Below are 144,179 nucleotides of genomic sequence, written 5' to 3' on the forward strand. Positions count from 1 at the left end.
TTTCTCAGGGTCACTACCTTTGAGAGCAGTAGCTCAACGATTGCGCTGGCTACTTGCATCACAGCAACCCCCACGGTAGATTTGCCCATGCCAAAGTGGTTCGCGACTGACCGGTAGCTGTCTGGCGTTGCCAGCTTCCAGAGGGCTATGGCCACTCACTTCTGGACAGTCAGGGCTGCTTGCATCCGGGTGTCCTTATGCTTCAGGGCAGGGGACAGCAACTCACAAAGTTCAAGGAAAGTTCCCTTACGCATGCGAAAGTTTCGCAGCCACTGAGATTCATCCCAGACCTCCAGCACGATGCGGTCCCACCAGTCTGTGCTTGTTTCCCGGGCCCAGAATCGCCATTCCACAGCATCAACATGACCCATTGCCACCATGATGTCCACTGTGCGGGGTCCCGTGCTTTGCGAGAGGTCTGTGCCACTCTCAGACTTAATGTCCTCACCGTGCTGCTGTAGCCTCCTCGCCTGATTTCTCAGCATCTGCCTCTGAAAAAGGTGGATGATAAGGTGCGAGGTGTTGACAACGGCCATAACTGCAGCGATGGTCGCAGCGGGCTCCATGCTTGCAGTGCTGTGGCATCCGCGCTGTCACTCACCAGAAAAGTGCATGAACTGATTGCCCACCGGCGCTTTCAGGGAGGGAGGGCGGGAGTGACGGTTGAATGATGACAGTTACCCAAAACCACCCGCGACACATTTTTTTCCCCAGCAGGCATTGGGGGCTCGACCCAGAATTCCAATGGGCTGCGGGAACTGTGGGATAGCTGCCCACAGTGCACCACTTCCAATGTTGACGCTTGCCCCGTTAGTGTGGACTCACAAAGTCGAATTACTGTCCTTAGTGTGGACACACACGTTCAACTTTGTAATATTGGTTCCACTAATTCGATTTAAGTAAAATCAAACTACTCTCGTAGTGTAGACATACCCTAAGGCTCCCCCGATCTTGCAAGTACGGTTGAGAGAGATCTCCTTGTAAAATTTTAACTTGCTGCTTTCAGGGCATTGTGGCTTAGCACACACTAACAATACCACAATAAAGTTATGAAAGAAACCACACTAACAACCACTTTGCAGAAATGTCAATTATCTACTTCCTTAAATTTAATTTTAATTATAATAAAAATAGTTGAACACATTTTAAGAGGTCACAGTATTGTATTCATACAAAAAAGTGGATATGTAGTGTGGACTTGACCTGTAAACTGTCTCATAATAAATAATATATCTGTAAGCACATTTTAAAACATAAATTAGAAAACAAATTTGAATTTATAAAAGGCTTGCAGCATTGTCTTTCAGAAACATACCTTTACTAATTCTCTAGGATTAACTGCAGTCAATTTGTCCATCTGAAATTCTCACTTTTACAAAACCCTCTTGTTCAGTCCAGCACACTTACTCCAAGTATTCCTAGTTAAAAATCCCCATTTATCAGTTCTTAACATTAGTTCCTCTTTTTTTCCCTAACAGTTGAGCTAGAGTTCAGTTCACCGGAACTGGCTTATGCACACGCCACGTTTAGGTTGTAGATTTAATCAGTTCACAATAAAATCAGAAAGTGTCACTCATCACTTAGGTTAACTACCATGAAGAATCTAAGCATCACAGGCAGAGCAGTGGCAATTCCTAGTTTTAACATTTACATATTTATGTTCTAGATAGAAGTGTGTTCCCTTTGGTCACAGAAAAGCCTTCCACATGTTCTCCTGTGAAATGAGCATTGCAGCTTATTAATTAACATGAAGAGAACTGGGTAACTGATCATGTGTGATTAATGTTATTTAATGGGAATTAGCAGAAGCATGTTGCACAAGTTCTCTAAGGCTATTAATATTGAACTGTACTATACACAGTAGCATGATACAGAAGTGTTGGCACATTATTGCTCTTACAGAGCCGGCTCCTGAGAGAAATTCATGCTCATGAAACCTTAGGCAGGGTACAGTGGAGCACAGAAGCCATGCAAGGCGATTCTGCTTCCCCTTTGTCCGTGGAGAACTTCCAAACTGGTCTCCACAGCTCTCCAGGGAGAGGATAGGGATTGTGTTTTAGACTCAGTGTAGCCAACACAGCCATGTTCTAAGATGCTGTATAGAGCAGGAGATGAAGAAATGAACTGTGTCAACTGTTCTTCACAATGGCCAACATTCGCCATCTTGGGCAGTTAGGGCTGATGCCATCTCTCAGTCCCATGCCCTTTTCTGTGGGTTTTGCTCTGATCTCAGGATGAGGCCTTTAGGCAGTAAGGGCCAAGTCCTGAAATCAATGGGATTACTCATGTGAATAAAGGCCTTCTCACAAATAAACAATACAGGATTACACCGGATATTAGCACCTTCAATAAGACACCAAAATAGCATGATGCAAGATCTGACATTCACATGAACAGTTTATTAGATACAATATGAAAATGTCAAAGACTTTAATGCTGGGATATATTCCTAAACTATCATAATATAGAGGTTCTCAGTAAGTTAAAACATTTGTGAATACTGCCATGAAGATTACAAAGATGGACAAATGTGCCAAATTCAGGTTGGAAACAGAATGCACCCTAAGAAATTCACGCTTGTTTTTAATGCCAATTGTATATAGCATGGAGTAAGTTAGTTGACTATTACATTATGTTATAAATATGATGCTATGCTAATATTAAGTAAAACACACAGACTGAAATACTGGCCTGACTGAAGTCAATGGGGCTTTCAATCTTTGACTTCAGTGGGGCCAGGATTTCACTCACAGTTCTTACTTGCTAACAGAATTTCTAATATATTAATTAGAGCTGAGTCAAAAATTCAGTGAAAGATTTAAAAAAAGAGAGAGAAAAAAAATTCAATGTAATTTTCACAGGGAGCTTGTCCTCGCCTGCATTAGTCCACACCAAAATCTCACTGGTCTGGCCTTCAGTAACACAGACCCGAAGAGTTATTTTCAGCATGAGGCTGCAGTTTATTGATGTGCAGTTTAACAAGATTCAACTGCAACTGTAAACCACCTTTACGTTTTTTCTTGTTCATGTATTACTATTCAGGACTAGTACATTGCTGCTTTGTGCAAGCCAAAAATCTGAATGGTAATGAATGGTGTTGTATTAAGTCATTTTCCATGTATAAAAGGATATCAATTTGCATCTTGTATGACAATATGTTCAACCCACACACATACAACCCCACTCCTCCCCCGGATGAATAATACTGTACTGGAGGTCAGCCCTTCAACTTGTAATCAAAGGACAAACTCATTTGAGTAAGAGTTGCAGGATCAGGCCCTTGGAATATTCAATTAATTTCAAATAGATCAATAGTCATAGTCTTAAGTAAACTCAAACCCCAGTAAAAGGATACTAAATTTTACCACTGAACACAACCTGATCTTATTAATTAATTCAAATTCCATGAGATCCTTCTGCCTGCTCATTGAGAAATATGTGCTCAGAAGCTGCCTGGGTGTTTTCTAGGGAACAGAGTGCAAGTTGAGTGAAGTTTATCAGAACAATTAGTATTTGAAGCACTTTTTATGCAAAACACATTTAACAAATAAAACTTTTAGTCTAAACATGTAGCATGTATAAGTATTTTGTGACTCAAGACTGTAAATGTGATATATATTTTAATACATTAAATCATTTCAGCTGCATAAAAATGTATTTTAATAAGTTAACATAGCACCTTGGATCAATACACTGTTTTAAAACAAATCAAGAATATTCCGTTTTCAAATGGTCAGAAAAACCATTATTCCATCTCAAGCCCTCTATACACCAATAATTGAAAAGGAAGTTAGTTTATATGTAATGTTGAGATGTGTAAATATGGGAAGGCTAAGACATAAAATTGCAACTTAAGGATATAACAAAGACTTGTTAGTCACAGCAGGAAACACATTTCCAACTCTTTTTAATAGTTACAGTATATAATCGTAGAAGTTAGAAATGGAAACCACCTTTTAGGTTATCTAGCCCCATCCACCGTCAAAGCAAGATTGTTTCCTACAATATGTTTTCTAGTATTCCAACAAGTTGGGCTTTACATTTCCCAAGAAAAGGAGCTGCCAGCATGGGCCTTGGAATATTATTCAGTAACTTAATAGATCTCATGGTCAGGATCTTTTCCCTAGTATTCATTTTATATTTTCCATTTCTTAATTTCCCCTGACTCCTAGTTACAACTCCTAGTACCATGTTAATAATTCCTTTTCCTTCTCAAATATTTTTCCCGGAACCAAGCTATACATATTTAATGCTTTGAAGTCAATCTTTCCTACCTCTTACTTATGTCCATTCATTATTTTTGTTGCCGTTTTCTGAACTTTCTACAGTTTGCCTAAAGCTTTCTGCTTTTGAGGTACCCAGAACTTAACGTGGTATTCCAGATGTGGACTCAGCAAAGTCCCTGAAGAGGGACAATCACATCTTTTGCTCCACGACATGACACTTCAGCATATGCAACCCAAAATTGCACTGATCTTTTTCGCTGCCACATCATATTGCAAATGAACATTTAATCTGTGGTCCACTCTCACTTCAGGTCTCTTCCAACTTTATGGCTTTAAATTCCTGTCCATATTTCTAACCTCTGCAAGACCCATTATATAACTCATCTCTCCATGCTGGTGTTTATAACATCTTCAGTTTAGCATTATCTGTGATTTTCATTAACATGTTCCTTTTCTAGATTATTAAAGATGTTAAATAGGACCAGATCCAAAACTGTTCCTTGATTACATTATAAAGAGGATGAAACAATTAACTGAAGGAGCAATTAAATGTGCATAATGGGCTGATTCAAAATACAATTTACATGTCAAGACAGTATTTTAAAGTATTTTTAAATCTTCCATTTTTATCCCATTTGATTAATTGTAAGAAATAAAATACTTTGCCATAGCTGCAGTTTCCACATGTACTTCCATACTTACTCCTCACCGCCACCCCTCATGTTCCCTAACTCTAGAATACAGAATAAACTGGTAATCATTTCACCAGGACAAAATAAACCCGGGCCACATCATCAGCTATAGCTGGGCATCAAGTAGTAGCAAACTGAAGTACACTACTCTAAATCTGCATAGAGAATCTAGAGTTCAGCTCTTTTAAAAACGTATTCTATGATGCTAAGATATGATCCTGCAAATAAAAGGCTGCAGCTCTCCCAGGCCTTGATCCTGCACCTGAATCTGCTAGCATGGACCACTTCTCCCATGCCAAGTCTCAGGCCTAATGAAGGGTCCAATTCTACTACGCTTACTGATGCTGAATTCGATTCTAGAAGTTTCAAAAGGAAGATACTACTTAATGTGAGTAAGGGCGGCAGAGTCAGACCCTAAGTAATTATAACCCTAGCTTTAGTTTGGACTGACTACGTTTAATGGCATGTTCTCATAAGGTTCAAGAGACACTCAACTCTCAGTTCTGAATATTGACAAAGATTAGTGTTTTCAAAATAATAAGAAAGGACACAATTTAAGCCACCTGTCCTATGAAAAAAATAATTACCTAATTTTGAATTATCTATTTTTCAGAATACTTCCAATATTGCTCATCAACTGTTTTTTTCCCCCATAATGACCACTAGAAGTTCTGTAATAGAAAGCAATTTGGCAAGCTATTCAATCTCCTGCCTCTTTTTGTCAACTTATATAAAAAAAAAGGGAAGAAAATAGTTTGTCTGAGGAAACAACCAACCAATGAAATAAAAGAATCAAAAGTGAAGCCAAGGATGAAAAGCAAAGTCTGAAAACATACTGAATTTACAAAACAATACAATCCATGTTATTTCATGCACAGCCATTTATTCTTGTTCCATGATTTAAAACTTGGACTCATAAGGATCACATGAAATGTTTTGTTTCCATTTCTTATTATTCTGTAAACAGCACCATGGTTACAAGAGTTGAGTTAATCGTCCTTTTCTACAATCACTTCTCCATGAAGCACCTTTCTTCTCTGCCACAGCATATGAAAGTAGAGTTGTGGAAACACTTGATTAAAGAATGAATAAAACAAATTAGAGGAAACAAGGGAAAATACATTTCTAACTGTAGACTATTCAGCGGCGGAAAAATTACAGCGATGGAGCAAGTAACACTGGGTTGCTTATTATGGCAAACTATGCCTTAAACACTGATGGGCCAGTTCACGCCACCGAAATCCATGTAGGGAACTGTGCATGGATCTCCCTCCAACCCTTTGTCTATGGAAGTAGGGTCAATGATTTCTCAGCAACCTCCATGGCCCTGTGGACTCTTCTATGTGGTCCAGGATCTGTGCTGAGGGAGGTTTGAATGGGTCAGGACTGGGAAGAGGATGCAAACTTATCTCCCTCTTGTCCTACAGAAATTGTTGTAATATTCTACCCACTTCACCGCCCCCCATCTCCCATAGGGCTTTCTGTGGTGCTCATCAATGTGGTATCTGATAAATTCATTAATACCTGTGAAGTTATCTTTACAACACCCCTGTCAGGCAATGTGGTATTATTATCCCATTTCACAGATGGGAACAAAGAGACTCACCACAGAGAGGTTAAGGCCAAAACTGTCCACTAATTTTGGGTGCCCAATTTGAGATGCCTAGAGCCTGAACATTCTTTTTAAAGCACTTTACAAGTTCAGCTAGTGACTATCACATGGGTGGAATTTGTAAAGTTGTGTATGTAAAAATGCTGAAAATGTCTGAGAACATAAAAATGGATGGTACAATGAATCCCAGTGATGACTGAACCTGGAGATATTCTGAACAAAAAGAACTAACAGCCAGGTTTGTAGCTGTTTCCATCATTCCACTGACTCAACAGACATTCTAGGCTTCAAAGTGACACACAGACAGAGGGACAGTGTTGAAATCTTATTATATAGATGCACAGCTTTCACTGACTTCAGTTACAGCTGTATGTGCTCAACACCTATGCATATCAGGCCATAGGTGACTCAGGTAGGGCATCCAGAAAATGAGGAATACATAACTAGTTCCATTTAACTGACTTGCCCGGCATCACATAAGAACTCTGTGGCATAGGCAGGGATAGAATCCAACTATCTAGGGCAGCATTCAACTGCTTTAAGCACAAGACTATCCTTTCTCTTCCTGCAATCCCCTGCCTCCTTCACTGCACACCTTCCAACTTCTGCAACAAATGAGGCAGAGTCATAGAGACAACAGTCTCCTTCACTACATACCCAGAGCACAATCCATCCTGTGCACTATAAAATGGGGTTTCTGTGGGAAAAAAGTCATATGTAATTAAAAACTATGGGTACAATTTTCAAAATAATCTAAATGATTTAGGACCCTAAGTCCCACTTTCAAAAGGGACATAGGTACTTAGGAGTCTAAGTCCCCCTGACTTTCAATGAGATTTAGAAGCCTAAGTCACTCAGGGTTTTTTGAAATTTTTACCCTGTATCATAATACATATGCACCAGGGTGCCTGACTTTGCAATCTTAATGTTATTTTAATCATAGAACTGTAGAGCTAAAGGGAGATCAAGGTCATCTAGTCCAGCCTCCATACTGAGGCAGGATTAAGTATACCTAGATCTAGTTTCTTTGTGTGTAATTTCCTAATTTTAAACAAAGTAAACTGAAAAAACAGAAATTCCTTCATGTGAAACCATACTGATCCCTCAATGGGTCATCAGCAGGCTTGAAATCTTAAGGTTCACAGCACAGGCCTCAGCCACTTAAGCTAATGCTGCAACAAACAGCAGAAGCAAGCTCTTATCCACTGTGGGCCAAACACTAAAAACGGATGAGACACATAGGAATGTAGCAATTACCACTGTGAATCAGACCCACTGTCTATCTTGTCCAGTGACCAGTACCAGATGCTTCGGAGACAGGTGTAAAAATCATACACTATGTAGATGTGGGATAAACTGTCATTCACATTAGATCTCATCCTGACCTTTAATAGTTAAACACTGACTTAACCCTTGAAACATAAGATTTATTTTTGTTATAATTAATTATAAAATTTATAAAAGTCCAAAATTTTTGTTATAATTAATTATAACTCTGGATATTCTCTTAATCCATACGAATATGTAATCCCTTTTTGAATCTTGCTAAATTGTTGGCATCAACAACTAACAGTTGTTGGGGCAAAGAGTTCAACAGTTTAATTACACATTGTGTGAAAGAGTATTATCAGTTTTGAATTTCCCACCTTTTGATTTCCCTGAATGTTCCCTTGATCTTCTGTTATGGGACAGGGAGAAGACAAACTCCCAATCTCCCTTCTCTATACCATTTGTTATTTTAGATATTTTTATCATGTCCCCTCTTATCTGTCTCCTTACTAAGGTAAACAATCCAAGTCTTTTAGATCTCTCTTCACATGAGTTTGCCTCTCACCCTGTGACTACGTAGCTTCCTTAATAGCCTCTTGTGTGGAACCTTGTCAAAGGCCTTTTGGAACTCGAAATAAGTTATGTCAACCACTGCTCCTTTATCCACTGGTTTACTGACACATTCAAAGAATTCTAAGAGATTAGTGAGACGTGATTTTTATTTTACAGAATGTATACTTGAGCCTATCAATCACGATATTCCAGGTGTTTTGTTATTATCATTTCAACCAATTTGTCAAGTACAGTTGTAGGGCTTACTGGTCTAAAATTCAGTTTGCCAGTGGGTTTCCAATATATTTGCAGAACAGTAGAGAAACACTGAGACCCAGGAAGCTCAGGGTCTAGTTCAAAATCTGTAAGGCAGTGTGTTCTAGTGGTCACAGATCCTTCTGCCCCGTCATCCTCAACATCCTCCTTCTGCCCTATCCCCTTGCATAACCCTCCCCAACCTGTCCCCATCTGCCTCTGTCCTCCCTGCATCTATCCTATTCTGCTCCTATCCAAGCCTCCACTGCCAGCCTGCCTTTGTTTCTTCACTATTCAACTCCCCCCCCCCCCCCGCCCCCAGCCTGTCCCTATCTCACCTGTTCCTATCCTATCCCCCCGGCCTGCCTCTATCCCTCCCCAGTCTGCCCTGTGCCCATGCTGCTCCTCATCTCTCTGCATTTGAGTGAGACAGCTTCTCGGTTCTGTCTTGGTGCCAGCATAGGGAGCACTGAGAATACAGGAGAGACAGTCTCTCTGCTATCAGTTCATGTGTCCAATTCAACAGTGGTTCCCAGATGTGAGCAATTGCAGGAAAAGTCCTGCTTCCCCTGGTCTGAAGCATGCTCAATGAACTCTCTGGGGGTGCAGCATGCTCAGTGTTGTTGGAACAAAGTTCTGTAGGAGTGGAGCACAACATGCTCAGTGCAGATGGAATTTTTAGAGAATTTTGCTGCTAACCTCTAACAAACCTTTACTGAGTATGTGCAAACCGTGATTTTCAGAGGCCAATTTTAGATGGATTTTCATGGGTATTGCAAAATACACATCCCTGACACCAACCGTGGTCCAAATTTCAAGTCCTTTCTCCAAGCAGTGGAGGGGCTAGAGCTTCTCAACAAAATGGTAGTAGGATTCTTTTAACATAAGCAACAAATCTTATTTTTCCCTAATCTTGCTCTCGGAAATGGCTAAACTATTTTCACTGAAGCTTTCCAAATATATTCAACCTGAGTCAGACACTCAGCATGAAAAATTTCTGCCTAAGCAGTTAAAGTGTGACAAAATTTTAACTAACTAGGTCCTATAAAAGTAAAGTATTAGGCAACTCTAACTACAGGCGTCACTGCGAGCTCTACCTATAATTCTCAAACTTCATTGCACTGCATAAGAACATAAGAATGGCCATACTGGGTCAGATCAAAGGTCCATCCAGCCCAGTATCCTGTCTGCCGACAGTGGCCAATGCCAGGTGCCCCAGAGGGAGTGAACCTAACAAGTAACGATCAAGTGATCTCTCTCCTGCCATCCATCTCCACCCTCTGACAAACAGAGGCTAGGGACACCATTCCTTACCCATCCTGGCTAACAGCCATTAATGGACTGAGACCCCCTACTGACAACAAAAATTACTACACGACCCTAGGAAGGGGGATTGAAGCTTGAGCCCACTGGAGCCCTGCCACCCCGAGCAGGGGAGTGGAGGGGGGTGTCAAAGCCCAAGCCCAAGGGCTTCAGCCCCAGGCGGAGGGCCTATAATCTGAGCCCTGCCTCCCAGGGCTGAAGCCGAAGCCCGAGCCCCTCCCCAGAGCTGAAGTCTTTGGGCTTTGACCCCAGGCAGCAGGGCTTGAGCTTTGGCCCCAGCAAGTCTAACCACCAGCCCAGGACTCCATTAAAATGGGGTCCTGACCCACAGTTTGAGAATGGCTGCATAAATGTATTATTGGTACTATTAAAGTATAATAATACTTACATGGTATATATGAGGCCATGACAATAATAAGGAAATAGTAGTAGTCAAAAGAGACATTATACTTGTTGGGAAGTCTCAGTGAAAAGATGCCTGTCTTCTTCACATAAGGTAATGCAGCATAAATAGTTAGAAGTTCACCAGCAACTCCAACAGGATACAAGATGATAAAAAAGTTGTATCTGAAGAAAAACAAATCTAAGAATTATTTTTTTTGAAAGATAAATTCGTGTTGTAACATTTCTTCTTTTGATGATTAGTGCCACAGCAATGAACTATAGTAGTTTCCTGCAAGAGAAAACCAAGGGCCAGACCCTCAGCTGGTATAAATGAGCACAGCTTCACTGACTTTAATAGAGTTATGTTGATTTATACTAGATAAGGATCTGGCCTTAAGCCCTTACATTTAGTTTGCAGTAATATCAAAATGTTTTAATGTTTTTCCAATGTTAAAGATAAAGAGTCAAAGGTTGGAAAACTGTTGTATTGTCCAATAATCTTGTTTTGGTTGATTTATAGAGCCTGATCCTGGTGTCACTTATTGGCCTGGGAGCAGGCCTGGACCAATAGTAAGTAGGAAATCACAGCCCATGCGCACTGGTCCAAGTGCATCCCTTCCCCATTGTAATTCTATTGAAGTTAATGGAATCTTAAGATACCTAGGAAGCCTGTTCCTCCCATTGTCATATGGGGAATCTAACCATGTACTGCATCTGCCACTTACATGAATGGGAATTACTGATGCAAAAGCGTCTGTGCGTGAGACCAGATATCTCAATGAACCCATTTTAGAACAAACAGACCAACTTTCAAATAAATGATAAAGCAAAGGCACTGAAAGAAGCCAACTACTTTGAATACCATATGCTACATACATGGTGGAAAAGTAAGAAACTGAAATCAGCAATGTTTTGAAAAATTTTCATGCAAGGTAAGACATACAGATGCAATCATTCATAAAGAACTGTTCTCTTGAGTTCAGGCTGGAGAAAGCAATGGCAGCTGCCTCACAGGGTCTGAAATAAATTTACAATATGCATTCTATGACCAAACCAGATGAGTTTTAAAATGGCAGCAACTGAATATGAAACTCTCTAGAAATCGATGAGCTTAGAGGGCTCATACATCAAACAGAACAGACTAGGTGAGATGTAACAAGAAACTGATGGCATAACTCCAAATACAACTTGGCCATATGCAGAACAGAAACAAACCAAAAATGGGGTATTCTGAATTAAAATTTAGGTGTATTGATTCTATTTAATAGGGAAAGACAAAGCTTTTATAATTCAAAATAAAAAGCTAGTGATCCCAAAGCATTAAATAGAAGTTTACTATGGTTTGCACGTGTGTATTGAAATATATCTATATATACAAAAAAGGACAAAACTCATCAAAGGAGGGGAAGAGGTGGGGGAGGCGGGGAGAGAAGAGAAGACACAACTCAGATAAGCCAATGGATTTGTGCCCATTTGTGCTAGCTATCAATTTCCCCCGATTCCTGATGTTAACCCTTCGTGAAATATGCGACAGAAGAACTAATTTTCAAATGTTTGTTTTCCAGTATATTTCACATACATATAAGGCTCTTTTGTCAGAATGACTATTTTTCCTACTGCCTTATTATATTTTAAATGGAAAAAACCCTCTAACTTGGAAGCACTGGGAGTGTCTGATAGTTTGATATTTTTCAAATATGTTTCTAAATTTAAAGCCTAAATATATATTCAATTAAAGACAGGGGAATCTTTAACTGTTTCTTTTTTTAAGTTTGCCATTTAGTCTTAAAGATGCCAAAACCTACCACATACTGTATGAGCAGAAAGACAATGTATTATAAGAATGGACATAAATATCAGCCATATCAAAGAAGTGCATTAGAAGCATCAGAACTGTGTTGTCTACAAAACAAAAATAAAGCAAAATAAATGAACAAATAAAAATATATTTTTGGACAAATATGGACAAATAATCATCTATAATGAATTTAAAAAAAGACTTATCTGCTTCATAAAAAGCAAAGTCTATTCTGTATATATATTTATTTTTCATTCAATAATTACAGAGGATTCAATTCATCCAGTTAATCTTCATGGTAAATACCCAACCTAAACACACCTAAATACAACCAGTAATGTATTTCACATACAGTAACATACTCAAGTATTGTTTACTTCAAGGGTACTTCTATAAAAAAAGATGCCCTTGTTATTTGGGCTAAGCTAGTTAAAATGTTAACGAAGGTTTTGTAAAACCTCTGATTAAATCATAAATTGAATGCAGAATAAGGGACAAAGCTTGCAAGGTGATCAGAGCCCAAAGCTCCCAGCAACTTCACAGGACTGAGTGGGCACTCTGGCCCCAGTCCTGCAAAGACTTATATATGTGCTCAACTTTATGCACTTGGAGTAGTCCCATCACAGTCAGCACTCACAGTGTCTACGGGTAAGTCCTTGTAGAATCTGGGCCTACGTTTGTAAACAACTAGATTTCTGGCAACAAAAGGTTTTGTTTTTCTTTATTGCATAGTGTAAGAGGATACATGGTATGATCATTTAAAAAAAAAAAAAAGATAATTTAGTACATTTTAAATTGTATTCAAAATGCAACTTAAATTTCTAAAAGTTAAAAGGTAATCCTGCAAGCATAAAACAAAGGGATGACTAGTAAATGAAAATAATTATCAAACACAGAAATTAAAAAACAAATCACATCCAACTATCTGAGCTAAAATATCCTTTACATTTTAAACCAAATGGCAATATTCCTAAATACACAAGGCAACCAACCGCATTCTTCTGACACAAAGCCAAAGCTCACACATCTGTTCTCCTGTGTGTTAGCTCAGCATGCATGAAATTAGCATGCACAGAACTATGAGAAACTAAACTGCAAGACATCTCCACCTGGCCCATTTAATGAAGTATGGCAAATGGTTGAGCAGGTTGAATGTGTAGAAGGAATATCGTGTAATCTCTGTCACAGTCCAAACGACCAGAAAAAGAATAACGCTCTCCTCATTCTGGATCTGTGAAAGTATAAAGAACCAACATTTTCTTCACCCTTAAACTTCTTTTCTATGCAAGCGGCAATAGACTTCCACTTAAGACATTTGGTATAGAACTAAGAATTTGAGAAGAAGGAAAACTTGGGTATCAATAATCAGCAGCTGTAGTCACCATCATGTTAACTTTTCTATTACAGATATTCACCAACATACTGAAATTTTGCTAACTGTGCAGTACAAAGTGACTGTAACCATTGTAAATACATCAAAACACTGAACTATTTAGTTGATTTAATTTCTTCTTTTGTTTACCCTGCATCTGCCCTTTCAATTTGCTCTCTTTCTTCTGAATTTTGGTCTATTTGCTTGTGTTTATTCTCTCTCACTTTCTTTTTCTCAAAATACTATGTATAATGTTTCTCTTCCATTTTAGACTGGATAAACATCACATCACACTACTCTTTGTCTTGTCTGTCTTCTTATATTCACCTAGCCCATGTCTGTAGTTGCTTCCCCCATGCCTGCTTACTAATGTCTCCCTGATACTCTAGACAATTCCATTTTGTTCAGTGTGCTCCATGGGCTACAAAGTGAAACCTGGTAGCAGGAGATCAGGTTGGAGTGCTCAGGAGTTTGCAGGACAGTTAGGCAGTTGGGAGTGGGTCAATCACTGAAGGAGGAGTAGTGAGAGGATCAAGAGCTGTGAGTGAATATACTCATCTGCAGTGTTTTAAAGATTCAAGTTCTGAGTCATTAAACTGCCTCATCAGGAGGTAGCACATCTACCTGCTGCTTCAAAACATCAGATCCTTTGGGGAAGGTGGGGGGGAATCTCCAACTGTGCAAAGATGATGGTTGGGGTCTTTTACAAATAATACCTTCTGAGAAGAAGAATTACACACAAGTGATTTAATTATTTTCTTTAAAGGGGGAGGAATTTGGTAATAGACTTCTGTGCCTGAAGGCTGAAAACCTCCTGGGATTTCTGTAAAATTAAATCAGAGACATTTTTTGTTCCAAACACAGAAAAAGGAAACACTGTTTTTCAACAAAATGCAACCTAGTGACAAAGCTTTAATGCTTTTCAACGATGCTGAACACTCGAAACTAGGAGATGCAGATGCTCAGCACCTCTGAAAATTAGGCCCAATATGTGTAAACTGGAAACAAGATTTAACTTTTATTAAAAAATTAAGAGGGTTAGGATACATCTCAATAATGAAAGCAAAAAACAAACAAACCAAAGTACAAAGATATTCAAATATATAGCTATTTGGGAGAAAGGAGAAGAAGAGAATTAGGCTACTCTCCACCTGAAGTAGATAAGAGGCTACCACCAATAGGATAAACCTGGATTCAGGTCACAATGCTAAATCCAAGCAATAGTGCTTTGAATAAGTATGTAGAGAATTCCATGTGGTTGCCTCGCAAATCTCCTGGACAAGTAGTGAGATCTGAGGCTGGCTATCATCACTAACAGGCCTCTAACTACATATCCCCTCACATGACCCTGAATGTTCAGGCATGCAAAGAAATAACAATGAGAAATGCATTCAGACAGACGTTTAGACATGGGGATTTTTTGATGTAGTTTGACCTACTGTACTGAAATCAAGTGAAACAAAGAGCTGGGTGGACAAGGTTTAGTCCGTTCCACATAAAAGTAGAATGATGAGAATCAGTGATATATGCCCTAGCCTCGATCTACTCGTCCAATGTAACCAACAAATAGTTCACTTCTTGATAGGGTGACCAGACAGCAAATGTGAAAAATCGGGACGGGGGTGAGGGGTAACAGGAGTCTATATAAGAAAAAGACCCAAAAATCGGGACTGTCCCTATAAAATCGGGACATCTGGTCACCCTACTTCTTGAACATTTTTTCTTTTCTTCTCAAAGCAAAACAGCACGCACTTAGCTTTAAAAAAAAAATAAGATAAACCTACTTGGTATTACAAAAAAGGGAGGTAAAGGAAACAAAGTGTATAAGAGAGCTCTCTTCTATGAACAGATAAAAAGGGAATTGACAATGGAAGCAGTTCCTGCATGGCTTTTATATCTCATCAGCAGTTAGGCATGTGCCACCTGCTGGTGAGAAAGTTTAAAGGCTCAGCACCTTGAGTTAAGAAAGTTATGACCCAAGTCACACACATAGGAGCACAGACCCAAAAGTTGGGATCCATTACTCAATATTTATCTTTAGAGAATAGGAATTTCAAGCCCTGCAAAGTAAATAAAATTCAGACAAACTAAACTCTAAGTCCTGGTCCATTCATTACGAGAATCATAGATTCCTTGGACCATTTTTCCTTGGGCTAACAAAACAATAGAATCTACATTAAAACCTATAACCAACCACATAAATAACACTTCAAGGGGGAAGTTGGGTAATTTTCATATGCTGGGAGGTTTTCTGTGGTTTTTTTTAATGACAGTCTATTACAATGGCATGCTGTGAACATATAATATTAATTAAAAAAATTTGGAGAAAGGATTTAATACAAACTACAAAGAAAACACCAGTGTAAAATGTCACAACAGTGTTTATCCAGATGCATTCAGTTTAAGAATGATTTCCATTTGTACATTCAACACATGCTAATTGAAGTTCTTTTTCAAAGTGGAATGGTTGACAGTATGGTACATTTGTTCATGAACAGAAGCTCTAGCCTTTGATCTTGCTTAACAGACAGATCAAACCTGGCAGCAACCCAATATGTCTCTGTTGTCCCTCTTCGATGGCATTTACCAGCATCCTGTGTGTAAGCAACTGTAAACTATAGCAGGGGTGGGCAAACTACGGTCCGGGGGCCGAATCCGGCCCTTCACACGTTTTAATCTCGCCCTTGAGCTCCAGCCAGGGAGCGGGGTTGGGGGCTTGCCCCGCTCCGGTGCTCCCGCCAGGGAGCAGGGTTGGGGGCTTGCCCCGCTCCGCGCGTGCCATGGCTCCATGCGGCTCCCAGAAGCAATGGCATGTCCCCCCTCCGGTTCCTACATGTAGGGGCAGCCAGGGGACTCCGCATGCTGCCCTGCAGCTCCCATTGGCCGGGAACCACATAGGAGACGGAGCTGTGACATGCCGCTGCTTCTGGGAGCCGCTTGAGGTAAGCACCACCCGGAGCCTGCACCCCCGACCCCCTGCCCCAGCCTTGATCCCCCTCCTGCCCTCCGAACCCCTCGGTCCCAGCCCGGAGCACCCTCCTGCACCCCCATCCCCTCATCCCCACCCCAGAGCCTGCACCCCCAGCCGGAACCCTCACACACACACCCCTGCACCCCAACCCCCTACCCCAGTCCGGAGCTCCTTCCCGCATCCTGAACTCCTCATTTCTGGCCCCACCCCAGAGCCCTCACCCCCAGCCGGACCCCTCACCCCTTCCCGTACCCCAACACCCAGTTTCATGAGCATTCATGGCCCCCCATACAATTTCCATACCCAGATGTGGCCCTCGGGCCAAAAAGTTTGCCTACCCCTGAACTATAGGCTTGATCCTGTAAGTTCTCTACCTGCAGAACTCTGACTGAAGTTTGCGAGAGCCCCCTGTATGGAGCATTTGCCAGATCCTATTACTTGTTAAATAACACTTCCTGCTAAAATGAGCTTTATATTAATAATCAGCCCTTCCTGTAAAGAGTAAAACAGAATTTGCTCATGAACCCACCTGTTTTATACTGTGTGTTATAAACCACACCATGAAGATTCTTGAACTCACTTGGACCCCAGTCACAAGCACAGAGGTGCGAACTATTCCTTAAAAAGAGAAATACATTGTCTATGCCCCATAATTCACGTTTGTAATCAGTTAAGTGAGAAATTAAAAGCAAAAGACTCACCAACTGCACAGTGGACTACCTGTCAATAAAAATAAGTATAAATTAAAAGTCACTCGTTTAAAATCATTTTACTGTTTGCAGTATAAACAAAGACATTGCGGCTGTTAACATAAATCTAAGCTTACCCCTAGTCCTTTACTCCTTATTCAGACTACACTTTCATTGACTTTAACGGCAGCAAAAACAAAGATCTTAGGGCCAAATTCTGTGAGGTGCCAAGTACCCTGAATTCCTGTGCTTCACTCCTCACAGGATCAGGCCCTTGATTTGTAATACCACTGAAACAAGACTGACTTGCTTACCAAAGGAACTTTTACATAAGACTGATTTTCATATACATACACACACCTTGCTCTTCAGCTTCAAAACCAAACCCCAGTTTCACATGCAACATCTTATCCAGATCAGAATTCTTCTGGAAAATTTAAAGCAAGACACATAAGGTGTTTCAGATACATAAGGATTTTAAAATTTTCTTTGTTGTTCATTTCAGAAGACTTTTTATTAATTCTTTTGCTAATTAAATCTATGACTAGTGTTGATGGGTTTAGATAGAATTATTTCGAAGTGTAAAGGTATTATTATAATATAAAAACCAAAACACAGATGACCATACATGTTAAAAGAGGCACATGTAGTATATACATACATCTGCTTGATGAATGTACTATACATCCATATCAGTCTGATGCATGCTTTGCCAAGTGCACTCAGCCTCCAGAGTGCTTTGCAAAATTTGCATAGCCCCTTTGTGGAAAGTCATGGTTCAATGAAAGATTGGTAGAAAACCATATGGGGCATGTGGGTCTAGTCTGGAAGGAGCAAAAGAGAGAAAGCCATATGGGGGATAATGAGTCCCGTATAGGGAATGAGAGAGAAGCAATCACCCGTGGAGGAGGGAAGGGTGTCTGCAAAAGAATAGGCTCCATAAGGAATGGAGTCCCTGTGTGGCTTGCAAGATCTGTCACTGAGCAATTCTTAAGCATTTCTGAAATGTAAAAAAATCCTAAGCAAATAATTTAGTAGCCTAGAGTTAATGTTACAATATGTATCCATTCCCTTCAAGCAACCTCCTCCCTCCCCCCCAAAACCACCTTAAAAATAAATGAAGTTAGAAAGATTGGAAATTCTGAGATATTCTTTTATCCTTAACGCCATTTTAATTAAGTTTTTTTTTTGCTGAGGGTAAATATTTTCTCAAGCAATGTGTAGCATTTAAAAATTTACCTCAAGCACAGCAAATGTCTGGAAAAATTTAAGTGTCTTTTGAATAGTTTTGTATAAGCCTTTGTATGTTCCTTTCTGCATGTAAAATCGTGCCATGGCAATAGCCAATACCAGCCACCTAGAAAAGAAAGAGAATGGATAATTTTCAAATGAGAATTCTAAGAACACCCGGGTATCTAAATTATTCATTACATTACTTTCATCTCAAATATTTGAAGTAGAACTTTGATTTTCTACTGGTGTTGTTTAAAAAGAGATTGAAAATATAATTTAAAATATAGCAAAATCCATTAACTATTTAGCTCCTGTACCCTACTTTGTGGAAAAGTATAGAGAGAATGCCTTGCTTCTCTTTGCAAAGAGCCCTCTGTGTTACATAGCTAAAGTGTTCTCTTTTCCATAGTATGGACCATATCTCTATTATTCAAAGAGTATTCATTCACGTATTTTAGCTGTTTTTAACATGACTTAGCAGGTAAAAAAAAAAAGGCGCCAACTTCAGGTGCCAGCCACTTTCCATACACCAGCAGTTGTCCGCAACTGGAAAACCTCTGAACAACTCAGTGTAATGGTTCTAGTCTAGACTATGGGGCTTTTTCAAATATAATTTCAAATCCCCAATTGCTTATCATAGTTCCATAGTGTTAGGAAACTGAAAAATTTACATGAAATTAAAAAAATTATTTGAATATATGTATTTTGTTTTCTTAAAACATATTGAAAAGTAAGCACTATGGCCAACATTTCCAAACTTGGTCTCAATCCTGCAAGGAGCTCTGTGTAAGGGGACCCCTGAGAGTGGGGTTCTACCCACACAAAGCTCTTTGAAGGACTGTGCATGGGGACTTAAAGCCAAGACTGGCAAAAGCAACTAGTGATTCTGAGTGCCTCAGTTTGTGGGTGTCCATCTTGAGACACCAATAAAGGGGTCCAATTTTCAGAAAGAGTTGTATACCCATCCTCTGAAAATCAGGCCAATTTAAAGTGTCTAAAGTTGGGCACTAAAAAATCCAGGCATCCAGAATCACTAGTCACTTTTAAAAATTTTGGCCAAAGTGGTTAGTTCTGGAACTGACATCTTGGTAATCATGTACTGATATTAAGTGTGGATGGGTTTTTTAAAATATGCATTCTGCTGTTATTCAAATAAAGAAAGCAATAATAATTGTTAGTCAAATTAAAGCTTTCTTTATTGAGATAAAACAAATCTGAGCTAAAATAAATTTTAAATAACCTAAGGCAGGGGTCGGCAACCTTTGGCATGCAACCCATCAGGGCAATCCGCTGGTGGCTGCGAGACGTTTTGTTTATGTTGACTGAGCTTGATCTCAACATACCGGATTCGATTTAGAGAAGTTTAGAGAAGCTGAAAACCTCAGAGGTGGAAATCTGAGCACTGGGCTTATGAACAGTTGTACTGGATACAGTATCTCAGTTGAGAAGTACCAATTATGCTGCACGGAAAGCGTCTGGGGACAGGTGTCTACAAAACAGTACTAGCAAGAAATAGTTTGCTTTTATTTAGTGTTGCTCTTTCTTTAAGTGTTATCGAAGTTGTCTACATGTATTGTGCATGGATAATCCAGGCAAAAATAGCAGCCAGTGTGTGCCTGGCTGTAGTTTGTATGTTAAAGATCATAAAAGATCATAAAGATCATAAAAATGTCCATACTGGGTCAGACCAAAGGTCCATCTAGCCCAGTGTCCTGTCTCCCGACAGTAGCCAATGCCAGCGAGGAGACATAATGGCCAAACCTGGGATTATTCCCTATTCTTCAAACATAAGTGATTTTCTTTCCTAGCTGGAGAACTAGACACTGACTTGTGTTAACGTAATGTCTGAAAGATTCCTATCTAATAGCATGTGCCCCTTGGCACTGAAGCAGCATGACCTATAATTAAAAAACTGTCCATAGGCACGCCCCCCCCGCAGCTCCCATTGGCCGCGGTTCGCCATTCCTGGCCAATGGGAGCTGCGGGAAGCCTGCCGGGAATAGGGGCTGCATTCCCTAAATATTGCTTACATGAAGTTTTGCGGCCACTTAGCAGGGGACTCAGTAGCCCTTTTAGGAGACTCAGGGACCTGCCTACCTGTGACAGGCTCCTGTAAAGAAAAGCCAAGTCAGACACACCTGGAAGGAATTAAATATCTAGGTGGCTAGCTGGTAGCTAATTAGCTAATGAGCCTGATAAAGCATTCCCCAGGGATCAGCTGAGGTGGATCCTTGAGACAGGAAGCTTTTGAGGGCAGAAGAATTCACCAGAGCAAGGGACCTGGAAGGTGTGCTCAGAGGGGTAGGGAATTCCAAATAGTGGCAGAAGGGCCAGCCTGTCAGGAATTGTGTGCTTCCCCAGAGAAGGGCTACTGCTGACAAATCTCTGCACACCCTCCTCTGGCTCTAGGAAAGAATTCTTCCCAGCGATTGTCAAGAGGCTTGACTCTGGAGAAGGGACCTGAACTGAGAGAACCCTGTTGGAGGAGAGTGGTGGATTTAGGTGGGAATTGATAAACTGAGACTGACTCTGTCTCCCAGATAAGATGCTGGGGTGAGGGCTTGCTGGTATCTTTATTGGGTCTTTGGTTAATAAACTAGACCCTTCAGAAGGCCATGTAAAGCCTCGGTGACCTTATTGATGACATTAAGGGAAAGTGAGTCTGGGAGCACCTACAGCTCCACACTTGGCCAGAAGGGGACACTACTGGATAGGTACACCCTGTGACAATACCTTCTCTCACCTCCAAGCCTCTCTTTCAATATGTGCAGGATTGTCTACACTACCAGCTGGATAGGTGGGCAGCGATCGATCCAGCGGGGGTTGATTTATCATGTCTAGTGTAGACGCGACAAATCGACCGCTGAGCGCTCTCCCGTTGACTCCAGTACTCCACCAGAATGAGAAGCACAAGCGGAGTCGACGGGAGAGCGCCAGCTGTCGATTTACTGCAGTGAAGACACCACGGTAAGTAGATCTAAGTACATCGACTTCAGCTACGCTATTCATGTAGCTGAAGTTGCGTATCTTAGATCAACCCTGCGCGGTAGTGTAGACAAGCCCTGGAACTCACATGGAACTAGGCTCCACCATACATTGCAAATGTGGATTCTCTCATCATGCCTATTCTACATCTATTCCCCTGTGTGTTATGTAACTACCAAGGTTCCATAATGCTGCGGCACAGGGTGAATTCCACTTCCTTTCCTAAGAATGAAACACAAGTGCCAGTTAAACAACACCCACAGATATTATTTAGGTTTTTTATGGCTAGTGTAAAATCTGAGTAAATGTTTGTAGAGTATAAAATTAGAGGCGTTCTCCAGCCACTGCTGAAATCAGTGGATTATTTTAAATTCATCAATACATGTTGCCTTCACAATAAGGCTGTCCTGGGTTCTAAATGTTTTGTGTTTTATAGTAAAGTATGTGTCAAAGGAGAATTATAATGGATTTTTATATGGTTGGCAATATGGCAGGTGACAGCAGTATCTTTACATAAGAGGTACCCTGAGAAGCCATATTATATCTGACCAAAAAGGCAATAAATATAAACCAAAAAGGTTCCCTGAATCTCATTTTGCAACAAAAAGGGAACATGAAATGTCTTCTCTGACTTAACAAAACAAAACAAAAAGTTGGTAGGTCTCTTGCTTAGACAGGTTATTCTTTAAACAAGTATACTTCCACAGACCATTTTATTTGGTCTTCAGCTTGCAACCTTTTTTTTTTTTTTGGTCCCATATGGGCCTTTGTATTGCATACAGAAAAATGGCAACTTTCACGCAACATCAGACAAGCATTCAGTATGAAAAAGAAAATACCCTACATGATAAATTCCCCTGAGGGAGGCTTTCGGAGGCCTAAAGGACAGTTACGGGCCTAACTTTCATTGACTTTCAATGGGACTTGGGCACCTACCTGCCATTTTTGCTTTTGAACATCTCCACCTATACATTTACCAGTATGAATGACAAAATGTAATCCCATATTAGAAAGAGGAGTTAGCACAATTATTGATAAACCAGGGTATGCCTAGAATTTTATTAACAAGTACTTTCTTGCCAAGTGGATAAACTTGCCAGTACTAGTATTACTCTTCAGTGTTCCCTTAAGTGTATCTACTGTACTTTATCGGTTTGAAAAGATGATGAAATGTTTGTCTTTCTTCTTTTTCCTATCCCACACAAGAAACAAAGGGCCCACTTTTACAAGTGCTGGTGGCTCTCAACTACCAATGGCTTTGATGGGAGATGTAGGGCTTCAGCACTTGCAGGGATCATAACTAAAATGAATGTTTCCACCTTAAAAGTCTGTGGCAGGAGCCCAGTGCTCCTGAGCAAATGAACAACAAAGCAAGGGGTGGACTGTTAGGGAATACAATGAGGAAACATAGCAATTCCAAACTAGCAAAGATTATGAACAATGAATAAAAACACTAATTAAAGCTGACACAAATATAACTTCATAAAGCCCCATGCCTGACTTCAACAATTCCTTATGTAAAATGTTCCAATGTCGAATTACCCTAAGTATTAAAATTTGTGGGAGTCTGACAATTTTCAGCCTTTCAACAGAAAATTAAATCAGTTTACTTTAAGTATGTTATGAAAACTACTGCTATTAACATGACAAATCTTTAAAAGGAATGAAAATACATACATCAACCACTTAAATATAAGCCAGAATTCCCTTACCATTAAAACTCAGTACAATCATTCAATATCAATACCACATTTTCTCAAAAGAATCCATTGTAACACTGGGCATCAGTTTAAATGCACTCCTGGGCTTATTAACAGTTCCATGCCAATGCATTCAAATTGGAATGGCCCTACCAGTAGTTGAATTGAGGCCAAAAACTGAAATAACATACGGAGCCAAATTCAACTTTGGCAAGTGGGTACAAATCCACTGAGTTTTGTCTGCTTATGTCAGGGTTGTATTTGGCCTGTAACCTCTGTTTTCAATACTGAGAGGCTGTGATTTGTAGAGCAAGTTGGGAGACCAAGATGGAGCTGGAAGAAGGAAACTAATGTCTTAAAATACTGTTTCAATATCAGTTAAATATTTATCAATGATGATGCTTAGACTGAAGCCAAGATGGTTTTTCAATATAATAGTAGTAGTCATTTCTTGCACTTTACTCTTAACATGACAGATGGAAGAAATTAATATACGTTGCCAGTCTCCTAAGTGCTCTCCAAAGCAAGAATTTGAACCAAAGCTATTTAGAAACTTCGGGCAGGCAGTACCACATTTACCCCTCCCTCGGCGTGGGAGGAAAACGAGAAATCCTGCTATAACAACGCGCTTACAGCCACTTCGCAACCCCTCCTCCGGAAGTCTTCACGGGCAGCTTGAGACCCCAAGTCTGCCAAGGCTCTTTGGACCGTGCAGTGCCCCAGCTGGCAGTCAGCCTGCTGCGGTCTGCCTAGCCCGGCAAGCCCTGCTCAGAGCGGGGAGCGAGCCACAGGGGAGCCGTCTGCAGCCAGCAGCTCCAGCGCAGGGAGCCCCAGGGGGCGGGGACTAGATCCCCTCCACGAGGTCCCTCCAGTCTCTGCGCGGAGCCGGCTCAGCGTGCAGGGGCGGCCGCAGTGACTTACGCCAAGGGGAGCCCCCTGCCCCGGCAGCCCCGCCCGGCATTCCTGGCTCAGGCTATACTTAACCTCCCCTCCGGGCTGCGAGATGACGCGCTCGCGGCTGCACCGCTGCACCGTATTAGGAAATGCCAGGCGGGCGAGGGCTAGCCCCGCAGGCAGCCCCCTCTGCCGCCCCCTGCTAGACCAGAACCCTTCCCCGAGTCTTTCCGCCCCTAGCCCCCGGTCGCAAGGCCTCCACCTGTCAGCCCGGCTCCCGCCGCAGCCCGCTCCCCCTCGCCCCGCCGTGTCTGCCCGGTATATTACACTACACCGGCAGCGCTCCCCGGCACGCACCCGGCGGTCATGGCGATGTTGTAGCCGATGAGCCAAGCCGTGGCCAACGCGCCCAGGCGCCTCTTCCTGCCCTTCTCCTTCTCCTCCAGCGAGCCGCTGCCGGCCCCGTCCTCCTCGCTGGACGCCATGGTTTGCCCGAGGCCAGGGGGAGAGACGCGCGGCGGAGGAGGGGCGCGGGCAGGGGCAGGGCTGAAGCCGCGCTGACAGCTGGAGCTGACTCTCTCTCACCCCATCTGTCTTCACGGCGGGCTGCTGCTGCCCCCGGCCAGCATCTCACATGGTGTCGCCGGCTCCTCCCTTCTCTTCCCGGGGCTCCTCAGGTCACACGTGTCCCCCCCTTTCCCAGCCAATCTCGCCGGTCTGCGTGGAGAGAGGCTGCCGACCCCCCTCACCCTAACGTGATTGCTGCGCCGCGCGGTTCCTAGTCTGGTTTCCCTGACTTGAGAGCAAAAGTTTTTACACACACACTCTAAGTTGCCACCACAAAATACACTCCCATGGGTAACCGTGTTTGAGCTAAGATCAAGTGTAGGTAGTCTCTTGGTCTATCCAAGGCCGTGATCAAGTGTCTTGATGTTTTGGTCTTTTGTCCTCGAGATGAAAACCTTGCCTTTGTTTCTGGGACCTTGAAGTGAAAAAATTCTCTATGTCCTTGTGTGCAACATGAGCGATTGGCAGGCTAGCCAAGTGAAATGTCCAAATGGGTCCTGTATGCTCACACAGGCTGTACCCCTGCTACTGGTGCTTTGCTTACAGGGATCACCTATGTTGGATATAAAAAGAACGAGGAGTACTTGTGGCACCTTAGAGACTAACAAATTTATTTGATATGCGTCACCTTAGCTATGTCTACACTGCATTGCAAACCCTGGTCTGTGAGACTGGTGTTTCCAACCCTGTGCTTGAGCATCCACGCTACATTGTAAACCTGGCTTTACAATTGCTGGATCCGGGTCTCACAGCTGTCCTAACATGACCACACTGTGTTATGCTGACCTTATGACTCAGCTCAGCAGCTTGAACTGCATCCACATTGCTAAATAACAGGGCTTGGATCCAAGTCTCAGCAGGACTTGGGACCTGACCCACCGTCGGCAGGGTCCTAGGAACTGGGGGTCCTGAGTGCTTGCTGACCTGAGTCAGACTGATTTATGTATTGATGGAATGGGGGCTTTGGGCTCAAACCTGAGTGAGAGCCCAGCCTTAGTGTACAGTGTAGACATACCCCCTACTTGCATAGACTCCAGGGCTGGAGCACCCATGGGGAAAAATTGGTGGGTGCTTAGCACCCACCGGCAGCTCCCTGCCCCCCCCCCCCGTCCCAGCTCACCTCTGCCTCCGCTCTGCCTCCGCCTCCTCTCCTGGGCGCACTGCGTGCCCGCTTTTCCCCCCTGGCTCCCAACGCTTGTGCCACAAAACAGCTGATTCACGCGGCAAGCGCTGGGAGGGAGGAGGAGGGGGAACGCGGCACACTCGGGGAAGAGGCAGGGCTGGGGTGGGGATTTGGGGAAGGGGTCCAATAGGGGCAGGGAGGGGGCAGAGTTGGGGCGGGGACTTTGGGGAAGGGGTTGGAATGGGGGCGGGGCGGGGAAAGGATGAAGTCAGGGCGGGCGGGCGCGAGCACCCACCGGCGCCGGGGAACGTTAGCGCCTATGCCTACTTGAATGCAAAGTTACCCCTGCATCAGTGGTGCTAGTATTGGGGGTGCTGCTGCCACCCCCTGGCTTAAAGTAGTAATAGCAAATGCCAAATACATGATTTCCATCATCAGCACTCCCACTATAAAAATTGTTCCAGCATCCCTGCCCTGCATATACATTATGACATTCCCCAGGGTGCAATCTGAACCACTGGACTGCTGTGTCCCCTTAAGTCTCTAGCCTGGGATGCCTTTTACACTGCTTTGCTGATGAACAGGAGCCCCTCCAGGCTCTGCTCACTCTCAGCCATCTGCGTGCAAAGTCACTCTCAGCTGAATACATGAATCCTACACTGAGTCATCCATGAATTACATACAGGACGACACCTGCATATCCCTCAGCCTGGCTCCCCAGAAATGTATCTTGTATTGCTCAGTAGTCCACTGGACAGTACAAGTTCATAGATAGTTTGTCATTCCAACAATGGATAATGATCAAGGCTGCGTGTCTGTCACGGAGGTCACAGAAGTCACAGATTCCATGACTTCTGCAGTGGCCAGCAGCAGCAGTTTGGGTGTGTGGGAGGGGGCTAGGGGCAGGGATTTGGGGTGTGGGGCAGCACTTACCTGGGGTTGGGGGGATCCCCTGCTCCCATCAGCATGTCCCTGCAGCTCCTAGCCGGAGGGGCCAGAGGGCTCCATGCACTGCCCGCGCCCGCAGACCTGCCCCCACAGCTCCCATTGGCTGCTGTTACCAGATTTGCCCATTACTTTTGGTATGCTCATTTATTAGGGTTACTCTTCTGGGGGGAGGTTCTGTAATTTTATCAATGTACTGCTTGTGTCACTTGTGTTCTTATACAGAGCTCTACTTCTGCAAGTTCCCTCCCAGTGGAGCGATCCTGCAGGACCTAGGTTCCCCAGGGCTGGGTTCCTGCAGCCCCAGAATCAGATGAACACACACACACACACACACACACACACACACACACACAGAGCGCATCTGAGGGGACTGGGTTAATAGCACTCCCAAGCTGACCCCTTATATGTCCCTGGACTCAGTAAGCTGGGTTGAGCAGCATTTCCAAGCTGCCACCCTCATATGCCCCAGGTTCAGCACGTCCCTATCCCCACTTTCACGTTACAATTGTTCTGGTAGTAACCCACTTGATGAGCAAACCCCACAGGATTATTGGGCGCTGCAGGGATCTTTAGCTTAGGTAGGAGGAGAGTTGCTGCAGAGTGAATGGGGAAGCCAAAAAACACCCATGAGTGGGGGAAAGAGAGAGAGAAGCAACCAGCTTAACCATGAAAGTTATTTATTGCCAGGTAATAACCATAGGGGAGCCAAACAAACAAAACAGTTATAATATTAAATCTAACTTAAATTTGATTATAAAAGTCAGGTTTAGAAAACTATAACTGATCACACAAGTCAGGGTCAGAAGGCTATACCTAGAGAGAGAGAGAGAGAGAGAGCTGGGTTCTCACCACTCCGTGAAGCTTGAATCAATCGGGGGTCCTAGGTGGTGGTGGTAACTGAGGGTCCGGAGTGCTGGAGACAGGCAGAGCCCCCAGCACGCAGTCAGGAGAAGATGAAGTCCCAATGGAACTGATGCAGATTTTAGATCCGGGCATCAGAACACTTACTTGAGCATGGGTAGGGGTTTTTGTAGGGAAACAACAATGGTTCAAGGGAGAACACTAGATTTGTTTATGGGTAAACTGATGGTTCAAGGGAGCATACCAAAGTTGTTTTATTCAGGCTAGAGAATAGGAACTGATCATATCTGGCTATGGGCGGTGTTCCTTGAAGGGAGCTTACAATGCAATTAGGGAGCTTCACTATTTTGGATACCAATAAAATATTTATTACTAGAATTGGTCTGATAACTACTGAGATGGGTGTGTGCAGGCGTGGGTTCACTAACATCTGGAGCAGAGATCCCCCATCATGCAGTGCTTCCCTGCTTTTCTGGTTCCAGAGTTCAGTGCAGTTTTTGCCTTGGAATCTCTGTTCTCCATTCTGTATGCTAATGGAGATGCCTCCCTGTCCCATCTTTGATGCAGATGAGGCTAGGGGAGTTTCCTTAATCCTGTCACCCTGGTCCCAAGGGGTTTAGGTGTGTCTCTCGCTGCCTTTTTATTGCTTTTTGTAAGTCTTTCTTCTGATCGGCTTTGGTTCAAGCAGAGGCTGGGGGGTGGGGGGGTCCTTCGTGAGTCAGACAGGTTGGATACTGTGCCCTGGTTCCCCAAGAACACAGAGCTGACAGGTAACACTGCAGTTCCCAGCCAATGGGAGCTGCGGAGCCAGCACTTGTGGTGGGAGCAGTGTGTAGAGCCCCCTGCCTTCCCTTCACCTAAGAGCTGCAGGGATACATGGAGCTGGGTAGGGAGCCTGCCAGCCCTGCCAAACCTCCCCCCCAGCACCAGTGGGGGTCCCAGGCTTAGCGCCGTTGCCCACCCCCACCCCCATTACCAGCAACTGTCCCAGGCCAAGTGTCGGCGGCCAGCCCATCTACCCCAGCACCAGCGGGGGTCCCAGGCTGGGTGTTGGCACCCAGTCCTCCCCAGCACTAACAGGGGTCCTAGACCACACCCCCCCCCCCCCCCCAGAGCACCCGCAGCCCCCTGTCCAAGTTTTAGTCAGAGGTATTTTTAGTAAAAGTCATGGACAGGTCATGGGCCATGAATTTTTGTTTACTGCCCATGACCTGTCTATGACTTTTACTAAAAATACCCGTGACTAAAACATAGCCTTAGTAATAATTATGCACCAGGCTTGTTGACCTAAGTAGAGATTCCCAAGCACTTCAACCAAAACACACTGGTTTAGATAAAATAATAAAACAAGTTTTATTAACTAGAGAAAGATTTTAAGGGATTACAAGTGATAAGGCATAGAAGTTAAAATCGGTTACAAAAGAAATAAAAGGATAAACATGCAAGCTAATTCCTAAACTTTACCAAGGCTAATAGCCTCAAAAGCAAAAGGGTTGTCTCACCCTGAGCTGCAATACATTTCACAGGCTGCATCACTTTCCAGCCTGGGACCTCTCCCCCTACTGCTTTGTTCTTGTTATGAGCAGAGAGATGGAAGGAGGAGAGAGGTGAGGTGAAGGAAACTTATTTTTATACCCACCTCCTTTCTTTGAGGATTACCCTCTGCTAGGGTGTAGACCAGGGATCTCAAACTCAAATCACCACGAGGGCCACATGAGGACTAGTACATTGGCCTGAGGGCCGCATCACTGACACCTTTTCATACAAAGATACAAAAGCCCCCCCTCTGTCCCTGGCCCTGCCCCCACTCCACCCCTTCCATGAGGCCCCCCCCTGCCCTGCCTCTTCCCATCCCTTTCCCGCACCCATTCCAGCCCCTTCCCCAAACTCCCTGCCCCAACTCCGCCCCCTCCCTGCCCCTATTCCAACCCGTTCTCCAAATCCCTGCTCTGGCCCTGCCTTTTCTCTGTCTCCTCCCATGAGCGCGCCGCATCCCGGCTCCTCTCCCCTCCCTCCTGGAAAGTCCTAAGCGCCACCAAACAGCTGTTTGGTGGCGCTTAGGACTTTCCAGGAGGGAGGGGGGAGGAGCGGGGATGCGGTGCGCTCATGGGGGGAACAGAGGGGGCAGGGCGTGAGGGGAGCTATGGCAGGCCGCAGGAAATAACTCCATGGGCTGCATGCGGCCCGCGGGCCACATGTTTGAGACCCCTGGTGTATACTAACAGTTCCTTGTGTACCTGAGATTTGAAATGTTCTTGAAATACAATGTAAATTTTTTGTTTATACCTTCCATCCTGCTAGTGAATGAACAGTTAAGTAGGTGATGGCCTTTTAGCACCTTGCTGGCATGCTAGTGTGCCTTTGTCTCTGAGAAAATAGTTTGTGGGGGTTACCCAGAACTACAACATATTTTAGTAACAATCATACAGCAAAATCTCATAATTTTACATGAAGTGATGTTATACACATTTCAACAGAATAATAATCACCAGAGTGAGTTTTCAAAAGATACCTCCCAAGTTGTACTTTGTACAAACTATATTGTAACCTTACAAAAGTGGTGAACATGAGGTACAGAGTGTCATATGAAGCAGTGGTTCTCAACCAGGGATCCACGGCCCCTGGGGTCTGTGAGCCCTTTCAGGAGAGCTGTGGGGCCCCGTGGCAGAAACCCAGTGTCCCGAGCCCTGGCACCCTCCTGCGGGCCTGAAGCCGTCTCAAGCTGGGAGCGGCACAGGGATGAAGCCAGTGGGCCCCACACCCCAGTCTGAAGCCAGGAGTGGGCATGGGGCTGAGGTCAGCACCCCTCCCATCTGAAGCCAGGAGTGGGCGTGGGGCTGAAGCCGGGACCACCACCACCCTGGGTCTGAAGCTCAGAGCGGATGTGGGGCTGAAGGCGCCCCCCCCGTCTGAAGCCAGTGCCCCTCTCTGCCCTGTCTGAAGCCAGGAGCAACAAGGGGCTGAAGCTGACATTCCCCCACCTCCCCAGTGCGAAGCCAGGAGTGTTGTGGGGCTGAAGCCAGCAGTCCCCCCCCCCCCCCCCCCCCGAAAGCTGGGAGTGGTGCAGGGCTGAAACTGAGAGCCCCAGCACACTCCCCCCTCTGCTGGACTTGTGTAGGAGCTGGATTTTATAATGTACTATGAGAATTAATGTATGATTTGATTTCATCCTGTCAGCCACCCTTTTTGAATAGCAGAAAGGAATGACAGACCAGAACAATCCTTATGACTGATTATGGTCACCTTTTTGTTTTAGGATAAGTTATAATGTCTACTATGGTTTCTTATATGTATTACAAATTAGGCACTCTAGTTAAATATACATTTCTTTGTTTTAAGATTTAGAAAGTAAGAAACAGGATCTTGTATTGTATCTATGTTAAGGAGATTAGAGGAATGTTGAGGGCCTGAAGCCCCAACGTGAATTGTTTTAGTTATAAGATTTAGCAAGGCTTGATTTACAATGTATTCTGCTGAATATAAAATGCTGTCTGTATACCTTTGAAGGTTTCTGTAAGAGATTGTTTGTGTGAATGAGGAATGCATGGATCAGGAAAAGATAAGGTGTGAAAGCCATCACAAATGTCCAGGTGGTGATGGCAAAGTGAGAGACTTGGAAAGACCAGGAGACAATCAGAAAACATCCATTGTATCCGATGCTAAACATGTTAGCAGCATTGACGACCTCAGGCCTGGTCTACACTACCCGCCTGAATCGGCGGGTAGAAATCGACCTCTCGGGGATCGATTTATCGCGTCCCGTCAGGACGCGACAATCGATCCCCGAATCGACGCTCTTACTCCACCAGCGAAGGTGGGAGTAAGAGCCGTCGACGGGAAGCCGCGGAGGTCGATTTTGCCGCCGTCCTCACAGCGGGGTAAGTCGGCTGCGATACGTCGAATTCAGCTACGCTATTCGCGTAGCTGAATTTGCGTATCTTAAATCGACCCCCCCCCTGTAGTGTAGATGTAGCCTCAGAGGTGAGGCAGGCACCCCCGAAGGTGAGACAACAAACAGGAGATAACGATGGAAAGCCCGACAATAACCATCAAATGATAACACCACTTAAGGACTAATGATTACAGGATGACATTGCAAAATGCATGGACTCAAATGGGAATTTACAACTATAAAGCTGGGGTGTTTTGCCATGGAACTCTGGGTTCAGTCCTGCACAGCCTCGGAGCATCGGATCACGACCGACAGAACCCAGCTCCACACTCGTGCTCAGTCTAACTGGCCATTAGATTGACTCGAGCTACAACAGACTGGGAACTATAAACATCACTGCAGGACTCTGTGTGTGTGTGTGTGTGTGACTAAAAAGCATATGCTAACTGTTGTATTTTCAATAAATGCTGTGTATTTGCCTTCCTCTATAAAGATCCTGTGTGCTTTGTATGAGCATAACACTTGGGAGCCATGCAGGACTGAAGCCCCAATCCCCGGCAGAAGCCCTGAGCCCATGGGCATAGTTGGGGGCAGCATTAGAGTATTGCCCCCCAAACTGCAGTGCCTTACCCAGAGTGGGGCAGTCCCAGGGCAGCTCCACCTCCCCCCCATGTCCGCCTCTCCTCCAGCCCCCCTCATGCCCAGCCCTCTGGCCAGGCTGTAGGTGGGAAGCCAGAGTCAGGCAGTGCAGGACAGCTGCTCCTCTGGGTGGTGGCGCTATGGAGTGGTCAGCCATGGCTTTGCCCTGTCTGCTGCTGGTGCCTGGGGTTGCAGCTGCTCCTAAGCTTCCAGCCCCCTCTGACTGCTCATGCAGCCGGTAGGAGCCGTCCGGGTGAGGGGACCCGGCTCTGGGGCTGGCAGAGCCACTGGGGAGCAGCAACCACAATGGGAGTCCTCCTGGCACACAGCCCCTAGCTACCTCCTGCCTGCCCACAGCCGCTAGCTATCCACTCGGTGCATCCTGAGCTACCCCCCTGCCCGCACACAGTCCCTAGCTAGCCCCTGCCTGCGCCCTGAGCTACACCCCTCACTGCACACAGCCCCTAGCTACCCCCTCCCTGCCCTCGATCTACCCCCTGTCCGCACACAGCCCCTAGCTACCCCCTGCCTGCACACAGCCCCTAGCTACCCCCTCCTTCCCCCTGAGTTACCTCCTGCCTGCACACAGTCCCTAGCTATTCTCTCCCTGCATCCTGAGCTACACCCCTGATTGCACACAGCCCCTAGCTATCCCCTGCTGTAATGAGAGATTTTGCTTTGAATGTTCTGAAACACATTGCAGCACCTTAACAAAGGCTTGCAGAAAAACACCATAAATTCACTCTTTTCAGTTGACATAATTAAGGTGGTGAGAGTATCAGGACACTTTGATTTGCATAAAACAATAATTAATTTTAAGATTAAGGCTCTAAATAAGTAGAAATCAATGATAGTTTAAAATTAGAAAATCCAACGTGGCGGACCAAAATGGTAGAGACAGAAATGACATGGTTTAAATTTAGAGAGTGAAAAATTCCAGAAGGTTCCAGCAACTATGAGGGAGGAGCTCTACCCAAGATGGTGTCAGAGGGAGGAGCTTAGCTATCTAAAAATAGTACACCTCTACCTATAACGCGACCCGATATAACACGAATTCGGATATAACGCGGTAAAGCAGTTCTCCGGGGGGGGCGGGGCTGCGCACTCCAGTGGATCAAAGCAAGTTCAATATAACGTGGTTTCACCTATAACGCGGTAAGATTTTTTGGCTCCCAAGGACAGCGTTATATCGAGGTAGAGGTGTATGACATAAGAGGGGAGGAGCTAGACAGGAAAAGGAAATATGCTAATATCTGGAAGCTGATTGGCTGAGCCAGGCTAATATATTATGTTAATGAGTTGACCTTGAGCGAGCAACTAGTATATAAGGCCAACAGCCAGCAGGCTTTAAAGATGGAGTTTTCGTGTGATTAAGGCCTTGGCTACACTTGGGGATTCACAGCGCTGCCATGAGTGTAGTCGCGCCCCCAGCGCTGCGAGAGCTCTCTCGCAGCACTGCAAGTACTCCACCTCTCCGAGGGGAATAGCTTGCAGCGCTGCGAGCGAGCGTGCAGCGCTGCAGGCGCTGATTACGCTGGTGCTTTACAGCGCTGCACTCGCTGCGCTCGGGGGGGGGGGGGGCGTTTTCACACCCCTGAGCGCAGCAAGTTGCAGCGCTGTACAGCACCAGTGTAGCCAAGGCCAAGAACCAGCTAGCAGGCTTGTATGTATGTGAGAAGCCAGGAAGAGAAGATCAAGCAACAGCATTCTAAACCTCTAAAGCAGACAGTCTGAGGTAAATGGCGGCAGCAGCAGCTTCCAGAGATTGGGTGGCCACTGCAGGTGGAACAGATTGTTTTAGGATAAGTAGTTAACCCATATTTCAAGGACTATTTAAGGTGAAGTGGCCCATTTACTTCCCTCCAGTCATAGGAGGGAAAGGAAGGGGTGGGGGAGGAAGGCAATTGGGGGCTTGTTAGTGGGTTATATATTGTAATAAGCCATAAATCCAGTGTCTCTATTCAGTCCATGACTTTTAGTGTCTAGCAGAGTAATGGATTGAAGCTCCCAGGCTTGTCTTTTGAAAGTGGTGTGCAGGTTTCCTTTGAGGGTGAGGACCAATGAGTCAGGTATAGCATGAGTTTTTGTGAGAAGTGTTCACCTGCAGGTGATGTGGTGTTTCTGTCTTTTTATCATTTTCCTGTGTGAGTTCATTTGAGAGCATAGTGATTGTCTGGTTTTGCCCACATAGTTGTTGTTGGGGCATTTAGTGCACTGGATGAGGTAGACCACATACTGTGATAAGCATGTGTATAAACTGTTCCACCTTGTATTTAGCTTTGACACTCTCAGTATGTTTTTCAGACCTGAAGAAGAGCTCAGTGTAAGCTCAAAAGCTTGTCTCTCTCACCAACAGAAGTTGGTCCTATAAAAAATATTACTTCACCCACCTTGTCTCTCACAATAAATTATGTCCATTTTCCTTTAATTTACATATTCAAAAATGCGAATAGGCATGAATTTCCTTTGCAGGTGCTTTTGAGGTGTTCTATTATTCTATTTTAACTATAACTTCTATTAATAAACTAGGTACAGATGTAAGACTTACTGATCTGCAATTCCTAGGATCACTCCTAGAACTTTTTAAAAAAAAATAGGTATAACATTTGGTGTCCTCACATCAGCCAATATAGTAGCTGTTTTTAATGAGATTGCATATTTTTTCTAGCAGCAAAGTCACTTCATCCTTAAGTTCTTTCAGAATTTAATATCTCTTCTTCTGAAACCTGAGTATCTGATAGTGCCTTTTGACTTGAAGAATCTCAGAATGATGTATAAGCTATATATAGGGATGGCTACACAAAGAATTTGCACTGACATAACTAAACTGGTTTCTACATAAAAGTAGTTAAATCAGTCCAACCCTCTTGTACAGACACTTTTATATCAGAGTAGGCTAATATTTGTGACGTTGTGCAGTCTATATGGTTTTATAAAAATATAAGTGAGTATAATGTAACTGGGATATGCTTCATGCAAAAGGTCTCTTGTAAGGTATCATTACAAAGCTCATAATCTACTGAGTGTGATCATCCTATTTGTAGAAATGTACCACTCTTGTATCTAAAACTAGAAATATAAAATGTAACTCTGAGGGCCTATTGTAATTATGTAAAGTGTGGGCCATTAATGATGGTTTGGAATCTTGATGACTCCCATTGTCTGCAGATGGCTGTTTACCTGTGAGTCTCCCTGTATATGTGTGTGCTGGCAAGTGAGTAATGAAGTCTTGCAGTGACATGTGATCATGTCACCTGAACTGGAATCCATCTTTAACCTGGTGCTTTTCCAGTGAGGGGAGGGGTTGGAAACCCAGAGAGACAAAGGGTTCCCGCCTTATGCAAAAGATATATAAAGGGGTGGAAGAGAACAGAGGGAGAGGAGCCATCATGGAGAATCCCCTAGATAACACCTAAGCTGGAACAAAAGCTGTACCAGGGGAAAGAATTGTGCCCAGGCCTGGAAGGTGTCCAGTCTGAGAAAAACTTACTGAAGCATCTCTGAGGGTGAGATTATCTGTATTTAGTTTGATTAGGCATAGATTTGCGCATTTTATTTTATTTTGCTTGTGACTTACGTTGTTCTGTCTGTTACTACTTTGAACCACTTAAATCCTACTGTCTGTATTTAATAAAATCACTTTTTATTTAGTAATTTACTCAGAGTATGTATTAATACCTGGGGGAGCAAACAACTGTGCATATCTCTCTATCAGTGTTATAGAGGGCGAACAATTTATGAGTTTGCCCTGCATAAACTTTATGCAGGGTAAAACGGATTTATCTGGGTTTAGACCCCATTGGAAGTTGGGCATCTGAGTGCTAAAGACAAGCACACTCCTGTGAGCTGGTTTTCAGGTAAACTTGCAGCTTTGGGACAAGCGATCCAGACCCTGAGTCTTTGTTAGAGCAGACTGGAGTGTCTGGCTCAGCGAGACAGGGTGCTAGAATCCTGAGCTGGCAGGGAAAACAGAAGCAGGGGTAGTCTTGGCACATTGGGTGGCAGCTCCCAAGGGGGTTTCTGTGATCCAACCCGTCACAGTGGCGTAGTCGAGCAGGATCTGTGCACAGCTGATTGCTTTGAGATACTGGTAGTGATTTTAAGTGAGTTTTAAGTGTGGTGGCTGGAGAACAGACAAAGTAGTTACTGGTTTGTTATTTTCTGTTTGCTTATTTCGGGAAAGAGAAGTAGGGACAGAAAAGGAAGCAAAATAAGTAAGAATGAAGATCAAAAGAAGCTAAAACTACACAAGTTGCAAATTGCCCAGAAAGACTGAACAATGGGCGCTGGGAATGTCTCTGTTAACTAAGAAGCCCCTGAGCTGAGAGCATCTCAGTTTCAGTGAACTGCAGATGGGTGTGGCCCAACCTCTGTCTGTGCTGAAGCTGACTGGAGTGTCTAACCTAGCAAGACAGGAGGGGAGGGGTGCCTGTTCTGGCAGGAGGGTGTTCTCTGTGGAATCCCAGCTCATCAAGTAATGGTCTCAAGGGAAGACAAATGGAAATTGATGTACAATTTGCCTGGGAAAAGGCTGCCCTGGAAAAAGAAAAGGCTGCCCACCAGCCTGGACTTAAGAGACAAAGCAATTAAGACCCAGAAGCATGACCTGGCTGTAATGGAGCGGAAGAGGTGCACAGAGACATGTATCCTGGAGCTGGAAGTTGGGGTCCTGGTGACTGCCGCGGTGGGAACAAACCCCAAGGACTCTAGCTGGAAGCAAACCCAACCTGAGTGAAAGGGGGGGGATTTTGCTGGCCAGCGAAAGGTCTCTCATAGCTGGTAGCTGTGAGCCTACAGCTGGATCAGGGTCTCTTTCCCTTTTGGGGGACACAGGAGTGTCTGCCCCATAGGGGAGCCCAAAAACGAATTTTAGGTATACTGCCTCCGCCATGGTCAGTGTCCAAGTCTCTGGCAGTAAGTTCAGGAGGAGGGTGTGACGTTGTGCAGTCTATATGGTTTTATAAAAATATAAGTGAGTATAATGTAACTGGGATATGCTTCATGCAAAAGGTCTCTTGTAAGGTATCATTACAAAGCTCATAATCTACTGAGTGTGATCATCCTATTTGTAGAAATGTACCACTCTTGTATCTAAAACTAGAAATATAAAATGTAACTCTGAGGGCCTATTGTAATTATGTAAAGTGTGGGCCATTAATGATGGTTTGGAATCTTGATGACTCCCATTGTCTGCAGATGGCTGTTTACCTGTGAGTCTCCCTGTATATGTGTGTGCTGGCAAGTGAGTAATGAAGTCTTGCAGTGACATGTGATCATGTCACCTGAACTGGAATCCATCTTTAACCTGGTGCTTTTCCAGTGAGGGGAGGGGTTGGAAACCCAGAGAGACAAAGGGTTCCCGCCTTATGCAAAAGATATATAAAGGGGTGGAAGAGAACAGAGGGAGAGGAGCCATCATGGAGAATCCCCTAGATAACACCTAAGCTGGAACAAAAGCTGTACCAGGGGAAAGAATTGTGCCCAGGCCTGGAAGGTGTCCAGTCTGAGAAAAACTTACTGAAGCATCTCTGAGGGTGAGATTATCTGTATTTAGTTTGATTAGGCATAGATTTGCGCATTTTATTTTATTTTGCTTGTGACTTACGTTGTTCTGTCTGTTACTACTTTGAACCACTTAAATCCTACTGTCTGTATTTAATAAAATCACTTTTTATTTAGTAATTTACTCAGAGTATGTATTAATACCTGGGGGAGCAAACAACTGTGCATATCTCTCTATCAGTGTTATAGAGGGCGAACAATTTATGAGTTTGCCCTGCATAAACTTTATGCAGGGTAAAACGGATTTATCTGGGTTTAGACCCCATTGGAAGTTGGGCATCTGAGTGCTAAAGACAAGCACACTCCTGTGAGCTGGTTTTCAGGTAAACTTGCAGCTTTGGGACAAGCGATCCAGACCCTGAGTCTTTGTTAGAGCAGACTGGAGTGTCTGGCTCAGCGAGACAGGGTGCTAGAATCCTGAGCTGGCAGGGAAAACAGAAGCAGGGGTAGTCTTGGCACATTGGGTGGCAGCTCCCAAGGGGGTTTCTGTGATCCAACCCGTCACAATATTGATTTATCTTAATTTGGCTGTTATCTAATTTCAGTTTAAATCTGACCTTCCCAACATGGGGTGGCTAGGGCAAGGTGGTTTGTATCCTGTATGAACCCAACTGTAATTTTCACAGCCACTTCTAGTTTATGCAAGGTGTTCTTTCCCATGTTCACCCAGTTTCCAAACCATAGCTCGTATTACACTGCCATTGGAAAGAAGTAGGTTTTCTTTTCTATCATTTTAATATTTGTGTATACTTGCATTGTTGCTGCCCTACAACCTCAGTAGGTTTTCTGTATATTGCAAGTCTGAATAAGTTTTATTTTCAACTAAAAGAAAATAACAAAATAAAGAACAAAACTGAAGCCTCTTGAGAACAGTGTTTCCCATGTAACATTCTGCAGCAATTCTGTTTTACAAAATGGCCGCTGACCCTGGAGAAGGCAGAGTCCTAAGAAAAGGATGAATCCAAATGATAGCTTGGAAAGACATGCACAATAAAATGACGTGGATATTCTGTTTCTAAGGGGTTGGCATATACAGACACACTGCTTATTGTCACAACAGTTCCAGTGTACTCTATTTGCATAACTCCTTTCTTTGTGGGCATTCTGGATGGTAGCACCATTAACTTTTGTGGCCTTTTGCTGCACTGCCAGGCTCTCACACGTTGATGCACAGATTCCATGGTATGCAGGTTGTGGGCAGGCATCCCTGCATACCACTTGTGCTGGCTGTACTTGAAGGCTGAATTTCACCTTAAAGTCCTGTGATAAATGAAGGGGCGGTAGCTCCCTTTTATGGACAGCCAGCCAGTTAGCTATAAAATCCCTCTTGGTAGCTGTTCTCTGCTTGCTTTACCTGTAAAGGGTTAAAAAGCCTCCCTGAATAGATACAAAAAAGAAAAGAAAAAAAGAAGGGAGTGGGCACCTGATCAAAAGAGCCAATGGGAGGGCTAGAACTTTTTAAAAGTGGGGAAAAAACTTCCCTTTGTGGTCTGTTGTTCTCTCTGGGCTGGAGGGACACGGAGCAGCAATGCAATAAACAGGAATGCTGCGTAAGTTTGTCATACCTGGTTCAAACCTATCTTCCATACCTAGAAGGAATCATTGGGACAGGGAATGTTTAGATAGACGCGATCAGGTTTATTTCTTTATTTTGGCTTGTGGATCTCCTCTGTGCTAACCCCAGATGCTTTTGTTTGCTTATAACCTTTAAGCTGAACCCCCCAAGAAAACTATTTTGGGTGCTTATTTTTTGGAATTGCTCTTTTAAAATCTAACAAAAGCCTAAGTTCCAGATATATTTTCTTTTTGTTTTTAATAAAATTTACCCTTTTTTAAGAACAGGATTTGGATTTTTGTGTCCTAAGAGGTTTGTGCATATGCTGTTTGATTAGCTGGTGGCAACGACTGACTTCCTTTGTTTTCTTTCTCAGCTCTTCCCTGGGGAGGGGGGAAGGGGTGTGAAAGGGCTTGAGGGTACCCCACAGGAAAGAGTTCACAAGTGTATCTTCCTGGGTTCCAAAAAGGGGGTTGCATTTGGGTGGTGGCAGCATTTACCAAGCCACGGTCAGAGAAAAGCTGTAACTTTGGGAGTTTAATACCAGCCTGAAGTGGCCAGTATTAATTTTTTGAATCCTTGCGGGCCCCCACCTTCTGCACGTGAAGTGCCAGAGTGGGGATTCAGCCTTGACAGATCCCAATCCTGCAAATAATGAATGTGCTTAGTTTTAAGTATGTGAATAGTCCTATTGAGTTAATTGTGAATGCCACCCCCATGTTCTTAAAGATATTTAGGCACCTAATTTCATTTGAAATCAATGGGTGTTGATTACTTTATCAATACACAATACTTTTGTGAATCACACCCAAATGTATTTACTGGAGTCCAGTTGTTACCTCACCAAGTATCTTATTTTCAGTCCCCTCCCTTAAACATGTACAATAACTAGGCTTTAGTCATTTTTATATGAAATAGAGACTATGCTACTGCATCAAGTATATTGTCATAATGATTTTCTTTAATACAGCATCTTACAGGACTGGCTTGCAACACTCTCAATTGAATAAAGGTGAAAAATTACTCTGCTACACTTCACTATAATTTCAAACAATAAATCTCTAACACGATAGTGCTACAGACTCTAATGCTGGGAATGTTTCCATTATCAGTCTCACACCGCATCGAGATACTTATTTGAAATAAGTATAAGTAAGAAATACTAGTTTTTAAGAGACCTACTTTGCTAGGGTCTAGGGTGCTAATCCTCAACTGCTTTTAAGGTCAATGGAAATATTCCCATTTTCTTTTGTAGGAATTGGTGGAGGCTGGAAATGGCATGGAGGATGTGGGGAGAGAAGGTTAATTTTAACTTCAACATTTTGTTGAAATCTGGGCCAGGTCCCCAGCAAATGAAAGTGACCATCTTGGGCATGCTGCATCTGTACTGGGTTTGTGGTCAAACAGAACAGGTGTCTGCACCCAAAAAAGCACATGACAACCGGATCCTTGTTGGTAATATCAGTAAAGAGCCAAAGACTGAAGATGATAAAAAGTAGGTGTATGTCCACTGAAGGAACTGTCTATATAGTATTTAGGAAACATTATTCAATATAAGGTAATAGTTTTGCCAAATTTAAAGAGAAGAAGAATTCTGTTTCCTGATCTTGCTTGTGCCTCCCTTGGGAGAGTTTAGAATTCCACACATAAGCCAGCAATCCATGTGAAACATACAGTTCTGAGATGGATTCAGTCAATAAATATGGAAAACAAGAAACTGTTCAATGTCCCTTAGTAGTGTCTAAAACTGTTCTTCTGATAGTAAGTAAAGGGATTAGGAATACAGAAGTGCTGGGAAATGCCAAATGATGCCCAGCAGGTAAAACTAAATGAAACTTCAGTAAGAGGCCCAGATCATCCTAGCAGTTTGCCCCCAGCAACTGCAAATGCTTCAAACACCCAGCATGAAGAAGTCTGCACCCAGGAATCTAAGAAACCTGCAGATAACAAAGCTAATAGTGCCTGATTCTTAAAAGTATATTACAATAAACTGCCATTAGACTATTAGAAGCAAATAATGTGTATATAATTTGGCCCTGTTTCCGTTCATGTATTGCCTCTGACTAGATTATGAGTTCAGTGCTTTTTGTTCAAAATGATTAGATGAAACTTTTATGTAAAGTTTTCAGCCTGGGGCTTGCTCATTAACTGCTTGCTGCAAACACTGTTTTGAGTATGGAAAAACAAACAACTTGAACTGTCTCTTGATTAGATAAGCATAAATTCTAGAGTCTTGTTTCTGGTGCAATGCTTGCAAATATGAATTTATGTTTGCATTTTGTGAATATTCTGCAGTAGTTGCTTTTTTCAAAGTGAACACAGGCTTTGATGAAGCAGATACCTCATTCCAGCATGAAAAGGATTAAAGAGAGCCTATGGGCCCAGCTAGCCCAGCCCTGCAATACCTGCAGTCAATGCCAAGCCTGGAGGCGAAAGAACAGGAGAGAGAATGTAGACTCCTGAGAGAGGCAGGAGGTAACTTTGCCCCTCTACATGAAGGGAGCATCACAAGGCAGACAGCCACTGGCAGAGAAGCAGTGTGTCCATGACTGAGGGCAGGTCTACACTACAGGGAAAAGTCGATCTAAGGTACGCAATTTGAGTTACGTTAGCAGCGTGAACTGTAGTATTTGATTATAAAGAAACAGTGGGGCTAAGCCCCTCCTACCTTACATCCACCTTGCCGAGCGGGTCCTGATGCAAGTGGAGGCCAGAAGGTTCCCAGCCTAAGGTCAGGAACCAGTCAATGCTGCCAGGAAAGCATGAGGACCAGAAGCAGGATGGATAAAAATCAATGATTTTAAAAAATCAGATTTTTTTTATTTAAATTGGATTTTTTTGATAAAATGCTTTTTGAGGAAAAAGCCTATCTAAAGACACATTATAGCTCAAAGATATCTCATCATGGAATAGGGATTATAAATTCTAATTCTATAGTATGAGACAATATATTCATGTAAAGTTTAAGAAAAGTTTTGTAAATGAGTTCCAATAGTTCATGGATTAGGGACCCAATCTTATGGGGTTCCAGGGGCTTCTGAATAGATTATTTAGGTTAATCTTTCTATCTACCCAGTGGGACTCAGTGCTCAGTCTAGACGATACCATCAGATATGCTTAGTTTTGCAGTTCTCAAACTGTGGATTTGTGTCTCCAGAGATAACATGTTTGTTAACAGCAAAAATGATTTTAAATAAATAAAAAAATAATATAGAGAGGTGAGAAATAACAGACCTCAACCCTATTGTCCCTTTGCAAATTTGTGTACACAGAGTCAATCCCTTACCTCTCTCTAAAAGTGAAAAGTTTCAAAAAGTTCAATGAATAGAAAATTGTTGGGGGCATCCTAGATCTGGACAAGGAGAAGAAGTCGGGAGATAAATGTGAGACGGAAGGGACAGGCAGTAGAAACAAAAGTGAAACTGTTTGAGTGGCATATTCCAGAAGTCTTGAGGTCTTTCTGAGTGTAGCCTTCATTGATTTGAGATCTACCATACCATTCTCTCACTAGAAGGGAAAACCTATAATGGCAGCAGGCCATAAAAGAGACCCAGTTTGGGAATAAGAACCATTCAAGACATATATTAGGGTTACCATATTTAAAAAATAAAAAAAGAGGACACCCCTGACCCCACCCCTGGCCCCGCCCCAACTCCGCCCCTTCCCCAAAGTCCCTGCCTTAACTCCGCCCCCTCCCCTGAGCACCCCGCATTCCCCCTCCTCCCTCCCAGCCACGCGAAAAGGGCTGCCCGAGCGCTACTGGCTTCATGGTTTGCAGGGCAGCCCCCAGACCCTGCGCCCCCGGCCGGCGCTTCCCCAGCGCAGCTGGAGCCCAGGAGGGGAAGCGCCCAGCCGGGGGTGCAGGGTCTGGGGGCTGCCCGGCAAACCGTGAAGCCGGTAGCGCTCAGGCTTCGGGCAGCCCCCATGCCTCCGGACCCTGCGCCCCCGGCCGGGCACTTCCCCTCCCGGGCTCCGGCGGCTGCTGTGCTCCCTGAACTCCTGGGCTCTGTAAGTGCCGAGCTGCCCGAGCGCTACCGGCTTCGGGCAGCCCCCATGCCTCTGGACCCTGCGCCCCCGGAGCCTGGGAGGGGAAGTGCCCGGCTGGGGGCGCAGGGTCCAGAGGCATGGGGGGCTGCCCGAAGCTGGTAGCGCTCGGGCAGCTCGGCTCTTACAGAGCCCAGGAGTCAGGGAGCACAGCAGCCCCCGGCGCCCGCTCTAAGGTAAGCCAGGGAGTATTTTTCCCGGACATGTTCGGCTTTTTGGAAATTCCCCCCGGATGGGGGTTTGATTACCAAAAAGCTGGACATGTCCGGGAAAAACCGGACGTATGGTAACCCTAACATATGTTTGCTGATGATGCTTTAAAGAAAGTCACACCAGCGAACTGGTGGAAGTCACTTAGGCTACATCTACACTACAGGGGGGGGTCGATTTAAGATACGCAAATTCAGCTACGCGAATAGCGTAGCTGAATTCGACGTATCGCAGCCGACTTACCCCGCTGTGAGGACGGCGGCAAAATCGACCTCCGCGGCTTCCCGTCGACGGCTCTTACTCCCACCTTCGCTGGTGGAGTAAGAGCGTCGATTCGGGGATCGATTGTCGCGTCCTGACGGGACGCGATAAATTGATCCCCGAGAGGTCGATTTCTACCCGCCGATTCAGGCGGGTAGTGTAGACCAGGCCTTAAGCATTTGGATTCAGAGACTGTTGAAGTGATAATCTCACTTTTAACAGCAGTAGCTTCTTCTGCTGGTGTAGAAAGAATATTTTCTTCCTTTGGACTAATTCATTCCAAATTGAGAAATTGTTTGGGACCTGAAAAAGCAGGAAAGTTTGTTCATAATCTGGAAAAGAAAAACAAACAGGAAAATGAAGGTGAAGACAAATGAGTTAGCTGCAGAAGCCAATATTTTAAGTTTCTCATGTTGACCTGGCTGACATAGTCAATTTAATTTTTTTAATATTTAATTTAACTATTTTAGTTAAAAACAATTTTAACAAAAACAAACCTGATTTTAAAAAATCTTGAATGTTTAACTCAATTCAAAAATTCATATGCTTGTTTTGTTAAAGTATTATGTTTGCTGTTGAAGAAAAAATCCAGAATACATAACGTTGTTGTTTTAGTTAAATAAAGCAATTTAAATGTCTGTCTGGTGATGTTCTCCTCCTAATACAGCATGGCAAGAAAATCCTCCAAATATTAATGATTAACCTGTTGAACTGGAAATAGTTCACCTCCCAATGACTTCATAAATATCTGCTTCAATTCCCCTTGGTAAATGAAATAACCAAACAATCATTCATTTTCTGATATAGCTATAAAACTAATCTGAAAAGTTTTCAAAATAAATCACTTAAAAATGTATAGTTTGTACCTTCTAAAAATGAAACCTACATCTATCTCTGAGTTATGAAGAATATGTATTAAGGTTATAACAACCAACAAGAATGCATTTTTATGTAGAAATCCATGATTAAATCGAGACTTCCTGCCTAGTGATTTAAATCAACTTGATTTAAATCAAGTCCACCCTGGCCAGAAGTGAGGTGCACTAACAGCTAGGCTGCCTGGCCGTCTGAGTACCCTATCACACAGGCAAAGTGAAGTTGTTTTCAAAAGTTCAATAAATGTTTGTGAATATTTTTTCAAGTGATCTCCTACCCACATTGCCCGTGAAGCTTAACTATCTGTCCCAACTTGTATTTAGCTCAGACACTCGGATTTCTTTCCCCAGACCTTAGGAAGAGCTCTGTGTAGTTTGAAAGCTTGTACCTTCCACCAGCAGAAGTTGGTCCAATAAAAGATATTATCTCACCTACCTTGTTTCTTTAATATATATGAATATTTGTCTAATTCTAGTGGTATCATGACCCCAGGGGAGCTCCAGCTACCTGATTCAGATATCTTCATTTGCATAATTAATATAAGATGAAAGGAACACACTTGGAGGAAAAGGCAGCACATTTTAAATTGATAAAAGAAAATTGTCTTAACACAATGAGTAATTAATCATATAGCTTAGTACTGAGGGAAATAGTTTAACAGAAATAAAAAAGGAGTAGATGTACTGGGATAAGAGAAAATATCCAGAGTTACTCATTAGATAAAATTTTACATGGTAAATCAATTTTATACTGCAGGATTTACAACGCATTGTCACAGTCTGGGACTAAGAAGAAATTTCCTTTTAGCCATATTACTGTATAAATATCCATTATGAAGATCTTACATCCTCCTCTAAAGATCTGTTACCAACCACTGTTGAAGACAGGGTATGGGATTAGATACGCTATTGACACTTCCTTTGTTCTGAGAATTTGTTTTCTGCTTCCACTTTCTCTCTGTCCCCAGTTCCAAGTAAAAAGCAATTTATAACAAAGGATATCCCTGGAAAACTAAAATTAAAATACTGAGGGGGTGAGTCCTGTATCTGGCTGATATCTTGGCTGGAAGTTTGGTCTCAGTATCTGTTCCGTTCCTGAGTCTATCTGTATGACTTCTTTTCTGGCTCATACCACTCAAGGACAGCTGCTAAAAACCTCATGCTGCTACGCTGGGCATGTGTGCTACATTAAATATGGATGCCAGGTATGAGCATTCCTCCACTGAACACGCTCCCCGGAACTCCAATTGACCTTCCTTTGATGGTCATAATATTTTTGTCTTTACTCTAAAAAATAAGCTCACTGCAATTTGGGCTGACCACCAGACTGCCAATTAGTATAGTCTGTCTGGAAATAGACTATATCCTTACAACTGGCCTAACCAGTTCTAATTTAGAAATAACTGTTCAAAAGTGTACCCCCAGAACAAAAGGGGGATGGGGTACACTGTGTTATCGTGACTGAACTTGATACCTAGAGTCAAACGTACATAACAGACACATGTGAACAAAACATGTCTTAAATAGCTAACAAAAAATCCATACGGATTTGAAGTAAAAAGAAAAATTAAAAAGTGTGTGTGTGTATATATATATATATCTATGTGTGTGTGTATATATATATATATGTAAATGGAATGCCAAACAAAAATAGTTTCAGAAGTGGGGTACCAAATTCTTTTGGGGCACTCTTGGTTTTATGATTATATATATATATATATAAAGGGCATCACAGAAACTTGGTGGAATGAGGATAATCAGTGGGACACAGTAATACCCGGGTACAAAATTACAAAATATATCAGAAGGACAGAACAGCTTGTGCTGGTGGGGGAGAGGCACTATATCATATTTATCAAATGAAATAAAAATCTTAAATGAACCAAATTGTACCATAGAAGCTCTATGGATAGTAATTCCATGCTCTAATAATATAGCAGGAGGGATATATTACCGACTCCCTCACCCGGCTGATGATAGTGACTGTGAAATGCTCAGGGAGATTAGAGAGGCTATAAAAATAAAAAAACTCAATGATAATTGGAGATTTCAACTATCCCCATATTGATTGGGTACATGTCACCTCAGGACAGGATGCAGATATAAATTTTCTTGAGCCCTTAAATGACTGCTTCTTGGAGCATCTAGTTCTAGAACCCACGAGAGGCAATTCTTGATTTAGTCCTAAGTGGAGCACAGGATCTGGCCCAAGAAGTGATTATAGCTGGACCGCTTGGTAATAGTGACCATAATATAATTAAATTAAACATCCCTGTGGTGGGGAAAACACCACAGCAGCCCAACACTGTAGCAGCTAATTTCAGAAAGGGGGACAACACAAAAATGAGGAAGTTAGTTAAACAGAAATTAAAAGGTACAGTGCCAAAAGTGAAATCCCTGCAAGCTGAATGGAAACTTTGAAAAGATACCATAATAGAGGCTCAACTTAAATGTATACCCCAAATTAAAAAACAAAGTAAGAGAACCAAAAAAGTGCCATCGTGGCTAAACCACAAAGTAAAAGAAGCAGTGAGAGACAAAAAGGCATCCTTTAAAAAGTGGAAGTTAAATCCTATTGAGGAAAATAGAAAGTAGCATAAACTCTGGCAAATGAATTGTAAAAATATAATTAGGAAGGCCAAAAAAGAATTTGAAGAAAAACTAGCCAAAGACTCAAAAAGTAATAGCAATTTTTTTTAAGTACATCAGAAGCAGGAAGCCTGCTAAACAACCAGTGGGGCCACTGGACGATTGAGATTCTAAAGGAGCATGATAAGGCTATTGCGGAGAAACTAAATGAATTCTTTGCATCCGTCTTCACTGCTGAGGGTAAAAGGGAGATTCCCAAACCTGAACCATTCTTTTTAGGTGACAAATCTGAAGGACTGTCCCAGATGGAGGTATCATTAAAGGAGATTTAGGAACAAATTGATAAATTAAACAGTAATAAGTCACCAGGACCAGATGGTATTCACCCAACAGTTCTGAAGGAAATAAAATGTGAAATTGCAGAACTGTAGGTTGTAACCTATCATTTAAATCAGCATCTGTACCAAACAACTGGAGGATAGCTAATGTGACACCAATTATTTAAAAGGGCTCCACAGGTGATCCCGGCAATTACAGGCCGGTAAGCCTGACTTCAGTACCAGCCAAACTGGTTGAAACTATAGTAAAGAATAAAATTGTCAAACACATAGATGAACATAATTTGTTGGGGAAAAGTCAACATGGTTTTTGTAAAAGGAAATCATACCTCACCAATCTACTAGAATTCTTTGAGGGGGTCAACAAGCACGTGGACAAGGGGGATCAGAAAGCCCTCACCAAAGGCTCACCAAAGGCTCTTAAGCTAAGTAAGTTGTCATGGGATAAGAGGGAAGATCCTCTCATGGATTGGTAACTGGTAAAAAGATAGGAAACAAAGGGTAGGAATAAATGGTCAGTATTCAGAATGGAAAGAGGTAAATAGTGGTGTCTCCCAGGGGAGACATATTTATAAATGATCTGGAAAAAGGGGTAAACAGTGAGGCGGCAAAATTTGCAGATGATACAAAACTACTCAAGATAGTTAAGTCCCAGGCAGATTGCAAAAAACTACAAAAGGATCTCTTAAAACTGGGTGACTGGGCAACAAAATGGCAGATGAAATTCAATGTTGATAAATGCAAAGTAATGCACATTGGAAAACATAATCCCAACTATACATATAAAATTAGCTGTTACCACTCAAGAACGAGATCTTGGAGTCATTGCGGATAGTTTTCTGAAAACATCCACTCAATGTGCAGCGGCAATCAAAAAAGCAAACAGAATGTTGGGAATCATTAAGAAAGGGATAGATAAGACAGAACATATCATATTGCCTCTATATAAATCCATGGTATGCTCACATCTTGAATACTGCGTGCAGATGTGGTCGCCCCATCTCAAAAAAGATATATTGGAATTGGAAAAGATTCAGAAAAGGGCAACAAAAATTATTAGGGGTATGGAATGGCTTCCATAGGAGGAGAGATTAATAAGACTGGGACTTTTCAGCTTTGAAAAGAGATGACTAAGGGGGGATGTGATAGAGGTCTATTAAACCATGACTGGTGTGGAGAAAGTAGATAAGGAAGTGTTATTTACTCCTTCTCATAACACATGAACTAGGTGTCACCAAATGAAATGAATAGATAGCAGGTTTAAAACAAACAAAAGGAAGAATATTTTCACACACCACACAGTCAACCTCTGGAACTCCTTGCCAGAGGATGTTGTGAAGGCCAAGACTATAACAGGGTTCAAAAAAGAACTAGATATGTTCATGGAGAATAGGTTCATCATTGGCTATTAGCCAGGATGGGCTGGGATGGTGTCCCTAGCCTCTGTTTGCCAGAAGCTAGGAATGGGAGACAAGGAATCACTTGATTACCTGTTCTGTTCATTCCCTCTGGGGCACCTGGCATTGGCCACTGTTGGAAGACAGGATTCTGGGCTAGATGGACCTTTGATCTGACCCAGTATGGCCGCTCTTATGTTATTTTCCTGCAAGCCAATGGGTAGTGAACGTTTTGTTTCAATGTAAGGCTTTAACATACAGAAGTGGAATGTTGATGTACTTAAAATTCCATTCCAATTTTAAGTGACTTAAAAGTAAGCAGCTAGAGGATACAGTGCAGATATTATGAAAATATAACGGTGCAGAGAAAATTATTATCCCTTAAGCTGTATCTATTTTTCTGTTTATTCCAGAGGCAAATCATGTTTCAACATGTGCATATTTCATTGCTGTCAAATCAAATTTGGTCTGGATTGTAAAATTCAGTAAGGGTGGGAAAAAATGTCTTTAATAACTATAAATTTCAGTCATGACTAACTTGAGAATATAATTAAAATGTGATACAACACAGTCTTTTTTTCTGTTCATTCTGTAAAATCACTAGGGTGGAGGGTTTCATTTGGCTGTATTTTTCTATTCTCAGGTAAGTTTTGTCTGACTAAGGTAATATAAAACAGAATAGTCTCTGTATCTGTACCACAGTGGATTCAGAACTGTTTACCTGGATGTCATAGCCTCAAAGTGCTACCCGTTAATGGAAAATTTTCTTTAGCTGTAGGACCTGAATGCACAAAAGGAGTTAAGCATTGTGACATTGAGCATCATAACATCTAAGCTTTAAGTGCCTAGAAAATCACTGATTCACAAAGCCTGAGTTCAGTGCCTAAACTCCTATATAATGAATGGGAAGAGACTGGCACCATAGGGTATGTCTACATGTTCAGACTTGTGCTGCAGCCTGGGTTTCAAGACCCTCCCACCTTGCTGAGTTTCAGAGCCTGAGCTCCAGCCTGGACCTGAATGTGTGAGCCCTGCAAGCCTGAGTCATTTCACCAGTGGGGCTCTGAGCAGTACCGGCTTTATAATGGCACCATGGTGGCCCACACTCAGAATTTGCTGTGTACCTGTACAGTTAGTCTGCAATTCACAAAAGCCAGCATTCTAGGCAGGGAGCTGCCTAAGCTATCCAATGGGAGATTGTGACAAGAGGGGTATGTGCTAAGCCCTGCCCCTGTCTCAGCTGCAGGGAGGCATCCATCTGTGCTTGGGATTCTGAGCTATAAACCCTCTCTTGGCATTAGGTGCTTATGCTGTTTTAACAAGAAGTGGAGATGAGGAGGAAGAGAAGTTATTGGAGAGAGATGATAGGTATGAGATTGACTCTATAGCCTGATGGTTTGAGCTCTCAGCTGAGAAGAAAGAGATCCAGGATCTGGTCCACCTGCGCCAATGCCTCTTTAATTATTTATCCAGAGTGCAACAGCTTCAACGGGAGATTGAGGAAACCCCACAGCAGAATATCCCATAGCTCAAGTTAAAGCAGGCATGTGAATGGTGATATACACCTCTATCCCGATATAACGTGACCCGATATAACACAAATTCGGATATAACGCGGTAAAGCAGCGCTCTGGGAGGGGGCGGGGCTGTGGGTGTGACGGGTTGGATCACAGAAACCCCCTTGGGAGCTGCCACCCGATGTGCAAAGACTACCCCTGCTTCTGTTTTCCCTGCCAGCTCAGGACTCCAGCACCCTGTCTTGCTGAGCCAGACATGCCCATCTGCTCCAACAAAGACCCAGGGTCTGAATCACTTGCCCCAAAGCTGCAAGTTTACCTGAAAACAGCTCATAGAAGTTTGCTTGTCTTTAGCACTCAGCTGCCCAACTCCCAATGGGGTCTAAACCCAGATAAATCCGTTTTACCCTGCATAAAGCTTATGCAGGGCAAACTCATAAATTGTTTGCCCTCTATAACACTGATAGAGAGATATGCACAGTTGTTTGCTCCCCCAGGTATTAATACATACTCTGAGTAAATTACTAAATAAAAAGTGATTTTATTAAATACAGACAGTAGGATTTAAGTGGTTCCAAGTAGTAACAGACAGAACAAAGTAAGTCACCAAGCAAAATAAAATAAAATGCGCAAATCTATGCCTAATCAAACTGAATACAGATAATCTCACCCTCAGAGATGCTTCAGTAAGTTTTTTCTCAGACTGGACACCTTCCAGGCCTGGGCACAATTCTTTCCCCGGTACAGCTCTTGTTCCAGCTCAGGTGATAGCTAGGGGATTCTTCATGATGGCTCCTCTCTCCCCTTTGTTCTGTTCCACCCCTTTATATATCTTTTGCATAAGGCGGGAACCCTTTGTCCCTCTGGGTTTCCACCCGCCCTCACTGGAAAAGCACCAGGTTAAAGATGGATTCCAGTTCAGGTGACATGATCACATGTCACTGCAAGACTTCATTACTCACTTGCCAGCACACACATATACAGGGAGACTCACAGGTAAACAGCCATCTGCAGACAATGGGAGTCATCAAGATTCCAAACCATCATTAATGGCCCACACTTTACATAATTACAATAGGCCCTCAGAGTTATATTTTATATTTCTAGTTTTAGATACAAGAGTGGTACATTTATACAAATTGGATGATCACACTCAGTAGATTATAAGCTTTGTAATGATACCTTACAAGAGACCTTTTGCATGAAGCATATCCCAGTACGTTATATTCACTTTTTACCATATTTTTCTAAAACTATCCCAGTTACATTATATTCACTTATTATCATGTTTTTATAAAACCATATAGACTGCACGTCACAGTGGGCTCCGGTGGATCAAAGCAAGTTCGATATAACGCAGCTTCACCTATAACGCGGTAAGATTTTTTGGCTCCCGAGGACAGCATTATATCAGGGTAGAGGTGTACATCTTAGGTGGAGGGGGTGACTTAACCTCGGGTGTCTCCCACATCCCAGGTGAGTATCCTACCCACTGTGCTAAAAGTTATGAGGGAGGTCCACCTCTGGCTGTTTTGTGTGAACTCACCTGAAGGGCCTGATCAGCTAGATGGCCTCTAGGCCATGCATGCTGCTTAGGTGACTGAACACCTATCTTCCTCTGGTTTGTGAATCACTCTTGGGCTTAGGTGGGAGATAGACACCTAGAGGGAGGCAGCAGTATGGGTGCTCAGAAGCCGAAACAAAGGCACCTAGGGAATTTTTACTGCAAAAACCTAGGTGTGTACAAGTTCAGAGGGAGTTTGTGCATCAGAGTCATTCCAAAACTGGGACTTGGGGACTTAGGTGCCTAACCCCTTTTGTGCATACGGGCCTAAGTGTTTATGATTCTGAAGCTAGAGAATTTGAGTTCTATCCCTGGTGCTCCTATGATGCTCCGAACTGCCGTGATCTGCAACATAGTGATTATCAAGAAGTCACATGTGGCTATGGATTTGTTTGCCTCTGAGACATGTGGAAAAACACATTTTGTAAGTTAATAAATAAACAAATTATAAATACTTATTTGTATTGTCTGTGTAATGTTTTTATATTAATTATGCTTTATAAGACTAAACCATTTGATAGCACTGACTGAAAGTCATAACTGTTGGAAGACTACTCCTTGGTCTTTATGAAGTGAGTTGAGTATCTCAGTCAATTTCATAATGGACAAGTGGCCACATTTCAAAAAAATCTTTCATAACTGACATTTGTTGTCAATCTTGTCAAGAAAGCCAAGCAGACTGAACGTCTCTCTCATGTCTACCAATGGTCCTTCAAAACGGGGTTGAGATATATTGCCCAATGTTTTAATGATCCCAGTAGAAGTTTTACAATGGAGAACTTTGAAAATTAATATATTTCACAATTTACACACCCTCTTTTATCCCAAACCCCTTCACAAACCATATACATAAAATATCACTGAAGTGCAGCCATCTCTGAAGTGGAGAGTAGCAACCAACCAACACACAGAATGCTGCAATAGTAAGAGGAAGGGACAATTTTGGCCTAGAACAGACAAGCAAACCTTTATCCATAAACTGCGATGTTGGTTTATATTTATGCAGATCAGCCACAACTTTGTTTTTTTAAAGTCTTATCTGAAAGATCACCGCACAGTAAACTGCAAATTATCCACCTTGGAAAAATGATGATCTAAATCACACAAGTTGGACTGTACCCCGTGGTTCCATGGAGTCTAGGTATATCAAAAATGATGCTTACAGCAACAACCTGTCCCCTCTGGTTTTAAAGCATTGTCAATGAGGTGAAACAGAGGATTTCAGTACCCTAGTGTATTAACCTAGGAATTTCACGAAGCCTACATTTATAGTGGTCACCTTTAAAAATTTTCTGATTTTGCTCTATTTAATAAATAGTATTTGAAGTATTCTCTAAATACTCTCTACATTAAGTGCAGGGAATATTGTAAATATTGAGGTCAAATAATCTAAGGAAAACTGGAAAGTTTTTTAGGGAGATCACTTAATTTTTTTAAAAAGTGTAACTCTTACAAAAAATTACGTATCTTTAAGTTTCCTCTAGAAATGCCTTTACAAATTGCAAACAGAAAAGCCTGTTTAAAAATAATATTTTATAATTGTGCTACTACTGTAAATAAAGCTGGGACTGAAACTAGATTGTAATGTGAAATCAACAAATATAGAGGGACATAGTCTCTGATGGCTAACTCTACTGAAGTCCAAAGAGTTGCACCAGCAGAGAATTTGATATAGGGTATTTCCTGTCCGTTACTAAAGCTATCCTTCATTTTTTGCTGTATATAATATGCAAAAGACATTAAACGTAGACAGCTCTAGTTGATGCTAAAGAATCCTTTAAGATGTCAAAGCACAGTATTATGTGCATTTGAGACAAGTTTCTGAAAACCTTCATGTTTTCTAAACCAGTGAGAATAAGAATCAACCTTCATCCAAGTTATTTAAAAACAAATACCCAGATATGTGCATGACTTAATAACCGTGACACTAGATGAGGAAAAAAACAGGGGGAAAATTTAAGTATTGCCTTGAAATATATTGCAAGATCAATTTTTCAGAGACATAATTGCTCTTTCTCCCCTAAATGTGGAATTTCCTCTAGTTCTAGAACAGGAGCTTTATTAGGGGAGATTCCCTGCTTCAACGGGATCCAATAGTCTGTTCTAGACCTGTAAAGGCATGAGATAACAGGACTTTAAAAGCAGAACATTTTTATATGCATAAACTATTTTAGCTTATTTTTTTAAACTTTTTTTTTAAATTACTTTCTCTTAGTCCTGTACAATTGAACTCATGACCTAGTTTTACAAGCAGAGATACAAAAATGGTTCCTGTAATAATTTGAAAAACTCTAGTTTTTTCCTGTAACATGTGTAGGCAATCTTTCTCTGGTAGGTTGTTTTTATAAAAATGGTGTCTACATGAAGCTGCTCAAGGATTTGGAATATCAAAGTAAGTCCTGGGGAGATGGATTAAGGGGTGGAAAGCAGATGAGGCACTCAGAAACATAAAAAATACATGTAGCACATGGTTCTGCAATTTGTCACATGGATATTACTGTCCAGTAGGAGGCATGTGTAAACACACAGAGCAATTAAGAAACAACAGGAACTGATTACGCTGCACAGATAATTAACTGAGCATTATTATTAATATAATGGTGGCATATCTATGAATAGTTCTATATAAAAGGTGAAGTATGTCAAATATATAATAGGTCCCTGTCTCAAGGGCTTGTAGACCTTCCTATGCAGAAGAAAGGTGATTTTTTTAGCAGTTTTTCTGAAGGATTTTGTGAAAGCCTGTTGCATATGAGACAACATCTGTAAGTCATAAATATATTGACCAAATGGGGAGGGAAATAACAGATTTTCACATTTATTTTAACCATTTTATTTCTGTATTGCATAAGTTAATATAAATCTTACTTTTTTAATCCGTTTGTTGCTATTTTGTTTTCTTTTATGATATGTCAACACCATCCTTCCTCAGCAGATACTTCTCTTATGACTGTCACCACTATTTACTCTCTTTCTAGCTCACTAATTATGCCACCCTAATAACCCATAAAGAAAATGACTGAGCTTTGAATGATAGGGATAGGCAGGAAATGTGTCATATGCTGTGACCCAAATCCTGCTCATGGAATAAATTCTATTGGAGGTGATGGGGCCACTCCTATGAAGTTAAGAAAACAAGATTTGGCCTTAGGGTTACATATCATGCGCATATTTAGTACCATAAAAACAATAATACCTTTATCAATAATGTGTATCTACATATAAATCCACATGGACAACTGGTCAGCCCAGGTTTATTTATAAATACATACTGTATTGAGGAATAATCTATAAGTGTCATCACCCTGAAATCCATCCTTAATTTCCTCATTTATTTCAAAGGTTTGAGAGAGTTAACAGCAGTAGTGTTAGAGCAGCCCAATCCACTGGGAATCCTTGAAAATTAGAAACAGAAAACATACCAATCCGGGCACGAAACTGACTCACTCACAATTTGGGGCAGCAACAAAGAAAGGGGGGACGAGGAGGTCCTTTTTAATGAGATTTTCCTTGCTCCTTGCCCCTACAACACTGAATTGCTTACCCTGGGGCAACTAGGATTGGACGAAGCTGGGGCCTGGGGCTGTGAAGGGAGGGAATTAGTCACAGCTACCAAGTTTGGGGCAGGGACGGTGGAGCAGCGGGGATCCGAAGCCAGGCAGCTGGGGAGCGGAGCTCAGGGGCCGAGGCTTCCAGGGGCCCCTCATCTGCCAGGCCCTCGGCTCTGGAGCTGCTGCTCCCTCCACCCACAGCACGCGGCCGTAACCACGCAGCCATGTGGTACAAAGAGCAGTGCCCGGTCCAGCCTCGTGACCCCATCCCTCGTGCAAATCACGTCAGCATCAGCAGTCACGGGGCCCCCGCCGTTGTCACTATGACGCGAGGCTAAGATGCGCGAGCTGCCCCCCTGGAAACGCGGGGGTCTGGGGGCAGGTGCCGCGGGGGATGCCGCAGGGGCGCAAGGCCCGGGAGCCGCCAGTGGGTGGGAGACGAGCCCCTCTCCCTCCCGACGCCTTAAAGGGACAGCACCCCCCGCGTGGGACTGTCCCGCTGCAAGGCGCCCCTGCCTGGGCCACCTGCCAGCAGGTGTAACGTCCCGGCTCCCCCTCGCTTCAGTCTGACGGGAGGGGGGTGTGTGTGTGTGAGAGAGAGTCACCGACTGTCAGGGGCATAGCTGGCCTGAGAGCGCCTGAGGGGCCTCCTCTGCTGGCTGACCCAGTGACCCATCCAACGACCCATCCTGGGGAGGTAGTGGCAATGAAAGCACCGGGTTTAACGTACAGCGGGAGGGAAGGGCCCCTCCCAGCCCTTTGTGCCTGTGCTGAGAGGAGTCTTCGGGTCAGGCATTGGAGAGGGCAACCCTATTTTTCCCAGCATGCTCTGCGATCACGGAGAGGCGGCTCCTGAGCTGTGCCCTGACAGGGAGGAGGAGCTAAGGCCGCCGCCAAGCCCCCCCCCCCGCCCCTCTATCGTATTCACACGCTACACACCGTACCCCACGACCGGGAGGGGAGGGTGAGGCTGTTCCCCACCCCCAGCGCGCGGACCCGAGATGCCGCTCTTCGCCACCAACCCCTTTGACCAGGATGTGGGTAAGTGGCACCGACACAAGCGGCCCCGGCCCGGCCCCTGCTGCCAGGCAGCCTCCCCCCCCCCGCCCCCCGCTGTCTGGTACCAGACGCTCTCCCCGCCTGCCCCCTGGTGCGGGCCCTCCCCACTCTGCTGTCTGCCCCCCCTCTCGGGTCTGTCACCATCAGCTCTGGTCCGCCCCTTCCCCACGCTCTGAGTTGGCCCCAGCTCCTCGCCTCAAACTTGTTTTGCCTGCCCACCCCGCGCGAGCCCCCGTTGTTCCTGGCTTTGTTGTCTGTGGGAGGGGCAGAGACAGCTGGGACCAAGGGGTAGGCATGCGGGTGGGCTGTGCTGAGCCTTGCCTACAGTGCCACTGCGCTCTCAGGGGCTGCCCTCCGTCACGGGGGACAGAGACACGCACACAAAGGGGATGGAAATGCTCACTGGTGAGAGCCCTGTGGACAACGAGGAGTTGGTGTCTGCCTGACGTGATTCAAACAACTCCTTCGGTTGGTTATTATGGGTGCCATCCGTGCATATGCTGCTGTACAGAGGCACCAAGGCCTCTGGCCTGACTGATAAAATACTTGTCACAGGGGCTGCATCGGAAGGAAACTGCAAAAAAATCTGTGGTTCTGAATGTCTTAGTGAAACACACACAAAGTAAAATTCCCACCTAGAGAGACAAGCACACACAGCACAATTATCTATCTCCCCAGAGAGAGAGTGTAAGCGATGCTTTTAGAGTTAATCACTAAAGAGAAACTTTCCTCTTCGGTTATGATCTATTTTCCTCCTTATTCCATGCCTAAACCGAAGGGAGAGGAAATGTGTGCCTTTTATACTTGACCTAAATTATTCTTAGTGTCTTGATTCTGCCAAAATGTAAAGCTACATATTAATGATCTGAAGTTACTTTCTGCCTGCCCATTTGATTGTTGTGTGTAGTTGGTTTCTTATCAGTGATTAGCTTCAAATTTTTCAGTACTGTGTTACACAGAGAAGTTAACATAAAGGCAGTTACACTTTTAAAGACAATTACATTGTCAGTGACCTAACTTTAAAGGTTTAAAGGTAGAGATCTCTGGTTCATCTTATTTTGATAAGCAAGTCAAGCCACTCATGATCTAAAAACCTTGTGCTATTAAAATATGAAATATGTTTCTGGGATCAAGTTTCTTCAGTACTCATCACTTTTTGTGTTTAGGACTTATAAACTACAAATTGATGATTCATTTAGTATATATTAGTACGACTTTAAAATTCAGTGCTCCCATTAACTCTCCCACTTCCCCAGACACCTGCACCATATAATCGTTCAGCTTTCTGGGAACAACAGCAAATGTTTCACAGACCACGGTTTAAGAATCTCTGCACTGGAGAATTGAATTGTTGATAACTAAATCAGTGCAATAGTACCAATATAGATACCAACAGTGCAGTGTGATCACACTAGTCACATTATTTCAGGTGTGATTTTTGCCCCACATCCACAGAGGCACTATTCTCCACCATTATAGTTCACTTCCTTTCTACCTACTGGCACAGCATTGTCTTGTGGGAAGGTTTGAAAGGCCTTCTGGAATCAAGGGGGAATTATAGGAGAAGTGGTCAAAGTCACGTAATTTTTTGGAAGGCAGTACAGTGAGACCAATTATTGTGTTTAGAAAATGAGCTTGGCGGGGCACTACATACTCTCTGCAGATTTATATAGCCAATAGCCTGAAAGACCTGTTAAAAGTTCTCCCCAAGAAACCCTGGATTTTTCTGTCATGGCGCGTCCAAAGTTACTAATTTGACACTATACTGACAAAGGGTTCTTGTCCATAACTTCATTAATATTTGCTCTTTAAAGGCCCAAATTGTCTGAAAATGATTGAAATGTATATAGAAGTGGTATTAAAGGCAGAACTGAATGGACTGAAAAACGTAGAAGTCATACACAAGAAAAAAATATTGCAAATAGCCAATTTGAGTGAAAATTATTTATGGGCAATAAAATATATGAAAGAAATAAAAATTCTTGCCCTCCTGGGATGTTTTATGCATCAATATTTTCTACAATCATCAGTCTAACAGATAATGTGCAGTAAATTACCACGTCTGTCTTTTGATAGCAAGTATTGCCCGACCCCATAATTTGTTTTTCATGGCAATACTAACCTTTTACTGTAGGCTGGACTGTTTTGCTATTTTCCCTTAAGAGAAGTGTTTGTACACCAGCCTCACTGTTACATTTAATGATAAATGATAAATTTAATACATTTGATACATTTTTCTATGCAAATACCTAAAATGTTACTATTTTATTTGTCAGCTAGTATATTTTTCTCAGCAACAGCACTGAGAAAAGAAAAACACAAACCTTTTTACTGGAATCCTCTTGTATATGACATTTATTTCTTAAATATTTTTAAGACCGTGACAACTTATCTGGACTGGTATGAATTGATGTGATTATCTATATAAATCAACATTTTATTTTCTTATTCAAATCTAGTGTTCATTTTGAACTATTTATTGCTGTTGGCACTGTAGTGCTTATTCCCTGAGTAAAATACATTTTTATTTCCCACTCTGACAGTCTGCTTTCAAAATCTCTCCTGTTGGACACATTGTCATTGTGAATGACAGGTTCAGCAGCTTTTTTGTCAATGTTCTCACACTTCTGACACTTACACAAGCCTGTGCAGGAAAACCCAACAGCAAGACAGGAATACCTCCCTGTTTGACTTTTCACATGCCTGCAACATATTATCTGGTGCTGGACTTTTGTCATCCAGGTGCTTGCTGGTAAGCTCCTTGATTTCTAAATGCCATCCGTGATCAACGGGAAGGAGCATACATCCTGTTAACAAGAGAGTGCCTCATTATAGCAGCCTCATTATTTGCCCACTTGCTCTGTTGGTGTAGAGCAGGGGTTCTCAAACTTCATTGAATTGCGATCCCCTTCTGGCAACAAAAATTACTACACGACCCGAGGAAGGGGGACCAAAGCCTGACTCCACCCGAGTCCCACTGCTCCAGGTTGGGGGGCCAAAGCCCGAGCTCCACGGGCTGGGGTGGTGGGGCTGGGCTTCAGCCCTGGGGCTGTAGGTCTCGGGCTTTGGCCCCAGGCAGTGGGGCTTTGGCTTCAGCCCCAGGCCCCAGCAAGTCTAAGGCCAGCCCTGGTGACCCCATTAAAATGGGTTAACAACCCACTTTGGGGTCCTGACCCACAGTTTGAGAACTGCTGGCGTAGAGCATCCCATGTTTGTGGCATGCTCTATTCAGGCAGTGAAGATGATGCTAGGGAGCACACCTTGTGTCAGGCATTACTGACATTCTGTGATTAAGTTTGGCCTTACAGGTGACTCACAAATTTACTTAAGCACAAGGAATCATCCAAAGCACAGGTCTTGGTGGTGATGGGGGACTTCAACTACCAAGACTACTCATAAACTTTAAGGCCAGAAGAGACCATCCTAATCGTCTAGCCTGACCTCCTGTGCATTGCAGGCCACAGAACCTCACCCACCCCCTCCTGTAATAGACCCATAACCTCTGGCTGAGTTACTGAAGTGCTCAAATAATGATTTAAAGACTTTGAGTTACAGAGAATCCACTTTTTACACTAGTTTAACCTGCAAGTGACCCGTACCTCATGCTGCAGAGAAAGGCGAACCCCCCCCCCCCCGGGTTTCTGCCAATCTGACCTGGGAGGAAATTCCTTTCCAACCCCAAATATGTCAATTAGCTAGACCCTGAACATGTGGGCAAGACCCAGCAGCCAGGCACCTGGGAAAGAATTCTCAGAGTCCTCCCCAGCTAGTGTCCCATCATCAGCTGTTGGAGATATTGCTACTAGCAGATGCAGATTGGCTGCATGCTGTTGTAGGCAGTCTCATCATACCTTCCTCTCCATAAACTTATCAAGCTCAGTCTTGAAGCCAGTTAAGTTTTTTGCCCCTACTACTCCCCTTGGAAGGCTGTTCCAGAACTTCACTCCTTTGATGGTCAGAAACCATCTAATTTCAAGCCTAATGTTATTCATGGCCAGTTTATAGCCATTTGTTCTTGTCAACATTGTTGATTAACTTAAATAACTACTTTCCCTTCCTGGCATTTATCCCTCTCATGTATGTATACAGAGCAATCCTATCTCCCCTCAAAGTTCTTTTGGTCAGGCTAAACAAGCCAAGCTCTTTGAGTTTCCTCTCAAAGGTAGGTTTTCCATTCCTATGATCATCCTAGTAGCCCCTTCTCTGCACCTCTTCCAAATTAAATTCATCTTTCTTAAACATGGGAGCCCAGAATTGCACATAGTATTCCAGATGAGGTCTCACCAGTGCCTTGAACAATGGAACTAACACTTCCCTGTCTTTCTACTGGAAATACCTCACATGTATCCTAGGATTGCATTAGCTTTTATCACAGTTGCATCACATTAGCAGCTCATAGTCATCCTGTGATCATCCAATACATCCCGGTCTTTCTCCTTCTTTGTCACTTCAAATTGATAAATCCCCATTTTATAGCAAAAATTCTTGTTGTTAATCCCAAAGTGCGTGACCTTGCATTTTGCACTATTAAATTTCATCCCATCTCTATTACTCTAGTTTTCAAAGTCATCCAGATCTTCTTGTATGATATTCCAGTCCTCCTTCATATTTGCAGTACCTCTCAACTTTGTGTAATCCACAAATTTTATTAACATACTCCACTTTAGTGCCAAAGTCATTAATAAAAATGTTAAATAAGATAGGTTCCAAGACTGATCCCTGAAGAACTCTACTAGTAACCTCCATCCAGCCTGACAGTTCACTTTTCAGTATAACTTGTCTCCCTTTAACCAGTTCCTTATCCACCTTTCAGTTCTCATATTAATCCCCATCTTCTCCAATTTAACTAATGATTTCCCATGTGGAACTGTATCAAATGCCTTGCTGAAATCCCGGCAGATGTCTGTTGGGAAATAATACAGCAGGGCACAGGCTATTCAGTAAGTTCTTGGAATGCACTAGAGACAGGTTTTTATTACAGAAGGTGAGAATGCAACAGAGAGAGACTGTTCTAGATTTGATTCTGACAAAGAGGGAGGAACTGGTTGAAAATTTGAAGGTGGAAGGCAGCTTGGATGAAAATGATCATGAAATGATAGAGTTGATGATTATAAGAAATGGTAGGAGGGAAAACAGCAGAATAAGAACAATAGACTTCAGGAAGGCAGGCATTAGCAAATTCAGGGAATTGGAAGGTAAGATCCCATGGGAAGCAAGTCTAAGGGAAAAAAGTGAGCAGGAGAGTTGGCAGTTTTTTAAAAGATATATTAAGGGCACAAGAACCAAATATCCCAATGCGAAGAAAAGATAGACTGTATGGTAAAAGACCATTCTGATTAATGAAGAAATCTTCAGTGTCCGGAAACTCAAAAAAGAGACATACAAAAGAGGAAACTAGGTCAAATTACAAAGGATGAATATAAAAACAGTAACACGTGCATATAGGAAAGAAATTAGAAAGGCTAAGGACAAAAACAGAACCTCTCCCACCCCCAAAAGCAACCCCCCCCCAAATTAAATTAGCTAGGGGCATAAAGGGTAACAAGAAAACATTTTACAAATATATTAGAAGCAAGAGGAAGACCAAGGACAGAGTAGGCCCATTACTTAACAAGGAGGGAAAGACGATAAGAGAAAAGACGGCAGTGGCCAGTGTATTAAATGCCCCTTTTTTGTTTCAGTTTTCACCAAAAAGATTAGTAGTGATCGAATGACTAACATAGTGAACATCAGTGTAAATGAGATTTGGTCTGAACCTAACTAGGGAAAGAACAGGTTAAGAATTATTTAGATAAGTTAGATGTCTGCAAATCAGCAAGGCCTGATGAAAAACATTCTAGAATACTTAAGGAGCTGGCTGAAGAGATCTTTGAGCCATTAGCAATTATCTTTGAGAACTCATGGAGGATGGGAGACATACCTGAGGACTGGAAAGGGTCAAATATAGTACCTAGCTATAAAAAGCGGAATAAGGACAACCCAGGTAATTAGAGACAAGTCAGCTTAATTTTGGTACCTGGAAAGATAATGGAGCAAATAATAGGTCAATTTGTAAACACCTAGAAGAAAATAAGGTGATAAGTAACAGTCAACATGGATTTTTCAAGAACCAATCATGTCATGCCATATCTTTCTTTGACAGGGTAATGGGCCTTGTGGATATAGGGGGAAGCAGCAGATATTAGATATCTTGATTTTAGTAAGGCTTCTGATGCTCTCTCACATTACCTTCTCACAAGCAAACTAGGGAAATATAGCGTAGGCACACCTACTATGGGGGGGCAGGAGGCGGGAGACCAGACCACTGGTTGTAAAGCTGTACTCCGAGAGTTCACAATCAAGTTGTTCACTTGGTTCACAGTCAAGTTGAAAGGGCATATCAAGGGGAGTCCCTCAGGGAGCTGTCCTGGGTCTGACTCTATTCAGTATCTTAGTCAATGATTTGGCTAATGGCATAGAGAGGTGGTTCCCAAACTTGTTCCGCCGCTTGTGCAGGGAAAGCCCCTGGCGGGCCGGGCTGGTTTATCATCTGCCGCGTCCGCAGGTTCGGCCGATCGCGGTTCCCAGTGGCTGCGGTTTGCTGCTCCAGGCCAATGGGGGCTGCGGGAAGCGGCGTGGGCCGAGGGACATACTGGCCGCCACTTCTAGCAGCTCCCGTTGGCCTGGAGCTGCGAACCGCGGCCACTGGGAGCCACGATCAGCCGAACCTGCGGACGGGGCAGGTAAACAAACCGGCCCGGCCCACCAGGGGCTTTCCCTGCACAAGCGGCAGAACAAGTTTGGGAACCACTGGCACAGAGGGTACACTAATAAAGTCTGCAGACAGTACCAAGCCAAGAGGGATTGCAAGCACTTAAGAAGACAGCATTAGAATTCAAAATGATCTTGACAAACTGGAGAAATGGTCTGAAATAAATAGGATAAAATTCAATAAGGATAAAAGCAAAATACTATGCTTAGGAAGGAATAATCAATTGCATCAATATAAAATGGGAAATGGCTACTGAGGAAGGAGTACTGCAGAAAAAGGATCTAGAGGTTAAAGTGAATCATAAACTAAGTATGAATCAACAATGTACTGCTGTTGCAAAAAAAAGCAAACATCATTCTGGATATATTAGCAGGAGTGTTGTAAGCAAGACATGAGAAGTAATTCTTCCATTCTATTCAGCACTGATAAGGTTTCAGCTGGAATACTGCATCCAGTTCTGAGTACCACATTTTGGGAAGGATCTGGACAAATTGGAGAAAGTTCAGAGGCGAGAAAAAAAAATAAAGGTCTAGAAAACGTGGTTTATGAGGAAAGATTGAAACACCTGTGTTTGTTTAGTCTGTAAAAGGGACAGCTGAGGGGGGACATAAGACTTCAAGTACGTAAAAGGTTGTTATAAAGAGAGGGTGATATACTGTTCTCCTTACCCACCGTGGACAGGACAAGTAAGTAATGGGCTTAAATTGCAGCAAGGGAGATTTAGGTTAGACATTAGGAAAAACCTCCTAACTGTGAGGCTAGTTAACCATCACTGACATCACTGGAGATTTTTAAGAACAAGTTAGATAAACACCTGTGAGGGATGGTCTGGAGATAATCCTTAGCCCTGCCTCAGTGCAGAGGACTGGACAAGATGACCTAATGAGGTCCCTTGCAGTCCTACATTTTTATGATTTAAACTGTTCTGATTCCCAAAGTGTGCAATATCTCTTGATAGAATCTAAATGCTCATTTTTTGATCTGCCTGAACCTCCACCACCAACAAATTCAGGAGTACTTTAACAGAAAAGAGTACTACTCAGTGCAGACGCAAGCCTTAGTAAATCACTGTGGGAAATTCCTGTATGCGTATACAGGGTGGCTAGGCAAAGTGCATGATGCCAGAATTTAAGGAAACAAAATTCTGGACTTGTACAGCGGCGGACTCTATCCCAATGTAAAACATTTGACATTTATGTCTTTATCCTTATTAATTTTCTGAAGGACCCTAATATCAATTTTTGCTCCATTCCTGAGAGATGCAGATTCAACTCTACATTTGGTAGCTGCAAGATGGTAGTGGAGTGTGGTTTTTGGGAGATTGAAAGCAAGATGGTGATATCCGACTTACCATGACAGTTTAGTTACTAGTGCAGCAACTATATCGATGTGCTGCATTTTGCATAATAGATGGATGTAAAAGTGAGGTCTTTAGTGAATAATAGAGTGAGGAGCCAGGAGTTTGGACAAGGTGTTGCACTTGAGGCTGCTAACTTAAATTAGCATAGCATACTAGTGTGCTTGCTGCCCAAACTACAACTGCTCTTTGCTCTAATGCATGTTGCTAGAGAAATTTCATGTTGTTTTGGTGGTTTTATGGCAAGGAGTTCTTAGAGGCTTTTTTATACTTGTGTTGGTGGATTTTACTATTGATGATCTCAGGCATTTATTTTTTATCATGATTAAGTAATGACTTGTATTAGTTATGGGGAGTAAGTTTATGGATGAGTGAATTGATGATTTATTGACATTAAACAGTATGCTTGAAGTGTTAATTGTCCTTTTTCCAGAGTCTGATTTATAAACAAACATTCAGACCAGGTGCAGTTGCAAATCTAGGTAATATATTCTCAATAAAAAGGCCAACAGAGTGTTGTACTGTTTTACAAAGTACATATATTGGGAAGTCATCCAGAAGTGAGTGTCTGTCTATCTGTCTAGTTTTAGCTGGTAAGTTTTTGAATCTCCATTCAGGAATTATAGCATTTCAACCTCCCCAGCTGCTTTCCCTTACTTTATAGTGCTCTTTCTAGTTCCCACAATGAAAGATCCATCTTCATTCCTCTACCAAAGATTAATAATGGTAGAGAATGTGAACAGCATCAGACTGTAAGCTTGATCACACTGAAAGATTTGTTGAAAATCATTGGCACATGGATGCATCAACAACTTGAGACAAGAATTAGCAGAAGTTGGTTTGGTTTCCACTCAAGAATAGGCACAAGGAAGGCAGTTTTTGCCCTGAGGATCATATATGAGTGTGCAATAGAAGTGTAAAGGGAAATGTAAATGTGCACTAGATTTTGAGTAGGCATTTGATAAAATGCAGCTTGACAAGATGATACATATTTTTAAAGAATGTAATATTGATTTCCAAGATCTACAGTTAATAAAAAGCCAGACAGAAAGCAGCAGTCTGAACAAACTGAAATATCCAAGTATTGCAGCATCAATAAATCTGTACACCAGCATTGCATCCAATCTTCGTAACTATTCAACATATGTGTATATGGTAGGTATAATCAAGGAAAGTTTAGAAGATGCCAAGGGGCAAACAGGTCAATGGTGTATACATCAACAACATGAGATACACCGATGACCTAGTTTGCATAACTTTGAGTAGGGAAGAACTTCAGAAAGTGCTTATTGCTGTGAATAATGCCGGCAAGAAATGTGAAATGACGATCAATGTTAGGAAGATAAGAAGTATGACAATAAGTAAACACAGCAGTGTACAAGGTAGGTAGCACCTAAATCTCGTGGTCAGGTGGTGAAACAACTGTATAGTTCTTCCTATTTAGGGAGTTTAAATAACGTTGGATGAAAGATACGTGAAGAAATCGAGAGAAGGATATAGCTTGCAGAAAATACATTCAACAACCTTTGAAGGCTTCTGTGAAGTTGAAAGAAGGATGTTCAAATTAGCTGGATAACCATAAGTATGAATGATGAGGTGATGAGAAGGATGAATTTAAAAAAGAGCGCAATTACTTGAGACCCTAAATAGAGAATAACATCTTTCTGTGGACACATTGCTCACCAATCACAGAGTGACTCGATTCCACCACTCATACTATCAGGCATGTTCACAGGCAAAGCAGGAAAAGGAAGGAGGAGAGCCACTACGTCGGACACATCACCAGATGGATTGGTATCCACAGGAGAGTGGAAATTTTACACCTCTGTTGCAACTGCAAAAGATGATGTGGTGGTTGACAACCTCCATATCAGAGATGTCATTTGAAGGTATATTGGGAGGGATGGAGTGCATGGGACATGGATGAGGGAGCTGGAGAGTAGGGTCCAGTAAGTAGTAGTGTATTATGATTACCAGTATTTGCAGGCATAGGAACGTGCTCTCAACTTGATTCTTCTGTCCATTGAAATTTTAAAATTATAACTTTTTTTCCTTTCCTTCTTGTTCAGAAATAGTGCTGCGTTGGCTCCCTGTTCTTCTGCCTGAACCAGTCCAGTGTTTGAATCTTGCCCCTTAATTTGTGCTTCTTATACTCAGTGTTCCCTCTAATTTTTTCCACCCATGTGTGGAATACATTTTGTTATGTGCATCAAGGTAATGTGCGGATGTGTGCCACCAGTAGAAACAAAAAACCTAGATATAATATATATTTTTAAAAAGTTAAGAATAGGGATAATTACTCCAGCCAGGGCAAGTTAGGCAGTTTAGAACTCACTACTCAAAGAATTAAATTTAAATGTAAGAGAGAAGTAAAAATTATGAAATGCATAGACCAGTAAAAAACTAAAATAAAACACTTTGAAAGAATAAAATTACATAGAATATGTGTGCATTGCAGGAAGTACCAAGAAGTAACAACAACAACAGGTGTGTGTGTGTGTGTGTGTGAGAGAGAGACATAGACAGTATGTGTGCTGGCTGCTGGGGAAGTTTCTGAGAGATGCCCATCCGCTGTCTCTTTAAGGCACTCAATGAAAGCTCTCCTCCTCCTGCACCATGTCCGCCCTCCCCGGCTCTGCGGAGATGGGGTACATGGGCAGGAGGGAGAGGAAGAGAGTGTGTGTGTGTGTGTGTGCACGCATGCGAGAGAGAGACAGAGAATGTGTGTGCTGGCTGCTGGGGAAGTTTCTGAGAGACCGTGTGCTGTCTCTTTAAGGCACTCACTCACCCGAAGGCTCGTTCAGACCTCAGAGCTGCTGTGAGTCCTGAGCCCTGTCCCCTCTACCCTGCTCTGTGGAGATGGGGTACAGGGGCTGGGGGAGGGGAAGGGGGACACCCTGACATCAGCACCCTCCTTCCCCCCTGCCCCCCATGCTCTGCACAGCCAGCAGGAGGGTCCTGGGAGCAGCTGCAGGAGCAACGTGGCTGCAAAGCAGCGGGGGGGTCGGGGGGTGGCACCTGAACACACGCTGCTGGCTGGATGTGCGTGGCTCTGCTAATCAACTGCACAGCACTTGAATCTCTCCTGGGCGGCCGCCCAACCACACAGCTTACAGGGAACACAGCTGTATGTTCAGTCCAAGTCCCTATTCATATCTTTATGTCCAGGAATAAGTTGTCATTGCTTTTTTCTCTTACTGGAGTTCAGGCATGTAAGAGTTTCTGTCACTGCATCCTGACTGCTGGTCTCTTGTCAGTTTTGGAATGTCCTTAGTGCTGCAATGATTAATACAGTGACAGAGAAGAAATGATAGTTAATCACAGTGACAGTCCTAGAGTTCAATTTTGAATTTCAGTGCTTTCTTGCAAGTCACTTACTCCATGGACTAGAGTTGGTAAAGTCGTCTCATTAGAACTAGCACCCAACATGGTGAATGGGTGTTCTAGATTTTTGTGAAAATGGGGTAAAAAAGGGTAAAGGGATCTATTGGTGGTCAGTGTAACTAGGTTAAATAAGGTTGTTTATTGAGACAAACAGGACCCTTGAAAACATTTAGTTATGGAAGGAAGGAGAAACATTATTCAAAAGGTAGGAGAGAGGCTTATACTAGAATATTTCATGTGGATGATACCAAAGGTCAACTGCATGAGTCTGTGGAGTTTGTTGGAAATATGTAGTGACCTATACTTTGATACCACAACTCCCACTTGCTTTAATGAAAGGTTTTTGGACATTATTATGATAGTGCCCAGTGGCCATCTGAGAATGGGACTCCATTGTGCTAGGCACTGTACGAATACAGAGTAATACAGTCCTTGTCCCAAAATGCTTATACTTAAGTAGACAAGATAAAGGGAAAGGAGTGTACCATATAAGTATAGTGATGGTTTGCAAACACTTGGTTCCAAAATGTTGTCAGATCTTATCTTGGTAGCCAATAGCTTGATGATGATTTCATAACAATGGCAGTACAGGGGATATGAGTAGCAGTGAAGAGGTAACATTGCTGTGACAGATAATGATTTGCAATCACAGAAGCAGAAGACAAACAACTTGAATTTAAAAATGACTTTGGATACTTTCTCTTTACTCCCCTACTTCCCATCCAAGACTTCAAAATAGAGATTTATATTTACAATATCAGAGGCCTTTTTTGTGTCAAGATATCACAGTGGTTTATAGCAATGAGATATTCCCAGGTTGTCTGAGTGTCAGCTGCTGTTAAACTGAGACTAATTTAGATTAATCTAATGGCGGAACTTGAGTTGTCTTGGCTGTAAATGTTATAACTTTTTTGAAACATGGTGGAATAAGTGAAGACATTGTTTTAAGTGAGTTTAGTGCAAATCATGTCTTCTATATACAGAACTGATACAGCATTAGCAGCTGCCCTCCAAGCTTCTTTATGTTGCCAATGTCTCTAAATTGCATTGGAGATACCACCCCCAGAGTTATGGAGGTAATTCAGTCATTGGTGCTATGTTGACTGAGATACCATCCTTACTTTAAAATGACCAGTGTCAGAGAGTCTACTCTGAACAGCCCCAGTGTGGTGTTGGCCTGTAGTTTCTACTCATCAGAACAATTTAACTGAAGATGATTCTGTATTCCATTGCCAGTCCCTTGCTGTAAATATTTTTCAGGTTGGTTAGTGCTAGGAAAAAGAACTAGCGTGACTTTTATTCTTAACAAGGGGTCTTTTAGAAATATTGGAGTCAAATCTGCAAGTAAGTTTGTTCTGTGCTATATTTTGTTTAGCACTTGGCCAATCTGAAACTGTTTGTACTTCATAAATTTAAATTAGTTGTGGCCTTGCAACTGTGTAGTTACTCCTTTGACTTACTAATAAATGGCATTGCTGGATTCTGGAATGAGCTGGTGAGAAAAATAAGTAGTAATTATGTAACATGCTGAAGAATTTTTAGCGGTCTCAAACTATTGGGTGTAAGGGCTGGTGTAAGGGAAAATGTATTGTTTCACTTAATAAAACAACTGGCAGAACAAATACGTTGCCATAAACTTTATAAGCCCAAACGCCCAGTGTTTTGTTTTTGTATTATGGAGTATGTTAATCTCGTGTTATTCCAAAGTGTATATATTTCAAAAGTGTGTGTGTATATATACACACACACTTAGCTTTTATTTATATATAAAAGTGTATTTTATAAGAACTAATCTTTCTCTTATGTATACAGAGAGAGTGAGATTGGTTCTTGTGAAAGCTTTCAGATAGCACTGAAAGCTCTATTCAGAAAAATAATAGCATCGGCAAATGATGGACATCATCTTCTTTGCATTAATCACATCAAATGGGATCTGCTCTGAGTCCTCTCCCTCCAAAATGCTCTGTTCAGTGCCATATCCTCTATACCGCCACATGCTAACACGTGTTCCTGTATGATATCCCACTGCTGCTTCTGGGTTGGACTCTGCTTTTTTCCTTCCATCTTGATATGTTGTACTTTTACCCACATGGTTGTCAGGTCTGCACTTTATCTGTCCAAACCATATGAGCCTGCACACCTTCATTTCCCCCCCTCATTTTACCTCATTTATGGGTATTACTTGGAGCATGTCTCTAACACATGTTCCTCATGTGGTCTTTCTTGCTTACTCCACTCATCCATCTCAGCGTTTGCATGTCTATGGAGCAGCTCACTTGTTCATGTTTGTTCCTTGTTGCCCAACATTCAGTGTCCTACGTTAAAACTGGACAGGCCACCATTACATAGACTTTCTCTTTTAATCTTACTGATATCTTCCTGTCACATACCTCTCACTTAATTCTCTTCATTTGAGCCAGGCATTTATAATCCAAATTCTTATTTTATCTTCCAGTTTTCCAGGATTCTGGAACCCAGATACTTGAAACTTTCCATTTTTATTATTGTCTGCCCATCTAGTTTCAAAGATCATTCTTCAGTGTTCACATTATTGATCTTACATACCAAATACTCTGTTTTTCCTCTGCTTATTTTGAACCTATGTCTCTCCAACACATCTCTCCATTTATCAAGATCCTTTTCTAGACTATCTTTCTCCTACTGCATATAATGATATCATCTGCAAACAACATGCACCAAGATGCCTTCTTCTGTATATTCCTTGTGGCGGTATCCAGGATGAGGATAAATAAGAAAGACCTCATTGCTGATCTTTGATGCACTCTTTTACCGATAGTTCATTTGTTTCACCACTAGAAGTTCTGACTGTTGACATTGTACCTACATAGTTGGCTTGAACAAGCCACACACAAAGTTCTGGTACCATTTTTTCCTCATCCACCACCGGATGACTGCCCTTGGAACTCGATCAAAGACCTTATCCAGATGAATCAGCACCAAGTTAATCTTTTTTCCTTTTCTCTCTAAATCTTTCCACTAGCTGCCTCAGTGCAAAACCAGCATCTATTGTTGACCTTCCTAGCATGAATCCCTATTGTTTTGCGCTAATATGTACTTCACTTCTTAATGTCTTATCAATGACTCTGTCCCCCAGTTCCATTGTCTAACTCGCCAGTTTTATATCTCTATAACTTGTACAGTTTCCAGCACCACCTTTTCTCTTACATGTTGCCATAAATATACTTTTCCTCCATGTGTTTGGTATCTTTTTCCCATCTCATGATTGAAGAGGGATGTCAGCAGATGGATGCCTTCTTTTTCAAAGTTTCTCCATGCATCTGTAGGGATTCCATCTGGGCCTAGGTCCTTTATTATTTTTCACTTCTTTTACAGCATTTGCCACGTCCATCTGGTGCAATAGGCTCTACTACACCAACGTTCATTTTGAAGTCATAGATTCCAAGTCTAGAAGGGATCATTGTGATAATCATTATACAGTCTGACCTCCTGTATAGCATAGGCCATTAGAACTTCCCCCAAATACTTTCTAGGGCATATTTTTTAGAAAAAAATTCTATTTTGATTTAAAAATGGCCAGTGATGGTGGATCCACCACAACCTTTGGTAAATTGTTCCAATGGTTAATTATTCTCACTGTTAAAATGTATACCTTATTTCCCATCTGAATTTATCTCGTTTCAGCTTCCAGCCAAAGGATCGTGTTTATACCTTTCTCTTCTAGACTGACGAGCCCATTATTAAATATTTGTTCCCCATCTAGATACTTATAGACTGTAATCAAGTCACCAGTTCTCTTTGTTAAGCTAAATAGATTGAGCTCTTTGAGTTGATTGCTGCAAGGCATGTTTTCTAATCCTTTAATCATTATTGTGGCTCTTGTCTGAGCCCTCTCCAGTTTATCAACAGCTTTCTTGAATTGTGAACACCAGAACTAGACATAGTATTCCAGTGGTGGTTGCACCGGTGCCAAATAGAGAGGTAAAATAACCTCTCTACTCCTATTTGGATTCCCCTGTTTATGCATCCCAGGGTTGTATTAGCTCTTTTGGCCACAGTGTCACGCTGGGAGCTCATGTTCAGCTGATTATCCACCACGGCCCCCAAGTCTATTTGAGAGTTTGTTTTCCAGGATGGAGTCCCCCATCCTATAAACATAACCTATGTTCTTTGCTCCTAGATGTATACATTGAATTTAAGCCATATTAAAACTTGTATTGTTTGCGTGTGTGAAGTTTACCAAGCAATCCAGATTGTTCTGAATCTGTGACCAGTCCTCTTCATTATTTATCAATCCCCTGATTTTTCTGTCATCTGCAGCCTTTATGACTGATGATATTGTTTTCTTTCAAGTCGTTATCAATGTTAAATAGCTTAGGACAAGAATAGATCCATGAGGGACCCCACTGGAAATATACGAGCTTGTTGACTTTTGCATTTGGAGACCTAACAGTTAGCCTGTTCTTAATCCATTTAATGTGTGTCATGTTAATTTCACATTTTTCTAGTTTTCTTAATCCAAATGTTGTGTGGTACTAAGTCAAATGCCTTACAGAAGTATAAGTATATTACGGTGATGGGATTCCTGGGGTGCAGCCTGGAACTGGGGTACTGCTGTGCCCCTCTCACAATGCTTTGCTAGTGACAAGCAGCAAACCCCTCCAGGCTCTGTTGTCACTCAGCACAACAGCATGTGGAGACCCACACTCAGCTAGATTGCATGAATGTGCCCGAAGCCACTTACGAATTGCACAGAGAAAGGCACTAGCCAATTCCTCTGAGCTCCCCAACCTTACACCCCAGAGCTGTGACCAGTGTAAGTGTATTACCCAGTCCGCCCCTCCCTCAATGTGGAGAGGACATGCACTAGCCTTTGTAAATTGAGCTGAGATTTCCCAAGCACTTCAAGCAAAATACACTGTTTTAGGAAAAGTATAAAACAGATTTATTAACTACAGAAAGATAGATTTTTAAGTGATTATAAGTGGTAGGCATAAAAGGACAATAATAGTTACCAAAGAAAATAAAAGATAAACACACCATCTAAATCTTAAACCTTATTATATTAGGCAGTATTTAGATCAAGCAATTTTTCTCAATACACAGGCCTCTCCCTTAAGCCTGGAGCAGTCTCCTCAGTTGAAGTTAAGCTTCTCAGTGTTCTTGTTGCTTCCAGTGTAGGCGGGGGGAGGAGAAAGGCAAAAGCATGATGCTACGGTACCCTATTTTATGTCCTTATTCTATGTGCCTAGAAGACACTTGCCCAGATATGTCCTGGTGGGCTTTGCTGAATCATTAGCTTGAGTAATCCCCCTGGCATGGTCTGGTGTAACTGAGTCATAGTGTTGATCAGTCTCCATTGTGTGGTGCTTTTGCAACTGTCATTGAATTGTAACTCCCTTGATTACAAGTCCCCTGCTGATTAATGGTTGTTTAACACCCTCCTGGGAGTGGTTCATCACCTAGAAGTAGATTGTCAAATTTATAACATATTTCAGTAACAACCATATAGCAAAAATCTCATAACTTTGTACACACTAATGTTGTATATATTTGGATAGAACAACAGGTTTCAGCAGATTCATGACCTTTCATAAGATACCTTCGATATCATGCTTTGTATGACATATCACAACCATATATGAATGATAAATATGGGGGTTATAGAGTGCTATTTTGAGGTACAGTGTGTCACCATTACATTAACAGTATTACCTTTACGAACCAAACTTTTAATCTCATCAAAAAAGGTATCAAATTATTTTGACAGGATTTATTTTCCATAAATTTGTATTGAGTTGCATTGCAGTCTTGGGTTTTCTTAATTTAAAAGCTGTTCAAAATATTTTTCCATTGATCCTTCATGCAACTATGATCAGTCAACCCCATACCAATTTAGTCTTTGGTGGACCTCACTTCCTTTTTATTTTTGGTGAAAGCACAGGACAGAGTACCACTCTATATATTTCCCCCTTCCCCCCCCCCCCCCCCCCCCCCCCCCGGTCCTTTGCTCCAAGGCTTGCATAAAGTTCCTCAAAGATCTTTGCTTTTGTTTTGGCAACTAAATTCCTGGCCATTTTCTTTACATCCTTGTGTTCCTCCAGGTCTCATTTGCTCCTACTCCTTTGCCAGAGTTTAAACTTCTTTCTCTTATCTTTTATCACTTGTACTTCTTTGCTCCACCCATCGAGTTTCTTTTCTGAAGGAAAGGCTTTTCCTTTTTGATTCATCCATAACTTGTTTAGCACTCTCCAATATATTTGTGACCATAAAATCCCCAAATTTATCTACTCCTCCTACACGTGGTGCCGACCTCATCTTCTCTTTAGAAAACTCCCTAACATGTCCATTTAAATTGGCACCATTAATATTTTCTGGAATTTTCTGAAGAGCAGTGTCTTAATATTTCCCAGAAACTTGTCTTCTCATCCTCACCACAGCCAGACTGGGAAATATTTGTTAATTATATTTAGCCAGCCACATGCAAAAGACAACTGGCTCATCATTAGCCAGTTGTTGATTCTATTTACTGTCATCGTTCTTTCCTTTATTTTACTATCAAGAGCTCTGCCTATTCTGTTTCTTGAGTTGGAGGCCTCACAGTACCGTAAATTATTTTGTATCTTTTCCCAGTGTCTTTGGTCTTCTCTGCTTTACATTTTGTTTCATGGATGCATGCTATCTGTACTTTTGTCCTCTTCAGCGTCTCTGCCAGCTCCATTCTAAGGCCAGTTAGTGTGCCAGCATTCCTACTTGCCAGTCTGATCTTACATTTCTAGGCTAGCTTCTTTAACTGCATGCATCCAAAATTGTACTGTAGTGCTCGCCTACTTTCCACAACATTTGGGTAGGGCACTGTGCGTCATTTCTAGAATACCTATTCATTTGAGGACTCAGTGTCAGTTTATGGAAAGTTTTTATGGACAACTGCCAGCCTGATGCCAACTCTCTTCCTTTTCCAACCAGCCTTGGGACTGGCTATCGTGGAGTTGGTATGGGAAAGTGGTGGTATGCTTCAACATCTAGAGGGACAACCTAGGGAGACAGGACTACCCTCTTACCACACCCCTGTTAGATGTCTATATCACAAAAAACAGTTTGTTGACTTTGGGTTGAACTCATTTCACATTGGCAACCAAGATAAACATAGATCTGGACTGATTTTTGAGCCAATAATCTAGAGGTGAATTAATTCTCCATACGTGGTCTGGCTTTTAGTCACAGTCATATATCTGCTAATGCAGGCAGTACTTCTCAGGAACAAGAACTCTGATACGTGATTTTCTCACTGAAAACTAAAATGCAGAATATAACTAGGAGGGAGGATGGAGAGAGGGAATTGAGGGGTTTCTGCAGTCTTGTGGCCCCCTGAAACCATTGCTATGAATCCTTTAATTCTCTTACTGTGTAGTTTGGCACTTCAGAGAGAGTGCAACTACTAAAACTTGATTCCAGATTGTTACTGCTGTCAAAGTTGTCAGCACATGTTGTGCTTTTCACTCATTGGGAAGTAAACAACCCATTGCCGTGCTGAAGTCTGCTCTTTTATTTAAATGGCATGGAGATGGGTGGGATGGAAGTAATCAAATTTTGCCACACACAAAAAAAGAAAAAATGCAATTGTTTTGTGAAGAGATGTTTATTGAAGATTCTGAGTATTAAAAACAATAGCAAGCAAGAGGCAACTACTCATGCCCATTTTTATTACACATGTTTACTTCTAATTTCTCTCCCTATTTATCTGTTTTCTTCACCCCCCAATGTGTTTGTAAGGAATCTTCCACCATGGTATTTGAACGCTGTACAACAATTAAACAGCGTTGTATCTCCCCGCAAACAGGCTACACTCTGTGCCCTTCCACTTGCCCCATTTTGGGGATTTCCAGGTTGGATGCTGATGTGTTTCTGTGACTGTGGTAACACTAATAACAGTTCACTTAACAATGGCCATGTGGGGAGTGAACTGCATGCTTATGGTATCCAGACAGGATCAGTGGTAGGTGGGGACAGGTGCCTGAATGGAAAAAGAAAAATCTCATAAAAATAAAATTAAATATCATAACTTGATTATGGCATGACTAAACAATTTGTTACCTTACCATCTTTAATATGTAGTTACTGCACTGTTTACAACTGATTAATCACTTCTTATAATTACTAGAATATAACTGTTATCGGTCTGCATTTTTGTGTCATGTCTGTACAGATCCACTCACTGACACATCACTAGTATGTATTTTTCTCTCATAAATGCTCTCGATCAATTTACTCATTCCAGGATATACTATGTATCTCTAAGATTGGCTTTTTAATACTGTGGTGCGAACTTAATTATCCAAAATAAAATTATTGATCCCAGCATCTGGTAATTACATTGAAGATTATCAGAAACCGGTCTCCCATGACATTTGGGTAATCAAGTTTGTACTCTGTGTTTTAGAAGTATTGTAACAGGTGTTTATTTGTACTATGCATAAAAATGAAATGCCTTTATGTGCATGTTGAGCTTGGAGGCATCTGGTAATTATTAAATCATACTTCTGAGTGAGGTGTTTTGGTGCTGCACATTTGAGTGGTTTTAGGTTTTACACGTTTGGGATTTATTTTTTGTATATGTTGGCCCTCAGAAGGTTTGAAAACACCTGTCCAGTGTATAGGACATTGGTGCCTCTACTTTCTTCAGGATGTAATTATATGCGTAAGATCCTGGATGGAGATTTTTTTTTTTTTTTTTTTTTTGATCTTGGGTATGTTTAGCAGTGTGTTTGGGGAAGCTGGTGGTGATGTAAAGAGTAGGTTTAAATTGTCTATCCCTTTGCTTTTCTGAAATTTTCCATGGTTGGTTAGCCTTAATATTGAGGATTATGGAGTATATAATGGGAGTGTTAGTATATATTAGTGCTTTTCAGAAGGATAAAAATACTAAAATATCCTGAAGAGTTGGCAGTCCAAAGACTCAATGATTTCTTTAACTGTGTGCGGATTTTTTTCACTAATAAGCTTAAGGGTGCCAAGTAGTTTTGGAAAAATGACTTTAAGGAGATGAGGGAGGATGTTTGGCACATGTTAATTAGGAGACTTCTAAAGAAGCAACAAAGTTGGGAATGGTAAAAGTCAGAACAAGAAGGAGAGAAGTTTGGGAAGACCATGGGGTGTATGAACAGTTAATAAGGGCAATTGTACAGTGCTTTGTAAACGGGGAGAATCCTAAATTGTATAAGGAAGAAGAGTTAAATATGCAAGAAGGGAGGAAATGGTGGTGTGGGAACAGTGTGGAGGAGAATGATACACAGACTGAGAGTCTCATTTCTCGTTTGTAAAAGAGATAGCGATACAAGTATTTGTGTCGTATTTGTTGCAGTTTCAAGATAGTGGTAATATGCATATCTCCAATATGTACAGAGTGATCTAATAACTCAGGGGTGGGCAAACTTTTTGGCCTGAGGGCCACATCTCGGTGTGGAAATTGTATGGAGGGCCGCCTTGGGCGCGGATTGGGGTGCACAGGGGGAATGAGGGCTCTGGCTTGGGGTGCGGCTGGGTATGAGGGGCTTGAGGTGCAGGAGGGTGCTCCAGGATGGGATCTAAGGGTTTGGAGGGCAATCAGGGCTGGGGCAGGTGGTTGGGCCGTGGGGGGGGGGGGGGAGTCAGGGGTGCAGGATCTGGGCGGCCCTTACCTGAAGCGGCTCCTGGAAACTGCGGCCTGTCCCCCGTCAGGCTCTCACGCGGGGGCGGGGTCACACTGCTCTGCATGCTGCCCCGTCTGCAGGCACTGCTCCCGCAGCTCCCATTGGCCGCGGTTCCCGGCCAATGGGAGCTGCAGCGCTGGCGCTTGGGGTGGGGGCAGCGTGCGGCGCCCCCTGCCTGCCCCTGCTTCTGGGAGCCACGCGGAGCTGTTGCACGCATGGAGCGGAGCAAGGCAAGCCCGCGACCCCGCTCCCCGGCTGGAGCACCGGAGTGGGGAAAGCTTCCAACCCCGCTCACTGTCGGGAGCTTGAGGGCCAGATTAAAAGGTCCGATGGGCCGGATGTGGCCCATGGGCCGTAGTTTGCCCACCCCTGTAATAACTGGTTGAATTAAGTGATGGAGGCATGTTTATGGTACAGTCTTTATAATCCTTTGAATTAGTTCCAAATGTAAGAGAGATACTGGCAGGCTAGGATTCATTTATATCAGTTACCTCGTGTTAGGATGCCACATTTTATATTTGTAACATTGGCATCCAAATTACCGTGCATTTGTGTTTTTGATTGGGCTTTGTCTTAAGTTTATAAAGGCATTTTTACAACGGTACATTAGGTATTGAAGGAGATGGTGTTTTCTTATTTTTTTCTTTTGTTGGCAGGAATAATGGAAATCTGCAGGAAATTTCTGGAGTGGGTTTGACTTGTATATTTCTTACAGGAATCAAATCTTTTCTCTGAGGACATAGAATAGATTACTTTTCCTAAAAGCATATATAAAGGGAGATGGTCAACTTGAAATCTCAATGATAAAAATTAGATTCTAAACTTGTCCTTGTATGTTCCTGCCAGTTCCTTGTGTTGCATTTCTCTCCTCTTTTGCTAAGATAAACAAGATTTAAAAAAAATAGAGAAATGTTTTCTCTAATCTTCCAACTGTAGTAATCTTAGGCGATGTCTATAACAGGAGCAGGTTTTTTTTTTTCCTCCCCGAAGGATGATTTTTAGGTGGCTGGTATAGTTTAATGGTCTGCCAGCATTTCTTAGTTCCGGAACTTTAAAAGATTTTGGATATCAATGTGGCACTGGCAGCCACAATTTATTAATTTTTTCCATAATTTTGTTGAATGTGTACTTTATAAGTTTGTCAACAGGCCTACAAGACATGTACAATAAGTTTCTGTGATGCTGTCTGAGACAACACAGACCTTGGGTCCCTTCTCCTTACTTGATCTGACGGGAACAAAGATGATCAGTTGCCATCCAGGATTTTTCTATATTCTCTTCAATTCCCATTTGATGCTTGCCTCATGGAGTGCAGCATGCAGAAAAGTGACTTCCACAGCCACATTTCACACTATTTTGTTTCTCCTTAGAATATTCTATCTGAGAGCATAAAACAGCCCAAGAAGGCTAAATTAAAAGAGGTGGTGACAGGTTGGATTTGATTTAAATCATGATTTAAATCACTAGTCAGGAAGACTCGATTTAATCATGGATTTCTACATAAAAGTGCATTCTTGTTGGTTGTTATAACCTGAATACATATTCTTCACAACTCAGAGATAGATGCAGGTTTCATTTTTAGAATGTACACACTATACCTTTTTAAAGTGATTTATTTTGAAAACTTTTCAGATTAGTTTTACAGCTATATCAGAAAATGAATGATTGTTTGGTTATTTCATTTACGAAAGGGAATTGAAGCAGATATTTATGAAGTCATTGGGAGGTGAACTATGTCAATTCAACAGGTTAATCAATAATATTTTGGAGGATTTTTTTGCCATGCTGTATTAGGAGGAGAACATTACCAGACAGACATTTAAATTGTTTTATTTAACTAAAACAACAATGTTATGTATTCTGGATTTTTTTCTTCAACTGCAAACATATAATATTTTAACAAAACAAGCATTTGAATTTTTGAATTTAGTTAAACATTCACATTTTTTAAAATCAGGTTTGTTTTTGTTAAAATTGTTTTTAACAAAAATAGTTAAAATGAAATATTAAAAACCCCCACAAAAATTAAATTGACTGTGTCAGCCAGGTCAACACCAGAAACTTAAAATATTGGCTTCTGCAGCTAACTCGGTTGTATTCACCTTCATTTTCCTGTTTGTTCATAATCTGGAAAAGAAAAACAAGCTTTCCTGCTTTTTCAGGTCTCAAACAATTTCTCAGTTTGGAATGAATTAGTCCAAAGGAAGAAAATATTCTTTCTACACCGGCAGAAGAAGCTACTACTGTTAAGTGAGATTATCACTTCAACAGTCTCTGAATCCAAGTGCTTAAATGACTTCCACCAGTTCACTAGTTTGACTTTCTTTAAAACATCATCAGCAAACATATATTTCTTGAATGGTTCACCCTTAGCTCTGAAGTTTATTATAGTTGGTATTATAGAGGGATGATTGCTGGATGTGCATGTTATAGCCGACTCCTTTTATTCAGCAGTGAAGGTTTGACCCTGGTACTGAGTATTGAGAGTATTTGCAAGAAAATTAGCTGGAGATAGGGCTTGTCCTATTCATTTTTTTAATGCTTGTAATTTAACTCTGTCATTGCATATTCCATTTTTTAAGATCTCACTCAGTTTCTTCCAAATTTCAACAGCGTCAGCAATAAAACAGCTATTTCCCTGCATTTTGTTCAAGGCTACAGAAATAGGCTTCAGGGTACTCAGCATGTGTTCAACATTTCTCTTAAGCCCAATGTTGAGAACTTTGGCTGTGACAGTGCCATCTAGTTTTTTCACGATTTTGGTCACAAACTGTCATCAGATTAGGCCAGTTCTTGATATAGTGCTCAAAACAGTCCACTACTGATTTCCATCGCATGTCTTGTGGGAGAATTAGCTTGGTTCCTCCCACTTTTTTCAGAGCAGCTGCTGCAAAATGGTTGTTACAGAAGTATTTTGCAATTTTAACAACATTAGCCTTTATTTCTGGAACACTGAAGTCTTTGGCTAGGAGGTGCATCAAATGAGCACTGCAACTGTATGTTATTAGCTTCTGACTCCCTTCTAAATTTCTTCTCATCTTGGATACATTCGCAGCATTGTCTGTGACCAAGCTGCGTACTAGACATTTGAATTGTTTTTCAGTTTGTTATAGCTATTACTGCTACTTCTTTTAAGTATTGTGCTTTGTGTGCATTTCCTGATGTATCAATTGTTTCTGTAAGGAAGACATTCCCTTCTTCTGTTGTCACACAAGCACATACAACAGGATCATTGTGGACATTGCTCCTCCACCCATCAAGACTCAGGTTAACAATTTTACCCTCTAGATCTTTTGCTCACTGCTCAGTTTCTCTTTCATACACTTTATCCTGCAATTTGCCTCCGACATCTGCTCTGTTGGGTGGACTGTATCCTGGTCTTAATGACTGAACCATGTTAATGAAGTGTGGGTTCTCAATCATACGGAAAGGAAAGTTCATTGCATAAACAAACCGGGCAATTTTTTCATCGATTACCTCTTTTTGTAATCTGCTGGTTCTTTTTGGATGATGGAGGGTTGTTTGTTTTTTTGTTTTTGTTTTTTGCTACAGGTGATATACTGTGGCTATGTGACATACATGATATGACTGAAACACTATCATTGGCAGATAACTCTGAAACTATAGAAAATGATGGTGATCTTGAAGGTGGATAGTCTTCAGAATCCTGTATGTTGAGGATGAATTCTCCTAAACAAAATAAGTCAATGCATCAGAGGGGTAGCCGTGTTAGTCTGAATCTGTAAAAAGCAACAGAGGGTCCTGTGGCACCTTTAAGACTAACAGAAGTATTGGGAGCATAAGCTTTCGTGGGTAAGAACCTCACTTCTTCAGATGCAAGTAATGGAAATCCCGATTTCCATTACTTGCATCTGAAGAAGTGAGGTTCTTACCCACGAAAGCTTATGCTTCCAATACTTCTGTTAGTCTTAAAGGTGCCACAGGACCCTCTGTTGCTTTTTAAGTCAATGCAGTTATTTAATTATTATTACCATGCTGCTCATTAAGTATTACACATTGCATTCACTGACACTCATTACTACTTTAAAGGTGAAACCGTAAAAGGAAGATTTGCCTATTTCAGCTATTTATTTTTTATCACAATTGCATCTAAAATTATAGTACCATAGAGTAACTACTATATTTTTTGCTCAAACATGAGAATTCAAGAATAGTCCAGAAGGAAGACAGGCAGTCCTTAAGAAAGAAGTATGAAATAAAAAAGTTTACCAACCTGAAGATCCTGCATGTTCAGACATGTTCCTTTCATCATCTTTGACTTCAACGCAGCTTTCTCCTGAGAAGGAACACTTCTCATGATGTTGTTTCATTTGGGCAACCAGGCCTTGCATTTCTTTGTTGCACTGTTTGCGTTTTGCACACATGCCTGTCTTACCCAGAGGTAGAGGAACTTCATTAAAATATTCCCAAACTGGTCTCTTTTATGGCCTGCTGCCGTTATAGGTTTTCCCTTCTAGTGAGAGAATGGTATGGTAGATCTCAAATCAATGAAGGCCTCAAGACTTCTGGAATATGCTGCTCAAACAGTTTCACTTTTGTTTCTACTGCCTGTCCCTCCCTTCTCACATTTATCTCCAGACTTTTTCTCCTTGTCCAGATCTATTCCACCCCCAACAATCTTCTATTCATTGAACTTTTTGAAACTTTGCACTTTCAGAGAGAGGTAAGGGATTGACTCTGTGTACACAAATTTGCAGAGGGACAATAGGGTTGAGGTCTGTTATTTCTCACCTCTATATATTATTTTTTTATTTATTTCAAAACATTTTTGATGATAACAAGCATGTTACCTCTGGAGACACAAATCCACAGTTTGAGAACTGCAAAACTAAGCATCTCTGATGGTATCTTCTAGACTGAGCACTGAGTCCCATTGGGTAGATAGAAAGATTAACCTAAATAATCTATACAGAAGCCTGTGGAACCCCGTAAGATTGGGTCCCTAATCCATGAACTATTGGAACTCCTTTACAAAACTTTTCTTAAACATTACATGAATATATTGTCTCATACTATAGAATTAGAATTTATAATCCCTATTCCATGATGAGAGATCTTTGAACTATAACGTATCTTAATTAAAACTATCTTTAGATAGTCTTTTTCCTCAAAAAGCATGTTATAAAAAAAATCTGATTTAAATAAAAAAAAATCTGATTTTTTTTTTTAAACTCTGATTTTTATCCACCCTGGGTGGTGAGGGGACCCTGAGTTGTGTTTCTTGCAGTAGAGCTTTATTCGAGTGTGTTAGGGTAGCAAAAGTTTCTTAGAGAAAAAACTATCAGAGTGAGACAATAACTGTCCTGCTCAGCTTGCATGCAGGACAGAGAAACGCACTTGCAGGAATTTAGGCCCACAGCTTTGGGCTCAAAGATGGATATTTCTCATGACTTCTGGGAGATAGGAGGTTTCACTGACAGTCTTTCTTCTCTGTAGCCACTGAATTGCTAGAATGGATTAATGAGTCTTTCCCAGAAAAACTTAGCTGCCTGGAGAACTTTGCTTCCCTTCAGAAAATTATCTAGAAAGCCTCCCTGGGGCCTGGGATTATTTGCTGAAGCAGCTATTAAATTAAAAGCCCAGAAATAAAGTTGGATGAGGCAGGGCCAGGAACGGGGAGCCAAGAAACCCCCTCCTGGTCTACTCTTCTGTTCACAGAATCATGGAAACTGTGTCTTCCCTGACAGCAAGCTAGGTTTTTTTTTAGTGCCACCCAGTGGTGACATAAACTCCCTCAGGATTCAAATGGATTCCTCAATTCAGAATTAGAGGGAAAAACTCAGGCCTGGTCTACACTACCCCCCAAATTCGAACTAAGGTACGCAACTTCAGCTACGTGCATAGCGTAGCTGAAGTCGACATACCTTAGTTCGAACTTACCGCGGTTCAGACGCGGTCCACACGCGGCAGGCAGGCTCCCCGTCAACTCCGCGGTACTCCTCTCGCCGAGCTGGAGTACCGCAGTCGACGGCGAGCGCTTCCGGGATTGATTTATCGCGTCCAGACCAGACGCGATAAATCGAACCCAGAACTTCGATTCCCAGCCGCCGAACTAGCGGCTGGGTGTAGACCTGGCCTCAGTTTCCTTGTTTTTCCCTTATGGTGTCATTATCCACCTGCCGCCCATCCCAGAACATGACCAGCTGTGGGGGGGAGATGTTGATTTGTTGCCCCTGCTTGTCTGGCAGCTGAATCTGCTTCCGGATTGCTCAGCCTCTTTGTTATTCCTCTCTGCTGCAAGGGATAGATTAGTTGGTGTGGCCTAATCAGAGAGAGGGATAAACTGGGAGGAAAGAGAAGGCTGAGCTCTTTGGCTTCTGCCTGGCTATCATGGGATTAGCAGACTTCTGTGGCTGGAAAGAGGCCACTAAAGAAATCAGCGAGGGCAGAGCTGAGGTTGGGGAGCTAAAAGTTGGGGTGACTTTTCTCTTTTTAACCCATCCTCGAACCCATTGAGGCTCCATTGCAATCTAATGGGGATCACAACCTACAGGTTGTGAAACTGCTCAAAACTATATTTACCAACAAGTATCAGGCAAGCACAAGACACAGCAGCATATTAGAATCATAGGACTGGAAGGGACCTTGAGAGGTCATCTAGTCCAGTCCCCTGCACTCATGGGGGAAGGGCGGCCAGCACATCCCTCAGCCCGCGCCGCTTCCCGCAGCCCCCATTGGCCTGGAGCGGCGAACCGTGGCCAGTGGGAGCCGCGATCGGCCGCACCTGCGGATGCGGCAGCTAAACAAACCGGCCCGGCCCTCCAGGGGCTTCCCTGAACAAGCAGCGGACCGGCTTTGAGAACCACTGATCTAGACCATTCCTGACAGGTGTTTGTCTAACTTTGTCTTACTGAATATGTTTTGGCTGGAATTGCTGAGGCACAAGAGTGTATTGATGTGGCAAGACAGTATACTAATGTCCTGGGAAGTGGTAGCCTTTGGAATTCATTTGCAGACCCAGAACTAAGAGTGCACAAAATTTTCTTGAAAGCTGATATATTTCTTGGAATATAAAAATAATTCTGAGTATGTATTGTTTGAAATGCAAATAGAAAAAGTGAAATGCTCATTTGCTTATTAATTCAAATATTAGGGCACCAAGTGAATGTTTGAATATTTTAATGTTTGATACAACAGTAAAAAATACGTGTGTGTAAAATGCAAATTTGTAAGAACTACTTCAATAAATTAATTAAAAGCAGGGTGACATCAAACATTGGCATTTAACAGAAATCTTACAGCATTAAATCTTGGCAGTTCTATGTTAAACTTTCACATATATATGAACAAGTAGTTTATTCTGGTCTACTTACTCTTTTTTTTTTTTTTTTTTTTTTTTTTTTAAACCAGAGAAAGCAACCAGTGAGATGAATACTGCAGAGGACTGGGGCCTCATCTTAGATATTTGTGATAAAGTTGGACAGTCGCGCACAGGGTAAGTGTTATGAACTGTGAGGTTTTGCTTTTAAACTATGAATCTTTCATTTTTATCCTTTTAGATCACTGTTCATTATATTGATGGTGAGGGGGAGAGATGATGACAATTTTGAGTTCAGACATTGACTTGTCCTTAGTAGTTTAATTAACTTGGTTTAGAATGTACTTGCTATAGGAAGCAAAGGAGGCATATTTATTTTCACACACTATTTAAAAATCTGGGGCCTTGATTTTAGGACTTGCATTTGTGCATATAGCAGTTACTTTAAGTTGATAGAACAGGAGATTTGAAGATCTACTCTCAAGATGAAAAGCCAGATCCTAATCTGAGTTGGTTTTTGTGAAGAGAAATCATGCCTCACCAATCTACTAGAATTCATTGAGGAGGTCAACAAGCATGTGGCCAAGGGTGATCCAGTGGATATAGTGTACTTAGATTTTCAGAAAGCCTTTGACAAGGTCCCTCACCAAAGGCTCTTAACCAAAGTAAGCTGTCATGGGATAAGAGGGAAGGTCCTCGCATGGATTGGTAACTGGTTAAAATATAGGAAACAAAGGGTAGGAATAAATGGTCAGTTTTCAGAATGGAGAGAGGTAAATAGTGGTGTCGTCCAGGGGTCTGTATTATGACCAGTCCTATTTAACATATTCATAAATGATCTGGAAAGGGGGTAAACAATGAGGTGGCAAAATTTGCAGATGATACAAAACTGCTCAAGATAGTTAAGTCCCAGGCAGACTGCGAAGAGCTACAAAAGGATCTCACAAAACTGGGTGACTGGGCAACACAATGGCAGATGAAATTCAGTGTTGATAAATGCACAGTAATGCACATTAGAAAACAAAATCCCAACTATACATATGAAATGATGGGGTCTAAATTAGCTGTTACCACTCAAGAAAGAGTTCTTGGAGTCATTGTGGATAGTTCTCTGAAAACAACCACTCAATGTACAGCGGTAGTCAAAAAAGCAAACATAATGTTGGGAATCATTAGGAAAGGGATAGATAATAAGACAGAAAATATCATATTGCCTCTATATAAATCCATGGTATGCCCACATCTTGAATACTGCGTTCAGATGTGGTCGCCCTATCTCAAAAAAGATGTATTGGAATTGGAAAAGGTTCAGAAAAGGGCAACAAAAATAATTAAGGGTATGGAACAGCTTCCGCATGAGGAGAAATTAATAAGACTGGGACTTTTCAGCTTGGAAAAGAGACGACTAAGGTGGGGCTATCATAGAGGTCTATAAAATCATGACTGGTGTGGAGAAAGTAAATAAGGAAGTGTTATTTACTCCTCATAACTCACGAACTAGGGGTCACCAAATGAAATGAATAGGCGGCAGGTTTAAAACAAACAAAAGGAAGTTTTTTTTCACACAACGCACAACCAACCTGTGGAACTCTTTGCCAGAGGATGTTGTGAAGGCCAAGACTCAGGGTGGATTTGATTTAAATCACTAGTCAGGAAGACTCGATTTAATCATGGTTTTCTACATAAAAGTGCATTCTTGTTGGTTGTTATAACCTTAATACATATTCTTCACAACTCAGAGATAGATGTAGGTTTCATTTTTAGAAGGTACACACTATACATTTTTTTAAAGTGATTTTATTTTGAAAACTTTTCAGATTAGTTTTACAGCTATATCAGAAAATGAATGATTGGTTATTTCATTTACGAAAGGGAATTGAAGCAGATATTTATGAAGTCATTGGGAGTTAAACTATCTCCAATTCAACAGGTTAATCATTAATATTTGGAGGATTGTTTTGCCATGCTGTGTTAGGAGGAGAACATCATCAGACAGACATTTAGATTGTTTTATTTAACTAAAACAACAACGTTTAGTATTCTGGATATTTTTCTTCAACAGCAAACATATAATATTTTAACAAAACAAGCACATGTCCCTTGCTTCTCACATTTATCTCCCGACTTCTTCTCCTTGTCCAGATCCATTCCGCCCCTCACAATCTTCTATTCATTGAACTTTTTGAAACTTTTCACTTTTAGAGAGAGGGAAGGGATTGACTCTGTGTACACAAATTTGCAGAGGGACAATAGAGTTGAGGTCTGTTATTTCTCACCTCTCTATATTATTCATTTATTTAAAAACATTTTTGATGATAACAAGCATGTTACCTCTGGAGACACAAATCCACAGTTTGAGAATGGAAAAACTAAGCATCTCTGATGGTATCTTCTAGACTGAGCACTGAGTCCCATTGGGTAGATAGAAAGATTAACCTAAATAATCTATACAGAAGCCTGTGGAACCCTGTAAGATTGGGTCCCTAATCCATGAACTATTGGAACTCCTTTACAAAACTTTTCTTAAACATTACATGAATATATTGTCTCATACTATAGAATTATAATTTATAATCCCTATTCCATGATGAGAGATCTTTAAGCTATAATGTGTCTTAATTCAAACTATCTTTAGATAGGCTTTTTCCTCAAAAAGCATGTTATCAAAAAAATCCGATGTAAATAAAAAAAATCCTTTTTTAAATCAGAAAAATCATTGATTTTTATCCATCCTGCCAAGACTATAACAGGGTTCAAAAAAGAAGTAGATACATTTATGGAGGATAGGTCCATCAATGGCTATTAGCCAGAATGGGCCGGGATAGTGTCCCTAGCCTCTGTTTGTCAGAATCTGGGAATGGGCGACAGGGCATGGATCACTTGATGATTACCTCTTCTGTTCATTCCCTTTGGGGCACCTTGCATTGGCCACTGTCAGAAGACAGGATACTGGGCTAGATGGACCTTTGCTCTGACCCAGTATGGCGACCCTTATGTTCTTATGATATGGGATTCACATAACTGAATATTCTGGAGAAATCTGTTATAGAAATAGTAGTTAATGTGATGGAGTTTGGAGTTGTGTACTATGAAAAATGGAATGTGGTGACATAGCAATGTTATTTTAGAAGTTGGGAATGCATGGTCTGAATGTATCTTTTTACAAGCCCACTTAGCTGACCATTCAGTTAGAATCTAGCCTCAAGCAGAGAGTGTGCTCCAACCGTCTCATAAAGGTGGAAGGACTGTATGGGAAGAATAGGGATTGCCCTGTAAGCCTCTAGGAGACAAGGTATCGAGTCCTGGAAAGCACAAAGCCTACCCAGCAAGGAATTTATCCCAAGGTGCAGGCCATCATGTACAACCAGCCTGCCTCATGGAACAGTTGTTGGAGTTTAGAGGTAATCTGTGGAGGAACACTTCAGAATGGAGTGACAAATTGAGATTCCTCATGCTGTCGTGTATAGTTCTGTTATAGATTATGGTCAGTAAGCAGGTATTAACTTCTATATATTTTTTTTATATGTAAAACTGTATTCCTTCTAAAATAAGTGTAGTGCTGCTGTTCTTTAATTTGGAGAGTTAAATGGTATTGCTTCTTTCCCCATAACTTGTAACATGAGTAGTATCACTATAAGGAATTATCTGGAAGGTTTAGCCTAACAATTCATCATCAACAGAAAATGATATCTAGCAAAAAGGAATCAGGGAGACAACCCTTAGTCCTGAGTAATTACACAGACAAAGTTAGTGGTATGCTGACAATATAATCTTAAATTTCTCTCAGGAGAGCCTTGAATCCTTTTACAATAGGAGCCAGCTAGAACAGTAGATTTGTTCAGGGCCTACCAAGCATGTGCTTGGGGCGGCACCTGGAGGGGGGCGGCGCTCAGGCCTGAGAGCGGGGCCGCGACTGGGCTCGCCGCCCTCCTCCCGGCGCTCCGGCCGGTCGGGGAGAGCGGGGCCCCGGCCGGGTTCGCCGCCCTCCTCCCGGCGCTCCGGCCGGTCGGGGAGAGCGGGGCCCCGGCCGGGCTCGCCGCCCTCCTCCCAGCGCCCCGGCCGGGCTCGCCGCCCTCCTCCTGGCACTCCGGCCGGTCGGGGAGAGCGGAGCCTCGGCGGGCTCGCCGCTCTCCCCCCGGCGCTCCGGCCGGTCGGGGAGAGCGGAGCCCCGGCCGGGCTCGCCGCCCTCCCCCTGGCGCTCCGACCACCGGGGAGAGCGGAGCCCCGGCCGGGCTCGCCGCCCTCCCCCCGGCGCTCCGACCGCCGGGGAGAGCGGAGCCCCGGCCGGGCTCGCCGCCCTCCCCCCGGCGCTCCGACCACCGGGGAGAGCGGAGCCCCGGCCGGGCTCGCCGCCCTCCCCCTGGCGCTCCGACCACCGGGGAGAGCGGAGCCCCGGCCGGGCTCGCCGCCCTCCCCCCGGCGCTCCGACCGCCGGGGAGAGCGGAGCCCCGGCCGGGCTCGCCGCCCTCCCTAATTTTATTCTCTTGTAAAAAGTCAAAGCAACAAAAAAAACTCTTGCCCTGGGCAAACGGTCAAGTAAAATTTTGTAAGACAAATAAGCAGCAAGTACAAACATATGCAGTCCATTAAATGTTCACTTATTTCTGTTTTGTATTTTTGAATTATAGTTAAGTATCACTAGTCAATTCACTTGTTCCTCTTTCATGAATTGCGTCTGCACAAGAACCCTCCAATATGCTGCTTCACTTAGCATCCATAGTGTTAGGAATAACAGACAAATATAACTTGGCCAGTTTTGCAATGTTGGGAAAGTATGGTTCTGCAGACCTCCACAAAGCAGTCAGTGAAAGGGTACTGCTGCATTTCTTTGCATAAAACCAGTAGCCTTGTAATTCATTTTTGCAAGCTCCTATTAAAGCTAGATATGGAATCCAGTGGAAGAGCATCCAACCTTAATGTACATTCTTGCATTGGATCAAACACCCTTACACCTTTAAGGAACTGGTATGCCCGCTGGGTTAAACACGGTTTTCTTTCATTGATACTGTAGTAATTTGAAAGTTTATCTAAAATTTCAGTAGAAGTTTCAATATATGGGTTTTGAATTCCTGTGTCACTGCTGTGTTGCTCACATTTAAGTGCTCAATATGTGTTAATTAAGTCAACTTTTATTGTACGTTTGATGAACACGAATTTCACAGGATTACAGCCAATCTAACCCCTGATGTAGACATCACTGGGTTGATGGAAGAATTCTTCTGTTGACTTAGCTACCTCCTCTTGGGGAGGTGGATTAACTACAGTGACAGGAGAACCTCTTCCATCGCTGTATTGAGTGTCTATACTGACATGCTACAGCAGTGCAACTGCAGCATTTCAGGTGTAGGCAAGCGCTCAGTTCATCTTACCTGCAATGCTCACATAATAGACCTTGCTAATAACATTGGGATGACCAATTTCCCACACTCTGATACACTAGCAGCAATAGTCAAAAAGGTTTTTAAACATTGAGGGAAAAATTGCATTTTAAATCAACAAGCTCTTTGCCATGTCTTGTGATGAAGTCAAGTTTTATCTGTAAAATTTCTGATTTTTCCAGCAGATGTTTCAGCTCTTCAACGCTTCCATGTCTGGTGTAATTTTCTTTCCTCCTCCACAAAACTGGAGTAAAAAGTAGTAGACTGCATGATATTATCAATAGCAACATACCAGCTTCCCCATCTCATCTTAACTGGTTCAGGAGGCAATTTTACAGGAAAACTGGAACCCACAGCTTGGACTACACTTTAAAACACAATTTTCTGCTCAGACAATGTTGAGAAGCCTTTTGACTATTACTGTTAGCTTGTCAGCGTGTGAGAAATTGGTCATTCCAATGTCTTGAGAAAGGTCTGTTGTGTGAGCATTGCAGGTAAGATGAACTGTGCACTTGTCTACACTTGAAATGCTGCAGCTGCATTGCTGTAGCGCTTCAGTGTATACATTCAATACAGTGATGGAAGAAGTTCTCCCATCAGTTAATCCACCTCCCCAAGGTAGGTAGCTAATTCGACAGAAGAATTCTTCCATCAACCCTGTGCTGTCTACTCCAGGAGTTAGGTCGGCTTAACTATGTCGCTCAGGTGTGTCTTACATTTTGAGTGTAGACCTGGCCTGAGTTAGGCTGTAAGCCCTGAAGCACTTGCTTGTAAGCTTTTGACATGTAGGATGCGTTTTCAGATATAAATGCACTGATATAATCAAAATCCATTCCAAAGGTATTCAGATACTTAACTACAGTACCATTGCACAAGCTATTGCAAACAGCCTGTAGATAAATTACATCAGCAAGGACAGCTTACAGGTCCGAGTCAGGTGTGTCTTCACCATTTAGGCCTTGCAAAACAAATATTATGCGACACATACTCATCTTGGCCACCAGTTGATTCATCTGTGACCACAGACAACCAGATTTCTTCATGAGTTCCATAATCCTGCTTGTGACACTCATCAGCTTCAAGTAAATATTTATCAATCCAGCTAAGATGTGAAGAAATCTCTCCACCTTTTGCTATATTCCATCCAAAGAATTCCCTTACCTCGGGTTGTCCACATTTTCAAGAGGGATATTTGCGTAAACATTGATCTGGTGGATCAATATTTATAGTTAGATTCATGTTTTTTGGTGCAATTTTGAAACAAGGAAGTCACAGGTTTTGTTTCTTAGCAAGTAAAGCAGCTACCCATACTGCTTTATATTCCTGACTTTCTCTTTTGGTGACTACGTGATTCAAGATGCGTATTAGACTCTCTTTTTCTTTAATGACAACAATAATATTGTAGGAGGTACATCACTATGTAAGACACCCTGATAAATACTGCTTTTGTGTGATCATCTGCAGATGCCGTTTTAGCTTTTTTAGATGCATCATTCTGCTGTTGTCAGTGAGCAACGTGTTTCCCACCTAGATTGCATTTTCAGATTTCTGTCGTGCACCTCTGCTGCGCATGTACATAACACTGTTCTTCCACACATGGGTGCAGCACTGTAAGCTAAAGGTCATTTTTCATATTAAATACTTTATTACAGACATTTTTTCCTTAAAAAAAAAAATGAAAATAGTCATGGTTTTGGGGTATCTTCGTGATTTCTGTGCCCTCCATGAAATTATGATTTACACAGGGACCTAATTGTAATAAATTTCAGATAAATAGATTTTGTACCTGGGCTGGCAAACTTATGACAATTTTTCAGTGCTGGCCAAACTCTTAATTGCTATCCCTCTAAATGTTTGTCCTTGTAATGTTACTTTCTTGGGTCTACATACATCTTAACTTTAATGTTAATAGCAGTTGTTACTAAAAGGTACCTATGCCTTTTCTCAGTTACATTGAAGCGTATCAAATTAATGTGTAATGATTGTATGGACAACATTTATTCCAAAGTGTGTGTATGTTTGTATTGCAGTAACTGTGGGGAGAAAAGTTTGACTTTGTTTATATATACTCAATCTATTTTATGAAGACATGTACTGAGTAATAGCCATACCATGTAGCAGCCTTTTCTATAATTAGTAGTACTGCATATGAGAGGGAGGTTTATGTAAAACATACACAGCCAAATATAGTTTAGCCAAGCAGTAGTGTAACTTACACCAGAGTTTCATTTTAGTTGTCAGATATCAATGCACACTGTAAGACTCTTTTAGGTGTTAGAGGAAAAAAACCTACTGTAAATTCATTTGAGAAGAAAGAAAAAAGCAATTTGGTGTTAAGGGAACACAGCTCAGATTTGTTCAATGGAATATTCAAAAAATTTGTTGCTTGTGTAGGGGTGATACTTTTTCCAACTCCCATTCTTTCAAATAAAACCCCATATAGTTATATAACAGGCCCATAGCATATGTTTGAAAATTCCAATGGAACTGCAGCATTTTCTCTTAATTTTACTTTCTACATTATTGGTATCTGTTACAATGCAAGTAAAACCTTTAAAATGTAAGGTCTGTGTTCAGATATCTTATCTGTTTGAAACTCAGACCTGGAAGGTATACGGTAACCATTCTTCAGCAGTTTGTTGCTGATTCACATCTTTTCTTCATACAAGTGGAGTAGGACTAGAATGGGATCTGTTTGAGAGGAAGATAATTAAAGCACTATGAAAAATGTGTTTAAATGACTGAGTGATGAGTGTTCTTAGAAGTGCAGGAGAAATAGACTGTTTCATATTAAACTGTTTTAAAATCTGTCTGGCAGAAATTACCCCAAATTACTAAACAAGAATTAATGAAAACTGTAGCTGTTCTTAAATAGCGTTCTACTTATTGTATTTTATTATTAGAGCCCTCCCAAATTCATGGTCCATTTTGGTCAGTTTCACAGTTGTAGGATTTTTAAAATAATAAATTTCATGATTTCAGCTATTTAAATCTGAAACTTCACAGTGTTGTAATTGTATCTTCTTTGCTTGTTGTAGGTATTAGTGATAGGTGTAAAAAAAGCTAAAGATATATAAAATAGAACCCTAAACATTCAAACCTTGTTTTCACGTTTTTGGGGAGTATGGAGGTGTGTTTATTATGGAGTACTAGTACCTTCACCGCAACCAGTTTCGTATACCAATAATATATTCAAACCACTGCTCCTCTTTCCCCAGTTTCACAAAAACCAAGGCAATCCATTTCAAAATTCATATACACCTCTATCCCGATATAACGCTGTCCTCAGGAGCCAAAAAATCTTACCGCGTTATAGGTGAAACCACGTTATATCGAACTTGCTTTGATCCGCCGGAGTGCGCAGCCCCGCGCCCCCCGGAGCACTGCTTTACCACGTTATATCCAAATTCGTGTTATATCGGGTCGCGTTATATCAGGGTAGAGGTGTATCAGATGTCATGCCAGGGTAGAATTTTTCTGGGAAGTATGGGGCAAATGGAAGACATAAGGGGGTTACAAATTATATTGTTTACTTTTAAAGAACATTTTCTAAATCTCTTTTGGCTTGGAATATCTCCAACAGAGATGTGAATAGAAATTTCATCTTCATTTCTCCAAAATCCCTAACAAGTAGAATATCCTTTCATATGTTTTGAGTGCTTGCATATAAGAATTACAAAGACATTGTGTGAGAATCCAAAAACAGACATATATTCACTTAAAAATGTGCAATACATGATTTATCTTTAGAAGTGTATACAAGGTGTTTCTTTTAAGATGTGTGTAATATAATTAATATACCAGCGTTATGCACGCGAAGCCCCTGGGTACTGTGTAAAGCTTACATTGTCCAGATATGGATCGCCGTGGTAGGAAGAGTGGCCAGATTGGGACCTGTGGGGTGCGGATGAGTCTAGTCTGCCAAGAGTGTGAGGAAGAGTATTTGCCTTTTGATAAGAGGTGGTAGAGAGTCTAGTACATGAAATGGGTGGAGAGGAGGCAAGCACAAATGAATGTGTGATCCTGTTTGGGAAAGAATTAGGGTCCGTTCCTGCAGTGTGTAACTCTGCAGGACTCCTGTCTGCAGGAAACTCTGTCACTGAGCAATTCTCTTAATTTTTTAAAAAACAGACAAAACACTTGTAAGCGTTTTTAGGTTGGCTAATAAGATTTTTTTCTTTTCTGAAATATAGCTATTAGCCTATAGTTCTAATTGTAGTTTCTATCTGAGACAAAAACCATAAATGGACCAAATGAAAGATTGCATTTGACCTGCAATATTCCATTCATATTACAACATGAAATACCCAGGTATAGAATATGTAGCCAGCTATATATTACCGTCAGATTATAATAACAGTTTTTGTTCACCTTTCTGTTTTGTGTAGATGTACACAAAGAAAGCTATTCCAAACTAAAATTGGATATTGATGTGTTTCCTGCTCATACAGAAAATCTGAATATGCAGAGACAAATTAGATCTAGCTAGAAATTGGTCTTCACAGAAATTATGCCGTATTTTACACAGTATATGCAACATACAATGTTTGTTACTTTATGAATGTTTTTTAAAAAACAGGAAGTTTTTTTCATTAAGTTAGATGGGCTATACAAAACTATAATTCAAAAGATAAAATAAATTTAGCCTAATGGGGAGCTCCTCCTAATTCAGAAATCTAACAATCTTTCACATAGAAATGTTTGGGAAAGTAGAACTGCTAAAGGTACAGTTCTTAAAATTGCATCATGGACAAAAATGTTTTTTGTCCTTGAAGCTAACAAAGAATTATTTTCCTGATATTTATGTAAAGCTTGCTTTACTTCTGCCTCTTCCCTCATAATGAGATGTGGTTCATGGACTGTAATATTTCAAAGTTGTAATTTTCCCCCTTAATTATTAGGCCTAAGGATTGCCTTCGGTCTATTATGAAGAGAGTGAACCATAAGGATCCTCATGTTGCTATGCAAGCACTGACAGTAGGTGGCCTTTTCCTTCCTTCCTTCCTTCCTTCCTTTTTCCTCCTGCAAAGCTATGTTGTACAATGCGTGGCTGTCTTTTAATTTCTTTTTCTCTTCAGCTTCTAGGAGCATGCGTATCAAACTGTGGTAAAATCTTTCATTTAGAAGTATGTTCGAGAGATTTTGCTAGTGAAGTAAGCAATGTATTGAATAAGGTAATGTATTGTGTTCCTTTGTAGGATTTCATGATAGAATCTGAATTAGATGGGGGAAATACCTTTATGAGAGGTGGAATGGAATCTGTGCTATTGGGGATTGGAAATTGTGTGGGGATGTGAATTTTAACAGAGATGTGAGGGATGGCTGAGGCTATAGTGAGTGAGGGTTGGTAAGGAAATGGTTGCTTGTCAGGTTGTGGTGGGAACAGAGTGTATGCATCAGAACTCTTTTAAAAAAAATTGACTTAATTTATGCATTTAGACTTCTGTAGTAGCTATGAGCATGATTCTCTTTCTCTAAATACTTAAGATGACGCATCTCATAGTAGTACATGTCTTTCTTGTGTATGTGAAACAGCAAATAGTAGGACTCCATTGCCTAGATCTCTTAAAATTTTGACACAGAACTGAAAAATTGGTGAAAGATCAGCTAGATTTGAATAAGTTCCTAAGGCTATGGCAGTCGTCGTCATCTTCTTCAACACTTAGTCAAACGGTCGGCCATAGCAATCGTTTACCATTTGGTCCGTTCTTGTGTGGCCGCAGGGGGCTTGATGGGCCAAAAGTCTAACGTTGAAACAGACTTGATGCACCCATGTACTAGGGGGTCTGCCTCTGGGCTGTCACCGCCCCTCAGTTGGTGGAATTTTATCTTGGATGTGGGATATGGCAGTAAAAAAATTTAAATGTTCTTAAAATACAATTTTAATGCTGATAGAGTCCTTAGCAATTGTGATTATGTCACGGTTCTTCAGTCTGTTCTTGTTACACTGCTCTACAGCCAAAATGCTTCTGAAATAAATGTAGTCAAACTTTACTAATTCTGGGTCACTGAGAACGAAAATGATGCTTGTTGATTGTTGATTGGCTCTAGTTTTCAAGATATGCTATTGGGTCAGTATATACGACCCTTGACTTGGGAATAGCGGAGGATAAGTGAGTTATAAAGGGAAGGGATCTCAATTTAAACCAGAAATGACTAAAATACATCTTTGACTGGATCTATGAATAAATCTATGACTGGGTTTGGACAGTACTTGCTTTTTAGGCAAAACAATGAATGATGCAATCTGAAGCTGGTATTGCGTCATACATGATACGAATTGCATCATGTTATTCCTAGAAGTCATGGATGATGCAATCATAACGAAGCTTACATCACTCTGCTGAACAAATTGCCCTATATCAGCTCTAGAAATCATACAGTGTCATGCTCTCTTATTTGTCAGTGTTTGATTTTGCAAAGGGACACATTTCTGTTTAGCCAAAGTGAGCAGAGATGCCTCGTACTTGTGTGAACAGTGCAGATAACTTCTGCTATGTTTGTGGTGAAGTGACTTTTGCATCACAAAAGCGCAGTATAACCACTATGGTTAAGAAAGCCTATCACCTTTATTTTGGCTGCAAAATTGGAGATCAGGACAAGAGGTGGGCCCCACACATATGCTGCAACACTTGTGCAACAAATCTTCGCCAGTGGTTGAACAGGAAAAGGAAATCTATGCCTTTTGCAGTGCCAATGATTTGGAGAGAGCCAACAGCTCATACCAGCAATTGTTACTTCTGCATGGTGCCCCCAGTTGGGAAAGGTGTGGCAAAGAAGAAAAAGTGGACTGTGCATTATCCAAACATTCCATCAGCTATACACCCAGTACCCCACGGAGAAGGACTGCCGGTTCCTGATGCACCAGAATCATTCTCACTTGAGTCAGACGAGGAAGAGGAAGAGGATGAAACTTCTGGTCCTGAACCATCAATGTCACAGGACCCACATTTTCTCCCATCCTCCTCCTCTGAACCACACCTCATAACACAAGGTGAACTGAATGACCTTGTCAGGGATTTGGAACTACCCAAGAGTAAGGCAGAGCTGTTGGGCTCCAGACTACAGCAGTGGAATCTCCTGGCAGGTGATGTTAGGGTTTCCATGTTCCGTGACCGTCAAAAGGATCTTGTCCCATTCTTCTTCATGGAAGGTGATCTTGTAGCCTGCAACAACATCGATGGTGTGATGGCAGCCCTCAACATCGTTCACGATCCAGATGAGTGGAAACTGTTCATTGATTCATCGAAGACGAGTCTTAAAGCTGTTTTACTGCATAATGGCAATCTTTTGCCATCAATTCCAGTTGGTCATGCAGTCCATATGAAGGAAACCTATGACCACATGAAACAACTTTTGAGGTGCATAAACTATGACCAACATCAGTGGCAGCTTTGTGGCGATTTGAAGGTTGTTGCTCTCTTGCTTGGTCTGCAGACTGGATACACAAAGTACTGCTGTTTTCTCTGCGAATGGGATAGTCGTGCAAGAGATTCCCACTACATCAAGAAAGATTGGCCACTCCGACAGTCATTGGAGCCTGGGAGGAAAAGTGTTCAGCATCCACCACTTGTTGAATCAAGTAAGATTTTGTTACCACCCTTACACATCAAGCTGGGTCTGATGAAGAACTTTTGTCAATGGCCTTGACAAAACACAAGCAGCTTTCAAGTACCTCCGTGGAAAATTTCCAAGGTTAAGTGAAGCTAAGATAAAGGAAGGTGTCTTTGTTGGTCCTCAGATTCGTGAACTTCTTCGAGATGATGCATTTGACCATGCACTGCGTGGCAAGGAAAAGACGGCATGGAAAGCCTTCCAGTTAGTGGCAATAAATTTTCTCGGAAACAACAAGGCAGACAACTACAGGTTGTTGGTGGAAAACCTCCTCGAGGCATACAAAAGCCTTGGTTGCAACATGTCACTAAAGATACATTTTTTGCACTCTCATCTAGATTTTTTTCCACTGAACTGCGGAGCAGTGAGCGACGAGCACGGCGAGCGATTTCACCAGGACATTGCAACAATGGAGAAACGCTATCAGGGCAAATGGAGCCCATCAATGCTTGCAGACTATTGCTGGACAGTGACAAGAGATGCTCCATTTAATGAATACAAGAGACAAGCCAAGAAGTGCCGAGTAGACACTGAATAGGACTAAACTATGTACATAATAGTTTTTTGCCTTTTGTTTCATAATGAATTTTATTGATATAACCCTTTTGCTGATTTTTAAAGTGTTACATAAACAGGACAGGTGACATATTATCATGTAAAGCAACCATAAACACATGAAAAGACCTAGGTTTACAATTTATGATTAAAACTCTACTATCTACCCAATATACATAGACATAAAATGTAAAAACTTAAATATCTTAGAAACAGTAGCCAATCAGTTGTTTTAATTGTCATATTTGAATTCAGCACATCAAAATACATAATAAATAGCACATTTTATCTCTGAAGCAGACGACTTCTCAAAAATTGTAGACCAGTGTTATCAGACAACTTGTTAGCGGACAATACTAATGGTTAAACATTTGAAGAAACTCTCCACCTTAATTTTTTCTGTATGCACCTTTGTTGGGATAGGAAATGAAGAGAATTAAGAGTGCATCAATTTGATTATTTTGTGTACTTCTTGAGATACTAAATTTAATTTAATAAGAAATTATTAGGAGCAGATTCCTAAATTATATAACTTAACTTCTGCCATTTTCAGGGTCATCCAAAAGTTTGTGAAAAGCTAAAAGCCCTCATGGTGGAATGGACAGATGAATTCAAGAACGACCCACAGCTTAGTCTAATATCTGCCATGATAAAAAATCTTAAGGAACAAGGAGTTACATTTCCAGCTGTTGGTTCACAGGTATAATAATATGCAAAAGCTTGTGACTTGAAGTGATGAATGAATTATTGGAATTTCATACAAATTCTGTTTATCTTCGATGTCTGCAGTTTTGTAGGTTTACTTTTAAAAGTTATATAATGCTTTTTAGAAACAAAATGCCAACTTATAGAAACGTTAAGAATTCCTCTGTTTTAGACAAAAATTGAATGCTCCTTTAAAGAATGCATGCTGTGATTTACATTGGATTTTAAAATAAATGGCCTCATGAAATTTGGTTGAGACAATGACAGAACAAAATAGTGTGTTTAATGCACTGCCATAAAGTCCATTGTAATTAACTTTCACTTTTTTGGTGTTGGCTAGGCTGCAGAACAAGCAAAAGCAAGCCCAGCTCTAGTAGCCAAAGATCCTGGTACAGCAGCTAACAAAAAGGAAGAGGAAGATTTAGCAAAAGGTGAGTATATTTATTTTCTGATCTATATGCTTTATGATATAGTTGTTAATATCTACTAAATACATATTGCTTAAGGGTCGGTTTTGTTTTGCCTCCTTCCCTGCGTGTAATAGTATATTTATGGACTGATTGTTTATGATTATGTAAACGTAGTTATGATTATTTCCATTTTAAATATTTAAAAAACACGGAAAAGATTAAAAAAACACTTTGTTTTACTTATAGGTATTAAAAGTCATTTTCTCCTTTTTACTTATAGGTATTAAAAAAAAATAATTCTCTGCTTTTTGAATTAGTGAAGTGAAAAAGTGAAATGACATTGTAATAGCCTACTAGTTAAATGTGATCTCAAGGAGAGCTTCACTTTGAAAGACTTAGTGGAAATCCTTTACTTGGTTTTCTCCCTCATTTGGGGGTAGATGAGGGACCTTAGTTGTCTGGAGTATCAAAACTTGATGGGATCAGCAATGCACACAGTGCAAGTGGTGTGCAAAGCTGGCTTAGATTTTTTGCTTGCACTACCCAGCCAATGGGAGCTGTGGGGGTGGCACTTGGGGCAGGGGCAGCGTCCGGAGCCCCCTGGCTGCCCCTACATGTAGGAGCCAGTGGGGAGACATACCGTGGCTTCCAGGAGCCACACGGAGCCGTGGAACGCGCAGAGTGGCACAAGCTCCAGACCCTGCTACCTGGCGGGAGTTCGAGGGCCAGATTAAAACGTTTGAAGGGCCGGATGCGGCCCCCGGGCCATAGTTTGCCCACCCCTGCTGTAGCAGGGTCTATTGACAAGTCACTATGGGTATATCTACACTGCATTGTAAGCCCAGGGTTAGTGGAACTCATAGACTCATAGACTTTAAGGTCAGAAGGGACCAATATGGTCATCTAGTCTGACCTCCCGCATGATGCAGGCCACAAAAGCTGACCCACCCACAACAGAATCTTCCAGCCTGCGACCCCTGCCCTATGCTGCGGAGGAAGGCGAAAAACCTCCAGGGCCTCTGCCAATCTACCCTGGAGGAAAATTCCTTCCCGACCCCAAATATGGCGATCAGCAGTACCCCGAGCATACAGGCAAGATTCTACAGCCGGACCCTCATTTTACCCGCGATGGCACGTTAATGCCTAATTGACTAAAATCACGTTATCCCATCAAACCATTCCCTCCATAAACTTATCAAGCCTAATCTTGAAGCCAGAGAGGTCTTTCGCCCCCACCGTTTCCCTCGGAAGGCTGTTCCAAAATTTCACCCCTCTGACGGTTAGAAACCTTCATCTAATTTCAAGCCTAAACTTCCCCACGGCCAGTTTATATCCATTCGTTCTCGTGTCCACATTACTACTGAGCTGAAATAATTCCTCTCCCTCCTTGGTATTAATCCCTTTGATATATTTAAAGAGAGCAAACATATCCCCCCTCAGCCTTCTTTTGGTTAGGCTAAACAAACCGAGCTCCTCGAGTCTCCTTTCATAGGAAAGGTTTTCCATTCCTCGGATCATCCTAGTGGCCCTTCTCTGTACCCGTTCCAGTTTGAGTTCATCCTTTTTAAACATAGGAGACCAGAACTGCACACAGTACTCCAAATGAGGTCTCACCAGCGCCTTGTATAACGGAAGCAGCACCTCCCTGTCCCTACTAGAAATACCTCGCCTAACGCATCCCAAAATCGCATTAGCTTTTTTCACAGCCACGTCACATTGCCGACTCATAGTCATCCTGCGATCAACCAGGACTCCGAGGTCCTTCTCCTCCTCCGTCACTTCCAACCTGTGCGTCCCTAACTTATAACTAAAATTCTTGTTAGTCATCCCTAAATGCATCACCTTACACTTCTCACTATTAAATCTCATCCTATTATTGTTACTCCAATTTACAAGGTCATCCAAGTCTCCCTGCAGAATATCCCGATCTTTCTCCGAATTGGCAATACCTCCCAACTTTGTGTCATCCGCAAACTCGAGTCAGCAGACCTGTGTTAGAGAACCTGTGCTTGAGCATCTATACTGTTTCTTAACCCTATGCCAAGACTTTTCTGACCCAGGCTCAAACCTGGGGCTCTGGTGTCCACATTGCAGCACACAGACAAACCAACCATATCCCAGAGTCCCTAGCTTCCTTCTGGAATATGGCTGTTCTAGCCTTTTGACCATTATGTGCTGAGGGAAAACTTTAGTGCCCATCCGGCACATTACAGGAAGTTTGAACAGCTTGCCAACACAGCCTGCCGAGCAGCCTTTTTTATCTGTGCATTCCCAGTGCCAGCAACATGGAGCCAGCACCTTTTGAAGAACTTCTCTTGCTTTCGCTTTCACTCCTGTATCAGGAAACTGGCAGAGCACTAGTGGACATTTTGGCAGCATTTTCTGTCCCACTAAAGGAGGATGACGAGGAGGCGGCAGCAGAGGAGGAGTACACTGACATGGCAGACTTGCACTGGCAAATGCTGCTCCATAGAATTGGCATAGCCACTGGTGCCCCCTATATAGACTGGGCCTCAAGCAAAGATTGGTGGGACCACATTGTCATGCAGACCTGTGATGACCAGCAGTGGGTCCAAAACTTTCGCATGAAGAAAGCTGCATTTTGGAGCTTGGTGAGAAGCTTACCCCGACCCTCCAGCCTAAAGACAAATAACTGAGATCGCCCTTGCCAGTCCAGAAGCGGGTTACTATGACAGTCTGGAAGCTGACTACCCCAGATTGCTATAGGTCAGTTAACAATAAATTTGGTGTTGGAAAGTCGACTGTTGGTAAAGTGGTGGTAGAGGTTTCTGAGGCAATCAGGCATGTGGTTTACTCCAGGGTGGCAGGCATTAAAGATATTCCGGAGGTAATTGCTGTCTTTGAGAGAATGGGATTTCCTAACTGCTCTGGGGCAATTGATGGGACTCATGTGCCATAGTTTGTCCTCCTCAAGGAGCACATGAGTACATAAATCATAAAGAGTGCTACTCCATAATTATGTAGGCCCTCACGTACCACAGAGGTCAATTTATCAATGTCAACATGGGCTGTACTGGAAAAGGTCACAATGCCAGAGTTTTTCACTACTTGGGAGTCTACATTCATGGACAGACTGTGATGCTATTCCCACCAAATGACATTGACATAAGCGAAGTTACTGTCCCCACTGTTTTTCTGAAGGACCCCACATGTCCCCTTTTGCCTTGGCTTATTAAACTCTTCTGATTTCAGAGGCCCTGGCAAAAGAAGGTTTAATTATACTCTCAGCAGGTGCAGAATGGTGGTTGAATGTGCTTTTGGCAGATTGAAATTCTGTTAGAGATTTTGACAAACCTATTTGGATGCCAGTGTCATCAATGCTGTCAGCATGATTGTGGCTTGCGGTGCCCTTCACAATGTTTGTGAAGCCAGAGGTGAGCTATTTCCCTCTGAATGGACCTATGACAGCACGGGGCCACTGAATTGGTGCCTTCAGCCAAGAAGTGCCACCACCACTGCGGGAGCTGGTCGCACCTGGACAGTCGAAGTCAGGGATGCTTTGTATTCTCACATTATGGACTTGCATGGCCCAGTGGAGTAGGGGGAATAGTACCTGTATGAATATGTTTGTGGGGGGAAAGTGGCTAATTTTTGCGGGAGTGGGGGTTCAGTTCTTGGGAGGGGTTTTGGCTTGGTTGTTATGCATTATAATTATGAAAGACATGATGAATTGAATGGGGGCAGCATGGGTTTATATATGAAATTTATTGTAATGTGAATTGCTGTACCTGGCTAAATAGAAGAATAGTGTTTGCTTACTAATATATAATTGCTCCTGAATGTTTTTTTATCTTTATCATCTCAAATCGTGATTGTATCATGTGACGCAGTGATAGCAATACAATTTCTTGATGACATAAAAGGCTTTATTTGTAAACATGTATTAAAACAGTACAACAGTCACCAGTTGCTCAGCAGGCCAGCTGACATTACAACAACCCAAAACAAAGACCAGAAGAACTTTTTTTTTTTTTTTTAAAGTGCCAGAAACCATGCAAACCCAGCACAGACCCTCTACCATTACATGTTCCCTGTCCCCACATTCTCCTTTTCCTTTCTTTTCCTGTGTTCCATGTTGAAGGACATAACTTTTCTTATAGTGGTGCCCTATTGCTAAAGGAAGATATTATTCCAAGCAGTTGGTGGGAAACCTGCAGTGTATGCAGCAGAAGTATTAAAATGTATAGTGACTGAACAGCACATCTGTGAGTGGAGTGGGCTAGTCAACTACTGAGGTGGCCCTTGGAAATATGCCCTTTCCTGCAATGTAACTGCATATCGAGAGTTCCTGCTTCAGGAAAGGTTTGCAGCTATCAATAATCAGGATTGGGTCAGAATCCATGAGAGAATTAACAGGATGCAGCATTAGTTCACACATAGCTTACCCTGTTGTTGCTGCATGCAGACCTCTACAGCCTTCCTCTTCCCCATCCCCGGCACAGTTCTGGACAAAAAATGTCATCCTACCTGTACTTGGGAGCAATAATTTTGTGACCCACAGACAGCATGGACTATCTCTAACTGAAATGGACTAGATTTGGAAATAGAAGACAGTTTCTGAAAAACACACACGCAGTTCACTGTTTCCAGGTGGCTCCATAGATGGTTCAGTGATTACAGAGTGGCAAATTTCAAGCTCTTACTACTGAAAGGAAAACATGAATGACCCTGGCAAACATCTGTGACTTTCCAGTTAAAAAGCAGTTTAAAGCAGGGTTTTTTTACTGTTTTCAATTCCCGATTCCCATCTTGAACTCCGTGTGGTGGTGGGCGGGGGAGTGGAGGGAGGGAAGGGGATTTCAAAGTGCTCTGAAACAATCTGCCATTAGTAGATACATGCTGCTAGCCAGGGCTTCTCATAACTTGTGCATTGGTTCACAGAGCGGAAATCCCTTCCATTATTGTAGTAATAAACTTTTACTTGGAGTCAGAAACTTTACAGGCTCTGGGGAGGCTTCGGTCTTCACCACCTTTTCTGCAGGCTCGCAGTGGGATGTTCCTCGGGGTGGGGGAGGATGAAAAATCTGTTCCGAGTAGGGACCTAGAATTTGCTGTTAATTCTGTTCCACAGCCTTCTTTGTGATTGGTTTCATAAACAGAGTCCCCTGCTGCTGGCTCCCATCAGTCCCCATGCTGGATTCAGGGACCAGCAGGGCACCATTCTGGCTGACCAGATCGTCATGCACCATGGTTGACTCCTTGCTAGATGCAGTGCCCAGCACTCCGTCAAACTCCTGATAAAACAGCCATGACATTGGGGAATTGCCCAAGATGTGGTTCTTGTCTCTCGTCTTCTGGTACTCACTCTTCAATCTCTTAATACGCTCCCTACACTGATCACATGTCCGGAAAATCTGCAAAGCTGCCAGCTTTTTAGCTCTTTGCTGGGACACATGGTCATTATTGGTACTTTTGCTGAAGTCCACAGTTTTAGTAGCCTTGCACTAGCGTCACCAAAATCAGGCTGTGCTCCCGTGGCCATGAAGCAGCACAATTTACACAAGGCTTGTTCTGTTTGGTATACATTGCAAACTCAGGAGTCTGTCCGATAGTGTGCTTGCAGCTCAGTGATCAGAAGAGAATGGGTTAATATTGACTTATGGAGCTGGTGCTGTATGCTAAAAGAGAGGGGGTGGGGTGGCTTCTGTTTTCATTTGAGTCAATTGGAGATTGTTGAGAGAGAGAGGACAGAGGAAGTCGGCCCTTGGAATTGTGGGATACTTCTGGAGGACTCCCAGGAGACTAGTCAAGCAAGGCTGCGTCTACACTGCAAAGCAATAGGGTTCAAACTCTCAGTGTCCCATCTTCACTTGGGCTGGGACCCTGAGTCTGAGCCCTGGGTTAGCATAATTTCAGTGAAGACAGAAGGGGGGTTAGGCTTGAACCTGAATTTAAGCCTTGGCTTGTGTTGCAGTGTAGACCTATGCTATATGACTAAGCAGGTTAGCAATGGATATATAGATTCTTTGTATTCATTATATGTATAAAGTTTTTGCACTAGTAGTTGGTGGACATTTCTGACCTTTGACAGATGACTGCTTCAAGGATTTTTGTATTACTAAATGTAACTTGTAACCATAAACTGTTAAAAGTGGATTTTTTAAAATAGCAATAATTTTTTTTCTTTTTAACACTTCAAGCAGCTTTTAGTAAGAATTTAAATTAAATTTGCATGTGTCCAAAGAAAAATATTCATTGAGTTGCAAATGTTTGGATCAAACCCACAGGTACATAAACCTATGGGAAAAACTCCCCCTGACTTCTTTGGACCGAGGCCTTTATGTTTAAGTATTAAGTACTGATTCTGTTCCCATTGAATGCTATAGTAAAGCTCTCATTGACTTCACCTTGAGCAAGATTTTGCCCACTAGCTTTAAGATGATGGAAGTTAGTATTTTTGCTCAATGTAGTTATTTCTAAACAAAGGGAAGAAATTGTGTATTGTGCGACAAATGCAGAGTTATACTACAAAACTAGCATAGAGTAAAATTTACAAATTGTTACATCTGCCCCTTTTTGTATCTGTGAATTTTAAAGGAAATTATTTACTTTTTGTAGCCATTGAATTGTCCTTAAAAGAACAAAGGCCACAGCAAACAACACTTTCCAGTTTGTATCCGAGCACGTCAAGCCTCTTAACGAATCACAAACATGAGGGCCGAAAGGTTCGCGCAATCTATGATTTTGAAGCTGCTGAAGATAATGAATTAACATTTAAAGCTGGAGAACTTATAACTGTACTTGATGACAGGTAACTTACATAAATGTTCACAAGTAATGCATGCTAAAGTACATTTCTCAGACAAATGTTAAATATTAAAATAAATACTAAATCCTCAAACTCTATAGTTACTATATTTTTGACAACACTAGTTAGTATAATCTACATTACTATCATGTATAATGTTGTGATCATATATTGCACTACTCCAATGCTGGTATGCTTTTATTCCTCTATTGGAGGTTTATTGTTTCTCAGGATTGGATTTTATTTTCCTTAATCAGTTTCTTGTACTCAGGTTGCTTTAATTATGATGTTTGTAGACCTGCTTCTGAGGAAGAAATAGATCCAGGATTTAGCTATTTCAAAGTTCTTGGATATCTTCCAGTTTGTTTAGCAAAAAGGTTTTTATTATACACAAATTTAAATTTTCCAAGAGCAGTGTCAGTGCTAATGAATAGTAATTATTAGAATTGTTTGACTATTTCATATTTATACTATGGTAGCATCTAGAGGCCCCAAGCAGGTCCAGTGCTCCATTGTGCTATGTGCATATTTTAACTCCTAGAGCAACAAGTAACTCTTCTTCTTCTCCAGGGAACATTTGCTTTCTAATCAGAGTGTCTGGTTTCTTTCTTTTTTTTTTTTTAATCCAAACACAAACACATACACATACACTTATCTTCAAAACTCTTTGGATTACTGTCCTTCTGCTTCCCTTCTGTTTATTTGGCATTTCTACAACTGATCTAACTAGTAGGTTTTTCAGTTTTCAGTTGTACTACAATTTCTTGCTTTCTAGGTTCACAAATTGCACAATTTGCATAATTCACAAATTATGATCACATTCCATTCTCCCTTAGACATCCTATCTGTTTTATATGGTCTGTTGTGTATACCATCACTGAAAAGTACAGGAGCATACAGGATTCCTAGGGAGAAGGTAAATCTGTTTCTGTTAAATATTGAGCTGTGTTCTAAGATTTTTCTTTTATTCTTGATATAGTAAGGCCTTACCTACACTTAAAAGTTTTTTGTTGATGTTGCTACACCAGCAAAACCCCTTTTAGAGTTGAGTAGCAAAAAAGTGCATTTGCAGGTAGAGCTTATTTTGCTCACCAATCCAGAATAAGATATACCAGCAAAAGTACTTTTTTGCTGCTATAACTGCCTGTATAGTCGGGCTTTTGCTGGTCTAGATATGTTGTGTGTGTTTAGGATTGTTTGGGGGGTTTTGGGTTCATTTTATTTATTTATTTATTTATTTATTTATTTATTTTGTAAACAACACTAATTCACATAGCTATGCTGCTAAATCTTTTAAATATAGACTCGGCCTAAATTGAATGGGATGATGAGATTTTAAAATCTTGCTAATTTTCTAAAAATGCCATGTATATATCTCTGAAATGGTGATTTAAAAAAAAAAAGCATACACTTCACTCTCTAGACATTTATGTTAGTAACAATAAATAAGACACTAATCACTGGCTGTCTAATTCATATTTTAAAAAATCGTCTCATCTACATTCTCTAAGCACATGTACAGCTTTTAAACTGGTAAATAAACAAAAACATTTTACAGATTGGTTTAATGCCAACAAAGGACTCTGCCTCGAACTATCAAGTTTTTCCAACCAGTTATTAATCACAGGAAATCCCCTGTGACTCTGTTGGTATTATGTAAGTAGTAAAACTTAACTAACAGCTCAATATTAAATAAAAACAGACATAACTTTCTTTCTCAAGTGACTGTGCTGGAATCTCTCAGCAATGCAGGAAGTCTGTCGTGAGGATGCAATATGGAGAGTAAAAAAAACCTAAACAGGATGTTGGGATTCCCTCTGAGACTTTTCCACTCGGCTTATCCAGAACACCTTGTCCAGTTCTGGGAGAACACTTCATCCAGTTCTCTGGGATCCAAAACCCTCAGTTTGACTTTGGATTTCGTCATTCAGGTTCCTTTATTTGTCATACAGCAAAGCTATGTTGAGTTGATCAGACTCAAGTGTAGGGCTGGGTATAGGGCATACCATACATCTGAAGTTACACAGACAACTTCTTCCTATACATACATTTATACATTACATTGTATTTGCTATACATTAAATCACACATTTTTGGATTGGCTTTGTTACTTTGCGGGAACCATCCCCTGTACAGCATACTCTATACATGTGCTGTTCACATGGAACCTGATCTTTACATTCCAGGTTTATTTTGTCTATAGTTTATCTTGTCTAACATCAGGGTGTTGCATGTTGAATGTTTTTATTTAAATGTCTCACATTTTTACTTGAATTATGCTGTAATGTAGAGCATTTTATATAAAAACTATTTTTTTAATCTTCAGTGATCCAAACTGGTGGAAAGGTGAAACTCACCAAGGAATAGGATTATTTCCCTCTAATTTTGTAACAGCTGACCTTACTGCTGAACCAGAAATGAGTGAGTAACACTGTGTTCATGCTGAAGAATATTTATACAACACAATGCACCCAATATTTGTTTTGATATTTTTGGTCTGCGCATACAGTGGTATAAGCACCATTAAAAATGAGAAATAAACCGTTCTGAATCTATTCCAAGTGAAATAATAATAATCTCAATAAAGTTCAACATATAGCCTCCAATCCTAATGTTCTTGTCTACATCTAGGTCAGTGTAGATATGACTCTTCATAATCTGTTACTTCACTAAGGGACTTGTAAGTTCTTGTCCACTGAGGACCCTGCCACCAGAGTGTTCTGCTCTGAGACACAAGTAGGCAATTCTAGCAGTTAGCGTGGAATGCCCAGCTGTCAAAGAGGGACTGCTAAGCTATAAGATGCAGATACTAGCACCAGGGGACCCTACAGATAGAAGAAGATAGGAGTCAGGATTCTACAGCCAATAATGTGGGCAACCCTTCCTTCCCAGATACTCTGCAGAGACGGGTACAGCTATACCTGGGCTTGGGGTTTATTCTTGTAAAAGGGATCTCCCATTCAAAGGACTTTGTCTGCCCGATCTGCTTATGAGCATGTGCATCACGCTTTGGACTTCAGAGTCACTCTAGAATCCACAAAAAGAGAGAGCATGAAAACATCATCGTCGGACCAACGGACTACGTGAAGAAGAAGGGTTCTCCCAGAAAGTCTGTTTCCCTTCGGACATTTTCATTAAAGTATACCCACGTTATTCTACTTTGTAGCTCATTTATAAGGTTAAGCGGAACCAAGGATCATCCACTGCATCCTTACAAACAGTAGTGGTATCTACCTGTCTTAGAGAACTATTCTGTAAATGATCCTTGATCCTACAAAAAAAATAAAAATAAAGCTTACCAGGGCAGTGACTGGGATGAAAGTAGAAAAGGCGAGAGCTCCAGCAGAAGAAATCTGCGAATTGGCCATTGCTTCCACCTTTCATAATTTCAAACATTTTACCTCCAAGAATCCTAAGGTGCAGCTTTCAACTGGAAACAATTCAATGCTGTGGCTGAAGTTAAAGTTAAAAACAAATCAGCTGTAACACTCTTATTTGTGAAGGTGCTTTTTTTGCCCTATTAGTTCTGCTCTGACTCCTTCACAAAAGTATAGGATTGGTGGACATGTACTGAATGAAAGGAACAGTTTGCTGTGTTAGTTTCTTTTAACAGAAAATGTTCAGTCTGACCCTCTTTGAGCACTTAAGTAAAAAGAATAAATGTTAAATATTCAATAAGGCTTTCAGGGTGACAAATTATAAATTTAAATCTGATTTAATTTTTCATTAGACTTATTGGTGGGTTTGTAAGGTTGGGTGCTTTTTGTTACCTTTGACAAATTTATGTTGAGATGGGAGTGGATGCAACCAAGAAATGTTTTTTAAAGTATTCATGTGCGTGCACATGTTCACGCTCACACACACATCAGCAATCCTAATAGGTGGTGCTACCATCTTATTTTATATATCTGTAGATCAATCTATATATAAAATTATAAAATATGGCTTACTTCTAAGTAATTATTGATAAAGCAAGAATTTTCCTCTGCACTTTAACATCAGGGTATCTGTTTACTTACTTTCACTTGGAGGACATTCCAGCTCCTAAAAAAGGCCTTGGGTAAAATTTTCAGAAGCACCTAAGTCCTATCTTCAAAAGTGATCGACCCTTGTCTTTAAGTGCTTAGTAATAAGATTACAAATACAAATATGTCAGGAGGTTCAGTTTTGTTTTTCAGAAAACAAATATTTCAATTCCTTAAACTTTGTTTCTTTTTTCAGTTTCAAGTTTACAATGTGTTTCAACCGCCAAATAATTTAAATGGCAGACAAAATGTTTTCAGCGTAACATTTTATTTTGCAGTTGGGATTTACTTTTTTTTAAAAAGTCCATGTGTTTTACAGTGAAAACGGAGAAGAAAACAGTACAGTTCAGTGATGAAGTTCAAGTAGAGACAATAGAACCTGAGCCTGAACCAGTTTATATTGATGAAGTACGTACAATTAAAAATATTGCTTTCAGCATTTAATACATCTAAACCAATGGTGTCCAATCTCCTCAGTCCAAGGGCCAAAAATATTCCGAAATATCAAGGGGACCACAATCTAGAAGGGGAGAGGCACTTCAGACTTGCAATTTTTTTTTTTTTTTTTTTAACACTGCTTCTCTCATATGTTCTTATTAAATTGAATTAGGAGCAGCTTCCAACTTGGGTTCCTAGCACCAAACTGTAGGTTCAGACTGCAGATTCACTTTCAAATTGGGCTTCCTTTTCCCAATTCTACTTTTATTGTCCCATCTCTCAGAAACACCGTATCTTGGCCCTCTTCTCCAACATGTCTCCTGTGTAAACACTGCCTTCTGCCCCAGTCTCTGAAGGAACTTTTTCTTTCATTACCCAGGAATCTCAGCCTTGCCTCATCATAAATAGCCTCAAGGATTCAGGCCATCTTTTCTTCAGCATCTCCTCATTGTTCCCAAGAACACACACTAGCCCCAGATCTTTCCTTCCTTCTCTCTGTTCTTCAGGAATACCCTCGCTCTCCAAAATCCCTCCCTTCTGCCCATGACCTGCCCCTTCCCCAAATTTAAGTTACTGAGGCCCTACAACTCTCCTAATATCAATTGCATCTCTCCCTAATTCTGTGAGACCCCTACTTCTGCTGCCCCTTCGTAGTGTTTTCTTTTCTGGGAGCCCCCACTGCTATTGCATTTGTGCTGTGCTGCTGTTGAGCTGCGTGCTTGTTCCCTTTCCCTCCTGCTTTTGGGAAGACTGTGTGGTTCCAGCCTTCTGCTTTCTCACTATATGCTGCTTTCCTCTTAAAACATGCCTTGATGGGCAAAAGGGGTGTGTGTTTAAATTGAGTTAGCTTAACACCGTTAACATGGCTTCCAGCATGTTAAACTACATCTTAGTGTGGCTTTTCAACTGTACCGAGCTAACATGATTGAAAAGTACACCTTTTTGCCCATCAAGACGAGACTATAAAGGCCAAGCAGCTCAGCACCTGCTTTGCTCTTAGTTTTCTCCTTCCCTTCCTTTATTTAGGTGCTTATCGACCGCTAGTTATACTTTCAAAATATGGCTTATTTTTTAATACATATATAGTTGGAGCTATTTCTTTTAGCGTACTTACTACGTGCACTTTGTAGATACTTGCATATCCCACTAGGTGGTAGCATTGCTTATGTAATTGAAGTAGAATGAAAAGTAGAAGCTGCTTATAAAATAAAATTCTGAGGAATGACTTTTATATATGAGGGACGTTCTGCATTTCACGTTATTAAACCATTTTTGTCATATTCATTGCTTATCCTTCTTAATTCTCTACTGACTTTCTTTAAAGTTACATTTGCTTTGTGTGCAGTTGAAACTTTCAGATGGATAACTGTCTCCTGGGAAATAAGAAACTCAATGGAAACTTCTTAAAATAACACTTTTTCAGGAGAGTAAATGGAGCATTCTTGCTCCTTTTGTGCTGTTAGGATTTTTTTTATTTTTTTGGAGGGGATGTGTTTGGCCCTGTGATAATTACCATTATTAGCAATGAAAATCTTACATAAAGGCTCATACTGTTGTTCATATCTGCTGAAACTAAGTGTGTTGTTAATGCTGGTAGAGTCCCTATCTTAGAGGATCAGAAAGATCATTGTGTGTGTGGCGGGGGCAGGGGGACGGGATGGGACATAAAGGAATATTGCATTACAGTAATCTTATGGAATCCAATGTAAAACCCAGCTATTTTTTCCCATACTAATTCTCTTATTTCCATTATAGGATAAAATGGACCAACTGTTACAGATGTTACAAAGTGCAGATCCAACTGATGATCAGCCAGACCTCCCAGAGCTGCTTCATCTTGAAGGTAAGGAAACTTTCTTTTTTTTTTTTTTGAATGATTGTCCACATGAATTCCACTGTGGTGCACTTTAGACTCAGCCTCCTAAGGGCCAGAAGCCTGAAAAGGCCAGGCCACCTGAGGTTCCCTGCTACTGATTGCCAAGACCGCTCCCCTAAATTCTCAGATTGCATCTCTGTTGGCACCTGCACTCCTGGGTGCCCCAACACCCAAAGCAAACACTGCACTGAGTGACTTAACTGTGGGCCCGGTACTGGAGTCACCTCTTCTTTGCAGGATTCAGGATGGTGATATCCATTCAACCAGCTTCTGAGATATTGGTACATCAAGTTAAGCTGGTATCCCCAGTACCACCATCTCCTCTCCAAATGCAGGCCACTCCCAATAGAATGGCTTTTGCGATACGCTTCCTCCTTTTCTTTCTCATCTCCCACCCATTCACTTTCCCCTTCTTGGGTAGCACAATTGGAGTCAGAAAGGGATTCTAGAGAAGATTTCATGAGGTTAGTCACCCATAGGCTTACAGCCCTATTGGTAGCCCCTCTCCTCCATCCCTCAGTGTTCCAACTAGCGCAGCCTTGGGTCCTAGAAAGGCAGCAGGAGGAAAATGAGGAAGAGCATCAAATACCAAGGAGAAGAACACCTACTCCCCTATGTGACTTTGCTCCCCAGGTAAGGCAATAAACCCCTCTACATCTGCCTCAGTGGATGACTTCACAGTGTTCCAGAACCTCATTAGGCACAAAGCAGAGACCCAGGATTTTTTCTAGATAGATAGATATGTAGGTCAGGCAAAACCACACACTTTTTTGTATATCTTACACCCTTCCACACACGGCAGGGTCCCCATGCCAAAAAACTTGTGGCATGCAACAGCATCCATCCGAGCCTGGTTGCTGGCTAGATGACATTCATTGAAGGAAGCTGTTCAGCTGAAATTCAGAACATTGTGCTCCAAAGCAGGAAAGCATCAATCCAACCAATTTATAAAGCTAAGTAGAAGAGGTTTCCTATTTGTACATCTCAGCACCAGCTGTCTCCCTTGACAGCACCCATTTCAGCAATATTGGAATGCTTATTGGCCCTGAAACTATACAGGTTCATCTAGCAGAAATGTCTGCACATCACCCTTCAATCCAAGGGTTACACTATGTTTTACCTCCACTAGTAAGGTTCTTTAAGGACCCCATTCATGTTTTTTCTCCCCATTTGGGAGATCCCTCGCTCTAGGGACTTCAATATAGTTGATGGATGTCTCTCCCCCCGCCCACACACACACACACAAAAACTTTGAACTCTTAGTAATATGTGTCTGTTTCACTTATCTATGAAGACAGTCTTTTAGTGGCCATTACATCAGGTTAAAGAGTAGGTGAAATTCAGGCCCTCGTGGTAGGTATCCCTTACAGTATTTCATAAGAACAAGGTTTCTCTCCATCCTCATCCCAAGTTCCTGCCCAAGAATATTTCAGAATTCTATGTAAACCCACATACTTGTCTCCCAGTTTTCTTCCCCAAGCCTCATTCAATGTTAGGGGAAACTACACTTCTGGCACTTGGTATAGTAAGGTCATTGTCTTTTTACAGTGACAGGAAAAAATTATTCAGGAATGCACCTAGACTGTTTGTGGCCTTTGTAGAGAGGCTTATGAGTCAGACCAGTGATGGGCAACCTGCGGGAGGTGGCAGCCAGCACGTCCCTGTGGCTCACAATGCTTCCCGCAGCTCCCATTGGCTGGGAACGGCGAACCGCGGCCACTGGGAGCTGCGGGCAGCCGTGCCTGTGGATGGTCAATGTAAACAAGCTGTCTTGCGGCCCGCGAGCAGATTACCCTGATGGGCCGCAGGTTGCCCACCACTGAGTCAGACAGTATCCTCTGAGATTATCTATGTGGGGTCCCCAGCTGTATAAGGGCACATCATGAATTAGCCAGGTTAGATCCACCTAGCCAAGCAGCCTCTGCTGCCTTTTTGAAGAATGTCCCTGTTTCTGAAATCTATAGCCTAGCAACATGGAGCATAGTCCACACTTTTACAAGACATTGTTCTTTAATAGAGGTTTCCAGATCAGATGCCCACTTTGTTTGGGCTGTCCTGCAGTCACGGTTGAAGTAGGACTCCTACTACCTACCTCCAAGCAAACAGATACCTGCTTGTTAGTCACCAAGAATGGACAATCGCTTGAAGAAAGAACGATTACTTTCCTGACAGTGACTGTGGTTCTTTGAGACATGTTGTCCACTTAAATTCCATGACTCACCCTCCTTCCCCACTACTTATGGATTTGTACTCCTCTGGGATTCTGTATGGGTGGAGAAACTCAGGGGCTGGGCCTGCTCTGCTTTATGCCCTCGGTTGTGGGGGAGGAATAGGGCTTGAGCCATACAGGATGCAGGCCTGGCCCCAGTGGATGCTGCTAGCCAAGATCCCAATCTTGTGCATATAGGGCTCATTTGCACCAAGAGTGGAATCCATGCGTACAACACACCTTGAAGAAGCACAGTTACTGTAGGTAACCATTCTTTTTTAAACTTGCAAAAATAACTTGATATATTTATAGAAAGAGGCTAGAGGCTAATGACTAATTTTTTTCTGTCACTGGTCTGCTGGGTTACCTTGGGCAAGTGACTTCACCTCTGTTTCCAATTTTCTTCATCTGTAAAATGGTGATAATATTTGCCTCCTGTGTAAAGTGCTTTTGAGATCTAGTGAAAAATGATAAGAGCTAGGTGGTATTATTATTATTATTTTTTGCAACAGTCTATTAATATATCTTGACCATCATCGGAATTGCCTTCTTGATACAAATTCCAGGGTTGCAGTACTGTGAAGAAACAGTGAGAACTGCAAAAGCTTCTTGAGTTATTCCACTTCCTCAAAAATGTAAGGGGGAGGGGGGGATTTATGCTGGCTTTTGTTGCTTCCCAGTTTGCAAAATCTAACTTGGAGAAGCTAGGCCTCAACCTTTAATAAAAAAGGTACATAACCAACTTTTATGAATCACAAGTTAAATTGTATTTGTAATCTTTAGAAATTTCTTTTGACGTCTAAATATTTTAAATACACCTCTACCTCAATATAACGCTGTCCTCGGGAGCCAAAATATCTTACCGCGTTATAGGTGAAACCGCGTTATATTGAACTTGCTTTGATCCACCGGAGTGCGCAGCCCCGCCCCTCCGGAGCACTGCTTTACCGCGTTATATCCGAATTCATGTTATATCGAGTCGCGTTATATCGAGGTAGCTGTGTAGCTATTTTTTTTTTTAAAGCACTTGCAACAATGTTTACTTTCTGATTTTCAATACAAACAACTGAAATCTTCATGATTCTGATTTTATATATATATATATTTAATTCTCTCCTAGCAATATGCCACCAAATGGGACCTCTCATTGATGAAAAGCTGGAAGATATTGACAGGTAAGAAAGTACATATATATGCTGATACTGATTATTAAGGCTCAGACTCCTTAGAAATAATAGCAAAAGTACCAATTGTTTACATTATGGCTTGCTATCAATAATTTCAGTATAATATGTGCCAGAGAAAGTACATGTAGTTAATAAAGTCCTGCTCCATGATTATGGCTCCTGGGCAATATGGTAATATAAATAATAGCGGTGTCCCTCATGGGAAGATGACTGAGGGGATTTTCTCTCAAAGGAGTGCTAGTACTTTTAGTGTGAATGATTTCTTTTGCTAACTTTAGAATGCTGAAATATTGTATCTCCTGCCTATACTCAGGAGTAACTAATTAAAATGTCTTGCTTGTCTACTTGAAGAATTAATATTTCTGACTACTAGTCAGAGTTATAACACTTGATCAGTGTGTCTAGGCATCACTTCCCATGCAGTAAGAGTAGTTTGCTATGGTACCTCATCATGTACAGATCGACTGTATTACCCAGTTCAGTATAAATAGCTAAAATGTACAGTAAGCCATATGATGATATATGAAGATATTGCTATAAAAGGGAACTTCAATTTACATTAAAATATTATTAATTATTCCAGGAAACATTCAGAACTTTCAGAGCTCAATGTTAAGGTCATGGAGGCTCTTTCATTATATAACAAGTTGATGAACGAAGATCCAATGTATTCCATGTATGCAAAACTACCAAATCAACATTATTATATGCAGTCTTCTGGTGTTTCTGGCTCTCAGGTATATATTTGATTTTAAAGACCTGGAAGATATTGAATATTTATTGAGCTGATTATGGCTAAGTTGCCTTGTAAGTTATCAGTGATGCACTACGACTAATCATTGTACAAAGTTAGCCACTATGAGAAAAAATGGTCTTACAGCAGTAAAATGAATATACAGTAACTTTTTAAAGCAGCAGATCACAGAAACTTGGAAGCCTTATTGTCTGAGTGTATATTCTATGCAAGCAAGTGACCCTTATCTATTTTCTTTGGTACCCTCTATGGACAGAATCTGCAGCCTCTCCCTTATTTCCCTAGTTACCTTTAGACCAGTTAACTTAATCTCATCTTTTTTTCCTGAGGTGAGGATGTTTTGTTGTCTCCAGAACTAAACTGTACTACGTTCCCAGCATTAGCAGTCAAATACAAATTATAGTTGTATTTAAACAAAACACTGTTTATGTAAGAGACAACACAAAAATAAAGAGAACCTTTAAACTTGTTCATATTCAGTTGCAGGCTTTGAAAAGATTTTCTAGGACAGATTCTGACTTAATTTAGCTCTGTTTTGTTTATTTCAATTTATAAAATTTACAAAAAAAAGTGCTTATCCTGTGCCCCTGGTGCCAGTGTGAAAATAAAATGAACAAAAGGAAAGCCAGCAGTTCCTTCAGACCAAGCCAAAAAATAACCAGCCACAGTAAAGTTTAAGTTCAACCATATGTTCTTTCCATCACAAACAACCTCTTCTATTATCTTCCTTGCCCAAAACCCTGTGTAGGAGTTGCTCTTAAATTACAGAATTACATGGGTAGTACACTTAAGGTACATCTGCATGCTTCTTGGCAGTAGCATGTAGAGGCCGTAGCCACCCAGCATGGCTATAAATAGCAGTGTAGATGGTGAGGTACGGCTTAGGTGAGTAGAGTAAAGATACACCTGAAGGGCATCTGTATGTATGCAAGTACATACCCCATGTGCTCTCGACATGCCCAAGTTGTGCTTCCTTCTTTACACCACTAAAAATAGCGGTTTATAGTGTTCTGCTCCTGGAGTAGGAAAAGTCTCTGGCAGCAAGGGAAGTCTCAGGTGAGGGGAGGCAGCGGGGAAGCAGAGGGGAATGCTCTGCCAGCACCCTGATGCTGGAGCCCTTCCTCTCCTCAAGGGAAAGATTCTGTCAGCATGAAAAGACTCTGGCAGCTCCCAACTGCTGAAGCCTTTCCTCATCGCAGTGAAAGGCTCCGGTAGCAGGGAGCAGGTGAAGCTTTTCCCCGCTCTCTCCCCCCCACCAGAGCTTTTCACCCACACATGAAACTACACACTGCAGTGTGGACACAGCCTGCTTTTTGCTGTGGCCTGTAGCTACATGTACACTACATGCCACCTTATATGTCAACACCAGTTCATCATTCAGTTTTTTGGTTCTCAAATGTAGAAGGCTCTATTCATTCTCCTAACTTAACAGTCTTGTAGCTCTTTTAGTTCATACTTCCATTCAGTTCATATACTATGGAGATTTCTAAAGTCCTTATAAACATGTTAGCCATTGTAATTCTTCTAATACACAATTACCATTTTATTTTCTAGTTTATGAAAATATCAGAGGTGTCAAGTATTTCAAGCTGTGAAATGTCTTAATTGCCTTTTATGTATTTGGTCACTTCTAAGGACTTTCCTAAACATCAGAGAGAAGGGTTGGTTCATTTTTTTAATGAAGTCCAAAAATATGAGCCAGCTAATGAACTTCTGTATTTCCCACCACTGTGGTTTTGGGTAAACATTACTGGCAGAATTGGTTCTTTTACTTTCATAATTAAACCCATCCATTTATCTGTGATGTCTTCTGACAACTGCCTTTTCTTTGCATAATGACATCGGAACAAATCATTAGAAATCCTGAGTCTCTGCACCTACACGTAATCAGGTTCAGCAGACACCCATAGCAAATGATTTAGCTGCCTTACAAACAGGCATATATCTAACCTCAGAAGAAATACAAGCCTTTTGGGATGGAGAGGAGTCACTATAAAGGCCTAAAGAAGCTAGGAAAACGCCTTCCTTCATTCCCGGAATGAGGAGTTCTTATACTCTTTCATTGTGTGGTCTGTGTCAATAGAGTGAGTGCCTCAGATTCATAGATCTTAAGACCATTATAGTCAACTACCCTGATCTTGTACATAACACAGACTATAGAGTTTCACCTAGTTATCCCTGCAGTAGCCCCAATAATTTGTTAGAACTAAAACGTGTTTTTTTAGAAACTCATCTAGTCTTGATATAAGGACATCAAGAGATGGAGAACCTAATATTTGGTAAACTGGTCTGTTGGCTAATTCTACTCAGTAAAGTTATGCCTTATTTCAGACCACCTCCCCTCCCATTCACATAACATCCCAATGACAGACTCAGCAATTACTTACATGAAAATGTTAGCTAAAAATAAGAAAATATTACCTTTGAATTTTCATTTAGCAGCTGCATACAAAGGAAAGCCAGCACCATATTGCTAGACCACAATTGCCCTACACTGACAGTTCTCTGATAAACAGTTGAAATTTTTAACTTTTATTCAGAAGGAAAAAACTACAGTAATGTTTTGAATTACCACAATTAAACATATATATATTTTTAAATTTAATGACTGACTCCTATTTGGTATGTAGTGTCTCAAATAAATTCCTGGAGTACTGGAGTCTTTTTCCTTTTGAGAAAGAGCAGATTTATGGTACAATCATAATACTCTCCACTGTTTATTAGAACATTATGGCACAGTGCAAATTAGTCAAGTTGCTTTTAAATACACAGCTTTTTGTGGGCAAAGGCTTGAGAGACTTTTCTTTAGATTCTGAACTTAGCAATTAACTAAGTAGCAATAATATGTTCCTGTATTTTATCTATGACCATCTTTTGTTTATTTTTTTAAGGTTTACCCAGGGCAGCCTCAAAGTAGTACATATTTGGTGGCAGGGAGTGCGCAAATGGGCCATATTCAAGGCTATAATCTTCCCCAAGAGCAACTTCCTTCTCTCAACCAAGGCACGGTTCCTCAATCGGCAAGCTCAGGACTGCCTAGTCAGCCAGCTCAGACATCTTATGCTAAGTAATTTTAATATTTACCTATTCTAAATAAACTTAAATTTCATTCTGAATAACTAGGACTGACTTTTAAGGGGAAATTTGTTTTTGGACAACCTTTACTTTAGTCATAATTGATGTTTAGATAACAAAAGTATTTTTAGCAATTGTATGAACTTTGTACACAAAACAATGTTGTACACAAGAACAATGTGAAGAAACCATGGGCATGGCTGGGTTCCAAATAACCATGTTCACTGAATATATACAACACGCAAGGCAGCTTCATGCACATGTACTGCTGCTCTGACTGGTTTCTAGTACGTTCTAAAACACGAAGTATGGTGAGTGCCATTAGGGATGATTGCCCTTCCTTTGCTTCAGACACCTCACCATGTTGGCAGGTACTGATCAAATTGGAAAAGGGTTAAGTAGATTTTGCAGACTCAGCGAGGCTTGTACATTTACCCAGATACAAGGGGATTGGGAGTGGGTCTCTGTAGAGGAAGTATCTAGGGAGCAGCCTATACAGGGTCAAAAGTTTGAGCTGGACTTAAATTAACCTCAAGAAAAGGATGAATTTTTGGTTTTCTGCAGTAACGTTGTTTTAAAGTAGGTTGGGAAAGATGTCTGCTGTGAATTATTTTAAAGTATTCATTTTTCCGTACTTAAATTACTTATTATTAGAAGATGTGATGTGACAAATATACATGTTAGTAAAGCTTGTGCATTCTTTGCATAATGTGTATTACCAGTTATAATATGTAACTTTTTGTTAACAGAATAGAAATAGGACTTGAGTCGTGTGTTATATACAATAGAAATAAATAAAATAAATAAAAGCATAGATTTATAATCCAGAGTTAAATTTATGAATATGAAGCTTGGGAGGGAGGGGGGACATCGTCAAGATTTTCTTTGAAATTGAGCCCAGGAGAGGTGCTTTTCATGCACATATAATAAATCTAAAAAAACTTGCATTAATTTTGCTGTCCTATTGACTTGTTTCTTACCTTCTTTCTTATACAACTTTTCATTTCCCTTTCTCTCAGTGCAATGGTCAGCTCTGTTCCTGGAAGCACATATTCCAACCAGGCTTCAATGTACAGTCCACCTCCTGCTGCTGTTGATGTTGCTGCTTACCAGAATGCTGGAACTAATGTGTCCCAGGTGCCAAACTATAACTTAGCATCTTCATCTCTGCCTCCACCAGCAGGCAGTCAACAACCGCCGCCGCCACAACCACATACTTACTCCCAGAAGGCACTACTATAGGACCCAGGACTTCTGATTCCTAATCTTCTCTAACCTCTGCTAAATGCAGTTGACAATGTTATAAGCTTCTTCTTTTAATCTCTTAAACATTGTTTATCCTCAGTTTAATAGGAATCTACCCTGGTGAACAGGTTCAATGATTCAATTTGCACTGACTTTTTAGGATTTTTTTTAATTTTGCAGCGGAACAAAAATATTTAGGACACTTAATTCCTTTTAAAAGGCCTAAAATTGGTACAAGATTATTTATGTCTGGTAAAATTGGCTAATCTGTGAAAACTCAACTTGCAAACTTTTGTGGCATAAATGTTATGTAGATAATAGTGTGTGATTGCAATAGTGGCCATTTGAAATAGCTATGGTGATCATGTGAATATATTTAACACCCTGTTAAAATATTTTACATTACTATTTTATTTTAATCATGAACAGATGACCATGTTTCATAGTTGTACCTCGTTTTGTAAAGGATTTGATATCCTTTTGCAATGCAGGAAAAGGCTTAAATCTGCATATCATGGTTCATATTTACATGCTAAGGTCTATGTTAATTTCCAGACTTAACTACGTGTAGGTTTTATTCATTGTGAATTGAACTTAAGTATATCATGACTTCCTGTAATCTGCAGTACTATTAGCTGGCATTATCTACCAAAGTAAACTAGTTAACATTTTAAATGGTCTGGCGAGGTCACAGCAAATGATGATTCTGTTTTAGAATAATAATTATTTAAAACACCTATTTACAGGCTGCTAAACATATCATGGGACCATGAAACTGATCAGAATCTTACAACTTATTGTTTAAAGCATATAATGATGTACCTTTCCATACTAGCGTTGTATAACTGGGGTTCTGAACTGTATTGTGTGTGTATTGGTGAAGAGTACACCAAAGACAGAGAAACTGAGTTTGGATGGGAATGAATGGAATTTTTAAACTGGAACAAAAACATGAATACACTACATTATTCATGACTCTTGTAATTATTTAGATCACGCATGAAGAACTGTGGACAGATATAGTCACTTGGCTGAGCAAACCTTTACATTTTTATTTTAACTCTTGTGGCCCTGCTTAGCAAAATTGTTCTGTGTACTGTTATTACACAAAACAGTTCAGCCTTAATCCAACATCTCTTCTTAATTTCCTAATTTTTAGTTGTCTGATGCTTTGTTGTTTTTTTTAATACCTTCCCTAGTATGAATAGTTTCTCATTTCACTTTCTCAAAACTCTTCATAATTTGGTTAAAATTTTAGATCATTTTACATTCTGTTCTGCAGTGATGTAAACTTACACATGTTGTCCTGTCTCTCACTCTTTGGGGCATGAAACTCTCTGTATGCCACTCCATAAACTCAGTGAAAGGGTAACAATAACCGAATGAATCATTTTAGAGGGGTCTAATCAATGCATCTTGTACAAAAGAATGTTTGTTTTGATTTGTATTCTATTTCTGTTGATGCATCCTAGCATCCTGTTTGCCTTTTTTTTAATGCAGCCCATTTTGAGTAGGTAGCTTTATAGATCTCTCAATATAAAACCCACATTCTGGTTTTGGTTACCATACATGCCATAACTGGTTAATTTAATATTTATTTTCCATTTTAATGTATTACTTCTTATGTTTCATTCTTGTACATATGTTACTGCTCAGTTACCTTGACTATCCAGTACTTTCTGAATCTGTTTGCAGTGTTCATAGTTATTTGCCATGTATTTAGGTTTGCTATCATTAGCAAACATTGGTCTATATCTTGCCTGTGAATGCTGTCAACCAAATGGATTGCATAAATACTAAACAAGATGGTTGCAAACCCCAACCTACTGCATTGCAGCTTAATGGTATTCTTTTCAGCTAGTGAAACTACTATATTTAGCTATTTCTTATATTTTCTCTCCAACAATCTAATTATCCCCATAAGTCATGACGACTTAGTATAGCCAGGTATGTTTGTGGGATTTAAGGGGGAACATAAAACAATGTCTTGGAATCTTTTCTACCTTACAGTGGTTTATTTCTTGATGAAGGCCTGCAACTAGGATTATGGGCTATCCTCTGTGTGTACTGGACAATTTATTCCAAAAGGAGAGAAATGACTTGGATGGAGAGGAGTAGAATTTCTACACAAACAAAAAAAACGCTTCTAATTCATGTTTCCTTAGGCCCTGATTCAAGAACATATTTAAGTAAGCCTATGCCTAATTTTAACCATGAAGTTAGTTCCACTGAAGTCGGTGGAACTGCTCATATGCTTAAAGTTAGGCAAATGCTTAAGTACATTCCTAAATAAAGGCCTAAGGCTTTTGTAACTACTAAGCATCAGTGGAATTCTGTACGGCCCAACAAAACTAGATTTTTATTATGGCTCTTGCTGATAACTGATACTATTCTTTTTTCATAAAATCTGTAGCACATCTGGCATCTTTTGTCTTTTTTTCCCGTCTCAATTTAATTTTGTCCATTTTTCTCTAAGCTTGTCTATTTTGCATTAGAATTTTCATACACTGGAAAATCTAGACAGATCTATTCTGAAAACTTTTAATGCAAGTCTGTGTTTGTGTTTGTTCTTCGTATTTACTGAGCATTTAAAATCTATTATATGCATCTTAGATGCTCCCAACTTCCACCTTATGTATCATGCATATTTATTCATTTTTAAGGTTTAAATCTAAAATAGCTTCTGGCCAAGTGAGCACTTCATCCCCTCCATAGTTTTGCAAAACTGTTTTCCAAAATGGGATCTGTCACTCTAAACTCTACCAGTGTCTCCTCCTTGCCTCCTAAGTTCTTATCTTTCTCCATTTCTTTTACTGTTAACATCATTGTCCTTATCTAAGTTTTGTAATAACAAGTTTTGTGAACAACTCAGAATCATATATTTTGTCCTAAATTGCTGCACAGATTGTGGTGTAAAACTGCGGTACGTTAGATCAGTGGTTCTCAAACTTGGGCCGCTGCTTGCTCAGGGAAAACCCCTGGCGGGCCGGGCTGGTTTGTTTGCCTGCTGTGTCCGCAGGTTCGGCCGATCGCGGCTCCCACTGGCCGCGGTTTGCCACTCCAGGCCAATGGGGGCTGCAGGAAGGGCGGCCAGCACATCCCTCGTCCTGCGCCGTTTCCTGCAGCCCCCATTGGCCTGGAGCAGCGAACCGCGACCAGTGGGAGCCGCGATCGGCCGAACCTGCGGATGCGGCAGGTAAACAAACCGGCCCGGCCCGCCAGGGGCTTTCCCTGAGCAAGCAGCAGCCCAAGTTTGAGAACCACTGCATTAGATGACTGATTCAGCAGGATCAGTGTCATTCTTTACCAACATTCCTATTGCCTCAGCTCCCTTTTCATGTCACTTGCAATATTCTTAAGTAGAATTCTAAGCTTTTGACTTGCCTGTCAAACTTAGTAATATCCTTAAACATTTCGTATAAGAATAACTGGTACACTTCCAGCTCAAACCTCTTTACAAACATGATTGTCTGTTAAGTTCACATCACACTTCTTATGTTTACCATTACCTCTTGCTTCTCTCCACAGTGTCCTAAATTGGTTATATTTTCTCTTCCTCAGGATAAACTTTTCAGTGATAGCTAATATCTGTAACATGCTGGACACCTTTATTACACTAACTCTCTTATTCAACCTCCTTTCCTTCCCCTACAAATTACTTGGCTACTGCCCTTCAGTTCAAACTAGTTCCCGCTAGTTATCTTTAATATATTCCACCTGTGAATCCCACTATTGATACTTCGTTGCTGTCACCCCTTCAGAGTCCTAAATCTGCCATGTACTATATGCAGAGCAGTTTCACATTTCTTGGTTTGTCTTCCTGTGTGAAATGTGAATGAAAAGAATGTGTCTCTCTACAGTTTCTCTAACAAAAAGTTAAAGCTGAGATTTTAAATGCCAACAAGTCAGCTGTTCAAAAGTTTGTTTCCCTCAAAAATACTATCTACCATATTACACATTACACTATAGAAAGCTGATTTATTTGCATGGAAATTCTGAATGCAATACTAAAGTGTTTTTAAAAAAATCTTTCTGTATCCATGAAGGACTAGAAAAACTGTTATCTGACTTTAGGTAGGGTGTTGTGCTTTGCTTTCTGTGACCAACAGGAGCAAGTTCTCCTAAATGATTTCTATTCACTTCATTTTATAGACATTTTGTCCGTGTCTATCAGTTCAATGCACATAGGCACAACCAAAATACATCCCAAGGAAATTGATTTTTCCAGGGAAGAAAACTAAGGCGTAGTCCAAACTGAAAAGGTTGCTACATTGATGTTATGGAGGAGACTGCTACCAGACTTTGCCACCGTCTAGCTTCAGGATTGGATCAATGTGTGCCCTGGCCATACTAGCTATTGGTGCCTCTGTATGTAAGTGTTTAGTGTTATCAGTTGGAATACACCTACTGTAGCAATATACAGTATTAATATAGTGTAATTAAGCCCAAATAAAGTAGAAAGGAGGCTTAAAAGACAATAATATAAGGATCATTGAATTTTTTTCGAAAGTCTTACAGCAGTGCACTGTCCTCCACAATATAGTTTCTTTGTGGATATTACCTTTGATTTCTGAAAAGAAGGTGAGTTTGGGTCACCAGAACTTCAGAGAATTCTATCTGTAATTGCAAATATTTCAAGTTATGTGCAAAATAGAGCTCTCTGCTTATAATGAGAGCTAACTTTGATTATCTGACTGAGATTGACCCATGGTTCTCAGATTTCATCCAGGTGGTAGGAACGTTAATTTTAGGCTGGAGAGCTAATATCTTATTCTTCAGCCTAAAATGTTTTAGGCTGAAGAATAAGAAATCAGTTCTTCAGCCTAAAATCAACATTCCTACCACAATGTTTAAAGAAAAACTGGGTTTCTTTAAGTTCATTCACTTGACTCTTAACTATTTTCACTTGGCTTTCAAAGTTTTCTGTCTAATCTTCATTTATATCGGTTTTAACCTCCTTCCCCAGTCTGCTGGGTTTTACAGGCAGATGGGCAATAACCATATGTGTTACAGCAGCTACCTGGCTTCCGTTTGGTACTTACTTCCAGAGAAAGCAGCATGTATCCATTTTTAGGAGCAGAGAAGGAAAATGTCTCCTTTAAGTTTTTTTTCTTGAGTTTTATTTCACTTTTAGTTTCTTTTTTCCACCTCATGCTAATTTTGCTATGAATAGCAGTAGGCAGACTCATTTTTACTGTTGTTCAGTCTTAATACAACTGACCAACTTCACAATAGAGTTGTCCCTATTGCCCCTGTTGCAACTATTAAAAATACTGATCACTTCAATGTGTATATTATAAAGTACAATGTCCACGACACAAAAAAAGGCCTTGATATTTGAGCTTTTCACTTTAATATATGAAAAACACAAGAAAATTGTTTTTAAAAGTTCATTGATATCTTATATTAGGCTCTCTTTGTGTCTGATTCAACTGGCTGGATTAGGAATATATATAGCTGCAGGTCCAAAGCTCATTTTCTTCCTGCTGCCTCAGCCTGAAGGTGGCAGGAGATTTCTTTTCTATTCCTCTCTCCTGCATGTACTTCTGGAAAGCTGAATAATTTGTCTCTCATAAAAAAGAGAATGTTAAAGTCTGTCTTGGTTTTAATAGAGTATATGCAGTAGTCAAGTACTCTCTTATTTTTGAAATTCCATTTAATGTTGGCATATGTACATGGATTGCACTGTTGTAGAAGAGTGTAATTTAGTAAATAACACTATTTGTAAAAACTGTTAATTGGTTTTGGTATGAATGTAGAATATTAAATTCAAAGCATTTAGTACATTATGTTGCAAAGTTATTTTATGCATTTCATAGTTTAAAATGATCAAGAAAGGAAATACTTTGAAATGAACTAGCGATCTTGTGGACACACACTAACTTAAATTTCCAAACTCAATTTTTTGCATATTGGGTATAGGGAAAAATAGTATTGTTACACTAAGTTTTTCAGCTGTGATCAAATTCCCTGAGTTAAAATCCAAGTAACTCATTGTATGTTGTTACCATATTTCAAGTATGTTGCATATCGTTTGTTTTCTGTAAGGCATACAGTATAAATATTTTATAGTGATAAAGTGCAAATGAAAGCGACTATATTTCTGGACATTCTGTTCATACACCGCACATCAGTTTACAAGTAAATAACCAATACTACTTGCAGCTTAACAACCATAAATGTTTTCTTGCTTTTATTCATTTGAAACTGTTTTTTAAAAGGAAGAAAATGTCTGGGAATACAGGAGTGATTGTTTGGTAACAATGTTCATAGCAAGCAAAATGTGATAGGAATATGATTTTCTGCTTTTTGCCTCTAGGTCACTGGAGGGTGTATGTACTCTACACTATGCTTCCTTGTCAAACATTTCTCACTGTTAGTATTCTCAAGTCAGCTTCACCTGTGGTAGCAGTGGTCAGAGCTTGTATAGATATGGCTTCAAGCAGTACTGGTGTTTTCTCAGCATAATCTAATGCTGCTCAAAGCAGGTCCACATAATGCAATACTTAAAATGCTTCAGGGGGCCAGTGCATTGTCTACACTAGCACTCCCACTGCTGCTGCCAAAGTAATAAATTATTATTAGAGAAATGCCTATTGTAGAAAAGGCTATTTTGATTCCAGCCTAGGATGGCAGTGACCCACAGTAATTCACAATTTAGAGGCTGTGCGTTGTATGTTAAATGAGTTTGTCAGTCTAATACCTAGTGGACAAGTGTCTACATTGTCACAAAAAACACTGTCAGTTGATGTTAATTGGGACCCCTCTTGGAAGTCTCAGCAGAGAGACTAAATTTTGGAAGGGATACTAAACTTCATGCTTTCAGGACTTAAGCCAATCTAACTGTTGGAGATCAGGGTGAGACCTAATGTGGGAAACATCCTGCATTTACCTACTCCAGGTCTCTTACAGATGTTTCAGAGGAAAGGTGTAAGTGGTCACTGTTAGAGACGGGATGGGCTAGATGGACCTCGGGTCTGATCAAGTCTGGTGATTCCTTTGTTCCTATGAATTTAATTGACATGAAGAGTGAATACAAGTCCATTCAGTTTAGGGATGAAACATGTTGGAAGGTCTGTGGAGAAGATTTTTTTTATACAGCAAAACCATGTGATAGCATGTATATTTTGTTAGTTGAAATGTTCTCTTATATATTTTGTATATAAAAACAAAGTTCTATGTAGGAAACGTGGTTTGAATAGTATTAAATGAAAGTGTATTCCACATCTTTTAGGGTCTAAAGAAGATCGGCCAGTGAGAGTGCATGTTTTGGGTAAAATCAACATCAATCTCTGCTTTAAAGAAAAAAAGCAGCAAATTATAAAATAACAAAAATCATAGTAAAGTCAGTTGCTTTCTCATTTGAAAGGGGCAATGTCTGATCTAAAAGAATGAGTGAAGTCTGGCGTGTCAGGAACTCTAGTTCTAACTGTGGTTGTGCTACTGACATACTTATTGGCCTTACGCATGTCATTTAATCTCTCTGAGCTCTGGATGGAGGATATTGTTCCTCCAACTACTTTTGTCTTCAGTGATTGATGAACTGGCTTGTAGGCAACTCCTCCCTCAACTGCGTCTTCACTGGTCACCTTTTGTTTCTTCAAGTGATATCCCTCTGGGAGCTCCTCTTGTAGGTGCGGCAGCACCCCCTGCACATGGGATCAGAGATCTTCATCAGCGGTGCCCGTTGGACTGCACATGTAAACCTCCCCCATCCCATGCTGTGAGCAGAACATATATATAGTGTTGTGCAGGCCAACTGCCCCCAGTTCCTTCTCTACCACCTTTGGTCTGGGACAGAATCTGCAGCAGAGTCTGCTTCTCCTGTTCCCTCAGTAGATAGTGCCTTACCTGTTAGTTGTAGTGTAGTTAGTATTTTCTTCTTCTCCTTTCCTGTATTTAAAAACATTTTTTGTTTTGTTTTTAACTTTACCTTTAAAGTTATTCATAGCTGAGGTTTCGGTTCTTCTGCTTCCCGCTGTTCCTAACTGGGAAGCTTTTTTCCTCACCCTTATGCACAGATCCCCTGGGTTTAAGAGGTGCATCTCTTGCAGGGCCGCCTTCCTAGTAACTGCCAGCCAGCCGCAGTGTATTCGCTCTCTAGGAGAGGGACACATCCCATAAGTGTTCCCACTGCCACAGCCTGATGGACAGAGTCAAAAAGGATTGGGACATTTGATTAAAACTTCTCATGGAGAAATGACTGCAACCTGCATCGGACCCAGGCTCAGACTGTCCCCGTGAGGCCCTCATGCACTGCAGGTCAACTGCCGATCCTCACTCTCCATGTCCCTTGAAGAGAAATTAGTCTCTTTTTCACTTGGATGAAAAGAAATGGGCTCCCTCCTCACACTTTGAGGCACAGCCCACCAGAATGCCATCCCCTGTGAGGTCAGTTGCCTCGACATCATCTGACGGGACATAGCTCCAGGGCCCGTCCAAGTACCTCCAATACCAAGATGAAGAAATGGTCTAAAGACCCTAGCCAGGCAGACCCACAGCCCTCGGCACCATCTCTCAGCTCTGGAGATTGAAACAGGCTGACTTCAGGAGCTACAGCACCATTGTCCTTTTTGACACCGAGCAAGCCCTTGGCATCATTGAAAGCGCTGGCACTGGCCAAGTCATCAGCACCAGCCAAGTCTCTGGCTCCATCTACTGACTCTGCAGAGAAAACACATCCCTCCTTCGGCATCGAGTTGTACGCTGGCACCGATGATGTGTTTTCCCCCTCTGCAAGACTTCAGATACCCTAAAGACTTGCTGGTATCTGATGCTGCTGAGTCACCTCTACTTCAACGTGACCTCTTCCCCTCTCCTCCCTCCCCCCCGATTCCACCCTCTTCTCCAAACTCACGACACTCCTCCCTTTGTCTCCTGAAGACGGCACCTCCCTTCCCCAACGATGAGGAGGAGGGCTTCATCACACCCTCGTGTCCCAGACAACTTTTGGTTACTGATCCTCACTATGCACAATCTATATCTGGTCTAGAGTCTTGATAACAGACCACCACAGATGCAACCACATGTTCCGCTCCTTCCATACTGGCCATATTAGGACCCTTGAGCCAGGTACAGGGCACAATTCGGGAAACCTTCCATGGAGCAAAGCCAAAGACCTACACTTCTCCCTTCTCCATCGGTCTCTCACCCTCTGGGCTGAACCTCCACTGGTACCAACTGAGGAGGAGGAAGCTGCACCAGCATTACATTTTTCCTCCTCCTCCCCGACGAGGCTATAATGCTTCCACCCCCTACAACTGTCAACGACTTCAGACATTTTCAAGATTTATTCTGCAGGATAGCAGACTTCCTGCAGATTCCTTTGGAGGAAATCAAGGATCAGAAGCATAAGATGCTTGATATCCTCCATACATCCTCTTCTTCCAAGATCGCACTACCAATCAGTGAAGCAAAAATGCTCTGGCAGACCCCAGCATCCATTCCTTGGACTTGAAAATGCGCCAACAAAAATATTATGGTCCAGCGAAGGATGCAGAATTTCTATTCTTGCACCCCAAATTCTCTGGTGATCAGTGCAGTGCAAGAGGGGGGGCTATCAATACAATCCCATTCTAGTCATCCAGACAGAGATTGGAAACACCTGGATTTATTTGGACATGCATATTCATCAGCCATGCTCCAATTTCAAATTTCTAACTGCCAGGCTCTACAGCCCTACAAGCCTCGTTAGACTTGACAGATACCACCACCCGATGCATTGCAACTGCTGTAATTATGAGACAGGCATCATGGCTCTACCTCTTGGGTTTTCCTAAGGAGGTTCGACTCATGGTGGAAGACTTACCTTTTGAGGGCGAAAAATATTCTCAGAGCACACAGATGATTGCCTGAATTACTTTAAAGACTCCTGAGCTGCACTCTGATCTCTCTGCATCTACATAACAGCGCCAAAAAGATGTCTCTCTCCCCTGCGATCCTGACCACTGCAGTATAATCCTCAATGGCACTATGACATCCAGCACTGAAAACAAAGGCCTCCCTCCAAACATAGACAACCGACTTCTCGGGCTACCTCTCAGGCACCCCGACCAAAACAATTTTGAAGGTGTGATCGAGGCCCTGAGAAGCCTCCCCACTCTTTTTCAGTCATTTCCACCAACTTTGACATCCCACCAATTTGGCAACCAACTAGCTCAGTTTTTCCCAGCATGTAGACTAATCACCTTGTACAAGTGGGTTCTAGAGATAATCAAAGAAGGATGCTCCATCCCTTTCCTATCCACCCCACCCCGCCAGCCCCCAGCCCCATCCCTCTTTAGAGACCCCTCACACAAACCTATTCTACGGGGAGAAATAAATAATCTTCTTCAACTAGGAGCCATAGAACCAGTCCCTTTCCAACACAGGGTTTTTACTCCCATTATTTCCTGATCCAGAAAAAATCCAGCGGCTGGCAACCTATCTTGGACCTTCACAATCTAAACAAGTTTGTCAACCTATAGCACTTCAAGATGGTTACCCTCTCCACTGCTATCCCAGTACTGGTACAGGGGGACTGGTTCTCAGCCCTCGACGTCCAAGATGCATACTTTCATATCACAGTACACCTTGCCCACAGGTGATTTCTCTGACTCATCATGGGCGACGACCACTACCAGTACAAGGTACTGCCTTTTGGACTGTCAACGGCCCGTTGGGTGTTCTCCAAGGTCCTTGTGGTAGTCACTGCCTACCTAATGAAATAAGGTGGTGTCCTCTTTCCATACTTGGATACCTGTTTCCTCAAGGCCCCATCTGAGATCAACACTCTCTGAGCTGTCCACATAACAATGGACCTGTTTATGAAGGAAGGCCTTCTCGTGAACCTAGAAAAGTCCTCTTTTCCATTGGTACAACACCTGGAATTCATCAGTGTGCATTTGGATACCATACAAGCCAGAACCTTCCTACCACCTCACAGATTCTTGGCCATACTAGATCTGGTATCCAGCATAAAAATCTGCCCCCCAGATATCAGCCAGAACGTGTCTCCAATCTTAGGCCACAAGGCAGCGACCATTTTCATGGCCAGACACGCAGGGCTACATATGCGACGTCTTCAGACATGGATCCATACTGTATGTCTCCTCCACAAACTCTTATCCATGCCAACAAAAGTCAAAGGACTCTCTGCTTTGAAAGACGCAGCCCAACAATGTCAGTGTCGGAGTTCCTTTCCTCCAACCATGATTAAATCTAAGGTTTTGTCATAGTTATTTTTCGTAAAAGTCATGGACAGGTCACGGGCAATAAACAGGTCACGGCTTCCATTTTTATCTGAGACATTTGCTGCTGCGGCTCCATGGTTTCCCCCACCACCATGGTGGCTGGGAGCTGTGGGGTTCCCCCTCTGCCCATGGACGCTGGGAGCTACAGGGGTGACCATATTTCCCAAAGAGAAAACGGGACACCCCAGCTGCTCACTCAAGGTGTCCCCCTCTTCCTGCGCAAGGCTGTCACTGGAACCCTGAGGAGGGCCCCCTCCGGAGTCTGTCACCTGTCCCTGGAACTTTACAGGGGGTCCCCTGTTGCTGCTGTCGCCTATTGCTGGAACCCTGCCAGGGGCCCACTGGCTGTCAGCTCCAGAGTCTTGCAGCTCCGGGGCTGAAGCAGAGAATGTCACGGAAGTCTCCGGAAGTCACGGATTCCATGACTTCCATGACCTCCGTGACATAAACGTAGCCTTAACCTTGATCCTAACAACTGATGCCTCCCTAATTGGTTGGGGAGTGCATCTCCATGATCACACAGTGTAGCGTAGATTGTCATTAACCAAATCCACCCAACACATTAACCTCCTAAAACAATGGGCGGTCCGCAGTGCCTGCTGATATTTCTTCCCTCCACTTGAACATCATACTATCAGAGTCATGACGGAAATCTTTCCTGCATGTTTTACATCAATAGGCAAAGTGGAGCGAGGTACCACTCTTTATGCTCTGAAGCCCTCAAATTGTGGAACTGTTGTATCTAACACATTAGCATTTCAGCCACATACCTCCCTGGACATTAGAACACCACTGCAAATGTATTGAGCAGGAGACTCTCCCATGATCACGAGTGGGAACTGGATATGCGAGCCCTTCAGCCCATCTTCAACTGATGGGGATGACTCACCATATATCATTTTGCCACACCGCAAAATGTCTGCTGCCCTCATTCTGCTCCAGAGTGGGACTGGGACACAGATCTCTGGGAGACGCATTCCTCATCACATGTGATGCACCACTTCTTCTATGCCTTTCCTCCTTTTCCCCTCCTATTCTGAGTACTTCACAAGACACAGGAGGACCGAGCTCATGTCATACTTATAGCTCCAACATGGCCACAATAGGTCTGGTATACTTACCTCCTTCACAGAATGGTATGCCAACCGATCTCTCTCTGTCCAACACTGTGGCTCCTTTCACAGGACACATCCTCCATCTCAATCCACAGATGTTCCACCTCAAAGCCTGGCTCCTTGTGGTTCCGGGATTCGGAAATAACCTGTTCGGACGCAGTCAAACAGATACTTTTGAATAGCAGGCATGACACAACTAGACGCACTTATGTTCACAAATGGACTAGATTTCAATGCTTGTGTGCCTGCCACCAAGTTAATGCAACATGTGCTCCGCCACCACTTATCCTGGACTACTTGTTACACCTTAAACAATCAGGATTATCCACCAACTCCATTTGGGTACATTTGGTGGTAATCACTACTTTTCATTGCCACATCGACGGCAGTTTTGTTTTCACACACCCACTCATGAAATGTTTTCTAAAGGGTCTCCAAAATCTTTATCCCCACATATGAGACCTGACCCAGGCCTGGGACCTTGGCCTCATCCTATGTTCTCTGACTTAGACTCCCTTTTGAACCAATGGCAACCTGCTCTTACGTGCATTTATCAAGGAAAATGGCATTTCTTGTTGCTATCCCCTGTACATTCTTTTTCCCAAAGACAAAGTTACACTATACCCACATCCAAGGTTCCATCATCTTTCCATCTCAATCAACTGATGCATCTTGTTTGCTTCTTCCTGAAGCATCACAGTAACCAATAGGAGGTAGCCTTACACACCCTAGACATGAGACGAGTATTACCTTTTTACTTGAACAGGACTAAAGCTTTCTGAAAATCACCACAATTATTTCTCTCAACCACCAAAAGATCCATAGGCACAACCACCTCTAAACAGTGCCTTTCAAAGTGGATCGTCTAGTGTACACATTTATCTTACGAACTCCACAATAGACAACCTCCTATTACAATTAAAGCACATTCCACACATTCATTATCCACCTTGATCGCTTTTCTCAATAATGTCCCCATAGCTGACATTTGCAAAGCTGCCATCATATCAACAGACACCTTTGCCCATCACTACGCTATTACGCATGATGACACAGCAGATGCTCTTCTAGGACATACTGTCCTATCATAGGCAGTAAATGTCACTCCAGAGCCCCAGCCTTCCAATTAGGGGCACTGCTTTCTAGTCACCTACAAGTTAAGCACCCAAACAGACATCACTCAAAGAAGAGACGGTTACTCACCTTGTGCAGTAACTGAGGTTCTTCGAGATGTGTCCCCTTATGGGTGCTCCACTACCCGCTGTCCTCCCCTCTGTTTCAGAGCCAAAAACATATGCTCTGTGACAAAGAAGGAACAGGGGGGTGGTGGTTGATCCGCACAATGCTATATGTGTCCCGCTCACTGCACAGGTTGGGGGAGGTGCGCATGTATAGTCCGATGGGCACTGCTGATGAAGATTTCCGATCCCAGGCACAGAGGTGCTGCCACATCTACAAGTGGAGCACCTATAGGGGAACATATCTCGAAGAACCTCAGTTACTGCACAGGGTGAGTAACCTCTTACAGACTGACAACTGAAACGGAAGGGACAACTACAGCATCGGTGGCCGAAGTCTTGTCCCAAATCTGACATACGATGACTTTTTAAAATCTTACAGCATCGATTTGCAGGAGAAAAACATTTCTTTGCCGTCACCAGAGCATTTGTTAAATTTCAGTCAACAGAGTTATTCCAAGTATTGTCCATTATGGAAAATCCCACTTATCTGTGATTTGTGGTTGACGTGGGTCCCCTCCCCGTGTGAGAAAAATGTGTTACTTTATGGAGATTCAGGCTGAAATGTCTGCTTTTGTTGATACAGAGCAATTTCTAGGTGGTACAAATGCTAAGTTTTGAGTTGGCCAATGATATACTTCCTGAGATACTAGAGGTGAAAGGAATAAGATTGAAACTGTTATTCCAATTTATTTATTTAAAATTAAGACTTAAAAATTTGGTAAGCAGGTTTAAATACATTTTTAGATGTGGGGTCAAAAATGACACCTTTTAGAGTAAAAATACCATATTTTGAATTGTTTTAAAATCAGTGGGAAAACTTTTTGGCCTGAAGGCCACATTGGGGAATAGAAATTGTATGGCAGGCCATGAATGCTCACAAAATTGGGGTTGGGTGTGGGAAGGGGTGCGGGCTCTGGGGTGGGCCTGGGGATGAGGCGTTTGGGGTGTAGGAGGGTGCTTTGGGCTGGGACTGAGGGGGTCAGAGGGTGGAAGGGAGATAAGGGGTGCAGGCCCTGACCCAGCGCCGCGGTTGGAGTGCCAAAGCAGGGCCAAGCTGCGTGGTGTGGCCCCGACCCAGCACCCCAACCAGAGCGGGGCCGAGCCACGTGGTGTGGCCCCAACCCAGCGCCCAGGCCAGAGCGGGGACGAGCCGCGAGGTGCGGCTTGCGGGACGGCTTAAAACGGCTCGCAGGCTGGATCCGTCCCACGGGCCGTAGTTTTCCCACCCCTGCTTTAAAACATGAGATAACTTCCACACCACAGCTAGTATAATTCTTTATGCCTTGACTTTTTAAAAAGACAATAAGCATGAGTTACTGTGGACAAGTATTTCCAGAAAACCATAGGTTACCTTTCAAATAAAATATATGCTTTATTATGCCATACAGTAATGCATTAAAATGAGCACACAAGTTTAAAAAGATAAAACAGAATTATTGGTAGTAAATACATTAAATTATTGAATAGTTACATTTTTACTGTGCAATTAGACTAAAGCTCAGATTTTTAAAGATATTTAGGTATCGTTTTGCTTTGCAACACCTAAGTCTCATCAAAAGTCAATAGAACATAGGCTAAGTCACTTTTGAAAATGAGACTTAGGCATTGCAATGCTAAAAAAAAGCAATGCCTAAAAACCTTTAAAAATCTGGGCTTAAATTTCTCACTACACTTTTCCAATAGTGAGGCCTTATTTATTATCACTGCTATTTGGACTAACCTCTTTTACACTTACTGGAAACCATACTACTAGAGAAATGTTCTGTTGCATTATGGAAGTTGTACAGATATAAACCACAATTTCAGTCCTCTCATCAGGTTTGTTACTTCATATTTATGCTACACTCAATATAAGACTCAGTTATTTTGATTGTTTCTGTATCACAGCTATCCTGTACAATACATAAATTACATTGTTACGTTTACAGGAATTAAGCATTTAAAAAGTGAATCTTTTTACAGTATTTGGAAGAGGGCATGCTAGGGTAGTGGTTCTCAGACGTATTTGATCATACCCCCTTCTTTTTGTCTGTAGTAGTTTACACACGCGCACACACACACACACGGCCCATCACACAAGTATATATACCGATTATATGCAGCGACAGTGCTTCACTTGAATCACGTTTGGTTTTTCACTTGAGGTATTTTTTTTTTGTTCTGTTGCATGAATGAGCCAACGATCCATTGTAATAAGAGCAAAAGCAAAGCTGATATTGTGGTCTATGCTTACAATTAAATGTGCACACCGTGTCATAGCAAATGGATTAACGTGCAGATGGCAATGACTTTGTATAATGCTATGCGAGCTTAACTGAAATCTGTCTCAATGCACAGCACCATCTGAGGACCTGATAGGTCTGTAGGAATCAGCTTTGTTAGCTATTCATTACTGTGGGTAAAATGTATGCAGTAAGTTTGAGGGTTTTTTTCCCCTAAAGCTTCTCATACCGCCACAGAATACATTCTATCTCTCCTCCCCCTTAACTCCCATGGGGGCCTGTCCCCCAGTTTGAGAACCTCTGTGTTAGGGTGTGGTGTGATGGTAAAGGCATTCTCAATATCAACTTCAGTCTTCCTAATATGTTAGCCCAGGCTTGCTGATAGCCAAACTCTGTGGTAGGTCCCATAAAGCAACAGCTTCCATTGAAGTATAATCTGATGAATGTGTTTTTAATTGTTCTACTTCAATCTCTGCATTTTTGTAAAATAAGCTCTGTTTCCATTTAAGTTTGCCATCTTTTTCAATATGGTACACTAGTGGGCTAAGACGGTCAACTATGGAATAGAGACCTGTCCATTTAAAATCCAGGGTGTGATCCTTTTTCCCTAGCTTTAAATACATAACCTGGTCACCAGCTTCCCATAGATCAGAATCGGTGGCTTTTTGCTTGTACAATTTTGTATTCATTTGTCCAATGGCTTGATTCACCCTGTATTGTAAGGTAATTTTGTCTTCTTGCAGTTGTTTAAACCACTGAAAGTAGTCATGCTGGGTTACTGTAGGGTGTTCTTCAGTGAGGCATTCAGGATTAATCATTAACCGCATTGGCTGCCCAAACAGGATTTGGTATGGCTAGATTTTTGTCCTCAGCCTATCACTGCTGTGGATGGCAGCTAGGATTAAGGTCCGCTTTTCAGGCCCGTTCTTACTGGTGCGATCCACCACCTTTCGCAGTGCCTCTTTAATGGTGCGATTCATTCTTTCCACCTGTCCTGAGGATTGGGGTCAGTATGGGATACGAAACTTTTGTTTAATTCCCAGAGCATGCATCATCATGGTAAATATTTTCCCCACAAATGCACTCCCATTGTCTGCATCTATAACCTCGGGGGTCCCATACCTACATACCACATCTGTATCCTTTCCATCAGCTGCTTTCCACGCATTTCTTTGCCAATCATACATCCAGTACTGTATCCCCTTCACACAAAAATCACTATTGGCATAGATATACACAGGGGAGCCTTCATACTGTTTTAAAACTTGGTTATCAGCATGCTGTGCGGACACGTGGTCCTAATGTCCCTGAATAACCTCCTTCTCTAGGTTAATAGCAGCATATTTAACCCATCTTTCCCCTTGAATCACCACGGAACTCCCATCAGTAAACCAAACATATTCTTCCTGGCCTATAGTATCCAATTCCTCAAGAGGGGGTGCTTGCACTAAAGCAATCCTCTGTTCCAGAGTGATCTCTAGGCACTCATGTTTATTTCCTTTTTCAATTAAAGCATGCATCAGCATGTCTGGTTTAGACACTGTTTCAGTAGTAACTCCTCTGTTAACTGAGGAGCGTCCACTGGGCCATGCAGGTATTAGAAACCTTACCTCCCATCAGTTTGCCTGACAAAGTATATTTAAGGGGAGTGCGGGTACTTTGAATACTAATGGGAGCTTGTGCCTGTGAGTAATTCAAAGGACTGTACTGCCCAAACAGCTGCTAGGCATTCATGTTCACAAGGATCAAAATTTAATTCTGCGCCTTGTAAATCCTTGATTCAGAGGCTACTGGCACCAGCTTCCTTCTTTATTATTTTGCAGTAAAGTAGCTGCTAGTGCTACTTCATTAGCAGCCAGACGGATAACAAATGGCCTTGACCTGTTGGGAAAGCATAAAGCTGGAGCTGCGGCTGCTTTTTGTTTTAAAGTACTCAGGGCAGAATCCTGTTCCAGCCCTCATTCCCACTGAGTCTCTTTCTTTAACAGTTTCCATAAAGGAAGTCTAATCTCCGCATACTTGTAAATATGTGGCTGCAGGAAATTGAATCCACCCAACCAGACTCATAAGGAGAGTACATCTGTGGGGGCTGGCATTTCTACCCCCTTGGGGGTGAGTGTGTGGCAGATTATTGCTTAAAACACTTGTGTAAAAAAAAAAAAAAAATTTCCTTGCTGATTTGCAGGCAAAACAGATCGCCCCCATACTTTCCTGTGTTTTTGTTCTACGGGTAGGCCATGTTTCAATGGATTCCACCTTTTAAGGGTTTAGGGTGAATTATCCCGCTGTGCAGTTATTAAATTTATGAGGTGATGTACCTCAGTTTTCCTTTTTATACAGCAGACCAGGTTTGTAATAGTTTTTCTGCTGTGCTAAGCTTTAAATTTACAGGTAATAGCTGAGAAGCATTGTAGTAATTTTTTTTTTGTGCTCAGAGTTTTCATGTACTTTTATTAAAGTGACAGTCTGATTACTTAAGTCTCAGTGTTTCTAACCTTGATTCTTTGTGCACCTTAACCTACTGGTGCTCCAGAGGGCACTGTCATTTTCCTTTTTTTAATTTTTTTATTTTTACTACAGCTCTTGGCTGCCCCTTATTACATCCATGACTTTTGTCTTTATTGAAAAAACATATTAAACTTTATAAAGCATTGTGGTACCTTAAGGGTTAAATGCTAACTACTAAAGCCAAACAACACTAATTACCTGTGTCTGGCAAAAAGTATCTGTCAGTTTTGCAACTTTGAATGAAAAATTCAAATGGATTTTTAGAGGCACTATTTAAAAACAAAAAAAAACCCCAATTAATCTTAAACCTACAAAGCAGGGTTTTACAAAACAGGAGTGTTGGTTTAGGTTCTTAAAATTTTACATTTTTTTTAACATCCCTTGCACTGCTTTAATTATTTTACACATTATTTATTTACTGTACATAAATTACATTCCCTTTTATACATTTTGGGGCAGTTAAATTCCAATAACACTCCCCCCCCTTATGTTCTTTAGTAAATTTGATTAAATTGTTCATAGTCAAATGATTTAAATCAGATTATTTCTCTGCCTTTAACATTTTTACAACATTCAACTGCTTAATTCCTTCCAGCCTCTGCAGAGTTAACTTCTCACTCTCTTACTTAAATCGCTTGCTTATCTCTCAAAATGACACCTCCATCAGCCCAGATATCACCATATCAAGTACTGTCCCAGGGATTTGAATTCCCCATGCCTGTACTACTTCCCTTACTCCTGCCACTATGCCCCTCAGGCTCCCAGCAAGCTTTCCAATCTCTTTATCTGTTGCCTGCCCGCTTGTCTGGGCCCGATCCTGCTTTCCTTGCTGAACTGTCCCTTTTCATGGACACAGGCTTTGTTCCATTACCAATTTAGTAAGGAGGGTGGGCTCCTCAACTAGCCCCCACACCTCCTGGTCCCTTTTCTTAAATATTTCTCCCCTCAAAATTGTAAAATCACAACAATATCACTCTCCAAAAAAAAAAAAAAAAAAAAAAAAACCTACTACACTACCCAAACTCCTATATATTTCAGAGTTTGGTTTAACACAGAAAATACCGCCTAAAACTCTTGTATCCTTCAGAGTTTATTCCGGTTCAACAGAGAGCAAGAAACTCCAAGTTCTTCTCTGACACAAAATTGTATTTGCCCAAAACTCCTATAGCCTTCAGAGTTGGGTCTCACATAGAAAATACCGCCTGAAACTCCTATATCCTTCAGAGTTTACTACGGTGCTTGGGTTAGAGTGAGAAACTCTAAGTTCTCCTCTTCTTTTACTTGGCTCGCTACGACCGAGGGTGTGCACACCAAATTCCATAATGATCAATCAGTTTATTTTATGCAGACTATTATACTCTTACAACAAGCACGACATCTCTCCTTGTTCCCCGCACTGCAATTCTCCTCCAAAAATGTTATGCTTATAAGAAGCACACAGAATCTTTTTAAAGGGGATAAGGCAATAAGCTGAGTTTATTAACAGTACAATTTAAGCATTAAAATCAGCGCGCGCGCACACACACACACAGTTCTGCAGCTGGATCTTATAGTTGCCAGTCCTTAGTTTTGCTCGGTCAGTTTCAGTGGCCAGCTGAAACTGCACACGAGTGAGGGGAGCTGGGCCTCTGTCGAACGCATTCGAAGCTCCGATGTTGATGCAGAATGAACCCAAAATCCCATGGCAATACACCCTTCTTTTATAGTAATAAGTTCCCATACAAGTCTATGGCACACCAGAGCTGTTAGTCAAGGTTGCTCCCAATCAGGTTGTTACTGGGAGTATCCACAGCTATTTCTTATCTTGTTCCTCTGGTTCCACTCTTTATCTTGTCCTGGGGGCGTATGCCTTTGCTTTAGGGTCATCAGTCTGCCATCTGGGTGATTCCTCTCGATTTCTCCACTCCCCTCCCGACCATCCGGCCCATCAGTACTGGTCTCTGTTAGCATGCCATACATTCTTCACTCACACACAAAACAGTAAATAATTTCAAAAGCAAGAATTGCAGCCATAACACTTCTATCCTTCTAAAAACAATCAATAACACTTAAAGCAAAGAATAAAACCGAAACAATTTCTTCTTATTAATTCAAGGCTAACAAAATAAGCAAAATGGAGTACAATTTACTCGAGACAATTTCTCCCCATTAGGCTTTGGGCCTACACCTGTGCATCACAGAACTCTGCAAAACACTGCTAGCAGAAACTAAATTATCAGTTAAGAATTTTTCCATTCTCTACCACATATATTGTCACTGCTAGCTCAACATGAGACTAACAATGGGATTTCTCAAAATGATCTCCAATAATAAACAATGATAATACTTTGCCCTTACTAGCTCCTAATGAAGTCAGGGGAAGCCTTGCATTGACATCAGTGGGAGTTGATCGGACACTGTATAGAAAAACAGAAGGAAGGATGGGGCCTGAAAGCCTTCCATAATGGAGAGGATGAAGGGAAGATGCAAGTTAAGTGGTTGAAGGGGAAGGGAAGGGAGATGGAGGGCTTCTTCAAAATGATGGTCCTTCTGTTAAAAAGCATTGCTCCTAGATATGCACAGATGCTTGATATACAAGGGTATGATCCAGATAAACAAGCAATTCTCAGGAAATCAAAGTCCATTTTACAGTTAATGAAATAGGTTGCAAATTCTTTTGCAGAAATTATTACACTGGATACACAAATAAACCTGGTCCTGAATGAGTTCAGAATTATGAAATATTCTGTAGCGTTAAGAGATTGTCTTTGTATCTAATAATTGTCCCCTCTTAAGCAATGTTTTCAATGAGAGTCTTTTAAAAGGTACAGGCCAACAATTCAAACAGAATTCTAAACTATATTGCAAGTAATATAATTCTGAACACTTAGAGGTTCCATTCAGCAGTTTACAATATCACTGCCTTTACACCAGGCTAACTGATGGTCAATAAAAAGTCAGTATTTTTTATTGACTGCTGACATTATTTGAGATGAAATGCAGGAAGTAAGTCTGGATTATGGGAAATTTCTTTAAAGAAAACACAAATATCAAACCTGCTGTGAATTGTTGGAGTTGGCAAACTATTCTACAGGAAAATGGTATTTATACAAACAACAAATATGTTTGTGAAAGAAAAATATCCTTGTTACTACTTTACTCTAGTATGCTAAAATCATTCTCTTTTTTTAATCTGAACTTTCCTGATTAATTTGTGTGGAAAGCTTACTAATGACCTCATGAGATTTATAAATGTGGGACTTCAAATTTCTGATAAAACTACTCAGTAAGTGTGGGTGGGCCACCAGAGGTTCCTCTGCAGCCAAACAAAACAAAGAACCTTTCCTACACTGAGAGGCCTCGTCGGTAGCTTTAAGTATTGCCAAAACAAAGAATATGGGACTCATAAGAACGGCCATACTGGCTCAGACCAAGGGTCCATCTAGCCCAGTACCCTGTCTTCTGACAGTGGCCAATGCCGGATGCTTCAGAGGGAATGAACAGAACAGATAATCATTGAATGATCCATCCCCTGTTGTCCACTGCCAGTATCTGGCACAGAGAGGCTAGGAACACTCAGAGCATGGAGTTGCCTCCGTGACCATCTTGGCTAATAGCCATTGCTGGATCTATCCTCCATGAACTTATCTAGTTTAGTTATAGTTTTGGCCTTCACAACATCCTCTGGTAATGAGTTCCACAAGTTGACTGTGCAGTGTGTGAAGAAATACTTCCTTTTGTTTGTTTTAAACCTGCTGCCTATTAATTTCATTGGGTGATCCCTGGTTCTTATGTTATGTGAAGGAGTAAATAACACTTCCTTATGCACTTTCTCCACATCAGTCACAATTTTATAGACCTCTATCATACGCCCTCTTAGTTGTCTCTTTTCCAAGCTGAAAAGTCCCAGTCTTTTTAATCTCTCCTTGTATGGAAGCTATTCTGTACCTTTAATCATTTTTGTTCTCCCTCTCTGTACCTTTTCCAACTCTAGACTCAAATGATCTGCCTACCGCCTCTGAGATGGCCACTTGGATACAAGCTCAGTAAACACCAATAACGCCATATACAATGTAGGACCTGATTCCCAGGTCTCCCTAAGTAGATTCTTCAAGATAGATTCTTTTTGGCAGCCCTCTTTGACCTCAATCAAACTGCCATGGAAAGATTATAATTCACTTAAGTGGGAATTGGATCATACATTGAGTCCTTCCATTAGGAACTTGGGATGGGGTGCATAAGGATAATGAGTAGGGCCCCAAGAAAATGGCAGCTATTTTTTAGAAAATTCACAGCAGTGTCACAGATAAAGTAACAACTTTCACAGGATATGCATGGAATGCAGTCAGCAAAAGCTCACTGCTGCATTCCTCTGCATAAAACCCGCCACTGAGTGCCCCCTGAACTGCTGCCATTTATTCCAGCAGCTGCAGACTTTTTCCTCCCTCTCTTCCTTTCTCCCACACAGTGCCTGTCTGCCAAGCTGACTTACCTGCTGCGGACTCAGCAGATGGTTTTAGAGAGGCAACACCACAGCCACTTGGAATGTGAGCAGTCATGGCCTCACCGGGGAGGTGGAATGGCACAGCTGCTGAGTCCTTCACAAACTGCTGCAAATTTTCCAGCAGCAAGGAGGAGGAAGCAGGCAGCCATGTGCATCTGATCTTGTGCTCAGTGAGCCTCTTAACGTGTGGCAG

At 41.7% G+C, this 144,179-nt stretch overlaps 2 protein-coding genes across 3 annotated transcripts; one reads left to right on the forward strand and one right to left on the reverse strand.

Moving 5' to 3' along the window:
- Positions 1-5,907: 5,907 nt before the first annotated feature.
- HACD1 (3-hydroxyacyl-CoA dehydratase 1) lies at positions 5,908-26,290 on the reverse strand. Of its 2 annotated transcripts, XM_065399466.1 has the most exons (8): positions 26,275-26,290; positions 24,313-24,448; positions 18,383-18,500; positions 17,156-17,174; positions 16,984-17,072; positions 13,221-13,342; positions 10,318-10,496; positions 5,908-5,990 (listed from the first exon to the last, which is right to left on the reverse strand). In XM_065399466.1, exons 2-8 carry the CDS (start codon positions 24,438-24,440, stop codon positions 5,908-5,910), a joined length of 738 nt encoding a protein of 245 aa, XP_065255538.1. In that variant the 5' UTR covers positions 24,441-24,448; positions 26,275-26,290. The 2 variants fall into 2 exon arrangements, with proteins under 2 accessions (XP_065255538.1, XP_065255537.1); XM_065399465.1 differs by lacking the exon at positions 26,275-26,290 and having other exon boundaries at positions 24,313-24,440.
- A 30,116-nt stretch (positions 26,291-56,406) lies between these two features.
- STAM (signal transducing adaptor molecule) lies at positions 56,407-121,183 on the forward strand. Its single transcript, XM_065399193.1, has 14 exons — positions 56,407-56,489; positions 85,039-85,123; positions 95,226-95,301; positions 95,403-95,498; positions 99,047-99,193; positions 99,539-99,629; positions 106,188-106,380; positions 108,704-108,798; positions 110,722-110,810; positions 112,596-112,683; positions 116,046-116,100; positions 116,696-116,849; positions 119,758-119,933; positions 120,961-121,183. Exons 1-14 carry the CDS (start codon positions 56,450-56,452, stop codon positions 121,181-121,183), a joined length of 1,608 nt encoding a protein of 535 aa, XP_065255265.1. The 5' UTR covers positions 56,407-56,449.
- Positions 121,184-144,179: the final 22,996 nt, after the last annotated feature.

The sequence above is a fragment of the Emys orbicularis genome, chromosome 2, assembly GCF_028017835.1.
Source record: "Emys orbicularis isolate rEmyOrb1 chromosome 2, rEmyOrb1.hap1, whole genome shotgun sequence".
Classification (NCBI taxonomy): Eukaryota; Metazoa; Chordata; order Testudines; family Emydidae; genus Emys; species Emys orbicularis.

What these genes read in the sequence shown, in the direction of transcription:
- HACD1 (XM_065399466.1), bottom strand. Translation starts at nt 24,440, where the DNA reads ATGGCGTCCAGCGAGGAGGACGGGGCCGGCAGCGGCTCGCTGGAGGAG. An exon ending in TAACACACAGTATAAAACAG is followed by an intron (nt 13,343 to 16,983) that starts GTGGGTTCATGA and finishes ATACTTTCACAG; the next exon opens with ATCCAGAATGAGGAGAGCGT. An exon ending in TACTTCATTAAATGGGCCAG is followed by an intron (nt 10,497 to 13,220) that starts GTGGAGATGTCT and finishes GTTTTTCTTCAG; the next exon opens with ATACAACTTTTTTATCATCT.
- STAM (XM_065399193.1), top strand. Translation starts at nt 56,450, where the DNA reads ATGCCGCTCTTCGCCACCAACCCCTTTGACCAGGATGTGG. An exon ending in TTCCAGCTGTTGGTTCACAG is followed by an intron (nt 99,194 to 99,538) that starts GTATAATAATAT and finishes GGTGTTGGCTAG; the next exon opens with GCTGCAGAACAAGCAAAAGC. An exon ending in GCTCAGACATCTTATGCTAA is followed by an intron (nt 119,934 to 120,960) that starts GTAATTTTAATA and finishes CCTTTCTCTCAG; the next exon opens with TGCAATGGTCAGCTCTGTTC.